The sequence below is a fragment of the Mustela nivalis genome (assembly GCF_964662115.1).
Source record: "Mustela nivalis genome assembly, contig: HAP1_SCAFFOLD_1293, whole genome shotgun sequence".
NCBI lineage: Eukaryota > Metazoa > Chordata > Mammalia > Carnivora > Mustelidae > Mustela > Mustela nivalis.
Window position 1 is genome coordinate 1 of NW_028135371.1, and position 133,980 is coordinate 133,980.

Here is a 133,980-nt window from a genome sequence, read left to right on the forward strand (position 1 = left end):
TGCAGGAAGCATGACTTAAAATGAGGGGTACACAGTAAGCGTTCAATAAATGTCAGCCGGCGGTAGCGGCCGCCGCCACGAGGTCCGCAGAAGTAAGGGCTGCACAGCCCCAGGCACTCTAGGGACCAGACGGTCGCCCCCTCCTCACCCCCCGCGAGTTTCAGGGTGGAGCGCGCGTGGGAGGCGCAGGTGGCGGGGCCGCGGCCCGCCCCGCGCCCCCTGGCGGCGACTCGCGCTTCAAGCTCCGACCGGCCTCCGCACCTGACCGCGCAGAGACGCCGGCGGCCGAGGAAGCCCGGGCCGGACAGTGCGTGCTTGCGGGGCGCGCGGCCACATGGCGTCCGCGGGCAGGGACGGTGGCCGCTCTGACTCCTCCTTCCGGATGGACGCTGGTATACACCGAGCGCGGACCGCGCACCGGGCTCCCGGCATCGCGGTTCATTTCTTTGACGAAGACCCAAGAAGCAGGGTCCATACTATCTGCATTAGACGAAAGGGGAAACTGAGGCTTGCGGAGACCACCACGCCCCCAAGCCACTGGCCATTGGTGTTGAAGCCACACGTGTGTGACAAGCACGGCCGCACTCAGGGGCTGCCGCCGGCCTCCCGGTCTCCCGGGGAAGGCAGTTCACGAGCCTGGCTGGCAGGCCAGCGTGGGATGGCCTCCCACGGGCGATCGGGGGCTCCCGGCTGACTCACAGCTGCGTCCCCTCCCCCGCCAGCCTGGGGTCTGGCCTCAGCCCCGCGGCTCGGTTCCCCCGACTCCCGGGCCCGCGGTCCGGCTGACGCATCGCGCCGCCTCCGCGCCGCCCACCGTGGGGGCGCGAAATGTCCCGGGAGCTGAGAGGCGTTCTGGCGCCACCTGGTGACCACATCGGTCTTTGCGCCCGACGCGCCGGAAGGGACGGACGGGGGAGGGGGTGGGGGAGGAGAGGAGAGGGAGAGGAATCAGGACTGGAGTGACAGTTACAGCATTTTGGATACACAGTATCTTACACGTGCAACACATGACTTCACAGACGTCGTGAAGTCGAGTCACAGACCCGACTACCGCTCGGGTGCGCCTGGCTTACCTCTTACTGCGGTAGAATTCATTGTGATCGTTTGTAAACGTGCCATTCAGCGGCGATCAGACCGTCATCACTATGTAGATCCAAAACTCTGTACCCACTCAGCAGGAACCCAGACCCTGGCCCCCAGCATTCCGCTTTCTGTCTCCGTGGCCTGCCTGTTTTAGGTGCCTCCTATAAATGCAATCAGACCGCGTGTGTCCTTCTGTGTCTGGCTCGTTTCACGGAGCACAACGTCCTTAAGGTTCATCTACAGTGTAGCAGGAGTCCGGATTTCCTTCCTTTTTTTTTTTTTTTTTCTTTTTCTTTTTAGTAAACTCCAGCCCCAGGGGGGGTTGGTCTCACCACCCCAAGATCAAGAGTCACATGCTCTATGAACTGAGCCATCCAGGTGCCCCAGGATATCCTTACTTTCTTTTTCAAGACCTTATTGATTTACTTATTTATTAGAATGAGAGAGAGAGCAAGCACAAGCAGGGGGACGATCAGAGGGAGAGGGAGGAGGAGACCCCACACTCAGGGACACTCTGACAGGGGGGTAATCCAATGAGCGCCAGTGAAATCGGGATTGGCCGCTGGACCAGCTGAGCCTGCCAGGCGCCCCTTAACGCTGGGTGATACTGCAGGGTCTGGTCCACCACGGTTTGCTTATCCATTCATCCGCTGATGGACACTTGAGTTGCTTCCGCCTTTTGGCTGTTCTGGATGCCTATTGTCATCAGTAAAGTCTTTTGTTGTTGTTTTAAGATTTTATTTATTTATTTGACAGAGATCACAAGCAGGCAGAGAGAGAAGAGGAAGCAGGCTCTCCTCGGAGCAGAAAGCCCGATGCGGGGCTCGATCCCAGGACCCTGAGATGATGACCTGAGCTGAAGGCAGAGACTTTAACCCGCTGAGGCACCCAGGCGCCCCTGTCATCAGTAAAATCTTAATGGAACCAGGACATGGGATTGGGGTAAGGAAACTGGGGCACTTGCCTCAGGCACAACTTTTAAGGGAATGCCACAAAACTCAGTCATCAAGATCAACTGTATTCTTTACAAAATCAAAACAGATGCAAAATAAAACACCCCACCAATGGAAGACAAAATATTAAGATTTTAAATATCCAGTAGGGCAGGGACTAGGGGCAGGGCAGGGAAGTGAGCTCTGCAGGTACGTCAGATCCTCTCTTTATTTATAATTGTCCTTTTTTTGTTCACCATAGATTTTTTTGGCACTGATTTTGATTTTTTAAAATATGTATCTTTGGGTGCCTGGGTGGCTCAGCGGGTTAAAGCCTCTGCCTTCGGCTCAGGTCATAATCCCAGGATCCTGGGATGGAGTCCCGCATCAGGCTCTCTGCTCAGCAGGGGGCCTGCTTCCCCCTCTCTCTCTGCCTGCCTCTCTGCCTACTTGTGATCTCTGTCAAATAAATAAATAAAATCTTTAAAAACATAAAAATAAAATAAAATATGTATCTTGATGATTGAGATTTTGGTGTCCCCTTAAATTTTGTTCCCAAGACAAGGGACTCACTCACCTTGCCTTAGACCCAGGCCTTGAAGAAGTCCCTCTCGGCACCAAGAAGAGCTGACTGCGTCTGTTGGGGGTGAGACCACAGCCCCCCCACCCCGTGGGAGAATACGTGAGTCCGGGGACTTCCCCAGTGAGGGAAATGGGCATGTCCGTATCCACCTCAAAAATGAGACCCTTTGGGGCGCCTGGGTGGCTCCGTGGTTGGGCATCTGACTTGAACTCAGGTCATGATCCCAGGGTCCTGGGATCAAGCCCCGTGTCAGGCTCCCTGCTTGGCGGGAAGCCTGCTTCTCCCCCTGGCACTCCCCCTGCTTGTGTGCTCTCTCTCTCTGTGTCTTTCTGTCAAATAAATAAATAAAATCTTTATTTATTTATTTATTTATTTATTTTTAAAGAATTTATTTATTTATTTGACAGACAGAGATCACAATGCGGGGCTCGATCCAGGACCCTGGGATCATGACCTGAGCTGAAAGCAGAGGCTTTAACCCACTGAGCCACCCAGGCCCCCAATAAAATCCTTTTTTTAAAAAGTGAGACCCTTAAAAAAAAGAGAGACTCTTTGTCTCAAGAATCAATAAATGCAACCACATTTTTAAAAGATTTTATGTATTTATTTGTCAGAGAGAGAGAGAGTGAGCACAAGCAGAGGGAGCAGCAGGCAGAGGGAGAAGCGGGCTCCCTGCTGAGCTGGGAACCCCAGGACCCTGGGATCATGACCTGAGCCCAAGACAGATGCTTAACCAACTGAGCCATCCACGCACCCCTGGAACCCCATTTTTTGTAATGTTGCATTGGTTGAAGGTACTAATAAGACCGAACTTTTATCAGGTGCTTACTACGTGCTGGGCATTTGGTAAGCAGTCTCTCTGCTGGGGGCTCACTCCGCGTTCCCTCCCCGCTAAGTGGCACTTCGCAGCTCGGCCAAGTTCACAGAGGAAGGAAGAGAGACGTGGAAAGACAGTGTTATTCGTTCAAGGGCACAGAGCTCAGAGTTCCCTGAGGATATCTCCAGATACTCCAAATATCCCAAGACCCCAGAGGTTAGGACTGGATGTTTGGAGCCTCGAGGGAAAGGACAGGGAGCGGTGGGAGGCCAGGAGGATGGAGGAAACCAGACCGGGAAGGAGACAAAACAGCGGGAGTGCGGAAGGATGAGTGCGTGTTTTCCTGGTGAAGAGGGGAGGGGGCCTGCCAGGCAGAGGATACAGCCGGCGGGTTCAGGAAGAGGCTGATTCCTAGGAAGGGTCTGGACATGGATTCTTTGAAGATCTGCTTTGCTCTGGCTAAGAGGGCAGGCCCAGGGGGCAGAAAGCATTAACATTCTGGGGTGCAAAATTTAAGGGAGTGACAAAAAAACTTAGTCACACGAGGATGGCTAATCTTTTTTCTCTCATTTTAAAAATTGAGATCTGGGGCGCCTGGGTGGCTCAGTGGTTTGGGCCTCTGCCTTCAGCTCAGGTCATGATTTCGGGGTGCTGGGATCAAGCCCCACATCGGGCTCTCTGCTCAGTGGAAGCCTGCTTCCCCCTCTCTCTGCCTGCCTCTCTGCCTGCTTGTGATCTCTCTCTGTCTATCAAATAAATAAATAAAAAATCTTTAAAAATTGAGATCTAATTCTCATACCACAAAACTCGCCCTCTTACAGTGTTCAGCTCAGTGCGTTTTGCACAGTGAAAAGCTAGAGCGGCTATTACCTCTGGTCCAGAATGAGAGAAACGTCTCCATACCATAGTTTGACTCCAACGACTGCTCCCCAAAGTCCGGGCTGGTTGGGATGGTAAAATGCGCGTCTAGGCGGGATCATTGATGGGAGACCCAGCCAAAAGGGAAAAGCCAGCATGATTGATCTGCCCTGATTGAAAATTTTGATTCAATGTACCCATGGATTCCTTTCTTTTTTTCCCTTTGCTTTACTTTCTTAACAGCATCAAAATCTCACTGCTCATCCCGAGTTTCTGCTTCACCCAAGTCCAGGCTCTGCTTCTTGGGACTCTGCCTTTAAACCCGCCCTCACCGCCCCCTACCCCCAACCCACCCCCCAACCCCCCCCCCCCCGCAGTGAAAATCTGGGAGCCAGGGGGTTGCCCTTAGTGGATGAAGGAACAAAGCAAGGAGGCTGGGGGGGGGGGGTCAGCCTCCTGGGGGGGGGGGATCCAGGCTCGAATGCCTCAGAAGGGAAGGCGGGCCTGGGGTGGATGTGGGGACAGGGGGGCCGCCTGGAGGTCTCCGTCATTACCGGAGGTCGGTCCTTGGAGGCGGGGCCTCGGGGGGGCGGTCCTGAGGGCGGAGCCCCGCAGTGGACTAGTGGCCTTATAAGGAGAGGAAGAGAGATCGGCACCTTCCAGACCATGGGAGGGCGTGGTGTGAACGTGAGGACTGCAGCGGGTGAGGCCTACCCTGCCGGGGCCTAATCCCCCGCTTCCAACTTCCAGGACCTCGAGTGACTGTGGCTCAAGCCTCCCTAGCCTACGGGGTTTTGTTATGGTGGCCTGAGCTGAGCCGGAGGGGGTGCGAGGGGCGTGGGGCATGGACAGAGCCTCCCAAAGGGCCGATGGAAGGGGTGGGCTGACCAAGGAGGCTCTGATTGCTCGGCTTTGAATCCCCGCCTTCTTCCTGTCCCGCTGTGGGCCCTTGGGTGCGCCAGTCCCCTGCTCCACTCCCGTGCCTCAGTTTCCCTCTCTGCTAACGGATATCATAGCATCATCCAGGATTGTTCGGAGCACCAAAGATTTCCTTCTGGCCCACACTTACAAGGGGGCTCCTTAAGCGCTGCAACTTCCTCTAACTTTTAGGCACTGATTGAAGGCCCAAGGGATGCTGATATGGTGTCAGGGGCGGGCACCCCACTTTGGGTGGAGAGGTCAGGGGAGATGACACTTGAGCTGAGACCTGAGTGACATAAAGCAGCCAGGCTGGGGAAGCATGAAGCAGAGTGCTTCTAGCACAACTCGTGCAAAGGTCCTGGGGTGGGGCTGTGCCTGCAATGTTTGAGGAGCCCCCAGGAGGCCGGGGTGGCTGGAGCCCAGTTAGTGAGGGGCAGAGGTGGGGGAGATGCGATCAGAGAGGTGGGCCTTGGGATCTGCGGTGGGGGTGGGGGTGGGGCATCTGGATGTGCCAGGAAGTCTCTGGCAAGTTTGAAGAAGGAGAAGAGCTGGCCTCTGACATCATGGGTTGGTTTTTTTTTTTTTTGCAGAGATGAACAAGATGTAATTCCTGTCCCTAAGGAGAGGCTTCCGGGTGGATGTGAGTCATCCTCTGAAGCTGGAGGTGTTGGTAAGACAGGACGGGCTGCAAGGAGGTGGGGTTGATCCTGCAGGTGGTGGAGGTGACAAGAGCAGGGGTCAGGAGGTGAGGAGGCCGAGGAGAAGGGAGGGCGGGGTGGGGGAGGGGTGGGCTGCCCAGCAGCAGGTGGCCTGGACGCCTGCCAGCTGCGACATCCTAGGCAGGGGTGGAGGGGGTTCTGCTCTGAGGTCACACTCACCTGGATCGAACCCCATCTGCACCCCTGCTGCATCCTTGACTTGAGGACTTAACCTCTAACTCCCACTTTTCGGGGAAGGATCCGGCTAGTGAAAGGGTTGCCTAGAAGATGTGTGGCACACAGGAAGCGCTCCTCATACCCCTGCCCTGCCCTGCCCTGCCCTGCCGGGGTGACCTGGCAATCCACCGGCGGCCACCCTCTCCCTCCCCGGACTCCCATGTCCCCCAGCTGGCCCCCTGCTGCTGTGCTCAGGTCCCTCGTCTGGTCGCCCTCCCCAGATGAAGCACCACCGGGAACCCTTCCTGCTGCCCTTTGAATGTGCGGAACGTGGTCTTGCACCCAGACCTTTGCCCGTTCCTCTCCCTGGAACCCCCTTCCAGCCCCGGGTCATCTTGCCCCGCCCCCCTCTCAGCGGGACTTCCCCTGACCCCCCAAGATGTTTCACACAGCCCTCCCCGGTGCATTCCATGCCCCCCTTTTTCCTTCTTAGCAGTTAGTGTCCTGGAACACGCTACTGTCTTCCTTTCCCGACATCACTGTTACCGCGCCCTAACGTGGGCTCCACGCCCTGCAGTGTTTCCAGAGCACAGCAGGTGCTCAGTAAAGCTGTGCTGGTTGCACGACTGCAGGGCTCCCGTCACAACTGCAGGGAGAAGTGAGATGTCGTGTTCCGCGCAGAGGTCTCACAGGACCGCAGACTGTCCGAGACCATCACCAACGCTGCCTCGTTGGCTGGAGGGCTGGTACTTCTCCGGTGCTTAGCCAATCGCTTGGCTGGAGGGCACAGTCCCCAGAGACCTCTCTCAACTCGGACCCCAGGGGCGAGCTGGGGCGGGGGTAGGGGTGGGCCGTGACCCCCAGAACCTCGGGGGGCCTCGGAAGAGTGCCGGCTTCACACCCATAGTGTAGCTGTCTCTGGGGCTCCACAAACAAATACACCATCCTGGGCAGCTTCAAAGGACATGGGTCTATTCTCTCCGCATTCTGGAGAGCAGAGGTCCAAGGTCAAGGTGGCCGCTGGACTGTGGAAGTTCCCAGGGAGAATCTGTCCTGGGCCCCTCTGGTGGTGCTGGTTCTCCTTGGCTCACAGATGCCTGGCTCCCACCTGCCTCTGTCTGGGCCTGCACTTCTCCCTGAGTGCCTCTGTGTCTTCACAAGGACCCCAGGCACCGGCTTCGGGGCCCACCTGAATCCCAGTGACCTCCTCTTAATTTAACCAATTGTATCTGCAAAGACCCTATTCCCAAGTGAGGTCCCACTCATGGGTTCCGAGTGGGCAGGAGTTTGCGGTGGGGAGACACCATTTGCTCCAACACCCAGCAAAGATTCGGGGCTCACAGGCTGGAGGAGAGCCAGACGCGCAGACAGGCCGGGTGGGGTGGGGGTCCCCTCCGCTCGCTGGCCCGCAGCGGCTAACTCCTCAACTCCAGCACCGGGGCAGATCTCGAATCCCTCTCCTCCGGCCTCCGGAGGCACCACCCCGAGCCTGCTTCTAACATTTGTGGGACCCAGAGCAAGAATTCGGGGGGCACACCCAAAACCCACCTCTCAGGGTTCAAAAGCCTGTGCACCAAATAAGAAAATGCCGCCCAAGCGTGTTCTGTCCTCCCATCAGGACAAATGCTCTGGGGATGAGAGACGCGTGTCGGGACCGTCAGCTTCACGGTCACGGGGACGGTTACAATAGGAAACACAGGTGATAACCAGGGCTGGGAAGGATGTGGAGACTTTGGGACCCTCGCACACGCATGCGCTGGTCGGAAGTAGCGCAGCCACCGTGGAAAAGTCTGGTAGGGGCGCCTGGGGGGCTCAGCGGGTTAAGCCTCTGCCTTTGGCTTAGGTCCTGATCTCAGGGTCCTGGGATCGAGTCCCTGCATCAGGCTCTCTGCTCAGCGGGGAGCCTGCTTCCCCACCTCTCTCTGCCTGCCTCTCCGCCTACTTGTGATCTCTGTCTGTCAAATGAATGAATAAAATCCTTTAAAAAAAGAAAAGTCAAGTCTGGGAGCTCCTGCAAGGGGTGAGTGTGGAATTACCGTCTGACCTGCCCAGTCCACCCTGGAGAGCTGAGAGCCGTGTCTGCGCAAAAGCCTACTTACGAGTGTTAATAGCAGCAGCGTTTGTGACGTCCCAAACGGGGCATCAGCCCAGACGTTCATCAGCTGATGACGGGTGAAAACGTGGTCATTCACCCACACCCCAGAATTCAGTCACCTACGAACAGGGGCAAGACGTCTATGTGCTATGTGGGGACGGACTCCGAGTCCACGACGCTCAGGGAGGGACCCACACAGACGGCCACACGGGGTGTGAGTCCACGCGTGTGACATGCTCAGACCGGGCTCCTCCACGGACAGGAAGGGGGCTCGTGGGGGCCGGGGGCTGGGGGAAGGGAAGGAATGGGGCCTCTTTTGGGGTTGATAGAACGGTCGAAGGTTGATGGTGGTGAATATAGTACAGCTGTGAATGTGGAAAAAAAACAACAACCACTGAACTGTGCCCTTGAGGGCGTGACTTGTATGGTATGTTAATTACATCTCAATAAAGTCGTGAGGAAAAAAGAAAAGCCCAGCGGCAGGGCCTGGTCCCATTCCCCCTCCCCTTCAGCACATCTGGGCTGCATCTGTGACTGCTGACCGCTGGGGCACGAGAGAAGGGGCCCTGCCCGAGGCAGGCCTAACTTTCAAGAGGCCTGGAGCTCCTGTCTGGTTCTCGGGGGCTCCTGGGATCCCATCTAAGAAGTCCCACTGGCCGCAGCCCCGGAGACGTGGGACCACACAGAGGGGAGAGAGGCTGCCTGAGGCCCCGGCCCGGCCCACCTGCGAGTTTGACGCCACCAGTGACTCCCGTCAGCCCTGCATGGGACAGAAGAGCCACTCGGCTGAGCCCCATTCCCGGCTCCCAGGACTGTGAGTGGTAATAAAGTCCGGGGGCCGCTGGTTATACGGAGATAGCCCAGGACTCACCCCTTCAAACCCTCCCGGCAAGCCTGCTTCACAGTTACAGCTCTCCGTTCCTCGCCGCTCTGCCCCGGCCCCGGGGGCATGGAGAGAGCCGACCTAGGTCCCCGCCGCCTGCCTCTGTTTCTCTCCCGGCAGTTTGTTGGCTGTGAGAAGGGTCCTCGCCTGCACACAGGTGGCAGCTCAGCGCGCCCATGCTCTCCCTCTCCCCCCGCAGAAGCCGGCCAGCTGCCCTTTGCTACCGGAGTCCAGGGAGTGTGCCCTTGGGAGGCTGCCCGAGAGGGTGAGATCCGCCCCGTGCCGGAAACAGGTGATTCTGAGTCCGGGGCATTGGGGTGACGTGTAGAAGAGGAGGTGTAGGGAGAGGTCTGGAAAGGGACACGGGCCAGGTCCAACTGCACCACCGGCCACCACGCGGGCCACTGCAGACCCGGCCCCGGGGGCTTTCCCAGCGTCCGCGTCACCTGCGCTGGCCGGTGGCCAGCCGCTGTGTGTGGCTACTGAGCCCTTAAAATATGGCTGGTGTGACTGAGAAACGCCTTTTATTTTTATTTTTTTTTTAAGATTTTATTTATTTATTTGACAGAGAGAGATCACAAATAGAGAGGCAGGCAGAGAGAGAGGAGGAAGCAGGCTCCCTGCTGAGCAGAGAGCCCGATGCGGGGCTCGATCCCAGGACCCTGAGATCATGACCTGAGCCGAAGGCAGCGGCTTAACCCACTGAGCCACCCAGGTGCCCCGCCTTTTATTTTTTTAAGTTTTATTTTTTTAAGTAATCTCTACACCCAACATAGTTCAAATGCACGACCCTGAGATCAAGAGTCGCATGTTCTCCCAACTGAGCCGCTCAGCCATCCTGAAACCAAATTTTATTTTCTTTTATTTATTTTTATTTAATGTATTTTTTAAAAAACATACATCCCATTTTTTAAAAAAGATTTTTGTTTGTTTATTTGACAGACAGAGATCACAAGGAGGCAGAGAGGCAGGCAGAGACAGAGGGGGAAGCAGGTTTCCTGCTGAGCAGAGAGCCCGATGCGGGGCTCGATCCCAGGACCCGGAGATCAGGACCTGAGCCGAAGGCAGACACTTAACCTCCTGAGCCACCCGGGTGCCCCTATTCATGTTTTTTTTTAATTGACATATAATTGACATAACCATTGTGTAACCTTAATGTGTACAATGTGTGTGGATTTGATACATTTAAATATCCCCACGTGATTAGCACCAGAGTTTACTTAGCACCTCTCTGAGGTCAGACGACTACCATTCCTCTTTTGTGGTAGGATAGTCTGTTTCTGCTGGGACCACATTGCTCTGCATAGCAGTCCCAAGGAGGCTTTTTCTTTTTTATTTATTTATTTTTCATTTTTGAAAGATGAAATCTATCAAACACAGAAACACCATCTATAACTTGTATGTCCGGCATATAGCATAGAACCTTCACAACCAGCAAGCTTACAAAATCAAATATGACCACCATGTTGAAGCCCCACTGTCTCCACCTGTCCCCACGTGCCACCTCCGTCGCCAGACAAAACCTCTGTGTCTGCTTTTCCTTCCAATTCTATTGCGTTTGTAGGACCCCTAAATGACACATCAGCCAGGTCAGCCAGGTTCGGAATTCTCATAAACATGGTAGAATAGTGTCGGCTTTCTTCTGCGCTTTGCTTTCTTTGCACGATCTTACATCTGGGAGGCCATTCTGTGGCTGGGTGTTCCCCAAGGCACTTTCCTCTTCACTGCTATATAATATTCTATAGCATAAATATACAGGGACCTGTGGGTCCATTGTTTGATGGATATTTGGGTTGTTTTGGGTTTTGGTTCCCTATTACAACAAGCAGTGAGGGTTTCAAAACCCAAACGAGATCCTCTGTTATGGGATGAGGACTTGAGACAGCCCTCGGACAACAGCCTGTAAGACCCTGACACTCTCAGGCCTATAGACTGCAAGGACTTGAATCCTTCCATCAACAGTGTGAACCAGCTGGAAGGGCATTTTGGTGAAGCCCCGGCCAGAGGACCCAGCTAAACTGCATTCGGATTCCTGAGCCCTGGAACCGGAGAGAAGAAATGGGAGTTGCTTTAAGCGTCTGCATTTGGGGCTACCTGTTACGCAGCAGTAGCTAGCTACTACGCCAATGTCTGATTACATGTTCGTCTTAAAAGCTTCAAGTTGAGCAAAAATAAAATGGCTGCACTAAGCTTCGGTGAAGCTTGATTTTAAAGTAAGCTTTTCCTCTCTTCTGCAAACCTCCCCTCCTTCCTTCTTATCCTTCTGTTTCAGGAACCCAGAACCGCCACGGAAACGGCTGATAGCACAAACCCAATTCCTGCTAGATCCTGTGCTTCCCTGCAAAACACCCCAGCGCCTTCCTTGGGGAGGGCCCAGGGTTTCTGAAGGCTGCCACCAGCCGTAGCCTCCTTTGCTGGGCATCCATCGCAATAAAGTTATCGTCTCTCTTTATCCCAAACTCTTGGCTTAGTGTTATTACGGTGGCCCGAAGCTCCAAGGTTGATTTTGGACATCTCCACCTGCTGGAAGTTCTCCCCCGGTGCCCTGCCTGACCTGCAGGCCTAGACTCAGTGCTGGCCTGGTCCCGTTCTGTGGGAGGCTTTCTCTCCACACGTTCAGACCAGGAGGTTGAACTCCTCCTTCTCTCTGAGTGCTGGCTTAAATGTCAGCTTCTCCAAGTCAAAGCCAGCCTTCTGCAGAGGGACCCACCCGATTTTAAACTGCATCCCCACATACCCCACTGACCCCCAACCCCTTCACCTTGTTTCCCCCCGTTTCCTGTCTTCCCATAGGGCATGTCATTTGGTTATTTGTGCTGCGTGTGTCTGTGTCCTGTCTCTCAGCTCCCCCCGTGCCCCCCTGCCCCCGAGCAGGGATCTTTGTTGGGGCCGAATTGCCCCAGCGCCAGTGCGTGGCTCGGGGAGAAGTTGGCCAGTATTCGTCCCTGTTTCCAATGCAGTCCGCTCCCTAAACCCAGGGCTGCCTGCCAGCCTCCGCCACCCCCTTCCCGCCCAGCTTCCACCTGCGATTATAGGTTCCAGCCCCCCAGGTCCCCGACGTCGGCTCCTAGACTCCAGGGTTAGCGCAGAGCTCTGGAACCAGGGGTCCGGAGGCCCCAGTGCCCTCCGTGCTCGGGAATGCGCCGCGCCGCCCAGCCAGGCTCCGGCGTCCGGCCCTTCCCCGGGCTCCGGATTCCCGGCCCCACAGATCCAGGCTCCGGAATTCAGGATCCGGGTTCTCGAGCCGGGCCCGGAGCCAGTGGCAGCCGTTGCACGGAGGTTTTTGAAAGATGTGGCGCCAAACCCTGCGCGGGGCGAGCGCGGCGACAGGAGGGGCGCGGAGCGCACGGCCGGGACAGGGCCTGGTGGGCAGCACGGTGCGGGCGCGGACCCTCGTACCCCGTCCCCGCACCCCCGTCCCCAGAGCAGACAGTCACCAGGGGCGGGCGGGTGGGGGGTTCGCGTCCCGCCTGCGCCCCGCCCCGCCCCGCTGGGGGTCCCGTGCCTTAGTTTCCCCCGCAGGCCTTGCCCCGGAGCGTCCTGCTGCGTGCCTGGCAGGGGCAGCCGGCGCAGGGGGCAAACAGCCTCGCGAGGCGGCGGGAGGGGGGAGCCCGGACCTCCCGCTCCGCAGAGGAGGGGGGCGGGGGCCTGGCAGCTGCGGTCCCCGCCCCGCCCGTCCAGCGCCAAAATTTGAAAATTGCGGTCACCTCCCAAACCGCGCGGGGAAGGGGGAGCCCAGGGCCCCACCCACGGGAAGCGCAGGGCTTTCTGGGACTTGGAGTCCAGCCCCCGGGGGTCCCGCGTGTGGGGTGGGGCGCGACGGGCACCCGAGGCCCGCCCAGCGCCAAGGGGTCGGGGTGGGAAGTAGGGGCCAGACTCGTTCTACACACGCGAGGGCTGAGGCCCAGGCCTGTCCGTGCAGCCGCCGGGAGGGGACTGGCCTCCTGGCCCGGGAAAGACCGGGAGGCGTAGAGGGGCGAGAGGCGTTTGGGGCGGGGTGGGACCCTGCAGGGCCCTGAGCCGGGTGGGGGGTGGGGGGGGGAGGGACGGCCAGGACTCTGGGCTGCGGTCAGCTCAGTGGGGCTCTGGTGAGGAGGGGGCTGCAGCTAGGTCTGGGGGCGGGGAGGTCTGGCAAGGTGACCCCCTGCCACCCTCCAACCGCAGTCACTTTCCTCCCTCTCCGGCCCTGCCCCCTGCAGCATCACGGATTCGTTCTCGCATCCTACATCCTGCCACCGTCTCTTCTGTTTGATGACGGCACAGGCAACGATACCGGGTTTCAAGCGCAAGGTCACTTTTTTTTTTTTTTTTAAGATTTTATTTATTTATTTGACAGACAGAGATCACAAGTAGGCAGAGAGGCAGGCAGAGAGAGAGGAGGAAGCAGGCTCCCCGCTGAGCAGAGACCCTGGGATCACGACCTGAACCGAAGGCAGAGGCTTTAACCGGCTGAGCCACCCAGGTGTCCGTCCCATCAAGCGCAAGGTCTCTTTTGAGAAGGCAGCACAGTGACGGTCTAGCTGGGGACTGTTCCTGCCTGGGTTCTAAGGTGGGGCCCTTGACTCCTGGTGAGACGGCAATTCAGAGTGAGTTTCAGGTGTTGGAGACAGGTAAGCATCCCGGCCCTCCGAGGGCTGGAAGGGCAGTCACGGTCTCCGTGTGACATTTGCAGGAGTCCCCAAGCAAGGCCGTTTCAGCCCAATTCCCCAAGGTGGGATGTCTGGGAAGGAGGAGTTCTCCGGGCAAGTTCCAGGGTGACGGGAAGGAAGTGGTTCTCCACTGGAGGCGATGGCAGGGGGAAGTGACTAGACATTTGGTTGTTTGGACTGGAGTGGGGCAGTGGTGCTGCTGGCATCAGGTGGAGGCTGGGGCGCCCAGAGGTGGTCCTCCACTTCCTGCCCCACCACAGAGAACAATGGGCCCAGGCTGTGGGCCGGGACCGGCCCTATAGATTCCCCTCCGCCCCCGGTGTCTTACGTAAGTGGGATGCGGTAGTATGTGGCCCTTTGTGCCCGGCTTCTTTCAGTGAGGTGTTTCTTTTCTTTTCTTAAACTGACCTGTCCTTGACATGTTACATTGTGGAAGTTGCAGGTGCACGACCTGCCGATCTGAGGTTTGTGTATTGTTGAAATGATCACAGTAGGTGTGGCTGGTATCAGTCAACGCACATAGTTACTTTCCGACCTACAATACAGTGTTATTAACTATAGCCACTGCGCTGTGCCTTATATCCCAGGGACTTACTTATTTTATAACTGGAAGTTTGTGTCTTTTGATGGCTTCGTCTGTGCTGCCCACCTCCCACCCCTCCACCGGCAACCTCCAGCAACCTGTTCTCTGCATCTGCGAGCTCAGTTATTTTTTAAAGTTAATTAATTTTTTTTTTTTTCGTAATCTCTACAGCCAAGCTGGGGGCTTGGACTCACAACGCTGGAGCCGTATGCTCTTCCGGCTGAGCCAGCCTGGCGCCGCTGTGAGCTGTTATTTATCTTATCTTACCATTATTTTATTTTGATCGTACCTGTAAGTGACATCCCCGAGCGTGTGTGCGAGGTCCCTTCGCCTTTCATTTTAATAGGACTCCAAGGAGGGAGGGAGATTGTACAAGTGGGGAAGGTGGGCACTGGAAAGAAGCCCGCTGTCCCTCGGGGGCGGGCTGGGAGTTGCAGGTCCCGGGGCCTGGCCCTGAACGCTGGCGGTTTCTGGAACAGCAATGCACAGAGCGGGAAGCCCGCTGGAGGCGAGAGGAACCTTGCGGGCGCGGGAAACTACAGCTCCCGGCTTGCCCCGCGCAGCCGCGACAGACTACAAGTCCCAGGCTGCTCCGCGGCGGCGGGCGCCGGGCGCCATCTTGGTCGGCGGCGCGGATTGAATGAGCCCGCCGCGCCGCGGCCGCCGTCCCGAGCCGCGCGGGCCCCGAGCCGCCGCCGCCGCCGCCGCCGCCGCCGCCACCTCCGCCATGGCCACGCCGCTGCCCGGCCGCGGGGGCGGGCCCGCCACACCGCTGTCGCCCACGCGCCTGTCGCGGCTGCAGGAGAAGGAGGAGCTGCGCGAGCTCAATGACCGCCTGGCGCACTACATCGACCGCGTCCGCGCGCTCGAGCTCGAGAACGACCGGCTGCTGCTCAAGATCTCCGAGAGGGAGGAGGTGACCACGCGCGAGGTGGGCGCGCGGCCGGGGCTCCGGCCTCGGGGGTCCCCGGGGGTCCCCGTGCGCGAGAGGGGAGGCCGGGCAGGCCCCGCCCACCGGGGGGCGTCCCCGCGGGTTCGGGGGGCCCTAGGGGCGCACGCGGGGCTGGGCCTGGGCCTCTGAGGGTACCCGGGGGGCTTCGGGGGCCTCCCGGGGGTGAGGCTCGGAGGCCGGGCGGGCCCCGCCCACAGAGGGGGTCGTCAGAGGTCTCGGGGTGGGGGGGCCCAGGCGAGTGGTGCAGACTGGGGCAGTCTCGGAGGGCCGAGTCCGAGGGATTTTTCGGGGGCCTCGGAACGAGGGGGGCGCACCCTGGAGCAGGCCCCGCCCACCGAAGGTTCCCGGGGCTTTTCGGGAGACCTGTGAGCGAGGGGTGCGCCCTGGGACAAGCCCCGCCCGCCGAGGGGCCCGCAGAGGGGTTCGTGAGCCCACCGAGTGAGGAGCGCGGTCTGGGGTAGACCCGTCCTCTGAGGGATCCCCCTTGTGCGACTGGTGGATGGGGGGCAGGCCCGAGCCCTGAGTGGCCGGGGGGCCTCTGGGGATCCCTCGGCCGGGGAGGGTGTGAGCCAGAGAAAGCCCCGCCCCTGAGGGAGAGGCGGAGAGTCTCCGGGCTACGTTAGGGTGCCCTGGCGTCCCGGGAGGAAATCTGGTGGGGTTCTGTGGTCTCAGAGGAGCCTGAGTTCAGGCTCTCAGAAGGGACCCCGAGGAGGGGTGGAGAGCCTCTGGGGGGGCCCACGGTGCTCTTCTTTGCGGAACTCTCCAGGGGTCCTGGGATGAATTCTGGGGTGTTGAGGGACTGGGAAGGTGGTTAGGCTGTAGGCTCCGTCTCGTACTGGAACCTGGGGTAGGTGGGCACGTGAGGGGAGGGGGTCCGAAGCCTCGGGGTCCCATGGGAAATTTGAGAGGTTCTCACTTGGGGCCTGGGGCACCCACTTGGTGGATGGGCTGGAGCCTGGTGGGGGTGGAGAGATGTCTGGTCTTGGGGATTTAGCAGGAAGTTTGGGGTTCCAGGTGGGTCCCAGGGCTTCACTGCAGACTGAGGGAGAGGGGGCTGGGTAACCCCCACCTCTAGGGGCATGGGAGGGCCTGTGTCTGGGGGTCCTGGGTGGGTTCTTCCCTTGCTTGGGGACTGGGGCTCCAACCCAGCTCTCCCCCAGTTCCCAGGGGCCCCAGGCTCTTTTCTCACTTGGCTGGACCCCTGCTGGCCCCTTTCCAAACCCAAGTGTGATTGCCGGGAATCAGGATGGCCGGTGGGAGAGTGCTCACCTTGTGGTTCCCCCGAGGGCCCCCTAGGAGAGCCAGGCCCCTATCCTGACCGTGGGCCATGTGACCGTCGTGTGGGGGTCATTTCTGGGAGCCACTTACCCTTTGGGTGACCCTGGGCAAGTCATTTAAAACTCCCTGGGTCCCAGTGCCTCTTCTGTAAAATGGAGATGACAGCCCCCCTTTTGTTCTGGCTGGCTGGCCAGGCCTGTTGATGTGCGTCCTGTAGAATAAAGGATGGGCACCCCGAGGAACCGTGGGTTCTGTTGCCCCTGTTTAACAGTAGCCAGGACGGGAACGGCTCAGAAAGTGGCCTGGGTGACGTCGGGGAGGAAGAAGTTTCCCTGGAAGGTGGTGCTGTCGGTGTTGCGGGAGTGGGTGGGGGACTGGATTCGAGCTCTGATGCTCACTTGTGCAAAGTCCTTTCAGTCTGTGTGACCTTGGGCAGGTTTTGTCATCAATCCCATGAGGCTAGAATTGTCTGCAGCCCCCCACCAGGTGGCCACCTTCCAGAGGGGCGCCTGAGTACTCGGGGTGCGGGTCCGGTTCCTGCCTGCTGGGGTGCCTTGTCTTTCTCCTGTTCTTGCATGGGCCTCCTGCAGGTGCGGTGAATGGCAGGCAGCTCTCTGAGGGTGATGGGCCTGGTGGGCATGGGAGCCCCCAGGCGCTGAGTGGGTGTTGTACCTAGAGTCCCAGCAGGAGGGCCTGGGGACCCGGATCTCTCTGGTCTGGGGAGGGGCCGTTCCCTTCCCAGCTGGAGAGGTGAGGTCTCCCGGTCTCTGAGGGCTCCTGGGAACAAAGGATGTGTTGCCACCAGTGGTAAACCTGCCCCACCGTGGGCTCAGGGTAGGCCTGGGGCTCCGGGTGTCCCCGGGCTGGGGGCCGGTTACCGGCTGGAGCTGAGGACTTGCCACCAGCAGGTTCTCCCGGGGCCTCCAGCTGCCCCTGTGGCCGCGTGATCAGTGCCCCTGGGGACTGGGCAGTGGAGGGAGCTGGCGCCTGGGGAAGGAGGGGCGCTGGAGCAGGGGGCGTGCGGTGTGTGGCCCTGTGTGTGTCAGGGCGCTGGAGCAGGCTTTCAAAGCAACCTGGTAGTGGCCTTGGCTACAGTGGGGCCCAGGCTGGAGGGGCCCTGCAAAGTGGGTGGGCAGAAGCGGGGCGGGGGCTGGGACTGGACGGAGGCTCCAGGAGGGATGTGGGCGGAGCTGGGTGCCTGGTTCCCCCCGGAGGACGGTGGTCATCACGCTGGGGCGGTCATCACGCTGGGGCGCTCCTGGCCCATGGAGTGGGCGGGGGAGGGGCTGCTGCTCACTCCCATCCTCGCCCAGTGCTCAGGATGACCCCATCACAGAGATGTTCCAACCCCAGATCCCATTAGGAGAAGCCACTTAAGGAGCCCTTTGAAGATGCCTTTTACCGTGTCCTAAGCGCGCCACAAGCCTGTAACAAAATCCGGACAGTGGAGGTGCGCGAGGGACGCCGGAAGCTTCCAAGCCCTTGTCACCCTCCCGCACGTGCCGCATATGGGTCCCGCGGCCACTCTGTGCTGAGGAGCCACGTGCCCGTGTCCCCGGAGGGCTTCCAGAAGGGCTGGGGCCAGGCTCGGTTTCTGTTCGAGCGAGGTCCGGGTGCCGGCCGGGAGAGGGGGAGCCAGGAGGGAGAGGCAGTTCTCCAAGGAGCCTCCCACTTGGGTGTTAAGTTCCTTCGACCTTCGGTTTCTTTTCTCTCACCTGCCCAGGTGTCCTGTTGCTGCTGGGGGGTGGGGGCAGGTAGGGGGGCCCCCCCGGGTGGACCCTGGGAGCAGGGGCGGGGCGCGGTGAGCTGTGGGGGAGAAAGTAGCCCCATCGGCTGTCTGTCCGGATTTCCTGCAGAGCCGTGCTTCTCGGCTGGGAAGGGTTCATCCCCCGGAGACGCAGGAACAGGGAAAGGCCACCTCGGGTTATCTGGACACCCCCCCCCCCCCGCCATGCTCCCCCTCCCTGGCCAACACATGCTAACACATTTGTTCATTCCTGGCGCTTGAATAATGCCGTAAAAGACAAAACAAAAGGCCCAGCCATCCGTCTCCCGTCAGCTGTGGCCGGGCTTCCGCAGGGGCCGTCACAGCGGCTGTCACAGGGGCCGTCACAGGGGCCGGGCGGCCTGGGCCTGCCAGCAGAGCACCTGTTAGGGCTCTGAGAGACGCTCTGTGTGTGTGTCCTCCACAAGAGGTTTCTGAATCGTCCCAGGGCCACAGAGCGGGGTTGGCCGGTGTTCTCTGGAGGGCCGGAGTCTGCGTTTCCAGCTCCGGGGGCTGGAAGTCTCCACCGTGGCTACTCAACTCAGCAGTGGGAGTGGAAGCTGCCGCAGACACTGTGTACAGGAACGGGCCCGGCCGTGTGCCAATAAAGCTTTATTTACACACACTGAATGCCTGTCCTCGGCCTGGGTCGCAGAATCTCTGCTCGTTTCTTTACCCCCAGCCACGGACCGACGTGGAAACTACCCTGCGCTGCAGGCTGGACCCGCAGAGGGCGGTGGGTTTGCCGCGGCCTGGAGCCCCCGGCCCGGCTGCGGAGGTGCCTCGGGAACACGAAGGCATGAGCGTCCGCTCTGCGCTGCGGCGGGGCGGGAAGCGCTGCGGGGACCGCGTCCTTGGCGTCCGGGAACCTGTGCCCGCGCGGCCCGCACCTCCTCCCCGGGACCGAGAGCTGCAGGACGGGGCCGGCCAGACGCCCCAGAACCTGGGACTTGAGCCAGGACACTCGAGGGGACTGTGAGAGCGCGGCCTCAGAGCCCAGAGCAGTCAGGGCGAGCGAATCCAGGGGCGCCCAGAAGTCTCAGGCGTGGAGACAAACAATACGAGGTGTTTTCACTTACTCAACCTTGTGGAGTAAGTAAAGGGTCCGTGTCCCCCAGCACAGTTCCGTCAGCGTCTCACGCTCCTGTCTTGTCACAGTGGTTTTACCGGTGTTGACGCTGTAGCGACATCACGGGCTAACACCTGTGCTGTTTGGGGTCCTCAGTTTCCCCCACTTCTCCGGCCCGGGACGCCCTCGGGACCTCCCAGTGCTCAGCTGTCACGTCTCCTCGGGCCCCTCTGGACCGAGCGCGTTTCTGAGATTCCCAGGGGTCGATGTCCCCCGGTAGCCCTGAGGAGCGCTGGTCAGGAGTTTGGGGTCAGTCTGGTGTTTCCTCATGGTTAGGCCGGGCAGTGGGCCCAATGATAATTTAATGGTACGTTTTTTTTTTTTTTTTAAGATTTTTATTTATTTATTTATTTGACAGAGAGAGAGAGATCACAAGCAGGCAGAGAGGCAGGCAGAGAGAAAGATAGAGGGAAGCAGGCTCCCTGCTGAGCAGAGAGCCCGATGCGGGGCTCAATCCCAGGACCCTGAGATCATGACCCGAGCCGAAAGCAGTGGCTTAATCCACTGAGCCACCCAGGCGCCCCTAATGGTACGTTTAAAAGATTAAAATCCGTGGCGCACTGGGCTGGCTCCGTCCGTGGCGTGTGTGACTCCCGGTCTCAGAACTGTCAGTCTGAGCCCCGTGTTGGGGGTAGAGTTTACTTAAAGGAAAAATTAAAGGTCGTGCAAAAACCCCACTGGGAATGAAGTATCAAGAACTTACGTACAGGGCGCCTGGGTGGCTCAGTGGGTTAAGCCGCTGCCTTCTCGGCTCAGGTCATGATCTCAGGGTCCTGGGATCGAGCCCCACATCGGGCTCTCTGCTCAGCGGGGAGCCTGCTTCCTCCTCTCTCTCTGCTGCCTCTCTGCCTACTTGTGCTCTCTGTCTGTCAAATAAATAAATAAAATCTTTAAAAAAAAAGAGAGAACTTACGTACAGTGTCACCACTGCTGGCTTCTCCTGCCCTATGCCCCAGCCTGGCTCAGGGCTTGGTGGCCTTAGTGACTGTCGTTGGTCACTAGTCATCCCCGGACCCCTGCCTCGTGAGGGGAAGGTGTGAGAGGACGGGTGGGGGTCGGGGCCGGGGATCTTGTGCGCGCTCTCCCTCAGGCTTAGGAGAGTTCTGGAAGGTGAAACGGCAGGAGGCAGAACCAGGACACACGGTAAACCCAGGCTCGCTTGGAGACAGGAGCGGTCACTTTTGTGAACTGAGCCTGATTCCAGAATCCAGTTCCCAGAGGTGCAAACACCGGGCGTGGCCACAGGCGACCACCTCTGTGCGGGGGAGGAGCCTTGCTGTCCTGGGGTGGGTGGTGGCCGCAGCCAGGGGACAGGAGGGAGGAGTTTGTCTCTGCTCCCCCATCGCGTGTCCTCCTCTTGGAATCGCCCCCAGTGGACATCCTCTGCCCTGCACGTGATGGGTCCGCAGAGACCAGTTGCCTATTCCATGCCTCAGTTTCCCCATCTGTGAGATCGGGCCAGGAGTGCACACCCCGTCTCACCTGTGGGATGAAGTGACTGGGAGCTGCTGTCTTGAGGCCCAGGATGCTCAGGCCAGTGGGGGGGGCTCAGACTGGCTATGAAAACCCCAACTCTTCTGAAGCGCACCCCCCCCCCGCCCCCGGAGGCCCCTTGTCCCTGGGCAGCGGGATGCTGCTTACCTGACAGTGCGGCAGGTCGTCGGCCGCTCCCGGCAGCCCCCTCCGCCCTGGGGCCTTCCTGTGGGAGGAGGGGTCCCGGCCACCCCTGCACCCCCCCACCTGCTGGCGTGTGGTTTCGTGGGAGGCAACGTGGTGCCACTTGGAGCGGCGGCTCTGTGTCGTCCTCTGCGCCTGCAGGTCACTGAGCTGGAGTTCCCGGCGCCTGTGGTTCCGGTGCTCCGCAGCTCAGCGGCTAGTGCGTGGGGAGAGGCGCACAGCCGTCCCCTCCGACGTGGCCGCTTTCCCAAACGAAGCCCCGTCCCCATCGGTCGTCACCCCCAGCCCTCCTCAGCACCCCTGAGTCCCCTTCCCGTCCGTGGGGGAGCCTGGTCTGGGCGTGTCACACGCGTGGACTCACACCCCACGTGCCCTTCTGTGTCTGGTTCCCTCCCTGCGCGTCGTGGGCTTGCGATCCGTCCCCGGGGCAGCGCGTGGGGGCCCCGCCGCTGCTGGTGGCCAGGGACGCTCGTGCGTGTGGGGACGCGTGTGTGCACCTGCCGGTCGGCGGGAGGACGCTGGGCTTGTTTATACCTCCCGGCTGCGGTGGGCCGAGCTGCGAAAGCACAGCTTCGTGTGCACGCGCGTGTTGCTTCTCCGGGCATGGAGGTCCCAGCTGTGGGGTCGCTGGGTCCCAGGGTCCGCTGCCCACCTGGCTGCCCGGCGCCGGCCCGTTTCCCACTCCTGCCCCGCCGCCCGCGGGGGCCTGAGGTTTCCCGGTACCGCTGCCCGCGTTTATTACTCATTGTCTCTTTGACTCTGGCCGCCCTAGGGGGACCGGGGGCCCTCTCACGGCCCTAGTTTGGTTCCAGATGGTTTTAACACCCGTGCCTGGCCCTCTGCATGCAGACGCGGGGGAAGGTTGGGTACGAGAAGGCGGCGAGAAGCATGAGCTGTGTGCACCGCTGGCGGGGGACCCGGGACCCGGAGAGCTCGGGCGGCTGCGGTGCCCCTGGGGTGGGGGTGGGGGGCCTCGGGAGGAGCCGTGTCCAGGCGGGGAGGGCCCGCTGTCGGTGGGGAAGGGGGTCTGTCCTTGACCTGGGCCTGGCTGCCACCCCGCAGGTGAGCGGCATCAAGACGCTGTACGAGTCGGAGCTGGCGGACGCCCGCCGGGTGCTGGACGAGACTGCGCGGGAGCGGGCACGGCTGCAGATCGAGCTGGGGAAGCTGAAGGCGGAGCTGGAGGAGGCCAACAAGGGGTAGGCGTGCGGCCCTCGGGCACCCCGACACCGTCGTGCGGGCCGGGCAGGCTGGCCGCTGGCAGGGGCGTGCTCTGTGGCCCTCCAGCCGGCCCTTCCCACCCCCTTTGGTCCCCCAGCATCACTCAGCCCCGGGAAGCTTTTAAACATGAGTGGCTGGGGCGCCTGGGAGGCTCAGCGGGTTAAAGCCTCTGCCTTCGGCTCGGGTCATGATCTCGGGGTCCTGGGATCGAGCCCCACATCGGGCTCTCTGCTCCACGGGGAGCCTGCTTCCTCCTCTCTCTCTGCCTCTCTGCTTACTTGTGGTCTGTATCAAATAAATAAATAAAATCTTTAAGAAATAAAAAATAAAAAGTAGACCTGAGTGGCTCCCCCAATTCCCTCAGGGAGAGGACGGCCCCGGGCCACGCAGCCCGGCCTCCCCTCTCCGCCCTGGGTCTGGGAGCCCCTGGTGTGCTGCCCCCTCCCCACCGCCAGGCCGCGGGCCCCCACAGACCTTGGTGCACTGCCTCACGTGTGGCCTGGGGCCCTCATCCTCCAAGGCTCCTGTGGGGCTGTGGGGCCGCCCGCCTCCATCCCCCCCACATCCAGTCCCCGCTGGGCCGGGCCGGCAGCCTTCGGGCCTGGCCTTTTCTCTTCCGAAGTGCTGTGTCTTCTCTGGCTGCTCCGGAGACAGGCCCGTGCGCACGGCGTGGCCAGCCAGGTGCCGTGGCGGGGGAGGCACTAGTACTGGGTAGAGGACACCGTGACGCCACGACGTCCCAGGCGGCCACACGTGACCAGGGCTGGACTGTCACTGTCCCCGCCTCAGTGTGTGTGTTGGGGGCGGCAGACCGGCCAGGCTTGACCGGTATCCCTCAGGTTGGCAGGGACCTGGACCGAGGCCTGGCTCCCAAGTCCCGGTTCCCGGTCCCGGCTGCCAACAGAGTCACCTTCACGTTTGTGGGATGTTTTCCTTCTCCTCCATGTTTGGGTGTAGGCAGTTTTGTGTGTCTAGGGAAATGAGTGGAAAGGCCAGAGTTTCCAAAGTCTCTGCTCTGGTTTCTCCACCCAGTAGCGGGCGAGCTCCGCCGTGGTGACCCACACGCGGCACCCATGTAGTGTCACTAACCGGAGCCCGAGTCCACGTTAGGCTTCCCTCCCAGCGGGAGGTGCCTTCCACGAGCTTGGACACCTGCATCACGAAGACGCGTCCGCCCTTATGGCTTCGCTGCCCTAAAGATCCTGTGTTCCCCCGTCCCTCCGTCCTGTCCCGTCCGGGCCACCACAGTCTTGCCTTTTCCAGAACGTCCCAGACTCGGAGCCCCACGGTGTGTGGCCTCAGCCCAGCTCTGGCTCAGGGATGTGCCGCGGGTCCCTCCGTGGAGAGCCACTGGAGCGGAAGCGCGCGCGGGGTGGCCCCGCGGGGTCCGGAGCCTGGTCCTCGGCCAGGGAGTGATGCTAGACCCAGGGTAGACTGTAGCCCACCAGTTTCATAGGATTTTTTTGTTTTTTTGAAGATTTTTTTGTTTTTTGAAGATTTTATTCATTTATTTGACAGAGATGACAAGTAAGCAGAGAGGCAGACAGAGAGAGGGGGTGGGGGTGGGGGTGGGTGGGGGTGGGAAGCAGGCTCCCCGCTGAGCAGAGAGCCCGACACGGGGCTCGATCCCAGAACCCTGAGATCATGACCTGAGCCGAAGACAGTCTTAACCCACTGAGCCACCCAGGTGCCCCATGGTAGGTTTTTTAATTAAAAAAGGATTTGTGCTTCTGGGGGAAGATTGAGGTAATTCCAAGGTCAGCACTGCTTTCCCTGTGGCCCCTGAGGATTCCAGAAGCCTCCACATGCCTGGGACTCTGGGTGTGGCTCCTTGTCCAGGCCGGGAAGTCTTGACTTTTCCTGCTTTGTGGTCCCAGGTGCTCACTGGCGACAAAGTGGGAAATGCACGCTCGTTTAAGGAGAAAAGCATAAGTCTGCAGCAGGCTTCCCCCAAACAGACTGGGTGGCCGGTGTGAGCACCCACACGGCCTTCCGTAAACTCACAGTGGATGCCGGAGACACCGGCAGGGTTGGGCTTGGGAGGCCACAAGCCTCTCGTGGAAGTCCCCCCAGAGTCATCAGATGTCGTCCACGCTGGGATTCTGTCCCAGCCACTGGGATGTTCCCGCACCCAGAACAGGTTCGCCAGGGGAGCCGTGGCTGAGGCAGGCCGGTCCCATGGCTCCGTGACGGCTTCTGTCCGCCGCTTCCCTCGGCCTGGTGCTGGGCGTGGCGGGCGGCAGACAGGACCCAAGGAGCGGCCGGTGCAGCGGGGCTGGCGGGAGGGACTCTGCACGTCTGGGCCGTCACTTTCAGCGGAGGCCCCTGCTCCCCTGGGAAGGCCTCCTGTCCGGCGGCCGCTCTCTGGCCAGCAGAGGCTGCAGGTGCCAGGCTCCGTTCCCTCACTTCCTGTCCTGCCGCGGGAGCCGCAGGAGCCCTTCCCGAGCAGGGAGCCGGCCGCACTTAGGTCGAGTGGGTTCTCTTCCTAACCCGTTTATCAGCACATCCCGGCGAGGACAGGAGCGTGGGTGGCTGCGTGGAGGACCCGACCGATAGGTCACATGCTCCCACGCAACCCTCCAGGACTGGCCCACAGATGAGGAAGCCGCGTTCAGCTTGATGCTCGGGAGACGTGGCCCGTGGGAGTCCCTGGCGCCCCTGCTTTCTGGGCCGTTCTGTGTAGTTTGGCAGAATGCGAATGTTGGCTGAAGGTGTTTAGAGATTTTCTGCATCAAGGTGGCAGGTTCACCCCCGCGGGAGAGCATGTGTTGGGCTTATTTGGTCAAGCCCCACGATGGGTTTAGAGATTATTCAAATGAACTTAAAAAAAAAAACAAAAAACATTTTCCACATCACCTGATGCCTCTGTTCCTGTCACCCTGGCTTTGTGGCTGATCTTAAACTTGCCGGGTACACCTGACCCCAGGGCCTTTGCATTTCTGCTTCCTCTGCCTGAGTGCTCTCCTGGAAATGACGGATCTGCTTTGTTCTTTTTTTTTTTTTTCCCCAAAGATTTTATTTATTTATTTGACAGAGAGATCGCAAGCAGGCAGAGAAGCAGGCAGATAGAGAGGGGGAGGCAGTCTCCCCGCTGAGCAGGGAGCCCGATGCGGGGCTCAATCCCAGAACCCTGAGACCATGACCTGAGCCAAAGGCAGAAGCTTAACCCACGGAGCCACCCAGGCGCCCCTTGATCTGGCTCGTTCTTAATGCTCCCCTCATCCAGGTCTGTTCCAGGGCGACCCCGGGCAGGGCTGTGCGCCTTGCAAGTGGGGTTCCCACGGGGTTCCCACAGGGCTCGGGCTCCTCCCTCCCTTCCCTCCCCCTTCTCTGCCCTCCTGATGCGGTTCGCGGGCTTCACTGTCGGCTCCTCCCACGAGAAAGTTCCGCACCAGGAGAGCCCGGTGCTCCCAGGTGCATCTCTGGCGCGAGGGGGGCCGTCCCCACAAAGCAGGCTCTCGGTGACGGGTTCAGACGAGGAACTCGTTTTCCCAAAGCCCTGCAGAAGCTGCTCCTGGGGCTTAGGGTTTCGGTCCCGCCGCGGGCAGGAGAGCCAGGATCATGTGGCATAAGCTCAGGGGTGAGGACTGCGGGGACCCCGAGACCCTCATGGAGGAGGGTGGTCAGAGGCACGGCTGGAGCTCTGTGTTCTAGGGCTGCTGCTGAGGACACGGCAGCTTGGCGGCCGAAGCCACGGGTCCCTATGCCATCCGCCCTGCCCCCGCCTCGTGCAGCCGAAGCTGCGTCCCCAGCAGTTCTCACTGGGTGTGCGGTTGGGGGGCTGGCCCCAGGGATGCTGCTTGCCCCCCATAGCGCTCCTGTGTGAGCAGCACTTGGGCGAGACTGTCCCCTTGCTGGGGACGGCTCCCTCGGCTCCTGGGTGGGGGGTGGCGCGCATTCAACTCCTGGAAGGTGGCGAATTTCTTTGAGAAACGACCAGGAGCCCCAGGCCCCAGGCCCGTGCTGCAGACAGCTGGGCATTAAAGAATCTGTTTGCCTCTGTAATGTCGCGGAAATCGTCTCCTGGGGCGTCAGCTGAACCTGCTTGGAGAAGCGTATTAAGTTTACGAGCGAGATCAACTTTTCAAAGGGCAGCATTTTAACCTGCAACTTTACTAAATTCTATGTTTTTTTAAACATCGTTCTCCCCTACGTGATCCCATGTCCAGAAATTACACAAAATGACATTAAAGGGGCACCTGGGTGGCTCAGTGGGTGAAGCCTTTGCCATGGTCTCAGGGTCCTGGGATCGAGCCCTGCGTCGGGCTCTCTGCTCAGCAGGGAGCCTGCTTCCTCCTCTCTCTGCATCTCTGCCTGCTTGTGATCTGTCCAAAAAAAATTAAATTAAAAGTAACCTTAGCTCTTTCCTGAGGTCTTTTTGAGCGCTCTCCTTGTCAGCTGGCGGAGTCCTGATGTGCAGAGCGGGTCTGAGGAAGGGACGCCTTTTGTGGCGGCGGCCCAGGCCCTGTTACCCCGGGAGGTGCCCGTGGCTCAGAGGCCAGAGGGAGCCGGTCCAGGGCTTCCTGGCGCTGCCAGAGGCCGCCATCGCCCCCCGACGGCTTGCCCCGCCTGCTCCTGGCTAACGCCCGCCCTTGACTCGCAGCTCCAAGAAGAGGGATGGCGAGCTCGCGGCGGCTCAGGGCCGCATGAAGGATCTGGAGTCCCTGTTCCACCGGAGTGAGGCGGAGCTGGCGGCCGCCCTCAGCGAGAAGCGTGGCCTGGAGAGCGACGTGGCCGAGCTGCGGGCCCAGCTGGCTAAGGTGGGGTTCCAGCAGCCCCAGCGGCGAGTACCGGGGTCTGGGGCGGTGGCCGGACGTCCTGTCCTGGGGGAGTGGCCCAGGGCCAGGATGGCCCAGGCCAGGGTGCCGGTGGCCACCGGTCCCCAAGCCCTTGACACTCCCTATTGGGAGTGTGTGTGTGTGTGTGTGTGTGTGTAAGGGGATTTCTGGGCCCCGAGAGGCCACACGGTGCGGCAGACAGACTGTCGCCTCAGCTTCTGTCCTGTGTCCCAGGCGGAGGACGGTCACGCGGTGGCCAAAAAGCAGCTGGAGAAGGAGACGCTGATGCGCGTGGACCTGGAGAACCGCTGCCAGAGTCTGCAGGAGGAGCTCGACTTCCGCAAGAACGTCTTCGAGGAGGTGGGTCTGGGGGCGGCTCGCACCCCGCACGGCGGTGGCGGCGTCCTGCCACCTCCTGGAGCACAGGACCCCGCGCCGGGGGAGGGTCCTGCTGCCTCCCCCAGCCCCGGGGGCGGGGCTCTAGGTGCCCCCAGGCTTGTGGCCGCGTCCGTCTGTCCGTGTGTGCCTCTGTCTTCACCCGCTTCCTGTCTCTCGTGAGAACACTTGTCATTGGTTTAGGGCCCGCCGGCACGATCCAGAAGCTCTGATTTGGAGACTCTTACAGATTCCATCTCCAAAGCCCCCTTTCCAAATAAGATCACACTCCCGCTTCTGGGGATTAGGACATGGGCACATCTTTTGGGGTGCCGCCGTTGAACACACGGCAGACCCTCTCTGTGAAAGGGCAGGGGAGGGCCCATCTGCGTCCCTTGCTTCCTGGGCCCCCCACTCAAGCTCGGAATCCCTGGCCCCAGGCTCTGGGGTATGGTGGGCCCACCTGCCCTCCTGGCAGCTAGAGCTGGGGTTTCTGTGTCTTCCGTGGGGGCTGTGGCATCGGGGCCCCTCCCTGCTCAGCATCACAGAGCTCTTTGTCCTGTCACAGCCCAGCACGGAACCCTGGGGCTGCAGCTTCCTGCACTCCGTGCCCCGGGGGCAGGCGGGGCTGGCGGAACGATGCCCATAGAGCTGAGGAGTGGGCTCCAGCTCCAGCCTGGGCCCCTGAGAGCCAGGGCCAGGCCAGCTACGGGGGAGCCCCTGCGGGAAGCCCTGAAGGCATCCGCTGGAGACCCTGAGGCTTTGAGGGGGTCCGTACTTGTGAGGAAGGATCCCAGGAAGAGAGCCATGCGGGGACCTGTGAGGGGAGCCCGCAGCACACCCTGGAAGGGCTCCTGGTGGGGCTCCCTGAGGCTGGTGGCCAGGAGCTCCTGGCGGGGAGCCCCCACGGGGGCTGCCGTGAAGGTGGGTGTCCTGGTCCTGTGTTCCCCGAGGTTCACGGGTTGAGAACAGGACCGGCTTCCTTGAGAAGCAGTCCTCTTGGTCTTACAAGCTGATGGCACAGTGTGAGTGACAGCCGGCCGTGCGGAGCGAGTTTCTCCTCCTCTCCGGGCCCAAGGCTGGGGGATGGCGCCCTCCGCCCGCAGCTGTGTCTGGGGCCGCTGTGCTCTGGGGCCGGACCTCCCACTGGGTTCAGTGTCGCCGTGGTGTGCGGCCGCTGTCCTGAGGCCTGGGTCTCTGTGTTTCTGTCCCCAGGTACCTGGGATGGGCTCAGCAGGAATTCTTACTTTAAGATTTTATTCCTGGAGTTACATGAGGGAGTGAGAGGAGCGCCTGAGTGTGCGCGCAGGGGCAGAGGCAGAGCGAACCGGAGTGGGAGAGAGTCTCAGGTTGGGCCCCCCCAGTGCACAGCTGGACATGGGGCCGGATCCCACCACCGAGGTCATGATGTGAGCGGAAACCAGAGTCGGTGCCCGCCTGCATGAGCCCCCCAGGAGCCCTTGTCAGGAGTTCCTGTAACAGCAGCTTTATTGGAACGTTCCTGTTCTACGAAACTTGTAAGGTGTACAGTTCGGCTGGTTTCCAGAACTGCACAGACTTCATCTCTAACTCTAGACCATTCTGTCGGCCCCAAAGCAACCCGGTCCGGTCAGCCGTCAACCCCTCCTCCCAGCGGCTCCATCCCCCTTCCCGTCCTGGTCTGGGCGGTCACCCGCGTGGACTCACGCCCCGTGTCCTCCTGTGTCTGCTTCCCTCCCTGCGGCCTTGGGCTTGGGGCGGTCCCCGGGGCAGCGCGTGGGGGCGCCTGGCCCCAGGTCGCGCCAGGTAGTGCCCCTGTGGGGGGGGGGGGGCACGTTTTATTTATCTGCTTGCCAGTGGGGGATGCCGGGCCGGGTCCGCTCTGGTGGCCGTGACTCCGCAGCGGGTCCGGGGTCTGGGCGCCCACGTGGACTTGGGGCTCGGGGAGGGGGGAGAATCGGGGTCGCGGAGGCGGGGGTGCGGGGCCCAGGGCGGGGCCCTGACCGCGGTCCCGCGCAGGAGGTGCGGGAGACGCGGCGGCGGCACGAGCGCCGCCTGGTGGAGGTGGACAGCAGCCGGCAGCAGGAGTACGACTTCAAGATGGCCCAGGCGCTGGACGAGCTGCGCAGCCAGCACGACGAGCAGGTGCGCCTGTACAAGCTGGAGCTGGAGCAGACCTACCAGGCCAAGGTGCGGGGCCCGGCGGGGGGCGGCGGGGGGGCGGCGGGGGCTCCCTGCCCGCGGCCGACCCCTCACACCTCTGTCTGGGTCCGTCCAGCTCGACAGCGCCAAGCTGAGCTCCGACCAGAACGACAAGGCCGCCAGCGCCGCCCGGGAGGAGCTGCAGGAAGCGCGCGTGCGGCTCGAGTCCCTCAGCTACCAGCTGTCTGGCCTCCAGAAGCAGGTGACTCCCGGGGCCTGCCCCGCCGCGGGCCTGCTGCTGCTGCTGCTGCTGCTGCTGCTGCGGGCCCGCCCTCCCAGCCTCGGGTGTAGACGAGCCGGAACGGCAGCGTGGGTGACGCAGCACCCCTTCCCTCCTGGCCCGCGGGGCTGTAGGGCCCACGGGCCTCCGGAGCCCCCCGGCCCCACCCCACCAAGGCCTCCTGCCCGCCGTCGGTGCCCGCCCGCGCCCGCAGCAGGCGGGGAAGAGCCGCGCAGCCCGGTGCGCTTCTCGGCCTGACCCGCAGAGGCCGGCCTGACCTGGCTGCCCGGACCCCCCCCCCCTGCCCGCCAGGCCAGTGCCGCGGAGGACCGGATTCGCGAGCTCGAGGAGACCATGGCTGGGGAGCGGGACAAGTTCCGCAAGATGCTGGACGCCAAGGAGCAGGAGATGACCGAGATGCGGGACGTGATGCAGCAGCAGCTGGCCGAGTACCAGGAGCTGCTCGACGTCAAGCTGGCGCTGGACATGGAGATCAGCGCCTACCGCAAGCTCCTGGAGGGCGAGGAGGAGAGGTGGGCGTGCTCTGCGGAGGGGGCGGGCCTGGCGGGAGGGGCGGAGGGGCGGGGCCGGGCGAGAAGCCCTCCCCCCCCCCACCCCACCCCCCGCCCCACTGGGCTAGTGAGTGTGTCGGGCCGGCGGTCCCCTCCGTCCCACAGGCTGAAGCTGACCCCCAGCCCATCGTCGCGGGTTGCCGTGTCGCGTGCCACGTCGAGCAGCAGCAGCAGCAGCGTGTCCACGGCCGGGCGCTCGGGCCGCAGCAAGCGCAAGCGGCTGGAGGCGGAGGAGTCGCCGGGCGCGGGCTCGAGCGGCATCGGCACCGGCACCGGCACGAGCAGCAGCAGCAGCAGCACCACCAGCTTCCACCTGGCGCAGCAGGCCTCGGCCTCCGGCGGCGTCAGCATCGGCGAGATCGACCTGGAGGGCAGGTTCGTGCAGCTGAAGAACAGCTCGGACAAGGTGAGGGGCGTCCCGGGCTGCGGCGCGGAGCTGGGGGCGCCCTCCCCGAGCCGTGCTTCAGGCGCGGTGTCCCCTGTGCCAGGACCAGTCTCTGGGGAACTGGAGGATCAAGAGGCAGATCCTGGAAGGGGAGGAGATCTCCTACAAGTTCACGCCCAAGTACGTGCTGCGAGCCGGCCAGACGGTCACGGTAGGTGGCTGTGGGAGGGCCGGCGCTGCGGGCGGCCTTGTGGGGGGTTCGTGGGAAGCAGGCAGTGCTGTGGGATGGGGGGGCTGGCTCTGAGAACAGCTGTGCCCTGTCACTGGCCACCTGTGTGCCGTTCGGCCTTTGGACTGTCCCTGGAGCCCTGGGGAGCCCTGGGGTGACCTGTCAGCCTCCCACAGTGGGAGAGGGTCTGGGCTGTCTGGGCTGGCGGGCGCTGGCAGAGACAGAGGATCCCTGAGGCTGATGGGCCTCTGCTCGCTGCTCAGCCTGTGTTTGCTGACATGAGTCCTTGGGCACCGGACCTCAGTGTCCCCTGTACACTGTCAACGGTCCTCCGTCAGCGGGACACAGGGGGGAGGGACCTGGAACTAACTGGTGGCAGGTACTGGGCCCAGAGCCAGTGCTGATGGGGAGGCCCTCCGGTGTCCCCAGGTGTGGGCAGCTGGTGCGGGAGTGGCCCACAGCCCCCCCTCGACGCTCGTGTGGAAGAGCCAGGACAGCTGGGGCACGGGCCAGAGCTTCCGGACCGTCCTGGTCAACGCCGACGGGGAGGTAGGTGCCCGCGCCTTGTTGGGGGCCACCGTCTCCTTGCCCTGGGGTCCCTCCTGGGGGCTCCCTGCCTCACCCTCACTGCACCACAGGCCGGGTGCAGTAGGGCGCGCAGGCCCGGGAGCGCGCGATCTGGGGTTCGGCGGGACGTGGCTCTCGGCCAGAGCGTCCCGCCTGCCCGTCACCGAGACAGGGGGCCCCCGCTGCCCAAGGGGTCCAGCGTTCGCGGCCTTTCTCTTGCGCAGGAGGTGGCCATGAGAACCGTGAAGCAGTCCTCGGCGGTGCGGGAGACGGAGAACGGGGAGGAGGGAGAAGAGGAGGCCGCGGAGTTCGGCGAGGAGGATCTTTTCCATCAACAGGTAGCGGCCCCCGGGTGACACACGTGGACGCGCCCTCGCACACGTGCACGCCTGCCCGCCGGGTCCCCAGGGCCGTGCTGCCTGCCCGCTGCTTGGCCACCGCCCAGGCCTCCCCCGCCAGCCGACCCCAGGCCACACGGCCCGCTGCCAGAGGCGGCCTGTTGCGGGACTGCCCTCGCCTCCTGGCTCTTGCCCCTGTGTGGACCTCAGGGTTGTGGCCCAGGGCCCCCAGGAGTGGGGTGTTGAACCCCAAACACTGCCAGGCGGCACCAGTGTAGCCCCGAGCGGGCTCTGAGGCCACTGCTCCTCCTGCCTGGGATCCCCGGGCTTCAGTGATGGGTTTGGGGGGGGCCTCCTGAGACCTGGGGCCGGCTGCAGCTCCTCTGCATGGTACGCCTGGTGTCTGACCTTTAAGTTGTGACGGCCTATGTGTTCGGAACAGAAGCAAGGCAGACGTGGAAGGTTCTGGTACAGGGACAGTTGCGGGTGAAGCTGCTGGCCCCATCAGCTTGCTGGGAGCCAGTGTCCCAGGGGTGGGAGCTGCGTGGCCCAGTGTGCTTGCGCGTTCCTCTTAGGCTGTCGGCCTTTCTTTCCAGGGGGACCCCAGGACCACCTCGAGAGGCTGCCGCGTGATGTGAACGGACGCGCCTCATCACTTGTCTTTACCCAGAGCCACTGAAAACTATTTTTCTATCATTGGCTGTCTTTACTCCTTGATACATTTCTAGAGGATTTCTAAGCGTACTGCCAGAACGCCGGGAGGGTCTCTGCGGTCTTTCCTGCGGGTGGGCTCCCTTGGACACTTCTCATCACCACTGGCCAGACATTTTTTTGGTGCCCCATTTCACCATTTGGTTGAATTCGAGGCCGGGGACGGAATGGCTGACGGGGGGTTGGGTGTGGAGGCCGGAAGACCGGGCCGGGCTGGGCTCAGGGACTACTGTCCCTCTGCCTCCCTCGCACACTGGCTGCTGGGGCCCGCCCTGTGGCCTCTAGTGCACGGAGAGCAGGGCTGCCGTGTCCAGTGAAGCTCCTTAAGAGCCCAGTCCAGAAGCCAGGTTCTGACCTGGGGGGCGGCAGGCGCATCCCCTGTGGCATTCTGGTGGCCGGGCCGCAGGTGTGGCAGGGACCTGGGTGTGGGTTTTGGTGCTCCGCCTGGGCTCTGGGGCTCTGGTGTTCTTCCTGGTGTGATGGAGAGCTGCCGCAGGCCACACCTCCTTTCTGGCTTTTCCCTTCTGGTTGGCTGGCCCTTGGGTTTCTGGAGCTTTCTGTAGTGCAGTTCCTAAGCTTGCAGGACCACGAGGCAGGAGAGAGAGCTGGAAACCCAGGGAACAGGGACAGCTCCGTTTGGAGACTTGTCACCAGGTAATGGCCAGGGGACAGGTGGAAGGGGTAGTGGGATCACCTGGGAAGCAAGTGTCCCCCGGGTCTCAAAGCCACTGTCCACAGGGCACAGCCACTTCCTGCCCTCCCTCAGTGAAGAGGGGGACTTGATGGTGAGCCACTGGGCCACCCGCAAGCTGGTCTCCCACTCTGTGCCTTGTGCATGGGGCTGAGTCCTGACCCCCACACTGTCCCGTATGCTGTGTGTGTGTCTTGCTGTCTGTCCTAGCTTCCGTGGAGACCTTCTCGCTGAAATGCTGTTTCTCAGAGGCCAGTGCCGGCTGATTCCACAGGACGGCTCCAGGACCCCCGACCCAGCTCCCGGCTGCCATGCCGCCTCGGTGGTCCCTCACCGTGTGTACCCCTCCCACACAGATACACAGAAGTTATTTTTTTAATGGATATTTATTTTTTTACATTGGTCAGTACTCAGATTGCCGGATCCCGCTTCAGGCCTCATGCCAGCGTCCCTGGGACAGCCCCTCCCCCCGGGGGCTGGAGTTGAGGGGGCCATCTCGGTGACCTCTGAGGCCCCAGACGGCAAATTCCTTCAGAAAGCGCAGCTCAAGTCTTAAAGACGTCATACTGAGCCACGGAGGCAGCTGCCCCCAGAAGGCAGCCCGTTTACAAGCAGCCCGCGTCCGGCCCTTCCCAGCTCGACCGACGCCGCCCTAGGTCCGCAGCACGCCTGCCTCCCGCCTCGGGCGGCCGGTCGCCCGTCCCTCGGAACCTGCTTGTGGCCGGAGGGTCAAGGCCTCTGCACCGAGAATCTGGCCGCAGCCCCTTGCTTGAGGTCTAGTTCTTTCCATGGCTGCCCGGTACCCAGGCCCGAGGTCGGTCTTTCCCGCGGACGAAAAGGCCCCGCCTTTCTGGGGGGCCGCGGGGAGCGCGCCCCGCCCCACGCAGGACCTTCCCCAGGAGAGCCGCAGGCTGTGCACCCCCCACCCCCGCCCCGCCTTGCCCACTGCGGGCCTGGACTGCAGAGGCGGAGGCCTCGGGAGCGTGGGGCCGGGGTCGTGCAGGCAGTGCGGATGGGGGGCCTGACGGGCTCGGGGGGCGGGAGCCGCTGGTGAGCCGTGCGGGGTCCCGGGCGTCCGCACCGGCCCGGGAAGCAGCTATAGTTGTCCGCATTCTTAGGTTTAAGCCGCTTTAAAGGACGCGGGGACGGTTCCCTGGGCCGGGCCCCCGCGGGAGCACCAGCACGGCCTGCGGGGCTGGGCCGGGGCTGGGCCGGGGCCGGGGCCGGCCGGCGTCCGTGAACTTGCATGCCAAACGCGTGGTCCTCCCCTCTCCCGTGTTTGTAATACGCGTTTTACGACCGGACACTTTTGTACGACACGTCAATAAACAGTCGGTTTTACTGCTGCCCCCGCGTCCGCTCTGACCACGCCGCCCCGGCCCCGCACGAGACGGGCGTCCGACACCACCGCGGGCCAGCCTCCGCCCCGGCTCGCGTGACGCGCCTGCCGGCCCGCGCGCATGCGCGGCCCCCCCTGCCGGGCGAGCGGGGGTGACCTGCGGGCTCGCGTAAACATCCCGCTCCGCGAGGCTACTCGCACCCCGCGCTTGCGCGCACGGGTGGAGGGCGCACGGCCTTGTGGTAGTTGTAGTCCGGCTCCTCTACCAGTACACCTGGACTCCATTTCCCGTGGTGCCCTGGGCGGCCGACTTCCGGCGTGGGTACGGGTCGGCGCACGCGGTCACGGTTCGGTTGACTTTGCGGAGCCATGGAGGGTGGCTTCGGCTCCGATTTCGGGAGCTCCGGCGGCGGCAAGCTGGACCCGGGGCTCATCATGGAGCAGGTGAAGGTGCAGATCGCCGTGGCTAACGCGCAGGAGCTGCTGCAGGTCCGGGGTCGGGCCGGGGCGGGCGTCCAGGGCGGTGGGGTCCGCTGGGGGCGGCTGTCGCGACTGAGCTCGCGTGTCCCCACAGAGGATGACGGACAAGTGCTTCCGGAAGTGCATTGGGAAGCCGGGGGGCTCCCTGGACAACTCGGAACAGGTGAGACCGGCGGGGCCGCGGGGAGGCCGCTGCGCGTGCGCGGGCCGTCGCACGGGGGGGATCTCTGCGCGTGCGCAGCCCGCTGTCCGGGGGCGGGGTCGGGGCCGGAGCTGAGCCGCGCCCCTCCCCGCCTGCAGAAGTGCATCGCCATGTGCATGGACCGCTACATGGACGCCTGGAACACCGTGTCCCGCGCCTACAACTCGCGGCTGCAGCGGGAACGAGCCAACATGTGACCCCGGCGCGCCGCGCCCGGCCCTCATCCCCCGTTCCGTTTCCATAAATGCCCTTTGCGAAGCGGGGCCGCTCGTGCGTCCTTCCTGCCCGTGCTTCTGCGGAGGAGACCGGCGCCGCGGCGCTCGGGACGCTGCTCCCCTCCCGCCTGCCAGCGAGCGCGGCGTGCGCCGGGGGCCTGGGACTGCGCCAAGTGCCGGCAGCCCGCCCCGTGCCCTGGGCGGAGAATCCGCATGTGGACCCCGGGGGTGGGGGCGGGGAGAACCCGGGCGGTCCGCCCTGCGGGGGGTCTCTGCCGGAGGGGGTAGCGCGTGTTCCTGGGCGCCCCGCCAGCCTGAGCCTCTTCCTCCCGACCCCCCACCCCGCCTCCCTTCTGCGCGGCTGGGCTTTCGCGATGACCGGGAACGCGGTGCTTGCGCCAAGGGGACCTTCAGGACGAGGCTGGCCAGCTCCCTCCCCAGCTGCGGCGCCGCCAAAGCCGTGGAGGGTGGTCCTCGCCCCAGGGGGCCTCGCTGGCCCTCCTGACATCCTTCCTCCCACCCCGGGCCTGGCTGAGGTTCCTTGCTGGGACATGGAGGTGCTGAGCCGGCAGGCTTGGGACGAGGGGCTGTTTATTGCAACAAAATACGCAGTGAGACTGCACCCGGTTATCCGCAGCCCCTCACCTCCCGCTCGCGCCCCAGACTCCCCTCCTCGGGCAGAGGGGCGGGTCAGCTGCTTCCTGCTGCCTTCACCGCTCTTGTCCACCGGCCGGTCACTCCTGGATGTTCTGCCCGATCCAGCCTCTCACAGCAGCAACCCGGGTGTAGACACCGGGGAAGTGGGGCCGTCCGCAGCCGTAACCCCAGCTGGTGACCCCAGTTAGCACCCACCTGCCAGAGGGCTCCCTGCAGGCCAGGGGTCCCCCAGCGTCACCCTGGAGGAGAGGAAAGGCCTTAGAGCAGCCCAGCAGCTCCCCCACCGCAGCACTTGGGCCAGGGTCCCTTTCCCTGGGAGCCTCCTAGTTCCTGGGAAGTGGGTTCTGTTAGGACGACCGGCTCCTTTGGCTGGCAGACCGTTCGGGACACTGGACCTTGGTCCCGGGCTGCCCCTGCAGGGCCTAGAGGCAGGATACCCAATAAACGCTGGTGGACTGAGAATTTGAGGCCGGGATCGGTGCCCTACTTGGCGGGCTGCAGAAGCGGGCGCTGGAGGGTGGCACCTGGCTAGTAGGGCCTGCGGCGGTGCCCCCGTGCGCTCACCGAGCAGCTGTCCACGCCGCCCTGCGGGAAGCCGGCGCACAACATACGGCTGCTGATCTGCACCGGGTAGAAGCGTCGGCACGTCTGCTCGCTGAGGAGACGCACAGCCGCCTTCTGCAGCTGCCGCGCCATCGAGCCTGCGGGTGACACGGAGCAGGATGGGCCGGGGGCGTGCTCGACGCCGCCGGGGCGTGGGATTGGGCGCGGGGCGGCCGGACCTACCTCCCTCGCGCAGGGAGCCCCAGCCGGTGATGACGCAGCGCGCGCCATCGGGGGGCCGCAGCGTGGGCTCGGGCAGGCAGATGGGGCGCACCAGGCGGCTGCGGCGCACAGGCCCCGCCAGCTCGAGCAGCGCCACGTCGTAGTCGAGCGTGTAGAGGTTGTAGAAGGGGTGCTTGAAGATGCGCGCCACGCGCTCCAGCTGCCCCTCGGCGCCGCTCAGGAACGGGGTGCCCAGGAAGGCCGCCCACTGCTTGGGGTCCCCGTAGCTGCGGGGCGCAGGGGACAGGCGTTGGCCGGAGCCCCAGCCCGCTCCCACGCACTGAGGGGACCCCACAAGCTGTATCTGGGGGTCTTACATGCCACCCCCTTGGACCCTGACCCCCGGAGGTGCACGGTGCCCCCTTCCGCTGGCTGTTCCCCTGGAGGATGGGGGCTGTAGCCCTGTCCACCCTACACAGTGCCCTGCCCCTTTAGGTCTGGTGCCAAGTCCCAGTGGGTTAGGAGCCAGGGGTAGGAGGGCCCAAAGGTTCCCCAGAGACTCCCCTGCCCCACTGTGTCCCCATAGGCCTGACCCCAGCTGCTGTGCCCAGGGTTTGGTGGGGGTCCGGCTCGAGGTGGTTCCTGAGCAGGGGAGAGCTGTATGAAGGGGGAGATGGCTGGGGGCAGCGGGGTCCCGGGGGGTGGGGGTGCTTCATGGCCGAGGCATGGAGGGGCAACTCAGAAAGCCGGCCAGTGAGCCCCATGGACCGGACAGACTCACACGTCAAAGCAGTGTGCCGCGGACAGCAGCCACCTCTCTGCCACCAGGACGGCCCCACAGCGGTGCTCCCGGCGCCGCAGCCACAGGCTCACCTGCCACGGCCACTCCCCCTGGCCTGCGGCGCTGCCGCCCACGATCCTGGTCATCGCGGACATGGGTGCCAGGCCACAGTCTGCAGGGGAGTCGGGGGACTGCTCAGCACGGCTGACCCCGCCTCCCACAGTGCACGTGCCTAGGGCAGGACTAGCTGGCAAAGGGTTGGGGGTCCTGCCCTGGGTAAACGCCCCCCCCCCCGCTTGGTTCTGTAAATGCGCCCTCTCCGGGCGCTTCTGCAGGAACATCTGGGATGCATTTAAACTGGCCTTCCAGGCTGAAGGTCCGGCCCACGGTCCTCACGTCTCCCTCTCCCCACGCATCTCCCCACGCACCTCCGGGAGCTAGGAGCCAGGTCCCCTGCGCCTCTGCACACCCTCAGCTGCTGCCCCGCAGGCCCCTGCCCTGTCCCTGCAGCTCCTGCGCTGCCAGGTCTCCCTCGATGCCCTCCCGGGTTCTCCTTCCCAGGGTACGGACACCCGCCCCGGCCCCAGAACTAGGCACGCTCAGAGCACAGCAGCAGAGAACAACATGGCGGTTCCAGCAGGTGCTGCAAGAGCCCGTCGCCACCCGTGGGGGCACGCGGGGACCTGCCTGGTCATCCCCACAGGAAATCCTCCTCCTCCAGAACGGCCCCTGCCCCAGCCTGCTTTCCCACGCCCCGCGTGCCTTCCCTGCCCCCCAGCCGGAGCCGGGAGCGAAGAGGGGAGACGAGAGGCCGCCCGCGCCGCTCCCTCTCAGTCCCGACCAAGAAGCCTGGAGCATCGGATGGAAATGGCTCCTTTCTGGAAATGCTGCCCCCGCGGAACAAGGCAGCCACGGGTGCCATTTCCAGGGGCTTCCTGCCCTCTCTGGACCCCCGGCTAAGAACTCGCGGGCTGTGGCTATGGGAACGGTCACCGAGACAGGAGGCCAGACGCAGAGCAAATGAGCCGCAGGGCCCGGGAGACACGCCTGCTCTGGGAGCGGCTCTGCTGGAGCACCTGCCGCGGGGAGTCCGTGGCGGGCAGCGGGTGGGGGAGCTGCCCCTCGGGCCGGGCACGCTGGTCCCGGGGACGCTAGCTCTCCAGCCCACGCGCAGAGCCTCAGGGGGCTGCGGACCAGACGCTCTGCCTCCACTCTGCGGCTCCGCAGGAAAGCCCGCGCAGACCCTCGGCCCGCGGCGGACCGTACCCCTCGCCAAGCCAGACGCTTCCAGCCTCCTGGACGCTCCCAGACCCCGCAGCGGCCCGCCTCTTCCTGCGGCGCTGATGGCGCGCGGGCTGCCCTGAGGCAGGAGCGCATCAGCCTGACTTTGTGCGGACTGCAGGCCTGGGCGGCCCCAGCTCCTCGGGTCTGGACAGCGGACACGTGCGCCACGTGTCCCCTGAGGAGGACAGCCTCGGGGACGCATCCCGATGGTCGGGACGACCCCTGTGTGTCACGGCTTCCGTCACACACACACCCTGAACACAAGGATGGCGGGGACCTAGGGAGGTCAGGAGGGGACACTGATGGAGGACAGCGGGGACGGCTGGGTCGGTCTCTGGAGGGCGGCGGCGAGAATGCTGGGGCTGGGGGCGCCGAACAGCCGGGGCTCCTGGGAAGCTCGTGAATAAGCAGCGCGTTGGGGCAGCTCCAGACCAGCGGCCGGCGCTGAGCACCTGCTCTGGGGGCGGCTCCCGGAAGCACGTCCGGTCCCGGCGACCCGCCGCCCCACCTGAATGAAGCCAGAGCAGACACGGTCCCTCCGCTTCCGGGTGAGAGCGAGCTCGGGTCTGCCGGGGCGGGGGCCGTGCGCACGGAGGAGCCGAGCCAAGGGGCTCTTGCTGGGGCCCTCCTGCTGCTCCCGCCCCCGCCCCCGCCCCCGCCCCACGCTGCCTCCCCTTTCTCTAGAGAGCCCCGTGTTTAGCAAAAACACTAGCGTCGCTCGGAGTCCTGCTCGGGTGACCATCCCCTCTGAGGAGCGAGGCTGGCTGGGAGGAGCGGGCTGGTCGCTAACACCGGGTCCCCTACGTGTCCCGCAGAAGCCAGGCCGGTTCTCCCCTTAGTTCCCCCGCAGCCAGCGCCTGTGGGCACGTCTCGGCCCGACCTCCGGGAAACCGGCTGTATCTGATGGGTTTTATCGGGGGCCCGCAAACACGTTTCATGCTTAATCCTCAATAAACCTGACTCGGCGCTTGAGAAGCTCAGAGATCTCCCGGGCGCGGTGTCGGTCAGCGTCCTGCGGGCCAGCGGGGCCGAGCAGGGCTGCGCCTCAGCCAGGGCGTCCCCCGAGGCCCCGCGTGGGAACCCGTGGGCTCGGCTTGCTCTCCTCACTCCTGCCGCCGTCCTGCGCGTCTGGTCCCCCACGGCACCCCAGACTTAGCACGGGGCCGCGCACGGGAGGGTTTTGTGGACACTGGTTGGACGGACAGAGCGGTGGGGACCCTCCCGCCAAGGCTGTCTGACCAGCGCCTGTATCCCTGGCTTTCAGGGCCTATCGTGGGCTGACTCGTGTCGTCCAGAACCCCACAACCAAGTCGGAGGCCCCGGGAGCTTAGGATGAAGACATGGGGACGCAGGTCTTTAAGGAGATCATGAACTTAGAACAAGGTCCCAGGCGGACCGTGACATAATGAGGACACGAGACACAGAGGGACAAGGCCGTGAGGACTTGTCTACGCAGACTTCTGAGCTCCAGCACCGGGAGAGAATAAATGTATGCGGTTGTCACAACGGACACGGGACGCTGCCACCCACATGTCCCTCCGCCCCTCCTGCTACCTGGTGGCTGGAAGCCCACGGTGGTGCCGGGGGCACTTGGAAGCGGGGTCTGTCCCTCTGTGGTGGTGCTCGCGGCGGTGGCAGTCCTGCTGGTAGGTTGGCTGGTTGCCGGGCTGGTGGCCCGCGGGGTGGCTCTGCTGGCCAGGACCCCTGGGACCGTGGGGCCAGCCACCGTCCTGGAGGAAGGTCCGGTGGCGGGCGGGGGTCCCGTGGCGGGCGGGCGGGGACTGGGCGGGGGTCCCGTGGCGGGCGGGGGGCCCGAGGACATGGTGTCCAGGATCCAGCCCTTCAGCCTGGTGACGCGGGTGTACACGCCCGGCCTCCTGGCCTGAGCGCAGCCGACCCCCCAGCTCACGATCCCGGCCAGGTAAAACACGCCGGGGGCCTCCTCGCAGGCCAGGGGTCCTCCCGAATCGCCCTGCAAGGGAAGGGGGGGAGGGTGGGAGCCAGCCCACCGCCCAGCTGCCGCCCGGCCCGGCGCAGACACGGTGACGGAGGTGGGGAAACTGCGGGGATGGCTGGCTGGGACCGCGGGCCGCGGGCGCCCTCTCCGCTCCCGGCTCTGCCAGGCGCTCAGTTCCCGCGTCACCGCGGTGGGGGCCCAGGACACCCGCTTCAGCCCCACCCCGCCTGGGAGACGCTGGTCCGGTCGCTTCTCTCCGAGTTCCAGCTGTTCTGGCTTTTGTTTGGGAGACGCAGAGAGAAATGCAGAAAACTAAACAGACGATCACGGTCACGGGTGCTCCCGCCGCCCGGAATGAACCGCTGCTCGCTCCTGCCGGCCTCGCTCCTGCCGGCGCCGAAGGAGGCGCACCAGTGACTCGGGGCTCAGGCCGCGTCTCCCCACAGCTGTCGGGGGGGCCTCTCTCGGCCCGCGCCCCACTCTGCCCACCCCAGACCGTGGGGACGGCGACGCCGGGTGACTTCCAAAGTAAGGTCAGGCAAATGCTGGCCCTGGACGACTGGTCCTGGAAGCCCACCGCCGCCTTTGGAGGGTTCTGGGCGGAGACCCCGCGGGGAGGCTGCATGCAGGGTGCCGTGGACACCCTCGCCCACAGCCGGCGCCCACAGCGCCCGCGGCCGCCCCCGCGGAGGCCGCCCCGCGCGGATACCGCGCTCGGAAGCCGGCGCCGGGTGGGGAGGAAGCCGGCGATCCCCAGCCCCCGCCGCACGAGTGCAGCCCCGGAGGTGGACCTTCCGGCGAGTCCCCTGAGCGACAGCGGGGAGAGCCCGAAACCGGCCGACCCGGAGCCGACGGCCCGCGGCTGGGGCTGGGCCACCGCCCGTTCTCCCCTGGTGCTGTTCCTGGGGTGCCCACGCTCCCCGTTCTCCTGTATCCGCATCATCCCGCCCCGCCGCGGGGAACTTGGCCGAGTCGCACGGCAGCCGCTGCTGGGACCGGCCTGGAGCTGCGCGGCGTGTGGGGAGAAGCGGGTGTCCGTGACGCCAGGTCTTTCCGGCCGGCCGCGCGCGGTTTCTCGATCCGTTCAGACCTTCTCGTTCTCTTCGGAGTTCCGTGACCTCCTCCATGAAGGCCCCGAACACCATCTAGAGTTTACTTCTGGACGCCAGACGGACGCTGTTCCCACGGTCAGCGGGCGCCCTCGTCCAGGCCGCCGGCGCCTGCGGGAGGCTCTTGACCCCGCGGGACGCCCTCGCTCAAGCCGGGCGGCGACGCTCGCGAGTCGCCATTTCTCCGCCGGCGGCGTGTTTCCAGCGCTTACGGTCTTCTGTCCGGGCGTCAGTTATGTTCCCGCGGGTCACGTTTCTGTCCACGAATGTCATCTCTCCTTCCTTCCCTCCTGACTCTCCGCGTGAGACCAGACAGGCCGGCAACAGCAGGCGGCCGTGTCCGGGGAAAGCTGCTTCGCCACCGAGCGTGCTGTCTGCGGCAGTTTCTGTTCTCCGGCTCTCATCCGGGTGCAACGGTTTAAAATGTAACTAGAAATGGTGCCTAAAATCGACCAAGTGCCGGGTGCCTGGGTGGCGCCGACTCTTGCTGCGGCTCGGGGCCAGCGGTCAGGCCTGCGGGATGGAGCCCTGCATGGGGCCCCGCGTTCAGCCGTCCACGTGAGTCTCCCTCTGTGCCCCCCAAATATGTACATCTTTTAAGTAGTCAATAAATTATTTTAATTTATTACATAAATCTCTCTAAGTCCTTTCAAAAATTATCGAATGCCGGGGCACCTGGGTGGCTCAGTGGGTTAAAGCCTCTGCCTTCGGCTCAGGTCACGATCTCAGGGTCCTGGGATCGAGTCCCGCATCGAGCTCCCTGTTCCGCAGGGAGCCTGCTTCCTCCTCTTTCTTGCCTGCCTCTCTGCCTACTTGTGATCTGTCAAATAAATCAATAAAATCTTTTTTAAAAAATCATCGAATGCCTTTCTCTGGGGCTGTGCAGGCGCCGCCGTTCCTCCCCCTCGGCCCAAGGGTGTGATGACTGAGTACTGGGTCCCCCGCGTCCGACCAGCCTTCATAGGAGACCGACGCACCGCGGCTGATTTGTTTTCCTTTTAGCGCATTCCTAATCTGCCAACGTCTACTGAGGGTTTTGCACTGGCGTGTCTAGGTAAGACTGGTCTGTAATCTCAGCCGGGGACGAGGTCCGGCCCACGCCGCAGCCCGCACCGGCTTCGCCTCCTGGGAGCACACGATCGGGGCGTCTGAGCTTTCTGCGCCTCGAGCACGTGCTTGGAAAGGGCATTTCTCTGAACCAACGTGAAAGACATCTGGTTCTCGGAAGGGTTTCCCTGTTCGCGGCGTCCCGACAGTTCCTTCCCTGCAGTCTCTGTGTCCCCGTGGAGCGCCGTGGACACCTGGATGGGAGCGAGGGGGAGGGGCGGGCCGGGCGGAAGGGAGCGGGCACCTGCTCAGCCGCTCACCTGGCACGAGTCGACCTTGCCCTCCAGGAAGCCTGCGCAGAGCATCCGGTCCGTGAGGGAGAAGTTGTAGAGGGCGCTGCAGGCCTTCTGGTCTATGATGCCCACGGACGCTCTCTGCAGGATGTCGGGCTTGGTAGCTGCGAGAGGAGAGCCCCCCAGACGCGGTTCAGCCGGCAGCACCCCCGAGAGGCGGCGCCATCCCCGGCCCGTGGACGAACCCGCAGGGCTGCAGGGATTCCTGCCGAGTCTCGGGGTGAGAAGGAAGCTGACCCTGGCCCTCCTCGTGCCCGAGACCCTCCCCGCCGCCCCCTGCACTCTCCCCAGCGCCGCAGGCCTGCAGGGAGGCCGTTCTGAGGCTTCGGAGCCGGCACGAACTGGGGGGCTCGGGGCGCTCGGAAGGGCCCAGCACCAGGGAGCCCAGGTTCTCGCAGCAGGAAAGCCCCGGGACGGCCATAAGCGAGTGGGCAGGGCCGTGGGCGGGCGTCCGTGGCCCCGGAGGAGGGGAGGGGAGGGTCTGCGGACGGACACCGGGAGCTCACCGTTGCCCTCCTGCGTGCTGCCCCAGCCGGAGACCACGCAGCGGCGGCCCACCGGGAACTTCTGGATGGCCAGCGGCAGGCACACCGGCTGGATGAACGGGTTGAAACCCAGGGGCCTGGCCAGCTCCAGCACGGCCACGTCGAAGTCCAGGATGCCGGGGTTGTACTGGGGGTGCAGCACCGCCCTCCTGAGCCCCACCTTCACCGGGGTGCCGCCAATGCCCGCGAGGGACGCGGTGCCCAGCTGGGCCCGCACCAGCTCCACCCTCGTGCTGCCGACAGGGGCCGCTCAGACACCCGCCGGCACCCCCGCTGCCCCCAGGGAGCTGGGCGGCGCCCCCGGTCTGGGCTGGGCACCAGGAGGACAGAGGGCCCATGCGGCTGCTCCCCCAAAGCTCCCGAGCTGGGGGCCAGGCAAGGCAGGAAGCCCTTCCCTTGGGCTGTGACGAGAGTGAGTGGCTCCCCGCGCTCTAGGGGCGTCAAGCACGGATGCCGGGGGCCCAGGGGGAGGGGCCCTCGTCCCTCCTCTACTTAGCCCCACTCTGTCCCCAGAGGCCAGTTCCGCAGACTCTCCTCCCGAGAAGGCCCCCAGAACCCCTCCTTCTCCTGCTCCCCCTGTGTTCTGGCTGGACGAGCCCAGGGCCACCCCAGTGCACAGGGGCAGGAGCTGCCGGGGACACCTGGCCGCGGAGGGGACGGGCCTTACTGGTTGAAGCAGTGGGCGGCTGACAGCAGCCAGCGGTCGCCCACCACGGTCGCGCCGCAGAAATGCCGGGAACCTTCCTTCAGGCTGACCTGCCAGGGCACCTCCCCAGAGGCGGCCCCCAGCCCACCCACGATCCGCGTGGGTTTCTCCATGGCCGGCCTGGCCCCGCACTCTGCCAGGGACGAGAGAAGAGGGTCTCAGCATCGCAGCCTGCCCAGGTGGGAGCACAGGGGCTCGGACACCAGAGCGCTGCCGCCCCGTTACACGGATGAAGAAACTGAGGCCTAATGGTGGCCTCCGGTCTTGTAGCAAGGACGTGGCACAGCGGGCGCAGGTGGGCTCCAGAGAAGATACGGTCACAGAGTGTCTTGGGTCCGAGGGCCCAAGCCCACCAGACACAGACCTGCGGCCCACGAGGTCGGGCTGACGGGCTCCCTGCAGGGACCCGGGGAACTGGGCGCTGCGGGATCTGGGGACAGGCGGGGGTAGCTGACATTTAAATGAAGCGGGGCTCTAACAGGCTCCGCATCAGGGGTCTGGGGGACCACAAAGGCCGACCGGCATCTCGTCTGGGTACCTGGAGACCAGAGAAGACAGACACAGACCACTGTGTCCAGAAACCCCATCTCTGCAGCTCGGCCCCAGGTTGTAACTGGGGCAACTTCCCGGGGCCGAAGACACAGGGGCCCCGGGTGAGAATGCGGGTGTGACCGTCACTGAGCTCCGCTGGAAGAGGCCACAGGAGAGCTTGCGGTGGGAAGAAAGCAGGCCCAGGCCCAGCCGAAACTCTGTGTAAAACCCGGAGCACGGAGTGAACCGAGCCCGCCGGCTCCTGGGAGGGAGCGGACAGCCGGCCGCAGTCACCGGTCCGGAGGCCGTGGAGGGCTGGGGGCAGGGCGGGGCGGGCTGCTGTGTGGAGGGCGCGGAGCTTCAGGTGGAAAGTTCTGGAGACTTGCCGCACAAGGTGAAGATACGTAAGGCTACCGACCTAGACGTGCAAGAAGCTCAGGACGGCCCGTTTTAGGTGTTGGACGCGGCAGTTAAGGATAAAATGAAAATTAAAAACCAGATAAGCGGACGTTGCTCCTCTCCTGGAAAAGGAGCATGCAAACGTGTGCAGGAAAATTTGAGGAAAAAGAAGAGAAACGCAGATTCTCGGATGTTCAAATGTCCGTGTGTGTGCACGTGGATGTGTGTGGGGTGTCTGGAAGGAGCCCCGAGGGCACAGCTCAAAGGCACCAGCCCCCGGCTGCCCCGGGAGGACATCCCACGGACGTCCCCGTGCGCTGCCTGACTTGGCCGCGCAGCCTGAAGGACCCGGCACGCCTTCGCCCGTGCCCACGCAGACATCACTAGCCCATCCCCCTCTGCTCCCCAGTACGGATCGACCCACCCCTGCAGGGAGTGGACGCTGACAGCCGCCTGCGTCCCCAGCAAATACCTTGTGGCTTAGAGGCGGTCACCGGATCAGGAGGCGCCGTGCTGGGACCCCGTGTGGGTCTGGCAGGGGTGTGGACCACCGGGCTCTCGGGACTGGTGGGCCAGGCCCTGCTGGGGGTGGCAGAGGCGGGAGCCACAGTGGGGGCCAGAGGCCCGCTCGCCGTGGTCATGGCCTCCAGGATCCAGTCCCGCAGCCTGGTCACGCGGGCGTAGACCCCGGGGCGCCGGGCTTCCGCGCAGCCGATCCCCCAGCTTACAATGCCGGCCAGGAAGAACCTGCCGGAGGGCTCCTCGCAGACCAGGGGGCCTCCCGAGTCACCCTAGGAGACAAAGGGACGCCTTCGGGGGGGGTCGGGCTCCAGGCCGCAGCCAGCCCCAGTCCCAGGCCTGCGGAGTCGGACTTCTGAGAGGTCCTTGGCCACGAGCTCAAGGAGCAGAGCCGGGCCGACAGTCCACAAGTCAGAACGGGCTTTCTCTTCTGTAAAAACTCAAGAGGCTAAGCTTCCTTCCAGTTCCACTGCAGGCAGTTAAAGACCCACCCCAGATAAACACCCGTCCATCTCCTTAGCCCACCAGATGCACGGTGATGTGAGCGCCTGCTAGACAGACAGGAGGACAGGGCGGCCACTGCACTTCCCCAAGGGCCTGCTCCACGCTCGTGCCCCTGTCCTGCTGTCCCTCCCTGTCCCTCCGCTGTGGCTTCCTGGCCGCCTGCAGCGACCTCCCCCACCGTCTCCCCATCTGCTGAGAGGAGTCCGAGGGCACGAGCTAAAGCGAAGGCAGTCCGCGGCCGTGCTCCGAGTCCGGTAGGGGACGTCTGGGCGGTGGACGGGGCCGGGGGCAGGCGGGGCAGGTGTGGGCCGCAGGCTCACCTGGCAGGAGTCCACCTTCCCGTGCAGGTAGCCGGCACACAGCATCCTGTCGGTGAGCGAGTGGCCGTACAGGCCGGCGCACAGGCCCTGGTCCAGCAGCTCCACAGTGGCTTTCTGCAGCGTCTCTGGCTTCACCACTGCCCGGGGGGGACCGGCAGCGTGAGCCTCGGGCCGCAGGTTATGTCCGCGCCGACCCCGCGGCCCCTGCTGAGGGGCACTTGCTGCAGCAGCCGCTCAGAAACCGGCGGCGGCCACACGCCACAAGCGCTCTGCGGTAACCTCCGGGCCCAGACGGCAAGGAGGCATCCGACTGGACACCTCGTCTCCCTGTGGAGACCCCTCCCCCACCCCTGCAGCTCTTCTTGTGCTACTTTGCAGAAAGCTCTCCTCAGCCCGACCCTGGCTGATTTACGGTTCGTCTCTGCTAAATGTGAACTCGTTATGTTGCCCCTCCTCAAATCTTCCAGGGTGCCCTCCCCTCCCCAGCTCAAGGGAAAAGTCCAAGTCTGACCACCGACCCCAGGGCCTTTGCATATGCCACTCCAGCTGCCTAGAATGTTGTCCCTACAGAATCTGCCTGTTTTCCTCCCTCACCTCCTTCCTCAAGAAGCCCCTCCTGACCGCTTTACCCCCTCCCCGCCCCTACTTTACTTTCCTGTGCTTTGTCCCCATCTACCCTCTTTAGGACCGACTTCCCTCTAGAGCTGTGCTGTCCAGAACGGTAGCCACGGGCTACGTGGCTACTTAAACACAGATCTAAATGTGTTCAAAGGAAGTAAAACGTGTTTCTGAGCCGCACGGGCCACACTGCAGGGGCTGCTGGTTCCTGCAGCGTGCGGCACAAGCTTAGGAAAGCACGGCCGCCCCAAGGCAAGTGCTCTTGCATGGCGCTGCTCTGGGCTGAGCCCCACACAGGGAAGCTCCCTGCTCTGCTTCCGGTCGGGCCCCGGACCAGTGCTCGGTGAGCCGGGTGGCCCGAATGTGTCTGGATCGTCTCCCTCCTCACGGGGTCCACGTGGCCAACACCTTCCCTTCCCAGAAGCTGTAAGAATCACCAGCACTTTTCCTTCCCTTTAGGTCAGGTAGATAGGGACCCGGGAAAACCCCAGAACGCAGGCAGCGGACTGGGCGAAGGAGGTCAGCCGCGCTGGGTCCCCAGAGCCTTCACACAGGGCAGAGCTGCCCCGAACATCGGGGGCCCCCGGGAGCCTCCACTCCTGTGCGCTGTCCATGGAAACCCGCATGGCCGCTGAACCGGCCCCTGGCTCGCAGCTACTGTGTTCCAGCTACTGGAACACTCTAGACGGCCTCAGCCGTAGCACGATCCACGAGGATGGGCAGGCTCGCTGCAGGACGCCCTCCCCTCCCGCGCCTCTGCCTCCTCCACCAGCTTGGAGCTGGGGCGTCTGTTCGGGGGCCTTCCCTACAGCGGTTCCCAGCCCATCTCGGGTTCCCCGCGACATCCCGCCACGGGACACTCGGCTCTCTCCCAAGGCCATTCCGTTCTGTGCAGTCACTGCAAAACCCGGTTCAGTGCGCAGGAAGCAAGGCTCGTGGGGCTCACGGAACCGGTTCCTACGAGCCTCTGGTCCCCACGTTTTCGTGAACCAATACGGAACCTCGGGTTACGCGGCTTCTGCCTAAATGCACCCTCGCTGACGCACACCGCGGGGTCACCCACCTGCACGCGGGCCACCACTCAGCCACACGCGCTGAAGGCGGCGAACGCACCGCACGTTTCCGCACAGACGCGCCCCAGCCTCCTCGTGCTTCCGGACGCCGGCCAGCACCCACCTCTCCTCTAGAGGCCCTTTCAGAAATCGCCCTCAGAAGCACAAAAATGCAAAGGGCATTGCTTTCTGGTCTGAGCTGGAACAGTAAGGGGGCACGAAGCCTGGTGGGCCTCGGCTGCAAGCATGCTCCTCGTGCAGACCCGTGACCCCAAGGGCGCTGCGGGGACCCATCTGGGGCTGTGAACGCACCTCACTGAGCAGGGCGCTCGGAGCACAGAACCCCGGGACCCGGGGGGGGCCGGGGGCTGGCCCAGCCGCGGGAGCACAGCACTTACGGAAGTCCTCCCGCAGGTAGCCCCAGCCGGAGATCAGGCACTTCCTGCGGGGCGGGAAGACATGCGTGGCGGCGGGCAGGCACACGGGTTGGACGTGTCTGCCGAAGGCCAAGGGCCCGTCCAGCTGCAGCACCGCCACGTCGAAGTCGGCCGTGTCCGGGTTGTACAGCGGGTGTGGGGTGATGCGGGCCACGCGTGCCCGCACCGTGCTGGGCTCCGCGCCGCTCAGGTATGTTGTGCCCGCATAGGCCACCCACTCTCTCGGGTCCTGGAATCTGCAGGAGAGACAGACCACGGCTCAGGGGCCCACCCACGGGACAGGTGGCTGTGGGAGATGCGGGAGGCCCCAACCCGGGGGAGCCCCGAAACCCAGTCATCACCACCGATGTTTCCACACAAGCTTGTCAAGAACAAGCAGACGCAGAAGAAATCCCGCCGGCGCCGACGGTCGACACCCCGGCAAGCACAGATCTGAGAACGAAATGCTAAGGGGGCGCCAAGACCACAGACCGGCTGGGAAACAACCAAAGGGACGCAGAAGGCCCCCGGTGAACGAAGCCGGGACATCTGACCGAAGCCGGGTGGGCCCGGCCTGGCTCTACTCACCGCCTCGCCCTCCCCGAGCCCCAGCCTGCCGGGTCGGCGCTCGATTTCACAAGTGCATATTCCATTCACGGATTTTCGTCTTTGCGCTCATTTCGGTATTTTCTGCCACGTGACGTGAAATGTGACGCGTCCCCATGGCGGTCTCCAGTGGCCCCGTACGTTTTCCCTCCCTGGCGAGTGCCTTGCTCCCTCACCCTAATCCCGGCCCCACGAGGCACCTCGTGGGCCCCACAGCCAGGCGCCGGAACAGCACAGCCCCCGGCGGAACCCGGGGCCAGGCTCCGCGTCACAGAGCCCGCCCCGCTTGCCCACCCTCGCGCCGTATCCCCCGGAACGTTCCGCTCCGCTCTAGGCCAAAGCTCTCGCTGCCTTAAAAATGGCTCAAATGGTACATGTCCCGGTATCTGTATTAGCGTAAGAAAGAGAAAACGGCAGAGGCGGGCACGGGCCCTCGGGACAACGGGGCGAGTCGGATGTGCACGGGACGCTGGCGGAGGCTGCGGGCGTGTGACCGCATCACGGGCGTGCGGGGCCCCTGCCCCATCCGAGCAGACTCCGGCAGAAGAGTCGGGGGGGACGCCTCGTGGTCACAGAAACAGCGTCAGATGGTTTGGCCAAGAAAGGCGCCCACACGTCTGTGCGCACCGGCCCAGCTCCGGCCCAGGCCGCAGGCGGGAGCGCTGACCCAACAGAACGAGGCCACGCGCCCGGATCGGGGAGGAGGTAACACAGGTGTCGCCAGGACCGTTTCCTCCTCTTGGGTTTGCCTTGATGGCGTCGTAACTACACATGGGAGGAAGGAGACTTCCAGGGGGAAACTCCCGGCTCCTACCGCCCTGAGCTGTCCCTGTCTCTGGCCTCCCCCCCGCACCGTCACCCCGAGGCGGACAGCAGGGCGCACTCGGGGCTCCAGCACCCCATGCGAGAGGCCACGGTCTCTGGGGGGAGCTGGGCTGCCGCCGCCCTGCCCTCTCCGCAGGACTCCCCAGACCACAGCTACCAAACAGCAATGCCTGGAGCAGAGACTTCTAGAACCTTCTCCCACCTCTGACCAGCTCGTTAAACATTCTGGCCATCCCCAACAACAAACCACAACCCAGTTCAAAAGTGGGCAAAGAACACAAACATATCTCTGAAGGAGACCCACAGAAGGATGTTCCTTGTCACTCGGCGTCAGGGCAGGCAAATCATGACCATGGTGCGTCCCCGCTGGACGGCTCAAGTCAAAATGGCAGGTGGCAACAAGTGCTGGCGGGGGCGTGGAGCCGGAGCCTCCTGCACGGCTGGCCACGACGGGAAATGGTGCAGCGCCCAGGGGTAGAGGGTCCTCAAGGGTTAAACACGGAATTACCCGATGACCCAGCAACCCCACTTCTTGGTCTGTACCCGGGAGACCTGAAAGCGGGCACCTGAAGACACACCTACACGCCCCTGCCCAAAGCCACAGGACTCACAGGAGCCAGCAGCTGGGAACGACCCACGCCTGCCACTAGAAGAGTGGACACCATGTGGTACGTCCACGTAATGGAGTGTCGCTGCTCAGACGGAAGAAGGAAGGAGGAACCCTGACCCCTGCCCCTCGCGGAGGGACCCCGAGGACACAGAGCTCCACGAGAGCGGCCAGACCCAGGACACATCCCGCAGGACCTGACTCCGGGAGGACCCAGGGGAGTCCCATCTGCACAGACGGAGAGGAGAGGGTGGGAGCCGGGGCAGGGGTGGGGAGTGCGTGCTTCGTGCTTCGTGGGGATGGAGTCGCCGCATGGGGAGATGGAAGGTTCTGGAGCCGGAGGGCGGGGCGGCTGCAGGACCGGGTGAGCGAGCTTCCTGCCGCTGAACTGCACCGGTTAAAGCGGTACATTCACGTTACGTGTGTCTTACCATGATTTCAAAAATTAAACGACAAGAACACATTCAGATTCAACAACAAAAAATAAAGGAGAAGAGAGACCCCAGAGGCTCTGAGAGCGCCAGGAAAGGGGAGCCCCCGCGCGGGAAGGAACAGGGGCCAAGGGGGACGGGCTCACTCGCTGAAGCAGTGGGCCGCAGACACCAGCCACCGCGTCCCGACGACAGCCGCCCCGCAGAAGTGCTCGTTGTTTTCTCGAAGGCTGACTTGCCACGGGAACTCCCCGGGGGACGCCTCCACGCCGCCCACGATCCGGCCGGCCGTGTTCCAGCCAGGCTGCAGCCCGCAGTCTGCAAGACAGAGGTCACCGACCAGGAGCCGCAGGAGGCGCGGCTGTGACTGTGCTCCCAGCGTGCCCGCGTGGAACCTCTCGTTCAAAGACGTGTCCTAGGTTCCTGGCACTTGGCTTTGCCGACTCCCTCGGGGTCTCCCCGCCCCTCCTCTGCCCCATCTCCCCAGCTGCCCGACAGATGTCGGACCCCCAAAGGCTGCACGCACCGGGGAGTGGCAGAGAACGCCGACTGGGACCCTGTGCTCCGCCCCGCGCAGCTATCCGGCAGCTGTCACCCTGCCACGTTACGTCGCATGCTCACGGCCACAGCCGGGTCGGGGGGGGGGGGGGGACTCACGCTTCCGAGTCGATGCGGGGGGGATGCGCCAACTCAGAAACCAAAGGGTCAGCTCCTGGCTTCCTGTGTCCCTCCCTGCCTGGGACATGTCCCCCCTCCTCCTCCCGCCAGGGGCCCCTGCTTCTGAGGTCTCCACCGCAGCTCACGTGGCCACACAGTGACCCTGAACTCGGCAGCCCCGGCCTGTCCAAACACTCACATTTCAAAGAAAGTCTGGCCCTTGACCACCTCCTGGGGGGGCACCTCTACGCCCCTGGAATACTGAGTGCTAACAGCAGCTTTGTCCTGGGGCATTAGGTCACGCAGGACGTTTACGCTACAGCGGGACTGATTGACGGCCCGGGGCCACGCGGGGGCCACGCAGCAGCCGCCTGGTGTCTGGAGCAGCGGTGAACTGTTACCCGCTGAGTTGTGCTCCGCGAGAAGGTGAAGTTTTAACACCCGGCACTGGTGAATGTGATTTCTTCGGAAACAGGCTGTCACAGATGACCCAGGTAAGACCAAGTCACGAGTGAGGGCCCAAACCAATAACTAGTGTCCTCGGAAAAGGGGAAATTTGGACTCGGGCACCTGGGGAGAACGCCGTTGGAACACGACGACAGAGGCTGGGGGACCCTTCTACAAGCCGACAAGTGCCAGGCATCCCACAAACCCCAGAAGCTGGGCGAGAAGCAGGACCCCGATTCTCCAGCAGCTCAGGAGGAACCAGACCCTCGGGCACCGTGGACTCGGGCCTCCGGCCTCCCGCAATCCGTTTACGGCACTTGGTCCCGCCAGCTCTGGGACTCTCCTCCATAAAGCGAGCTGTGCCGGGGCTACATGGCCATGGGAGCAACCCCCAGGACAGACCCTGGACACCAAGGCTCTGTGAGCCGCCCTGCTCGGAAACACCGTGTGTGCGGTCATGTGCTGCCGCTGCGAGTTAGCTCAGGGCGGTCCCCACCGCGCCACTGGGAGGACAGCAGGACGCTGGCTCACTCCTGCTCTCGCGCACACCCTGCCTGTGCACCTTTCCTGTGAGGACCTCTTCCCTGGAAGACACAGTTACTGTCATCGAGCACCCGAGTTCTGTGACAGCTTTCAGTGACCACGGCCCCCGGGGGAGCCCGGTGGACCCCAACCACAGCCCCCACAGACCACCCTTCACAGCCAGGGGTCACACGCCGCCGGTGTCCCCTTCATCGTGGGTTTTGCCAGTTCCAAAATTCTCATACGTCCTCTCTTCGGGAAATCTCGGTCTCGGCTGGTTTTGCTCACGTCTACGTCCTTTGGTGGAGTTTTATAACTCTATGATATCACAGGCTTGACACGGTTACTTCCTGCTACTACTGGTCACGAGTGGGGCTTTCTGCCTTTTCTCTTTTTTTTTTTTTTAATTTTATTTATTCATTTGACAGAAATCACAAGCAGGCAGAGAGGCAGGCAGAGAGGAGGAAGCAGGCTCCCCACTGAGCAAAGAACCCAATGTGGGGCTCGATCCCAGGATGCTGGGATCACGGCCTGAGCTGAAGGCAGAGGCTCTAACCCACTGCGCCCCCCAGGCACCCCAGCTTTTTCTCTTCTAACCTGTTGTTACTTGCATCAAGCAAAGCAGCGGCTTTCGTGTGCTGGTGTCTGTCTCACTCCCTCTGGGGGAACTAACCTTCCAGCCGCTGCTCAGTCGACACATCCACCGGCTGACACAGTCGCGCCGCTGTTAGGAGCGCTGTCCCCCTTCCTCTCCACGCCCGCACTGCTGCTCTGACCCTAGCGCCTGGGCTAGCACTGCTAGAAAACGTCGCGTAGCCTTACCGCACTCCGACCGCAAGACTCCCTTGCTCAAATCCCACGGCCTGTCGGACAGAGCCCCAGTTCCTGTGGCTTCCACAGTTCGGGGAGCACCTGACTGTGCCGTCAGGTGCCCCTCTGCACGCTTCTCAGCCAACTCCAGGGACTCCCGCGCCCGGGAGCCCGCAGGTAACGTGCACAGTGGGCCAGAGAGCAGAGCCAGCCGCTGACCCTGGAAAGCGGACACGGCCCAGGGACCGGCCCGACCTGACACTGACCACACTGAGCCTCGTCAGATCCGTCCGAGCAGTCGGTTCTGTCATCGCACTCCGGGTTCACTTTGGTCACACACTGGCTGTTCCGGCAGGAAAAGGTGTTCCCAGGACAGCGACCTGAGGGCAGAGAAGAACCCGCAGGTTAGGTTCTGCCTCCCGACTCTGTCTCTCCTGGCTGCAGCAAGAGGTCTACTCAGAGCCTCTAGAGCATGGAAAACATCTCTTTTTTACTTTTTTAGCCCTGAACATTCCCGAAATAATTTTCTCAGCATCGGTACAGAGACGAAACACGAGAATGCCGGCCAGCGCGAGGCGAGGGCTGTGCAGCAGAAACACTGGCGCACCACCTGTGCTCCCATGTTTTCCAGCGCCCTCGCTTTTCTAGAGCGAAATACAGACGAAACTGGACTTCTCAAGCTGCAGTAAAATACGTACAACATAAAATCCACCGTGCTAACCATTTCAAGTTTCCAGTTCACACTTCGGGGCTGTTCCTCGTGGGGGCTGCGCAGCACTCCTGGTCCTACCCACTGGGCGCAGGAGGTCCCAATCCTTAGAACCACAGAGTCCCCGGACGCTGCCCGGCATCCCCTGGGGCCTGGATCACCCCTAGTTGAGGACTCTGTACGGCAAGTGCCACTCTTCTTTTTTTCCAAACTGTCTGTTTTTGTCGTTTAACAGCAGATTTCCACCGCTTTTCAAAAAAAATCGTTAATGTTTTCTCTCTCTCGTGTCTGGCCATGTGTAATTCAAAGTGTCTCCTCTTTAAACACTTTGCCCACACAGGACTGGGAACCTGTCCCCTCCGGCCCCCTGGAGGAGGCTGGTGCGCAAAAGCAGCATTTACTGCGCTCGAGGGACCCCTCTGTGTACTGGAAAGAAGTCCGGGAAACCTTTCGCAAGCCTGCAATCAGACCAACTCTGCAGAGGCGGGGAGCTCCTTGGGAGAGGGGAAGGCGTACCTGACTTCAAGTCTCTTTCCGTCAGTGGCCCTTCCCGGCTTCCTGCGGGGAAAGAGACCAGAGCTGTGCGCGCATTCAGGGAGCTCCGCAGCTCTTTGAAAACGCCGGACTGCAAAGCCGAGAGCTGCGCTGCCTACCATGGGGGCCACCTAAACTTTAAGTTAAATCAACTGAAGTTAAATCCAATGGAAGAGTCTCTTGCCCGGCCTCACTGGCTGCATGACGCGCGCTCAAGAGCCACCTGGGGCTGGGGGTCCCCTCTGTGGGCCACGCAGGCAGGAAACTGAGGAGAATTCAGCCAGCATTGGTGGAGAGGTTACTGGGACTCAGCGAGCACGTCTGGGCTGGTGGGGAAGGACCGTCCTGTCCTGCAGGGCAGGCAGGGTCAGTGCAATCGGTGTTTAACCGGACGACACACCGAGCTCGTGTCTGGCTCCCAGGTCGCGATGCACGCGTCATCAGATTTTATGCGGTTCTGGTGCACGACAGGAATCTGCATCATCGGATTTTGGGGTGTAATCGCGTTTACTTTTATACCTACACCAGGGTTGCCAAGCAATGGCTATGGGCCAAACGCAGCCCGTTTGATTCTGTAGATACAGTTTTGCCAATACACAGCTGTGCCCGTTTGTTCATGCACCGTCTGGAACCTTCCTGTTAGAGCAGAGCGGACTGGTCTCAACAGAGGTCCCGAAGGTGGCAGAGGCAGGAGCATTCACACTCTGCCCCCCGCCGCGGTCACCGGCTCTGTGCTGCCCAGAGTAAAGCGCCCTAGGGGCGTCCACTGGTCATCAGAGGGAGCAACCCTTGAAAGCCTGAAGTTCGATGCAACTTCCAGCTTCCTCTCCCACGGCCGCCTCCTAACCCTTCCAGCGTCCGCCGCCTACTTGCCTGTGAGCTCCGCGGACAGGATGGCGCCGTGGGCGGCCAGGGGGATGCCCCGGCCCCGCAGCCGTGCCCGGAGCCCCTGCCGCAGCAGCTCCTCCTCCAGGCCCAGACTCAGGGACCGCAGGCCTCGCAGCAGGAAGCGCAGCCGGAAATGCACGAAGACACTGGAGTTCCCATCCCTGCAGGAGAGAGAAGCCCGTGGACGGGGGCTCCTGCTGGAATCTTCCGGAATCTCTCGGGAGCCACCGGGGTCCCTTCCCCCGGAGGCGGCCCTGACTCACCAGTAGCCCAGCACAGTGCAGCCCACACAGCTGGCCTCCAGCTCCGTCTCCTGAAAGCTGCTTGCGAACTGTGACAGAAACAGGAGCCGCACACGCTGAGGCCACGGGGCAGACGTGCCCCACGGGACCTGCCGCGTGCGCAGAGCCAGAGCGCGCGGGACAGCGCCCCTTCTCCCGGTACACGCACCGGTCCCAGAGCTGCAGACCTTGAAACTATCTGGATGAGAACAGCGGCCTATCGGCAGACGCACGGACAAGACATGGTCCGTCCACAGGAAGAGCGACGCCCCCTGTGCTGCCCCCGGGACGGACCCCGAGCCCACGCCGCGCAGGGAGGGAACCAGACGCAGGAGGCCACACGGGGTGCGAGTCCACGCAGGAGGCCACACGGGGTGCGAGTCCACATGTGAGATACGCCCAGACCAGGCCCCTCCCCACACGGGAGGGGGGCTCGTGGGGGCGGAGGGCGGGGAGGGGGGTGATGGCCGATGGGGACCGGGTTGCTTTGGAAGTGATGGAATGTCCTGGAACCAGACAGAGGTAATGGTTGCACAATTTTGTGACTACACTAAGTGCCACTGAATTGTTCACTTTAAAGATGGTTAATTTGGGGGCTCCTGGCTGGCTCAGTCGGTAGAGCATCTGACTTTCATTTTTGAAGATTTACTTATTAATGTGGCAGAGGCAGCAAGCATAAGCAGGAGGAGCAGCCAAAGGAGAAGCGGCTCCCCGGTGAGCAGGGAGCCCCAGGACCCTGCGATCATGGCCCGAGCCGAAGCAGGTGCTTAACCAACTGAGCCACCCAGGGGCCCCGAGCATCTGACTCTTGATTTCGGGGTTCTGAGTTCAAACCCCACATTGGGCGCAGAGATCACTTAAATAAAGAAACTTAACAAGTGGTTAATTTATGTGAATTTTACACCAAGAAAAGCCTACTTTGTGCCAACAGATGCCACTGGAACTTGCTTATCCTTCGTGTGCTGTTCGAGTGACCACTGTCCACTTCTCCGGGGACAGTATCGGCTTAGCAGCGAGAGGCCCCGCCCTGGGAGCTGGCGTGGCTCTTGCTCCAGGTGCTGCCCCAGCAGCGCCAAGGCCGGGGGTTCCTACGTCCCCCCGGCACCTCACGGGACCTCCACCGAGGGCGACAGGACATCCCGCTTTATCTGCTCTCCCAGTGGAGTTACTAAGAGCGGCCCCGGGCACGGTCAGCGTTCCGGCGTGGCTGTTAAAGCTGGCCGCCGGCCTGCTCCCGAAGACCGCAGTACACGGTTCTCCCTCCCCAAACTCCCTCCAACCTCTGTCTCTCACTTCCGCTCTCCAGCCCGCGTCCCCGCAGCCCGCACTCAGACCGGCCGGCCCGCACGCGGCCCACGGACTGCAGCGGGTGCTCTCTGCTGCCCCGGCCATCGGCCCACCACTGGCCGCACTGGCTACCGCGCTTCTGAAACACAGCTGGTACCACAGAGGAACTGGTTTTTACATTTTCGTTAATTCATGCTTCAACTCTACAGCAGAGGGGCGCCTGGGGGGCTCAGTGGGTTGAGCCTCTGTCTTCAGCTCAGGTCATGAGCCAGGGTCCTGGGATCGAGCCCCGCATCGGGCTCTCTGCTCCACGGGGAGCCTGCTTCCTCCTCTCTCTGCCTGCCTCTCTGCCTGCTTGTGATCTCTGTCTGTCAAATAAATAAAATCTTAAAACAGTAAAATAAAAAAATATAGCTTTCTCTTTAATCCCCACTTTACCGATGTCAGTGACACAGAACGATAATATTCCAGATGTTCTGAGTTACATAAAAAAATCGTTAAAATTAAATTTACCTTTTTCCCTTAACGTAGCTGCTAGAAAATCTTAAACTACGCACGGGGCTTGCGTTCTATTTCTTTTGGTCACTGCTTCAGGGTGTGGGGCTGACATCGGCCACCCGACACCCATGGGCCGAACTCACATCGCCTCACAGACTCGGAATGGTGTTCCCGTCCCCAAAGGGTTGGAGAAAAATCAAAAGAAAAGGAAGATCTTGCTCGGGTCGCGTGGAGGCTAGCTGAAGGGTGTGCGGCGGGGCCCACAAATCAGGCGTCAGCCGTCCCTGGCACTTCTCCGCTGCCTCAGGCCAAGCCAAGTCGCCTAGTCCTTGGGCCGAGCGTCTGGCCCCACGAAGCCCACGACCTTGCCCGTCTGGCCTTGGAGGAAAAGCGCGCCGGCCCGGATGTGGGCGGTGGGACGCAGCAAGGCCGCCCTGCTTCCTCATCCTACCTCCCAGCCCCGGCGGAGGGGGGCTCCTCTCACACCGCGGCTGCGCAGCCAGTGACCCTCCAACTCCGCCCAGCAGGAGGCTGGAACACTGTTCCATGGAGATGTAACCCCCCCGCCGCACAACACACCGACGGGTCTCAGGGCCTTCCGGGGTGGTGCCGCCATCACCGCAGCCCAGTTTTGAACAATCCACCGGCCTGAAAGCAGCCCCGTCCCCCCCAGCAGTCTCCCCTCCCCAGCCCCGGCCCCTCGAGCCTCCTTCCCGTCTGCGGACGAGCCTGCTTGGGACGTGTCGCACGCACAGACTCACACCCTGGGGGCCTTCTGTGTCTGGGTCCCTCCCTGAGTGCCATGGGCTCGGGGTCTGTCCCCAGGGCCGTGCATGGGGCTTCACCCCTGCTGGCAGCTGGGGACGCTCCCGTGCGTGGGGACCTCCCTGTGCTGACGCAGCACCCGCCGATGGGCATTTGGGCGTTTCCACTTTGTGGCTCTTGTGAGTGCTGCTGCGTGGGTGTGGACGTGGGCATGCGGGCTTTCTGTGTGGACGTGAACTCTCACTTCCCTCAGGTGGACACGACACACAGACCGGCTGGGCCCCGCAGAAACCCTGTCTGACCCACCGACCGCCTGCCTCCTTCCGCGGCGGCTGCCCGCCTTCAGAATCCCGCCAGCCCCGCGTGTGGCTTCTGATCCTGCCGCTGGACTTCCACGTACAACCTGTCAGCCGGCTCCAGGCCCAGCAGGGGCCAGTCCCCACCGATGCCACACTCCCCTGTGTGCCAGAGCCCGCCAGCGCCGGGGACAGCGGCCTCACCGTCTTCGTCCCACGTGCCCTCATCCCTGCCCGGGCGTCCCCCCCACGCGGCTCTGCTGGTGCGGTCACAGCCCCCGGCCGCCCTCACCAGCCTCTCCAGCGTGGGCGTCAGCGCGCGGTAGTAGTCGGAGGTGGTCTGCTGCAAGCTGCCGGCATACCGGACCCCTCGGAGCTCGGCCGTGTGCTCCACGTCCACACCCTGTGTAGAGAGGGAGGCTGCGGACGAGACCAGGGCCCCGTGAGAGAGCCCCACTTCGGGGTCAGGGTGCAGTTCAGTCAGCCTCCCAGGCCCCCTGCCACCTGGGCCATCACCCCAACAGCGGGTGGGCCGACCTCCTGGGAGGCCCCAGTGATCCCCCTCAGTGCCCCCTCCCACCCCCAACCCGTGTTCCGGGTTGGATACGGACTGTACGGTCACCACTGAAGGCTCCCAGTGTCCCCCAGTTTTCTGAGGACAGGACAAGCTCCTTCTCACCCCTGTCTGACCACCGGGTGTGCCTGGCTCAGGGCCTGAAGCTGGCTTCAGCCAAAAGTGGCCGAGATGGCCTCCGGAGACCCTACCTCCCGTCCGGAGCCATTCCCACCAGATGCCACAGGGGCCTGACCACAGCCACGGCGCCACGATGCCACCCCGCGAGAGAACACGGGTTTCCAACCTTCGGAAACACCGTGTCAAAAGTACGCAGCCGCGAAGACGCAGACCCAGGAGCACGGGTGGGTGGGGAGGGGCAGAGCGGCTGCAGAGGAGCCGGCCCGAGGCAGGGACCCCGCGGGAGGGCCGCGTGGCACAGGCGGGGAGCCCGGCACCAGCGCGGGCGTGTCCAGCCGCAGGCCACACGCCTGCAGACGTCCGCCCGGCGCCCGTGCTGCCCATCACAAGAAGTACACGACAGCCAGACTAAGAGCCACGTGAAGTTTAAAAACAAACAACACAGTAGCAACCCCGGAAAACATGTCGAAAATATGTTAGGACTCACAGAAAGACGCGCTAACCAAAACACTGACCATAATCAGGATATTAGAACAGTGAAAGCAGCGGCCACCTTAACCCTTCAGGCTGGGTCCCACCTCGGCGTGCCGCGACTGCGTGCGCGTCCGGCCGCAGGAGCTGGGGCCCCCGTTTACTTAAACATGCGCTCGGAGCCAAACCCGGACGCGGTTTGTCTTCTCACGGGGGACACACGGAAGAAACAAGCACCCGCTGTGCGGGCCGGAGTGTCCGTCCGTGCCCCACGCCCTGCCTCAGCCGCTGCTTCCTCCCTCCTGCCTCACCACACCCGACCTGGCTCTGGAATTCACAGCCCAAGGTCAAGAGCCGCTCGCTCACCCGACCGAGCCCGCCGGGCGCCCGCGCACGAGCCCGTGTCTTCCCTCTGAAATGATGACTGACCCACGGAAACTCCGACGCGTGCCCGACGCCCAGCTTCCCCCAGGCTGGCGTCCGCAGCTCAACTCGTGAGCTGGGTGGGGATACGTTTTAATTTTAAATGAAGAAACGTTTAAAAAGTGTGTCTTTCTTAAAGCCTGCCTCAGTTTCGGGGGTCCCAGGGGGCCGCGTTTATGCTGCTGTTCACGTGTGTGCGCGCTCCCGGGGTGCCCGCGCCTCCCCCTGGCGAGGACACGCACACTGGGGCACACCCAGAGCACCGACCTTCCTGCACCTGCACCCGCGGCCACTAGAGGGCTCCGCCAGGCCCGCCCGGCGCAGGGCACTCGGGACACGGGGCAGTCCGGCCGCTCCGGTAACACCCGTCTCCAACACGGAACACAGATCACAGAAGGCCACGGGGGTTCCCAGCTTACTGTTTCGCCACAGGACAACCTTTTCTCCCAAACTGCCACTTCCTATCACTATTTCGAGGCGGCAAGGGGACCTTCATGCCGCAGGGGAAGCTGGGGAAGCCCACCAGCTCAGAACAGGCCTGCTCCGGGTCAGGGCCGCCCAGCGAGCTTCCTGTGATGACAGAATGTTCTAGACACGCACCGCCAAGGCGGTGTCCTCCATGAGCTACCCATGCAGGTGGCTGGTGGGGACAAGCAACTGACTCTGTTTTCAAGGACGCTGCATGCTGGGAGCAGAGTAACTCATCCCCGCCAGACACTGACTCGTAAACACTATTTACTGTTAACGACCCCCAGGGGCTCATCCCCGGCCACACGGACACACGGAGGCTGATACCAGGGGAAGAGCAGCTGCCCTTTGTGGTGGGGAGGAATGACAATGGCTCGCGGTCTCTCAGGGAACGTCTGTAGAAACATGACGGGGGACCCCTGGGTGGCTCAGTCGTTCACCAGGTCACGATCCCGGGGTTCCGGGATCGAGCCCCACATCGGGCTCCCCAGAGCAGGGAGCCTGCTTCCCCCTCTGCCTGAGCCCTCCCTGCTTATGCCCTTGCATTTTCTCTCTCTCTCTCTCTCACTTACTCTCTGGTAAATAAATAAAACCTTAAAAAAAACATATATATATAAAGACAGAAAGAGAGAGGCATGCGGGGGAATCTAGAACACTCGGTGGAAGGAGTGGCAAGTCCCCCAAGAGCATGCAGGACCCGCTGTCCCCTCACGAATTCTCACAAGACAGCAGGAGAGCTCCACCCCGGCAGCGCGTGCCTGTGGAGACCTGTGGGGCTGTGAGCCACAGAGACGTGGCAGGGACGCCGTGGCCAGCCGTGGTGACCCGTTTTGTGCTTTAGAACAAGACGACACTGTGGGTGGATCCACAGGTTCAAAATCAGAAGGCGCCGAAGGCCACCTGGTGACAAACCACCCCTGTGCCGGCCCGTGGGCTGTCCCTCCCCGGAGATGACCCGGGGGCGGACCCCCCCACCCCGCGCCAGAAAAACTGACGCACACAGGCGGACGAGATTTCCTTTCTTGCTACGCGGCGCCTCTCCCTTCTGCTTCTAACGTGGGCGTCTCTAGATCATTCTGCCGGGTGAACCGTACAAAATCACGGCCTCTCTATACGGTGCGTCTCAAGCTGCCGCCACACCCGGCGCAGAGCCTGATGCAGGACTTGATCCCCAAACCCTGGCGTCGAGACCTGAGGTGAAATCCAGAGTCGGACGCTCGACACTGAGCCACCCCGACGCCCCGCTGCTCGCTCTTTACGCTTCAGAAAGTACAAGAGCTTCTCGAATTCCTCAATCCTTAAAAAAGTTCGTTTCACTGTCCCCATCTGTCTCCTTTTTCACCCCGTGGTGAAAACTCCCTGGGAGAGCCCGGTCCGTGGGAGACGCGAATGCCCGGTGGCCCCCGCATGCACCCGCCCGCCCCCCACAGCCAACCAGTGCACACCAGGCCCCAGCTCCTGGCCTGCCTGACTTTTCTCCTGGTGACCTGAGGGCCAGCCTTCAAGTCCACGCCTGCACGCTCAGGCCTCGGGTCCTGGAGTCAGAGCCCGGGTACCGCTGAGCCACTCGACATCTTTGTGCACGTCGCCCAGCGTGTGAACCCGTGCGAGTTCACAACCACTTACCCACGAGGACCGCCAGGGTGACCAGGACAAGGCCAGTGGCCACCACCGCGCAGAGGGTCACACGGCGGCCCGTGGCACCGGGAGCTGCGACGTCCTTTGCTGGCCCAGGCACAAGCTGGAGGTCACCAGCGGTGGGCTCCATGGCTCCTGGACACGGGGAAGGCGACCTGGATGCCAGCAGGAAAAGGACGGAAACACGGGTCAGAGCTGGGGGACGCTTCCTGTCCCCCAAGCAAAGGTTTCCCTCGTGCAAGCACGGCAGCCTTCCACAGCGCCCTGGGTGCCCGTCTCCCTGGCGACACATGGGCTCAGGGACGCCTGGGTGGCTCAGTCGGGGGAGCCCGGGCCGTCAGCCAGCTCGGGCGGGGGCCAGCTTCTCCCTCTGCCTGCGGCCCCTGCTGGAGCTCTCTCCCTGTCTCGGCCTCTCCGACAAATAAACAAGTAAGTGAAATCTTAAAACAACAACAACAAGAACAAACGCAGCACAGCATGGGTTCCGGGCAGCGGGCTGGGCCTGCGCACGGGGCTCTGCGCGGGCCCCTGGGTGGCGGGGCGAATCGGCGGCGAATCGCCACAGACCCGGGCTGAGAAGGAACCAGATTTACTGCTGAGCAGTCCGGGGCTCGGAGTCCTACAACCCCGGCGCGGGCAGGGCTGGTCCCCCCGGGCCCAGGGAGACCGGCTCCCGCCCTTGCCTGGCCCGCGGCCCCCATCGTCCCCGCCGGCAGCGCGGGGTCTGCCCGTCTCCGGACCCCCGCCCTCTGCCTCCCTCTCGTGACGACCTGGTGAGGACGCCGGGCGCCCCGGGAGCCCAGGGTCACCCCCGGCTCGCGGCCCTGACGAGGCCCCTCTGCCGCGGGAGGGGACACGTCCGCAGGTCGAGGTCGGGGCCAGGCACGCCCCGGGCCGCCGATCGGCCTCACCACGCAGAAGCCGCGGGCACCGAGCGAACCACACGGAGCCCGGCCCGGCGCTAGCTCGGGGGCCCGCCTCGTCCTCCGTGGCCCTGCGTGGCCACCCGCGGCCGCCAGCATCCCCTCGGAGGGACAGGCCGCTGCCTCCTCCGCTGCCCGCTCGCCGGACACTGGCTTCGCTCGGGCCTCGGCACCTAAGGGCCCGGAAGCAGCCGTGTGCTCCTCGCGCCCCTTCGTGGCAGTCTCGCGAGAGACTCAGATGGGGACCCACTAGGCCGGGCCTCGGTCGCAGTCTCGCGAGAGACTCCGCGGAGGCCGCCCCTGGATCATGGTCCCGCGAGACACCTCGCCGGGACTCCACGAGGCTGGGCCTGAGGCAGTCTCGCGAGAGACCCAAGCCGGGGGTTCTCTCTAGGCCAGACCGTGGTCGCAGTCTCGCGAGAGACGCCGCGAGGACCCAGGAGGCCTTGCCCGGGCTCCAAGGCCGCGTGGGTCGCGAGCAGTTCCTGCGCCTGCGCTGGCGGGGGAAGGGTAGCGGCGTCCGCGTGTCCGCGGCGCGGAGTGCGGCCCGCCGCCCACCCTCCCTCCCGGGACGCGCTCACCGGACCCACCTCCGGGCTGCGGCTCTCCCGCCACCCCCCACTCTGCGCGGGCCTCGCGGGTCGCAGAGCGGCTTCGGGGGCGCCCGGGGACGCTCAGGTTCCCGAGGAGCAGAGCATCCTCCTGGGGTAAGTGTGTCCCCGGCCTGGTCACTTCCCCGCGTCGCCTGGCTCGGGCCCAGCGCTCTTCTAGGTGTTGCTCTGACGCCGGTTTGTAGATCGGACTAACCTCCTTTTTCCTTTCTTACTAAGGTCTTACTTAGCTGAGGGGGCGGGGAGAGCACAGAGCGGGGGGGTGGGGGGCAGGCGCCCCGCTGGGCAGGGACACCCCCACCCCCACCCCCACCCCAGATGGGGCTCGATCCCAGGACCCGGGGATCAGGACCGGAGCCAAGGCGGACGCTTCCCCGACTGAGCCCCCCAGGCGTCCCCAGATGTGATTAACTTTCAAACTAGTAGAGGTCGAGTCAGCAGATGACCGTCGGGGCTGCGGTGGGCCGCACGCCATCCGTTGACGGCCTTCAGAGGAGAGGAGCCGGTTCCTTAAACACATCTCCCCTTCCTGCTGGCTGTGTGTCTGTAGAGAACCTCCGGAACACAGCCCTTCATGCGTCTTGTGCAACATCTGGGACATCCTCATACTAAGAAAACAGGCATTTGCTGTTCACTTGAAATTCAGATTTACGCGCTGTGGGTTCATGGTTAAGTCTGGAGCCCAGTGCGGGGGCCCAGCCGAGGCATCCCCTCCTCAAGGGAGCGTGTCCCTGCTGGGAATGGCCAGTCCGTGCCTCACCGCCACCCTCCCAAGCCGATGAGAAAGGGGAGATGCGCGGGGGTGGCGGGGAGTGGAGCCGTGTAACACTTACCCCTTTATTCTAACACTTGAGCTGCAGGGCCCTCTGAGGAGCCAGGGAATCTCCAAGAATCGCTTGATGAAATGTTTTAGGGACAAAGACACCAAGATTCACCTCTGCGATTAGGGCTGGAAACTCAACTTTAGTGTGTGAGCTCATTGACACGCCCCCGGCCAGACACACACACACTATATTCATTCAGCCCAGCTGCCCCTGCTACCGGCGCCCCCCCCCAAGCCCGTGGGTTTTCTAAGGATGCCTGTGTTCTCTGAATTGTCCTGTCATCACTGTCATTACACCGCAGAAGGGGCCCGGTGCTGTTTAGCATCGAATATAGAAGCACTATTCATTCAGCTTCCCGCCCGTCTGATGTTTATGACAGACCAGGCCTAGATGCTCTGTCCTGAGTACCCAGCCCTGAATGAGGTAGATGAGATTCGCTGCACTCAGAGAGCTTAAACCTCAGTGGCAGGGACCCAGATAAATTAAAATTACAGCTGCAATTCAGGTTTGAAAATCTAGACGTGTCCATGGGGTTTTGAGTCTATAAAAAGGAGCTTTGATCTAGCCGGGGGCGGGGGGGGGGGCGCGATGCGGAGGCGGTCTGGAAGGGCTTTCTGGGGGAGGGATGCATTATCTGAGTTCTGAAGGATAAGCAGGAACTCAGTAAGTGGCCATGGAAGGAGCAGATTTCCACACAGCAAGGACAGGATGCATAAAGCCCTGTAGCAGGAGCAGGGAAAGTGGGGGCCAGCGCAGAGAGAGTGAGTCCGTCAGCTGTGGCCACCACACATTACCACAGACAAAGCAGCTTACAGTAGCACACAATCGCTTGCACTTTCTGTGTGCAGAATCCTGGCACATCTCAGCTGGGTCCTCACAGTCTCACTAGGCAGCAAGTTATATGTTACTCGGGCCGCATTCTCATCCGGAGGCTCAGCTGGGGAAGGACCCACTGCTGAATTCCCTATTGTTGCCAGAATTTGTGTCCCTGTGTTACGGGGCCAAGGCCCCCCACTTCCTTGCTGCCTGTTGGCCAGGGGCTGGTCTTAGCTCACAGGCCCCTGACCACACGGCAGCCCCTTGGTCCAGGCCAGCAGAGGAGACTCACTGCAGTGTGCTGGGCTGGAGTTCTACAGAATGTCAGGCCACAGTGGGAGCCACGTGTGCTCTAGTGCGGCCTAATCAGGGGAGTGACCATGGCGTCATCTTCAGCGGCTCTTCTCACTTGGGAGTTAGGGCTAATACAGGTCATGTGTGCCAGGGCAGAGATCTTAGGAACCTCTTGGAATTCTGCCTACCACAGTAATCACAAGGAGGGGCAGTCTGAGATGTGCACAGAGGTAAGTAGGGTGCGTAGCTCCCTGGAGTTTGAGAAGGAGAGACTAGACAAATGAAGTCAGTCTTAGAAAGTAGCTGGGAACTTTCCAGAACTGCCCTAAGACCTGAATCTTCAGATTTGAAAGGCACAGTGCCAAGCATTACAGATAAATCTTCAGAATAAATCTACAGAATAAAAACAGTGACAAGATTATAGAAGTAACTAGGTAGTCAAGACAGGCCACTCACAAAGGAATGCTGGTTAAGAGCACCAGCGGATGTCAGAACAGAAACCAGAGGTGAGGGAATACTGTCTTCAAAGTGCTAGGTGGAAATAGGGGTCCATCAGCAATCGTCTATCTAAACCCACCTGGCCGGGAAAAAGACCAAAGTGCAGACGTTTGCAGGAAGACTGAGAAACTTGGCACTAACAGACCCGCACTGAAAACACTACTAAAGGGTGTGCTGAGGAAGAATAAAATCGGATTCGGAAGGAAGAGGAGAGTCACAAGCAGCACCGTGAGCCCAGAGACTGGCAAGTGTGGAGAAACATCTGAAAAGCACTGTCTGTAAAATAACGATCATGACAACTTGGGGTGCACGATCCCAAGGCTGAACCAGCAAGAAGATGGAGGGATGAGTACAGTTGAAAGACTCCAAGGCTCGGAGGGAAAAGGCGAGATTAGTGATGAATTTCAGCCTTCGTTAAATGAAGCACGAGCACCCATGATAAAATTTTAAGAGCATCTTCAGTAATAGAACTCAAATCGATAGCTTCCAAAAAGTAGAGTGAGAAAGATACAAAATGCAGGAGAAGGGGAGGAAAGTACAAATATTCTAAACTTAAAAGAATTTGTGAGCTTAGATTTGCTGTTGTTGTTTTAAGCCAGGTAGGTGTTTTTAGCGGTTTTTTTTTTTGGTAAAAAACAAAAGACACAAAATGGAAGAGAGAAAAATCTAAACTCTTGTGTACCTGGTACCAAAACTCAGCATTAGACAGGTTGACTTAATGGGTCTATATTCCCTATTTTAGGAGATAAACTTACATTTTTAGGCACACACGAAATATTTACAAAAGTTAACCACGCACCTAACCACAAAGCAAATGTCAATGAAACCCACAAATTCTACCCTCAGTGTACATGTCTCACGGCAGTGCAGCTTAATTAGATAGCTGAACTAATGAAATTTAATTGAAAATCTAAAATTAGTTCTAGCATATTAATGATTCCAAGAAGAAATCATAGCCAAATAAACTAAATAAACTATTTCGCTGAGATCAAGAGTCGGACACTTAACTGATGAGTCACCCTGATGCCCCTAAATAAACTATTTAGAACTGAACAATAGGGAATGCTTCATAACAAAATACTGGATGCAGCCAAAGCTGTCCTTAGTGGTCACCGTCAGTGTTACATCAAGCCACGTGTTGGACAGGTGCCAGCTAAAACGCTATGGTCGCCCGCATCTGACTGGCCCTACCTGCAAAACACAGATCGCCGGCCTCAGCCCACACACAGCATCCAGCGCATGGAGGTCAGCGGCTGGAGTCCTGGTGTCCTTGGAAGAGAAGTCCACATTTTGGGTTTTACTGTCCCAAGCAAGACCCCTTCCATGTCCCCATGGCCCATGGGGTACTCATGGGGCCACTGTGCTAGCTTTCTTTTTAAAATTTTTCTTGAAGAAGTCTCGAGAAGGCCAGTCTTGCCAGAAGAGAGCCAAGGGGGAATTCAAGGGGACAAAGAGCTTGTTAAAAGGATGTGTAGGCAAAATTTAGGATTGCTCAAAAAGAAAGGCCAGACTTTGCCCTCAGTTCCTGGGAGATGAGCTCTTGGAGGCTAAAATCAGCCATGTGGGCAATCAGCGAATCAGTCAACGAGTCAGTCACGACTATGCAGTGGAGCCCCAGTAAAAACCGTGAACCCCAAAACTGGAAGTTAGGGGGTCATCTGGATTGGTGATACTCCATGCGTGTCATCCCACATGTCCCAAGAACAACAGCCCCTCACTGCCCAGGGGGAGGGCAGTGGAAGCGCCATGTTGTGTTCTCCTGGGGCCGTGGGCTAATGTCTGTGTGCCCCCAAAATCCGTATGCTGAACCCCTACTCAGAACAACTCAGAACTCACTAAAAGCTGTTACAGTTGCAGTCGCGGTTCACAGGGATTAACACGGCAGATTAAGACCAGAGAGAGGAGCACCCCTACCGTATGCTGAACCCCTGCTCCCCGGAGGTGGGGGCTCCGGGAGGGGATTAGGTCATAGGGTGCAGCCCCCATGAATGGGAAGAGCGTGCTTACAAGAGTGGCTCCAGAGAGCTCCCCACTCCGTGTGAGGACATGGGGAGAATACGGCCATCTGTTAACCAGGAAGCAGGTTCTCTCCAGACATGGAAGCTGCTGGTGCCTCGAACTTGGACTTCCAGCCTCCAGAGCCTTGAGAAATAAATAGGTGTTGTTCATCAGCTACTGAGGCAGTGGTGTCCTGCTAGAGCCGCCTGCGTGGCCTGAGACAGCCACCTTCTGCCGTGTGCTCCTCTCTCTGGTCTTAATCTGCCGTGTTAATCCCTGTGAATCGCGACTGCAACTGTAACAGCTTTTAGTGAGTTCTGAGTTGTTCTAGGGCATTGTCACAGCCAAGAGTCGTGTGGGGATCTCCCTGCGAGTCTCCTGGGGCTGCGGGAATGGGGCTCTACAAACTGACGGGCACGAACAGCAGGGACTGATTGTCTCCCGGCTCTGGAGGTCAGAATCCGAAATTCAAGGTGGCAGCAGGGCTGGTTCCTTCCGGGGCCAAGAAGGGGAACCTGCCCCCAGCTCTCTCCTAGATCCTGCGGGTCACAGCAGTTGTGGTGACCCTTGGCCTGTAGAAGCGTCATCTCAGCTCTGCCTCCGTCTTCACAGGACGTACTCCCTGTGCGGGTCTGTGCCGGTCTGTCCAAGTGTCCCATTTTATAAGGACACCAGTCGTCTAGGGCCAGGACCCACCCTCATGACCTCATTTTAATTTGATTAGCTCTGTAAAGGCCGTATTTCCAAATAACAGTTCTGGGATATTGGGGGTGCGGACTTCAGCATGAAGTTTGAGGGGACACAGTTCAGTGCAGAACACCCCAGCACTTGCACACGGCGTCAGACGTGGAGGCAGTCTTAGCCTCTGACTTCACAGTTGGCCGTACCCTCCTCACAAAGGAGGAATTGAAGAGGGAGAGCCTCATCAGGAGGGCTGTTGTCCAGAACCAGAGCTGATGAGGATGTGGAGTCAGAAGTCTTATGGGGGGACACCTGGGTGGCTCAGTGGCTTAAGCTGCTGCCTTCAGCTCAAGTCATGATCCCAGGGTCTTGGGATCGAGTCCTGCATCGGGCTCCTTGCTGGGCAGGGAGCCTGCTTCTCTCACTGCCTCTGCCTGCCTCTCTGCCTACTTGTGTGTACTCTCTCTCTCTCTCTCTGTCTGACAAATAAAAAAAAAGTCTTGTAGGAACAGAAAATGGGGGCGGTCGCAGGGAAAAACGGGTTTGGTGGCTCTTCAAACTGTGAAATACAATTACCATGTGAATTACATAGAATTATCCACCATATGGGAACTGGAAGCAGGGTCGTGAGGCTCTCACACACCTGTGTTCACGCCGGCAGCATCCACAACGGCCAGGAGGCAGAAACACCCCAAGTGTCTATCAGTGGGTGGAGGATAAACACACACCATGGTCCATCCTCACACGGAACACAGTCCAGCCTGCCCCCTGCCACGGTGCGGGGGGACCCCGAGGACACGGAGCTCAGTGAGAGCAGCCAGACCCAGAAGGACCCGGGAGGAATTGGGAGAGGGAGAGGAGGCACATAAGCCACAAACTGGAGGAGGTGTGTAGGAAGCCAAGAGCTGTGGGGAACAGCAGGACATACTTGAGCTGTTTCCGTGCAGAAACATCCAGAACGTGCGGAGCCAGGAGCCCGCCTCTGAGCAAACAAGGGGACGTGGGCCAAGCTGCCTGCTGGCTGCTCCTCCGAGTCCCGATGAACCCCGGGCTGGACTCGCACCAGCGCATTCGCGCCCCGGCACGACCCCCACGCGGCCTCCTCCAAGGGCAGGGAAACCTCATCCAGCAGTTGGCAGGCATGGTGAAGGGCAGATAAAAATCAGGCTACAAAATCTGCCTTTGAACCAAGCAAGGCCCCGAAAAGGCAGTGACTGTTTGGTCCCAACAATCCAACTGTGTCCCTGGGCACTTCGCAGAAACGGCATTTTGCTTAGACCCTGTGGCAGGCAGAATAATGGCCCAAAGATGTCCATATCCTCGTCCCGTGGACCTTGGGTGTCACCTCACATTAAAGGGACCTTGTAGGTGGGACCTTGTCAAGGCCCCCGAGGTGGGGGTGACCCTGGGTTCCCGGGAGGCCCGGCATCCCCACGAGGTCATCACGAGAGGGAGGCAGAGGGTGGGGGTCCCACAGATGGCCAGACCCTGCACTGCTGGCAGAGAGGATGGAGGGGGACCACAGGCCAAGAAAAGGCAGGAGCTGGGTGTCCTTGGGGCCCCGGGGGCGACCAGTCCCGCCTCCATCTGGTAGACCTGCGTTGTTAGAGCAGCAGCAGGAAGCTAACAGGGGCTTTTTGTGGACAATGCTGACCCAGGAGAGAGCCGTTGATTCAGGACATTGGGCATCTTTGTAGGAAAAAACCCTGAAGTCAGGACCTGCCCGTCCCCCAGAGTGCTCTCTAGTCAACTGGAAAGAATGCTGGTCGTTGGAAGACTAACACACATGCCAGCTCTAGCCAGACTAGTTCTGTGACCCCCAGGAAGCTAGTTCATCTCTTCAGGCCTAGTTATGGCCTGTGATCGGCTTTATCCCTTGAGTTCTCAGTTCAATGTGGGGTGGCAACATCATTTTTGTCTTCCCAGATCCCTTTGGGGAGAGCTCGCCCCACTCCTGTTGCCCACCCACCTGGCCACCAGACCTGCGAACCACGGCTCTCGTGCCCACCGCCATCTGTGCCAGGCCACTCTGAGCCCCGCCTGTCGGTCACAGTGCCCACCCCTCACTGCAGTCAGCACTCGGTCCATGGGGTCGAACTTTCTTCCCTGAGTTTCAGCTCTATGAAGCTGCCCTTTTTCTACAAAAACAACAGGACGTGATCAGTTTCGCGCAGTTCAGCTAGTAGCACGAGGGAACAAGCGTCCTTCACGGTGGCCACCATCGGCCACCATCTTGACCGCCAGCAGGAAGGCGGAGACCCGGGTGGATGGGAGGGGCGCGGGTGGGGAGTGATTCCAGAGGGCAGGACAGACTGACCCAGCTCTGCCAGAGGCCAGGCCTTCTGGACTGCCCAGGCGAAGGAGGCAGTCTCTGCTTGAACAGCTGCAGGGTGGAGTCGTCGGCCTTCCAAGATCAAGATCTGGGGCTCATGGACAGACCGGAACTGCTCAGTGACTTCTACAAGGACACGCTCCTCGCCCACCTCTTCAGCTACGGCTCAGTAAGACAAGAAGCTAGAGTCAACACGGCGTCAGGGGTGTTGGAGTTGCAGCTGTTTCCAGCTGCCCCCACGTTGGGGCGCCCATCCAGCACGGCCTTCGCTGATTCACGGACATGCGGCCTCACCCAGCTGGGGGTCCCGAGAGGAAACGCCATCCTAAGCTCCTCTTCCGGTCCGACGAGGAGATCCCTGCAGGCCGCAGGAGTGACAGAACGGCTCCCGGGAGGTCTTTGTGTTCCCACTAGCTGGCTCCCTTGCTGGGCAGATCTCGTCGGGACCGTGGCAGTAGCCACAAAGCAAAGCATGTCGAGGCATTTGTCGTGCCCTTGCCAGAGTCCGTGCCGAAGCTCCTTGTCACCACTGTCTGTAAACCCTCTCCCGCCCCATTCTCCACGGCTCCTTTCTCTGCTGCTGCCCCGAGGGGGGTCCACAGCACCAGTGATCACTTATCCACCAGCAACCCCTACATGGAAGTTTCCAGTTCGTGTCTCTCCTGGAGCTTTAGGTGGGAAGAGACACCTGGATCTCTCTACCTGCACCTCAGCGCGTCCCACATGGGATGTGTCTTCTCCCAGCAAAGCCGCCCACTCCCCCCTCCCCGGAGTTCTGGGACCACCTCTCCCAAAGCAGCTCTAGAACAGCACCCCACCCACCCTCCACCACTTCCTCTTCCTTCCTCACCTTCTTCCTCCTCTCCTGCGGTCCCACTCAGCCGTTCCTGCTTCCCTGGGCCAGCGATGCTCTAGCTGACTCCAGGCCTGCCCCAGACGACTCCTCTTTCATGCAGTTAGAGCGATCTGCCTAGAGCAGGCGATCTCACCAGGTGATGCTGCCTCCAGGGCACGCTGAGCGGATGTTGGGGGTGTTTGTGGCTGTCACAGCTGAGGGTGCTCTCGGCATTGAAGGGGTGGGCATCAGAGGTGCTGCTTACCACCCCTTCACACACAGTGCCCAGGAGACCCCCACAGAGAGGGACCAGATGTCTGCAGTGCCCAGAGGAAGAGACGCTGGTCTGTACAAATATGATGGCGCTACTGCCTTGCCTTCAGTAGCTCCTTACCTCCCTCAGCACCAAGTTCAAAGTCTTGGCCCTGACTCTCCTCCCCAGCTCATCACTCGCTTCCCCCTTCTCCCACCGCTAGCCATTCCATGTTTGTTCTGCTCCCAAAAGAGTCCTGACACTTGATACAACACGGAGGGACTCTGAGGACACGGGGCTCAGGGAGAGGAGCCAGACCCAGGATGACACATCCCACAGGACCCCACTCCCAGGAGGACCCCAGAGGAGCCCCATCCCCGCAGAGAAGAGATGGCAGGTGGTGGGCGTCTTTGCAAACAGTTGTCACATTTGTCACAGAAAAGGCGTTTGTTGCTTGAGTGAAAAGCTGGCGATTTTGGCAACAAATAAATTGTCAGTGCGCTTATATTGACTTTGCAAAAAGCTGGCTGCAGACCCCCAGTAGCGGCCTCTCCGGATTGCTTCATCTTCCACTGAATGTTGAGAGACAACAGCGGAAGGCCGATGGGTCACGGGCTAATGAGCGGTCATAAAGCCAAGTCACTTTAAAACTCAGCTTTCCCCCAAACACCCGTATTCCTAAGTAGAATTTATCTTCTGACTGAGATACAAAGTTCATTTAGGACTTAGAATAAATGTCAGCCACAACCAAAGTCTGCCTCTTTCGATGTATCTTTCCCTTTTCACTAAGATGGAATGGAGACAGCCTGTCTCAGACAAGTGGGCAGTTTACTCAAGAGAGAGCGAGAGTGTAGGTCTGGAAGGTTCCAGAAGACCCTTCATGCCCTGACTCTCAGATTACAAAATGTCTTTTAGAATTCGTTTTATTTTGTGTTTTGCAAAGATTGGGGGTGGGAGAGAATGGACGACAAAAGCCGAGCGCAAAGAGGGAAGATCGCTGATTGAGAGAGAATAAGAGCGAACACAAGACGGCGACCGCTGGCTCTCACCGTGACCTTGAGCTAAGAGAAACCCCTGGACAGGATGAGGCAGAGCTTATTTTTCTGCAAGAAATGTAGGAGGATAAGTTACCACCTGTGCTCAAGAGACACATGAGAACACCGCAGACCGATCTAGAGAACGAGTATGCAGTTATAAAGTAAGAGAAAGGAGCAGCCAGAGACGCGCTGTCCCCAGTTATGGGAACTATCCGTAGAAGGTCCACGAAGAGCTGACACTGGCTGTAAGATCTGCAGCGTGCACCGAGATAGAGGGAAGGAATAACCAGAGTCTCCAGAGCACAGGACAAAAGCCCAGAGCACACAGAGCTGAGCTGGGAGCTCTGACCGCCAGCATCTCCCACTAGAGCCTGGGGATAGACCGGCCTCCAGCTCGGAGGACGTACACCACTGCCCGCACAGCCTCTGGCTCGGGTCAGAGGCGCAGAGCCCAACAGCCCTCCCAGGTCAGCCGTGATGGGGTGACACAAACGAGTGACTCCCGTTTGGGGTGACCAGTCATCTCAGGTCACCTGGGACTGTTGTAGTTAGAAGCTGAAATCAGGACATCTGGCCACCCTATCCCCCACCTCCACCCCACCCGCCATCCTCATCGGCCAGGAAGGCTCTGGAGCCGTTCGGGGCTTCCCAAAGGAATGCAGAGCAAGAAGGTGTGAGCTGAGCCATACCGGGAACAAGGCAGGGACAGGCACCGCCAGCCTCCCAGGGATGCTACGGAGAGCCTCGGCTTAGGGCCAACGTGTCCTTAATGCCACTCTAACCCTTGCCAGTGACTGCTTCCAAAAGGAGGGCATGAGCCGTGGGTACACAGCCTTCAGGGCAAAAACCCAGCCCAAGGTTAGGGTGAAGCGATCCGGGTACTGGCTTCAGGGGCAAAGTTGAAGCAGGGGCACCTGGAACTTTAGTTGAGGTGAGTATTTTTACCCAACATTTTAAAAATAAAAACATCATCAAAAAAATCCGCGAACAATGAGATATCGACGTTGCACGCAAAGACAGGACCCACTTAACACGCACCCGACCATCTCCACCCTACCCAACACCCAGCCCTGGCACGGGCTGTCTGTGTTAAAAGCAAAAAAATACTTTGCTTGTCGGAAAACCCTTTGCACTCACTCGATCTTTCCAGGATATCCTACCACAGCATCGCTTCGCTTCCCACCATCACTCAGTGTCCTCTGGTCTGGCCGCAGTCTGGGTTTGGCTTTCTTCCCCTGCATGAGTTTACTTATTGTTGGTCACCTCTGTTTGTTTTCTTTTTTTCTTTCTTTTTTTTTTTTTTTAAGAATTTATCTATTTGACAGAGATCACAAGCAGACAGAGAGGCAGGCAGAGAGAGAGGGGGAAGCAGGCTCCCCGCTGAGCAGAGAGCCCGATATGGGGCTCGATCCCAGGACCCTGAGATCATGACCTGAGCCAAAGGCAGAGGCTTTAACCCACTGAGCCACCCAGGCGGCCTCCCTTTTGTCTTCTATTTGTGTGTAACAGTGACTAATTTTTCTTTCTTTTTTTAATTTTAAATAGACCATTTAAAGATTTAATGAGTATTTTCATGGCCTACCTGCAAGTCGTGCCCTCCCCTCTGTGATGCCATCCGGTCTTGTGGTTTTAATAACCTCCCTGACCTGCCCCAGCTCCTGGCCACACTCTTCTGAACTGCACACTCGGTCCAGCTGGCTACTGGGAGCTCCTGGGTGACCCCATGGGCCCTCACCTCCTGTTGTTTCCAGCCCTGGGCGGTCTCATTTCCCCAAGTGTGTGACTTGCTTCTACCTGTTTGAATGCTGCAGGGGTGACAGGCTGTCCCTGTTGTGACTCTATTGTGTGATGTAGGACTCTGTCTCAGCGGACTGGAGCTAGCAATCCCCTCGCTGGTTGGTGAAGTATGTGGCTGTGCAGGACAAGCCTGTGTGGCCTGTGGGAGCTGAGGGTGACCGCCACCTACCAGGCCACCAAAGCCACATCCTCCCTCATCTGCCAATGAATGAGTTTGGAAGTCGGCCCGTCCCCAGTCTGGCTCTCAGTGGAGAACGCAGCCCAGCCAGTGCTCTGATGGCAGCCTCGTGTGACCCTGGGCTTGGGGCGCAGCTAAGCTGTCCCCGGACTCCGGACCCTCAGAAACTGGAAGGTGTAAAGTGTGCACCGTCTCAAGCTACCGCATTTGTGATAATTTATGACCACGACCCAGTGGCTGGCAAGCTGTTCAGATCAGATGGGACCCATAGCTTTCCCGCCCCCCCCCCCCGCCTGCTCCTCCTGCTGCTGTGTCTGTGATCCCTCGGACCGAAACTCCTGGGGTCCCCATGACCCCATTCCACAGCGGCCATCAGTCTGCCTGAACGTGGTGTCAGCCCTGCCCCCAGAATACCTAGAACTGGGCCAGGAACTGCCATGCTTGCCCTGTGCTCAACAGAGCACCACCCATGTCTCCTCACAGAGCTGCCTGTCTCCATCCTCGGCAGCTGAAAGCAGACTCAGGCCATGACCCACCTCTGCTCAGTCCTGCCCATGGCTTTCCCTGAGGGCAGGATGCCTGCGGGACCTGATCCCACCCACCCTCTGCGGTCTGTCCTCAGCTCTGTCCCTCAGGTCTGTCCACAGGGCCTCCTCACGGCTCCTCAAACAATCCTACCCCAGGGCCTTTGCATCTGCTGTGCCTGCTGCCTGCCATGCTTGTCTACATCCTCATGGCAGATGCCTCCGTCCCCCTCCCCATCCCCACGTGATCTGTTTTCTCCCGGATTGTGCTGCCCCCACGGGAGCCGACTGCAGGGTGGTTTCCGCCAAGGTGCTGAGCCTGGACTTCCCCGCGTCCCTTTGGGAGAAGTGCAAGCCAGGGAGAGAACAACTGGCTCGCTCTCTCCATTCTTTAACTCCGTCCTGCCCGAGAGGATAGTCCTCTCACTCCACACTCTGGCCTCACAGCAGCTGCCGGGCTGTCGCTCCTCGGGAGAGGGAAGATCGGCTGGGAAAAATGCCACAGATCTGTGAAGAGCATTTTCCACGTGGCAGGCGCTGTGCTGAACCACGGATTTATTACCCCTTCCGCCGGGACCGCCGGTGCCTTGATGGGAGAAGTTGGGAATTGGCCCCAGGCCACAGGACGTGGCAACTTCAACACGGGTCCCCAGTGACTTGCGGTTCTGCTCTGTGGTCGAGCCTGTTCGCCTCCCTCTGGGCGTGAGCTGGCCCCCACAACTCGCTCCTAGCCAGGGGAGTGTACCCGAGCAAAGGGCTGAGGCTTTAGAGGGCAGCCACGAAAGTCATGTGGCTGCCGCCCGGCTGTCTCAGAGGCCACTAGCCAAGAGGACACTCCCGCAGCGCTGTGCGGAGGCCTGGAAGCGGCCCCTCCCGCCCGGGCAGGCGGGGGTGCTTTACACGAGGCCCCCTGGTCTGGCGTCCCCGCTGCCACACACCGGAGACCACAAGCCGGACCACCCGGCTGAATAACCCGCAGAAACCGTGGTATAATAAATATGTGGATGTTTTTAAGTAAATCCCAGCCCCAACGTGGAGCTCGAACTCATGACTCCGAGATCAGGAGTCACGTTCTACGGCTTGAGCCTGCCGGGCAGCCCCGAGACACGCTTTGGTCGGCTAGCTTCTGGAAGACCGGGCCACGCAGCCTCTGAGCCGCACTGCGCAGGCTGCAGGCCTGGCTGGCGAGGCAGCCCCTCGCCCCATGTCTGCGTGCCCCTCGGCTCCCCATCCTTTCTTCAGGGCCGAGAGCCGCCGCGAATCTTCCAGCGGCCACTTGGCCCAGCCGGTTGGAGCGCGGGTCCAGCCTCTCCGAGGCGAAGGGGGCGCCGGGGTCCGCTGTTCCCGAGAGGGGCTAACTGCCCACTTCAGTGAAACCCCAAAGGGCTCTTCACCTTCGACCCCCCCAGCCCTCGCACCCCACTCGGCTCGCGGAACAGGCGTCCCTTGTCCGCCCCGCAGCCTCTCCTGTTTCTCCCCGGCCGCTCCGGGGGCTCGGGCCTCGCCAGAAAACTCCCCCGCCTGCCGCCCCCACTTCATGGACTAAATCACTCAGCGAGCCGATGGGAAATTTAATAAGCTCGGGCTCTTTTCTCCCCTGCTTGTCTGTGGCCTTTTTGTTAGGTTTTCATGGGAAGAGGTGTCTGTGAGAAAACTACCGGCGTGACATCGTGTCCTCTAGCTAGTGACACGCACATAGGACCTAGGAGTCAGGGACCCCATCGGGCCCCGGGCAGGGGAGCTGATAAACACGGCCGAGCCCCAGGAAAGTGGATGAAGACTCGGAGGTGAAAAAGAGAGACTCCCGACCACTTACGACTTGTGTAATTTTACATTAATGCAGTTCCTCAGATGGCATCCGGGGTCTCAGCCTGGAGCCTGGAACGCGAGGGGAACTGGAACAGGGTCGCCGGGAGCGCGGCGCCCGTGCTGGTTCCGCGGGGACGGAGGGCTGTGACGCTGGGGAAGCTGGGGGGTGTGGGGACCCTCCGTGCCTTCTTTGCAATTAAAATGATTCCAAAATTGTTGTTTTTGATGAACAGAGGTAAAGCAGCAGACACAGCAGAGACTCATACAGGCATCTGCCCCGCATTGACGTTAGAGGCACGTGTGTTAAAATGCGTAACGGGACAGCCGCGTCCCCGTCTCTGCTTCCGCAGACGAGGTGTGCTTATGGCAAGAGAGGAGCCGCCCCGCGCCGGAAGGTCATGCCCGACACTGACCCGGGTGGGGGCAGCCTCTCGTTCGTTCGGTTCTCCCAGGGACCCCGGGGGACGGGGCGGCACGAGCACCCCCCCCCTTACAGATGAAGAAACCGAGGCTTGGAGAGATGTCTCTGTGGGTCTGTCTCCCTCTCTGCCGCGCTCTCCCGCCACCCGCCTCCCTGCACGCTGTTCTTACAGTTCCAGGGGTTTCTACCACAGTATGGGTCCCTGCTGTCCAGGTGAGGCAGGTGAGCCGCAGAGATGGGGCACCGCGGGCTCTACGCTGGGGTGGGGGTCTCAGCTCCCGGGCACCAGCCGCACAGCCGCGTCCTTGTGCACCGGGCCTGTGTCTCCTTCTGGGCCCGCACGGATGAGAGCGAAGCCCGAACGGGGGCCTCGGCCTCCCTGCCCTGTTGTCCTTCCCCAGGATGACCAGGATTCACCTGGCCACCGCCAGAGGGGCACCTGCCTCGGCCAGTCCGCGCTGCCTTTCCCGGGTTCCCCCACCCAGGGCTTCAGCTCGGTCACCGTGTCAAGCTGTCCGTGGACGGCAGCAGTCACGAGAGGAGGACTTTCTCTCTTCAGCTCACTGGACACCGGCTGTGCCAAGAGGAGCCCGAGCCCGAGGCCGCCCCGCACATCGTCCAAAGACCCCCGCTCTGTACTGCTCGCCCTGAACGTCCACAATTCCACACCGAGTGAACCCCACACAACACACACGTGCTCATCAAGCGTGGGGCCCGAGGCCAGAAGGGGCTGCGGGGCTCACGGCTCCAGCCACAGAAGCCGTCGGCTCGGCACCACTGTCCCGACGTTTGGTTTGGTGGGACGAGAGGGCTGCGTGCCGCAGCGTCTTTGGGGGACTCCCGTGGTCTGGTGATCAGGGCCACATGAGTGGTGGTGAGCCCCGTGTTCCAAGTGAGGAGTTCACGCACACATGCTACCGTACCCACAACCTCCCAACGCAATCACACACGCAATCTCGAGAACACACGTGGTCACACACTAGCGACACAGACGCACAGCCTCCCCGCAACCGCGCGCACAACTAGGCACGCCCTCACACACGGGGTCACACGGTGGCAGATGTGCGCTCACACACACCACCGCGGGCCGGGGCCGCAGACGGGCAGCGCAGGCTCGGGGTCCACGAGGCCGCGTCCTCACGGCCGTGTCCCACCGTGCTGGTGCACAAGACACCAGTTTATCTGCCAGGTGCCCAGAGGTTCGCCCTCCGGATCCCAGCAAGTGGACGCTAAAGGGGGCTGGCGGGCCTGTGTTGGATGTGAGCACGCGGTCCCCAAAGCTCCAACCACTGCCAGGGACCACGCCTTCCCCCGTGGGGTCCAGGAGTGTGGAGTTGGCCCCTGAGATGGGCGACCGAGCAGGGCCCTGCCGGGCCATCCTTCGCCGATTCTTGGGCAAAACCCATCCTCCTGGCCGGACTGCAGAGCCCGAGGACAGCAGCCCCCCGGGTGCCAGGCCGGCTTTCCTGCCACAACCGCCCCCCCACCCTGCGCCAGGGATTTTCATGGCACCCCGCAGAGTGAGCCCCAGTACTCTTGTCAGGCGGGCACCCCGGGGCACGCAGATGCTGAGGGGCAGGTAGGGGAAGCAGAGCAGCTCCCCACAGCGGGCCTGGCCACCCTGCCCGGCTCTGGCCCCCGGTTCCTGCCGCGCCCCGCACCGCCGTGGGGAGCTGAAAGGGTGCTCTGGGGAGGGAGCGCGGGCAGGTGTCCGGGACCGTGGCCTCGTCCGCGCACCCCGGCCGGCCGCTCTGCCAGTCCAGCCAGCTGCACAGCGGCTCTGCCTGACCCGGGAGCTCAGCGCCCAGAGGCCGCCCCGGCCCTTTCCGGAGACCCCGACTCACCGCCCGCCCTCTGCCGAAGCCGCCGCCGCCTCTGCCTCTGCTCCAGCAGGCCCTGCCGCAGGGACCAGGGAGTGGGGGCGGGGCCGGGGGCGGCACCGGCAGGGAGGCGGGGTCACTGAGGCCTTGCTCAGGTGTGCAGGGGGAGGGCAGGGCGGTCTGGCAGGTGAGCCTTGGGGCTGGTGAGCTCCCTGGCGGGTGAGCCAGGACAGGGCCCTGCACAACCCTGGGGAGACAGCCTGGGGAAGGGGCTGTGCGTGAATAACTATGATCGTTTAAAAAATAAATTTGCAGAACAGCTTTGGGTTTACAAGGTGAGAAGACGTTACTCTGCATTGTTTTCTGCCTTTACGTTCCGGCCGTACATTGTCCCAACCCGCGAACCAACATCCACACTGTACTCGGACTCCTGGGTCCCCCAACGCACGCACTCTGTGCTCACGGCCCCCCGGCTCGGAGGGTTTCTCAGGCTCCTTGACGCCATGGGCAGTCGGGCGAGGGCCAGCAGGGGAACACGGGATGCCCTTCTGCTGGGGCTGGGTGCATCTCTCCTGGTCAGGCTGGGGCAGGGGCTTGGCCTCGGTTTTCACGCACCTTCCACAGCCATGCGGCAGCCCAGCTGTCCGCCCGCCCCCAGCTTCCTCCCGCAGCGCCGGCCCACAAGAACGCAACCTTCGTTAGGACCATCATCGCTGCTCAAGATGCTCTGGGGTTGTCGGACTGCCCTTGCGCCCGTGGGCTTACCACCGTTGCTGGCAATGCCTTCCGGCCCCGAGTGGAGGCTCACTCTTGTGGGAAGCACTGGAAGCCACGGGGAGCCAAGCGTGGTGCTGGAGAGGGAGCAGTCGCTCCGGGTCCCGGCTGCCTGCAGTGCGGTCCCCTTTCCCACGCACATGCGGGCAGGCCCTGCAGAAGATAGAGGGCCTCCAGCCCCAGAGAGAGGGTGGTGACCAACCAAGGTCCCTGGGCTCCAGCAAGAAGCCAGGACTCCAAAGCCGGTGGGCTCTTCCCACCGCTGCACCCAGCCCTGAGCAGGGACGCTATGGGGAGGGGCTGCCTTCCTCCGGCAGGGCAGCCACCGCTGGGCTTTCTAGGACTCTAGTCTCCTCACCTTCGGGCAACATGGGCCATGCCTTGCCCATGTGGCCAGTGACCCTTGCCCGTCCCAGCAGCCACACTCATCTCTCTCCTAGAGGCCCCGCCTGCCTCCTCCAAGGTACCTTCCCTGATACGTGCCCCCAAGACAGAGGCAGGTGCAGGCCCGTGTCCACCTGGGGCAGAGCGGGTCTGAGCCCCAGCCAGGCGCCCCAGTGGAGTCGGGGCCTGGCTCACAGTCGGCGCTCAGGAAAGGCGGAGGCAAGGAACAGTTAATGGAAACCATTAACCAGAGCTCAGTGAAGAACTCTGGTGTCCTCACAGCCCCGTCCCATCTCCGTAGTGCCCCGGTCACGCAGAGCTGTGTGCCCCCCGCCACGGAGCAGGAACATGGTCTCCCGGGCACCGACTTGTGCCTCCCCACCGGTGAAAACAAGCGTGTAGGGCCCTCCTTGCCTGGGCACCGCTGAGCTCGCTGCCCGCCGTCCGTGCATGGTGAGCAGGGCCTGGGGGTGGTCTTCCCAGAGGCTCGCTAAGAAAGGGCCGCCGCTTCCTGACTAGTTGAACGCTACCCAGGGGAGGCTGCTTCCTGACCTGGGAAACCACGTGAGACACAATGTGTCTGTGTCCAGCAGTGTTCTGGCCCCGGCCCCACCTGTCCGCCATGGGCCGTGAGGCGTGGGCTACAGCAGCAGAGCCGACTGGTTGTGGCAGTGACCCGGTGGCCTGGGAGACCCCAGCCACTGGCCAGCCTGGTCCCCAGGCCCACAACAGGCACTCCCCCTCCACGCATCCTGGATCATCATGGAGAAGCGAGGCGTGACCCGACACGGGGCCGACCGAGCTCCCCCCACGCCCCCCCCCAGCTCTCCAGTGCCGGGAATCAGGGCCCCAGCCCCACACGGCCACCAGCCACAGCACAGCAGAGCTCAACCCTCTGCCTGGGCAAGCGGCGGGCTGCGTGGACGGGTGCCCACACCCCAGGGCAGCCTACCCTGCCGACCCGGGCCACACCTGGGCCCACACCCGCCCGACACGGCACGCCGCCTGCCGCCGCACCGCAGAGAAGCCGAGAGCCGGGCGGCAACTCTCAAAAGCTATGTTTAATCGTAAGATTCAAACAGAAGCGAGGCAAAGACTGCATACAGAAACTTCCGGAACAAACATCCGCCTTCAAATCCCCTGACGTTTGTCAAACACAGAAAACAGAGATTCTGGGTCCTACACAGACGAGTGACACGGCCTAGAGGGACGTGCCAGCTGCGGTGGGGACCGTGTGCGCGGACCCTGCAGCCCGCTCTGGCCTTACCCACTGGGCAGCTCTCAGGGCCAGCAGGGCCAGCCGGTCTCCCTCCCGGGTCACCTGTCCTCTAAAGAGACACGGGGACAGGTGGAAAACGTCTTTTTGTTTTTTTGAATCAATATCCTTTCTCCTCGGAGCAGCAGGGCTGGCAAAGGCTGTGTGTGAGTCTGTCTGGCGCTGGTATTTTTTGGAATGGTTCACGGTTGACCCCACACCTGCCATCTGCGGCAGAGCAGCGGACGGACAGGGGACAGAGCTGGGACCGCGTGGCTGGGGGTCTGTGCCTTCACGTCACGTCAGTGCAAACAGCTTTCGGGCTTGAGTCTGGAGGCTGTATGGACGGCGCGTGCCATGGCATGGGGGCCGCCGCCCCGCGGCCAGTCCTACGGCGGCATTTCTGTCGTGACGTTCGGAGAACCCTGTCAGTGAGGTAGAAGACAAAATGCCAATTCCAGAATATTCTCCACATTCCAGAAGCTCCCGGATGGTTTAAATAGAAAGTGCGCTCGCCTGGCCGGTGGTGTTCCTAGAGGCCGGGCTGGGGGGTGGGGTGGAGGGCGTGCAGGTGCTGTGCGGAGGCTGGGGGGCCCGAGTCCAGCTAAGCCGCAGGGACGGAGCCGAGCGGACACACGCAGCCCCGTGGATGGCGCGCCTGGGGCCCGGTGCCCCGACGAGACTCAGACCCAAGAGGCGACGCCACTCGAGTTCAACACGTCGTGGCCGTTTATTCATAGGCGGAGAAGCTGGAGCGCAGGCGCCCGGGCTGATGGAGGCAGGGCAGGGCCCACCGGGCGCCCCTGCCGACCCCGAGGTGTCCGACCGGCGCCGGCACGACGGGGCTCTGCGGGCCAGAACCTGAGGAGCGGCAGCGCGGAAGCACCAGATGTGGGCGGACCGGCAGCCGCGGCCGAGCGCTTCCTGCTCTTGCCGAGGAAACCCGGGCGGACAGGCAAGAGCGCGGAGCTGGGAGCCACTCCTGTCACGGCGACGGCGACGGCGACGTGACCTCGTGGGCCGGAGCGGGGGAGGGGCTCGCGGCGGCCACGGGAGCGGGGAGCAGGGCTGAAGAGGGTCCGGGGCACAGCTGGGCTCGGCTCGAGGAGGAGGAAGAGCGGGGGCATCGGCCAGACCGGAGCACCAATTTGGGGTGGGGGGGCCGGGCAGGTCCAGTCTCGGGGTCTCTCGGCGCGGCAGGTAGCGACGAGGCCTGAGAGTCTGTGCCACCTCCTAGGCTGAGGCGCCCACCAGGCTTGCGGGCTTGGGGGTGCAGCCCGCGGGGCTCACGGGCTCCTGTGGGTGCGCCCCGGCCCCGGTCTCCTCAGGTGTGGACACCTCTGGGGGCTGCTCTGGGGACACGGGGCACTTGGCCAGTCCTTCGCCTGGAGGCGGCTGCGAGAGGCTGGTGTCGGAGTCCTTCCCAGGCTGCGGGCTGGTGGCGGAAGATGGCGCCCAGGGAGATGGAGGTAAGTCCTTCTGCAAGAGAAGAGGCCGCGTCAGGCCTGGGTGCGGCTGGAAGAGCCCGGGGCAGCAGGGGCGGGGCGGGCAGGCTGGCTGGGGTCCCTGGAGGGTCTGGCTCCAGGCTCAGGAGCCACCTTCCCTCCAGACCACGCAGGACCAACAGCACCGGGACCCCAGGACGGCCACCCAACAGAAACCTTGACTCTGACATCTCTGGCTTGTTCCCCACCACCTGAACCTTCCAGAACTAAGCACTCACTGGGCCTGAGACCCCTCGAGGATGGTGGGCAGTGAAGCCAGCGTGCTTCTCCGAGGGTCCAGGGAAGGGCTAAAGGCCCCAGCATCGGGCTACAGCGTCTGGGTAATTAGTCGGGGTGCCCGGCAGCCCCCCTCCCTCCGCCATGTCTAGGCCAGGACAAGACAAGTGTTCTGACTTGCAGGACACGTGACACAGTAACTTGGGGCCGCAGACCGCGCTCGGGAGACAGAGAGCCCTTCAGAGCTCCGGTCACGGAGGGGCCAGGCCCCGTTATTCACTGACAGGGCAGCAGGAGGAGGTCAGCTCCGTCCCCGGGATACAGGCACATGAAACCTCATGCTCTCACATCGAAGGTGCTCCAGTAAGAGGGGCCTCCCGCCCTGAAACCAGCAGCAGCAAGACAAGCGCCATGGGCCCGCCGTGGGAGGCCGGGGCAGGGCCAGTGCCCACTCTGGAGAGGAGTCCCGGGCCCCCCAGAGCTCGGCGCTGCGTTCCTGATGGTGGAAATGCCTGGAAACCAATGTCCGATCCAATGGCGTGTCACCACCCCTGGGACTGGCACTTTAGAGCAAGGGCCGTGTCCACAAGCCGCACCCGGAGGGACAGAGCCACACAGACGGACGGCAAAGCAAGGGCCTCTGGGAACAGGAAGCGCTGACCAGGGACACAGGCTGTGGGGCTCGGTCGTCCAACTGGGAGGTTTTACGCAACTGGAAGTCTGGTTGGGGCTTATTGGGCTCTTACTGCTCGCAGACACTCAGAGCAAACTGGTATTCACCGCAAAGCCACTGCCCGTCCAGAACGTGCCCAGCTCCCCGCGCCAGAGTGCCAAGGCGCAGCTTGTCACCAGCGTGCAGGGCACCAGGTAGAGGAGGGCGGGCTGGCCGCGCTGCATCAGGGCCAGGGCCATGAACGTCACCAGGAGCCCGATGCCGTAGGCTGTGGGGAGAGACGGGCGACGCGTTACCCGGCGGGCGGCCCCACAGCCCAGCCCCTGCCTGTCGCGGGCACGTGGAGCAGGACAGACAGACAGATGGACAGACGGGAGCGCACGGGGCGGACAGGAGATGGGCGGGAGCGACACCGCGGTGGCGGCGAGGCCCAGCTCTGGGCTGAGAGGCCGCCAGACAAAGGCTCGTGACGGCACCGGAAGGTCCCGTTCCTGCGCCTCAGTCAGAGGGAAGCCTGGACACGAGCAACGCAGGCGCGCGGTCAGAAGCCCCAGGGGCCAGGCGGCCGCGATGGCACAGCCGGAGACAGGCGGGGAGGCGGCACGGGTCGCGGGGCCGGCTTTCCCACTGCACGGGGCACAGCGGCTCCTCGTCCTGACCGCGACCTGGGGGGCTTCAGGAAGGAGTGACGAGGAAACAACCCTTTACGGCCCGGTCTTGGGCCCCTCGTCCTGCCCGTGGCTCTGGCCTGACCCTCGCCTGGCGCCCCGGGGCTCTGCTCATCACTTCCCCCGCATCCTAAAGCAGTGGCCCAACAGCAGCCAACCTCAGGGGAACAGCGGCGTCTGCTGCCCATCGCGGGGCGCAGGTCCAGCGACAAGGAGCCACGACGTCCCCGACAGCCAGCGAGCGGTCTGACAACCACCGCCGGGATGCAGGCCTGGGGGCAGGTTCAGGGACAGCGAGCAGACGAGCGGCTGCGCCCGCGGCTACGCCCGCGGCTACATGAGCTGGGCCAGGAAGGGGCAGATGGGGACAACCCCGACGTGCGCCCGCAAGGTCAGCCTGGGTCGTGCCGGGGCCTCCCCCGCGGGGCTGTGCTCCGTCCCGTGCACGTGGCCTCTGCACACGAGGAGGGGCCGCAGCGCCTCCCACCTGGCGGGGGGTGGGGACGCACGCGCACTGACGAGTGCTACCGGCGAGGCCTCCGGAGGGAGGACCAGAGGCCGGCAAGCCGGCTGGTCTGGAAAATGTTAGGAGCCACCGGGGCTCCCCAGAAAAGGTCGCCTCCGCGTCAATGGCTTTGGTAACCGAAGAAACAAGCAGGGCACGAGCACAAGAGGGTACAACAAAGGGAGCGCGGCCTCGAGAGTCGCGGGCACGTGAGAGGCCAGGCGCGAGGGCACTTACCCACGGTGCAGGCCACGAAGTAGACCCGGGACGACTGCACCTGGATGTCGAACCTGTGGCAGTACGCCACGAGCAGCCCTGCGGGGACAAGGCGCGTGGGCCGGGCCGCGCCACCCCCGCCACGAGTACAGCCACAAGCCGCATCCGTGCCACGTCCACCTGCCACGTGCAGCACGGGAGCCCGAGGGGCCGCCCGCCCCCGCCCGCTCCTCGCCGTCCACACCCGCCCCCGCCCGCCCATGGCCCGACACTCCCGAGGACGCCCACCACGGCGTGGCGCGCCCCAGTACCTGGCACCAGGATGTCCCGAAGCCCAGCAGGGAGAAGGGCCGGTCACACAGGGCCAGCGGCGAGGCGTTCAGTCTGGGCACCTTCAGGACCATGGGGAGCTGGGGGGCAAGGAGGCGGCCGTCTCCAGGACCCGCCCAGGCCCGCCTCTCCCCTCTGGGCAGCGCCGCGGGCCCGCTACGCACCTTCTCGTGGGTGGCCGAGTCCGAGGGCCCGGTGGCCACCTCCACCATGATGCTATTCCCGCTCTAACAAAGAGGGGCTCGCGTCAGAGGGGGAAGCGCGGGGGGGGGGGGGGCGCGGCAGCAGGGCTCGGGCGGGGACGCCCACCTTGGTCAGGAAGGGCGTGACGAACACGAAGAAGACGTCGTAGACAAACAGCACCAGCAGCAGCAGCGTGCAGGCCTGCGGGCGACGTCCTGATGTGCGCGCGGCGTGGCGGCGGCGCACGGACCCCCGGGACGCGCCCCCCCCCACCGCGAGGCTCAGAAGCGCCCCCGGGACAAAGCCACGAGAGGACCGTCTGAGCAAACCCAGGCCTGTCCCCGGCACCACGAGGTCAGGCGGACAAGGCTTCTGAGGGACGGAAAAGCCGGGAGGCGTGAGGCTCAAGGGGCTGGCCGTGTGGTCGGTCACCGAGGCGTGGGGTGCCGAGCCTTCCTCACAGCGTGCCCCGTGCAGGCCGCCGACCTCGCTTGCTTGCCGTATGTGCGCCTCCGCCCGGAGCAAGCTCCCCCCGGCACAGCGGCCACCCCTGGGGGAGCCCCGGCCTGCAGCCCTGCCCGGGGCAGGGTTCCAGGGGTCCTCCTGGCTCTGTGGTCACCGCCACGGCTGTCACACCGGGACGCGGGGGCTGCGGCGGGTCCCGGAGTCCTGTCACTGGGGCGGCGGCAGGAGGGCCGAGGCCCGAAGACCACGCTGCCCACGGAGGGCCAGGGACGCCCGAGCACAGGCGGGTGAGGGCAGGCCTGGGGCCGCTCGAGGTCCGCGGTGGGCACGGAGGCTCTCAGGACCCCGCCGTCCCGCCGCCCCCACCCAGAGGCCCCACGTCCTCGGGCTCTCACCTTAAAAGTGGGGAGGCGGATGGTCTTCAACATGTAGAGGCAGAAGGCGACGCCCAGCGCGTCCTGGAGGATCCAGGCCCACCTGGAAGGCAGAGCCGCGTCACCGCTGCGGCAAGGGCTGGGCCAGAGGCGTCACCCGCCCGTCACTCCCTCCTCAGCTGCTGAGGCGGCGAGTTTCCCGAGCTGTCCCTGCTCAGCCGGCCCGTCACGCTGCGACAACTCGACCGCCGGCCCCGGGGGGACGGGCAGGGCCAGGGGCTGTGCTGGGCTTGGGTGGGGAGCGGCCCTCTGACACCACACACGCCCTGGGATGTGTCCTCCTCTGGGGACAGCATCCACACTCACATCAGGGGCGGGCACAGGGATAGTGCAGCAACTTGAATCTCTCTTCAAAAGTACTTTTCCTACAACTTAGAAAAGTCGAACTCGTGCTCAGCCACGTTCCACACCAGCCTCTCGGCCTGGGAAACGGGGGCTCGGGGACTGGGAGGCGGAGGGGACACAGAGCTGCGTGTGTGGCCCCACCACCGACAGGGAGCTGCCACCGCCGGCTCGCCCCCACTGCCCCGTCTGTGCCAAGGTCGTCCTGGAGCCGGATGGAAGCCTCTCCCGGCTAGGGCGACCAGGGCAGCGGCGAAGAATAAAGAGAAGGTTCGCCAGTGGCCAGTGGGTGCCCAGACGCGGTGGCAACGGGGCCTGTTCTGACTTTCTAGAACGAAGCAAGTCTGGCTTCGATCTAACTGTGAGAGCTCGTGTTCTCTTTGTGTACAAAGGACTCAAAATATTTTCACGTTTTCCTTCTGCCAATTACATCTGTCACGGCTCCAAGTGGCAGCGCCGCCAAGAGCGGTTCACCGCCTCTCGGAGCTCAGAGCAGCGCCAGACGGTGTCGGAGGCAGCGGGGAGGGGGGCCCACAGGCTCCAGGCCTCCCTACACCCGCCGGTGCCCTGGAGAACACGCGCTCTGGGCGCCCAGGGCCAGGAGGGCTGGCGGCATCTCGGACCCAGATCTCAATTGCTGCCGTGCCCGCGGCAGCAAGACAGACGCAGTGACACCGGATGCGGCCGCCACGCTGGCTGCCACACGGCCCTCGCTCGTGGCTCGGGGAGGTGAGGCCCAGGGGCGTCTGAGGACAGGCGGCAGACGGGGTGGCACTCACTGGTCCTCGTTCCGGAAGACTCCCCACACCACGCTGACGGCCAGGCAGAGCAGTGCCAGGAGCAGCAGGCTGACCGGAGGACGCTTGTGGAAGTAGGGCAGGCTGTTGTCGGGGACCCTGGGGGCGGGCAGGCCGTCAAGGGCAGCTGGGTCCGCGTCCCCGGCCAGTGCCCGGGGGCTCCGCGCACCCCGCCTCACCACCTCGCCCAACGCCCGGGGGCTCCGCGCACCCCCGCCTCACCCCCTCGGCCAGCGCCCGGGGGCTCCGCACACCCCGCCTCACCCCCTCGGCCAGCGCCCGGGGGCTCCGCGCACCCCCGCCTCACACCCTCGCCCAGCGGCCGGGGGCTCCGCGCATCCCCGCCTCACGCCTTGCCCAGCACCCGGGGGCTCCGTGCACCCCCACCTCACCCCCTCGGCCACTGCATGTTCCCTACGAACATCCTTCTTCACGCCTTACAGCAGCTCCAGGAGGGAGGTCCCCAAGGGTAGAGCAGGACGCAGCAGGGTAGGGGACAGACCTCGGCCCGCGCCCTGCCCCCCAGGAGCCCACGGCCCCACTGCTGCAGGCCCCTGGCCTCTGACCTTGGGACAGCAGCCCGGAAAGGCCTCACCCCACAAGCTGAGCTTTCTGAGCACCTTTTGGCAATGGCCGCCGGGCCCATCAGAACCAGACCAGACCCCCTTCCAGGTCTGGAACAGCAGCGCTTGTGCCCCTACAGTCCAACATGCATCCACGCTGTCCCCACGGGGTCTGAGCTGCAACGGGGTGGCAGGGAGGGGGAGGCCGGAGAACTCCCCCCTTCCATTCTGCCCTGCTCTGAGGCCAGGAGCCCCAGCCAGCACGGGGTGGGCGCGGGAGGCCTGCCCACGGCCGCGGGGGAAGGAGGGGGTCCTCCGCATGGTCCAAGTAGGGCTTGGAGCTTCAGGGGCCAGGAGGCGGGCCAACGGGGCTAGGCCCAGGCACCGGGGCGGGGGCGCAGGGCCCTGCGGGGGGTGCCCCCCGGGCTTACCTGCACCTGCCGAAGGGCAGCCTCTGGACCAGCGGTGACAGACAGCTGTAGAGACCGGTGGACGAGGACAGGCAGAAGATGCCGATGATCACGTAGACTGTGGGCGGGGCCGCCAGTGAGGGGCGGGGCCGCCGGGGGGGGCCGGGCACACCCACCCCACACCCACCCCACACCCACCCCACACCCACCGCTGGAAGGGCCCGGCGGGGTCCTGAATTCACAGGGTGAATGGGAGGCACAGCTCCTGCCCCAAGGCCCCTTCCTTCGGGCGCCATCCACCCCACAACCAAGCAGCGGGGCTCCTCCCGGTGGGCTGGGGGCCTGGGCCTCGGTCTCGGGCAGCAGGGGCGGGGGCGCACCGAGCTGGTCGTAGAAGTGATACAGCAGCACCAGCATGGAGCAGCACATGACCACGAAGACACAGATCATCACAGGGGTCACGTCCACCGCCTCGTCCTCCTGCTTCTCAGGCCCGTCGTCCCGCTTGTGTTTCATGTACCTTCTGGGGGAGGCACAGACGCGTCCAGGGGACGCCCCCCGGCTGGCACAGCACCCAGATGCCGAGGGGCTCCCTCTCCACGCCCACTGTGTGTCCCTGCCGTGCCCTCCACGGGGGCGCCACACGGGCGCCAGGAACCTCGGGAGCCACGCTGTGACAGCCACTTTGATGGCGAGTGACGGGATCCCCTCCTACGGCGCTGGGACCACCCACAGACCCGCCCAGCGCGCCCCGCCACTGGCCTCCCCGGGCACTCACTTCTTCACGTCCCGGCTCCCAGCCCAGTAGCCCCCGAGGGCCACGGTGCCCACAGCCATGACGAAGATGATGACCATGTTGTAGTCCAGCATGGGCTCATTGGGGGCGTACAGCGCTGCCCTCACCGCTCGGCCGAAGCTCTGCCTCGGAGAACGCACCGGAGCTCAAGGCTGCAGCCGCTGTCCCTGTCCCCTCACCCGCCCCAGGGGGCCTGTCCCGGAGGGCCCCGAGCCCCATGCCTTCACCCGCCACTCCTACCCCAAGAAAATCAGCTTCCTACAAGGTCAGGGGAAGGGACCCGTGCGCGTGTGGGGACACGAGCCCTGAACGGGGACGCGCATGTGCACAGGAGGGGCACGTTGCGTGGGGAGCGTCTAGCAGGCTTGGGGGGGACGTGCAGATGCTTCCACAAAGACAGAATGTTCCTGTTCTTGTGCCTGGAAGCTCGCCGGTTCCTGAAGGCACCCCGCAAACTGCGGGAGAACATGGGCCCCTGGTCAGACGGGGCCGGGCGGGGGCAGGGCGGCCTGGGGACCCGGGCACTCTGACCTCGGGGCGGTTCTCCACTCCTGCCCTCTCCGGGGGAGCTGGTGATGTGTGCGGCGCGAACCACCCACCCAGCAGGCACGCACGCGCCCGGCCAGCGCGGACGGAAGGAGACAGGAGGCCCCACCTTGAAGATGTCCAGCATGTCTTTGTGGCTGAGCAGGGCCACGGGAATGCCGATCTCGTCATACTGCGTCTTGTTGCCTCCTGGGGGAACCTGGGGGCCAAGGCGGGGAATGCGGCAGGGACAGGCCAGCTTACCAAGGCCCACCCGGGACGAGGCGCTGCCCCCAACCGTGGGGTGCGCCGAGCCCGCCCTCTTGGAGGGTGCAGGGGCGGACTGTGTGTGTCTGTCCCTCCCTGCAGGGGGAGAAGAAGCTCGGGCTTCACTTTCGGGGCCTCAAGGTCAAGTCGCTTAGGGGCCGCCCTGCCCTGGGATGCCACCCGGAGGGCGCCCCCACGCTCTGCCCTGAGGCCTTGTAGGACAGCCCTACAGGACCCCAGGGCACGGCCACGCCCCTCCGAGACGTCCCATCGGGCACGGCCCGGGGCCCTACCAGCGCCTCCTTGCTGACGATGAGCAGCCCGCGCGCCCCGCCGCCCTGCGCCAGCCGCACTTTCTCGTAGAAGGTGCAGTTGCCGCGCGCCACCAGCGGGATCTGATTGCTGAAGCCCCTGGCGGGGACGTCGGGCGGGGAGCAGAGCACGGAGGCCGTCCAGTCCCGCAGCTGCAGGAGAGACTGGGGAGCAGGGCGCGTTTACACCGGCCGCCCCAGGAATGGGGGGGGGCAGGCGCACACACGTTCACACGGACCTGTGTGTTCACACACACATGCCCACACGCACCCACACGCACAAGCGCACACGCACACACACCCAAGCGCGAAGCACACGGAGGAACAGGTGAGTGCTCAGAGGACACTGTGGCAAACCCTCCGTGCCTGCCTGGCAGGCGGGAGCAGCGGCCTCGGGCTGAGAATCACGTACCCACAGCAGGGCTGCCGGTCCTGCCCTCACTGCTCTAGGGACCCCTCTGCCAGCCGGCCCCCCGCCAGCGCGTGGGGACGTGGCCAGTGCCCCTAGTGGGAGCACCTGGACATCTTTTGTTTCTGACCAAGGGCACTGAGGCCCAGAAAGGTTATGGGGCTGCTCCGGGGCCACCTGGGACCCCAGCAGCCCCGGGAGTGTGCCCAGACCCCCCGCAGGGGTTTCACAGCTGAGGCCCTTCCTCTGTCCTCCTACAGGACAGACCCGACCCCAAGTCCGGAGGGGGCGTCCCACAGCACCTCCGGGCCTGCCAGGCCCACCAGGAAAGACCCCAGTGGGAAGACTGTCCTGAGGAAGGGCCTCAGTGGGCACTCACCGCTTTGCCAAGGTCATGTGGCAGGTGGGCCCACTGTGGGTTGTAGAGTATGCAGTAGTCTTTGCCTTTGGGACCCCCTGTCTCGGAGACCACGTGCACCATGCCGTACTCACAGGCCACCTGGAGCAACAAGGCAGGGGTCAGAGCGCTTAGCAGACGCGGCAGGCTCCGAGCCAAACAAGGAAAGCCCCGCGCCCAGGGCTCGGGCTGGTTTCCTCCCTCCTACAGGACAGACGGGACACCGGGCGTCTGATGCTGGAGAAAACCAGGCAGGGCAGCAAGGGTGGGGACGGGTGTCCCCAGGGAGACGCGGGTGCTGACTGTGGCCCTGTCAGGTCCTCTCCCTGGGGCTCCTGCGGAAGGGACAGCACCACCCCACCGGGCCTCGCGCAGGACCGTGGGACAGGAAGAAGACACGAGGGGGACACAGCGGGGGGACACAGACCCATCCCCAGGCCCTGGGTGGCGGCTCGAGGCCGGGAGACAGGGCAAGGCCGGGAGGAGCTTCCAGCACACCCGGCGGCGGCGGCGGGGCACCCCTCACCCGCAGGCTCCTGGAAGAACTACCTGCTGGCCACAGACTGGGAAGGCCAGCCGGCTCCGGACCCTCGTCCCACACCTTACTTTCCGGGGGGACCTCGCAGCCTCGGTCACATGACTGGCCCCTGCCAGGAACAGGCCAGCGGAAGCCCGGTCGGGCCTGGCCGCCCCGCTCGGAGGCACGGCAGGAAGCAGGCGGTCTGCAGGCCGGCCGCCCTGGGGCTGGGAGCCGGGGGACTCTGCGGCCCAGGAGCGTCATGCGGACGCCACGGGGCACGGCCGGCTCTCCGCGCAGGCCCGGAGCCAGCGGAGCCGGTCTCCCCACCCTGCCCCAGCTTCCCAGAAGGAGGAGGAGCAGCCGCTAGCGCCACGGTCCTCCTTCCAAGCCCACGGGACAGCTGGCTGCTCGGGGAGGGCCGCGCCAGAGGGTCCTGACGACCCAACAAGCGAGGCGTGGGGCACACCCGGAGTCCTCGGACACCGGACGCCCCTCAAGGACAGCCGCGAGGCGGGGGGGCCTGGGCCAGAGGGGCTGACTCTCTTTTTTTCGGTCGAACACCAGCTTACTCTCCACGAAAACCTGCCATTTCATACAAAGGTGTCCCCACGTGCCGCCCACCCACATCTCCTGCCTGGACACCGCAGCCCTCCCCGGACTGCGGCCGGCTGGCTGGCAGGCCTTTCCCACCTCCTCCCTGGGCTCTGGCCGGGACACAGAGCCCCCCGCAAGCACAGGCTCCATCTCTTGGGAGCACTTCGTCAGCAGAGACTCCCACAGCACTCGGGGCCCAGGTCTCGGCGGCTCTGCCCCAGGCGGGCTCACCCCGAGTGCGAGCAGGTCCCAGGGGCGTGCTGAGGGAGGAGGGGTCTTAGGAGAGAAGCCGGTGCTAGAAGCCGAGGGGGTCAGTCCGGCCACTGCACCTCGGGGGGCCCCGCCCGCCTGGCCCAGAAGCCTGCTCTGGGCACCTTGGGCTCGCAGGGCCCACACTTCTGGAGCTTGTGCTCCCTGTAGGCTGCGATCACCCAAGACTGAGATGGAAAAGTCCCTCCTTGGACCCCCAAGAATGTGCCAAGGAGCCAAACACCTAGAGCCTCTCATCTGGACGCGGACACTTGATAGGGTCGGGCCAACACCGCCAGCCACACGCCCCGCCGTCGGGGCAGAGCGCGCAGTGGACTGGGCCGCAGTCCCACGGGATCACGGCTCCCGACACCAAGCCTGGGCCACTGACGGGATTCCGTGCAGCCAGACCCACGGTGGAAGCCCAGCGAGGCCCCGGCCACTCCAGGGGCTTCTCACCCTGGCCCTGGCTACGCTGAGCTGATGGCAGCGTGGAGACCCCGCAGCCGGCAGGGTCCGCTCCAGGGACCCCGACTACCGGCTCTTCCAGCCGGCACCGCTGACCTGACCCCGCTGCCTGCTGCCTCGTGCACTGCCGGGGGTGTGCGGAGAGGCCGTGCTGGTGGGGCGCTGAGCTCCCCGAACCCAGGCTCGTGAGGGGAGGAGCTGGGGGCTGCCTGAGGCCAACCAGGGGTCTCAGAGCACCTGCAGGCCGCACCCTTCCCTCCTCTGCCCTGGCAACCTCCGCACACCTCTCATGGCCCCTCATTCCCTCCACTGGACACAGAGCCAGAAGCCTCCCCTCCACTCTGCCCACCAGACCACACCCGCCAAGGGCACCTGTCCGCCCGGCTGTAAGTGCTCTACCTGTCCGTACTCGGCTTCCAGAGGGTCACCCCAGGCTCAGAACTGCGGGCTCAGAACAGAGGACCCCGGCGCCCCTCCTTCTGCACTTCTAAGTGGGGTCGTATTGGAGCACACCTGCCCCATTCCCGCACGCAAGGCCTCTGGCTGCTCTCCGTGACCCCCGCAGAGCTGCGAGGTTGCGCCCGAGACCACGTGGCCCACGAAGCCAGAAACAGTCACTGTCCGGCCCTTTCCAGGACACGTCTGTTGACCCCCGTTCTGTGGGATCCAGACTGGGGGGAAAAGTGTTGTTTGTGTAAAACGGGGACGCGCAGAAGCCGCTTCTCTTTACAAAGGTCACCTGCACGCAGAGGCGCACCTCACGGACCTCACCCCCCACAGCCCACACGGCTGGCTGCCCGTTAGGAAGTGACCCCGTGTGCACGTCAGATGCCAGCGTGCGGAGTGAGCGGACCCAGACGTTCTCCAGAAGGACCCACCCCGATCCGGAGAGCCGGAGATCGCTGGGACTACCAGACAGACCACCTTCTGACATCACAGTCTCTAAGCGGGCTCGGGAGCCTCTAGGGAAACCACGCTCCGGGAGACCACGAAGGCACCCGCAGGCGTCTGAGAAAAGCTCGAGTCCAGGCCGGAAGCAGTCGTGCTTCTAAGACTCGGTCAGTTCCAGGACAGGGTGGGGGCGTAAGAGCCCAGGAAGCGTGGGAAGAGACGCTGAGGCAGAGGAGGAGCGGGGACAGGTGCGGGGGGGGGGGTGCGGGTGGCAGAGGGGACAGGCTGAGGAGGGCCGAGGGGACAGGATGGAGAAGGGAGGGAAGGGGCGGGGAGAGCCCGGCCTGACTTCACATCTGCCGAGTACCAGACCCCACGACCATCCTTATGTGCGCAGCTCGTCGCCACTGGGGGACACACGTCTATTTGGGGACTCCCTCGCCCAGGGACACAAAGTGGTGGCAGATGAATTCGGGGCTGCCCCCAAGCAGCGTCCCAGCCGGTGGAAAGCTGGCCTCATCCTCAGGCGCCAGGACCCAAACTTGCACAAAGAACCACACCCACCCACCACAGTGCCATCGGTCCTGTCCCGGGGCAGACAGACGGACAGACCCGGGCTCTGCCCGGAACAACCAGCACAAGTGCTCATCACACGCGGCGACACCGTCCTCTGCTGGCACACAGGACAAAGTCCAAAACACTCAGCCTGCCCAGGAGCGCCAGGAGCCTTCGCCACCTGCCGGGCACCTGCCCTTTACCGTCGGCCTGGGAGCCACTCCTGCTGCCCCTCCCCCACGCCCTTCAGCTGCCGGGGCAACCCCAGCTCCCCTCAAGGGCACCCGAGGGCCTCCTCTGGGGTGTCACCTTTCTCGGGGTGTTACCAACCTCGGTGGACTCCTCACCTGCTCGAAATGAGTCGTCAGCTCTCACACCTTCACCCCTGTTCCAGCCGCTCAGCCCCGCGGCCCCTCCCTCTGCCTTCGAGACCTGGCAAACTCCTGTTCATCCTTCAGAACACCCCCCCGGGGTCCCCGCTTCCACAAAGCCTCCCCAAGCAAACCGGGTCACTCCCTCCGTGGACACACTGCCCTGTGTCCACTTCTCCTCCGGCTCCCATTCAAAATGTCCCTGCCCCCGACGGACTTAGACTGCTGAGGGACGTGAGGGCGTTGGGGCAGGGCCGGGGGCTCAGCCCAGAGCTGGGGAGGGGGCAGCCCAGAGAGCTCCTCGGGGGTGGGGAGAGGGAAGAACAACTCAGCTGAGACCAGAAGCACGACCAGGGCCATTCCAGGGACACGGGGAAGACCAGAGAGCAGAGTGCCCTCCGCGAACTAGGAAAGGACGGGAAGTTGCCCAGGCAGCCAAGGCACACACGCTGGCCGCCTCGGAAGGCGCTCTTTGGGACGCAGGACCGGACACACTTTCAAAGACCTCGCTCCTGCTGGGTCTAGTCTGGGAGGGGACTGGGGATGCGGGAGAGCACCGGCCACCTGAGGCCGCCGTGGAGGGGCAGTGGGCTGGGGTGCACCGGTCAAGGGGAATGGCTGCGTTCCCAGGGCAGTTAGGGACACCGCGCCCTGAGCTGCATGACCCAGGGGAGAGCGGGTGAGGACTTGGGCTCCCGATGAAGTCCATCAGCCGGCGGGCCGCAAGACCCGCCCAGCCCGAGACCCTTAACGTTAAGTGCCCGGGAAGGAGCACATACAGCACCCCGCGGGCACCACCGGGCGCGTCCTCACTGCACTCTCCTCCTCCGGCCGCAGGTGAGCAGCTGACGCCCAAAGCGGGTACCTCCCTCGCCCAAGGTCAGCGGACAGAGTCCGGGGCGGCGACGCGACCCCACTTCCAGGGAGGGTCTCCTGGCCGCTCCGCGACACGGCCAGGCACCGCGCCCCGTGCTTACCGCAACCACACCGCGCGACAGGGGAAACTGAGGCTCGGAGACCGGCAGCCGCCCGGCCAAGGCCACGCAGCCAGGCAGGGGCGTCCCCGGCGGCGGCTGGACACCTCGAAACGGAGCGGGGCCTGGCGAGGTAGGGGGACTCCCCAACTCCAGACCCAGACGCGCTGAGCGACGCTACAGCGGGGGAGGGCTCCGAGGCGGAGGCGAGACAGCGGCCGGGGACAGGCCCGCAAGGTCACGGCCCGGCTCCCGGCCCGCGGGCCGCTCGCGAGGGGGGCGCGCGAACGCGAGGCCGACCCCCAGGCCGGGTCGGGCGGGGCCCGCGCGCGGTCCGGGGCCCGGGGCCCGGGCGTCACAGCCGGCGGGGCCGGCGCGGCCGGCGGGGCCGGCGCAGTCTCACCTGGGCCACGAGGAGGAGGAAGGCCACCGCGAGCCGCGCCAGCGCCGCCGCCGCCGCCGCCGCCATGTCGGCCGGTTCCAGCCGCAGGCGTCGCCAGATGTTTCCCAGCAACGCCCCGGCGCGCCCGGCGCGCTTGCGCCGTCTGTGCTCCGCGCCTGCGCGCGGGGGCAGGGTCAAAGGGCGCGCGGCGGCGCCTGCGCAGAGGGGCGCCGTGCGGCAAGATGGCGGTGAGCGCGCGGCGGGGCCGGCGGGGCCGGCGGGGCGGGACCCGGCCGCGCGCCACGGCTCACGCGCTCTGCTTTCCCCGCAGGACAAAGAGAAGAAGAAGAAAGAGAGCATCTTGGACTTGTCTAAGTACATCGACAAGACGATTCGGGTGAAGTTCCAGGGCGGCCGCGAAGGTGAGGCCCCGCCGCCCGCACCCCGTGAGCCGCCTGGGGCGCGCGCCGGCGGAGGGGGCGGAGGAGGGCGGAGGGGGGCGGCCCCGCCTCGAGCGCGGGCCCCGAGAAGTCGGCGGGCCTCCGAACCCCGCCGGCGTCGGCGCTGCGCCTCGCGTCCCGCGCGCGGGGAAGCCGAGGCCCGGGCGGCGGCCGGACAGCGCGAGCCGCGGACGTGCCGCCGGGACGGGCATCCCCGGCCTGCGCGCCGCGCGCCCGCCTCTCGCTGAGTCCCTCCCGGGAGCTGCCCCAGCCGGGCCGTGATGCCCCTGCACCCCGCGCTGCCCGGGCTCCGCGCTCCGGTTCTCGCTGGCGGGGCCTGCCCGGGGCGCTCGGGCACGTTGAGCGGCAAGCCCGGGTGCCGCTGGGGCCGTGTGACAGCCCAGCCGGGCATCTCCCCGCGGAGACCACCTGCCCCTGCCGTCCGCCTGCAGCGCGGGCCCCGCTCGGGCGCCGTCCGCCGCCGCGGTCCCGGGGAGAGGGCAGCCTCGCGGCTCCCAGGAGCCCTGCGCTACCACGGGGCTGCCAAGGGCGTGCGGCGCAGTGGGCCGCCAGCTCGGGCTGTTGCCGGTGGAGATGGAAACCTGTGAGCTTCGTAGCTCTTGCCGGCTTCCTGCCGCAGCACGCGGTGTGGACCCGAGGGAGCCCCGCCGCGGGCGGAAGGGGAGGTCCCGGGCGCAGGAGGCTGCGGGAACGGACGGAGCGGCCCTGCTCGCCCTCCTTCAGGGCTGGTGGGATCGCTCAGGACGACCAGCTCCCCGGAGCCGCCCGGGAGTCCCAGAGTGACTGGGGGAGGCTGCAGTGAGGTTAGGGCGTGGGCTGGGCGCAGGTCGCTCCTTTTGGGGGTCTCTCATCTCTTTTTTAACCCCGGGGTAACGCCAGAGTCATTTTCTGCTCTCAGCGCGAGGTTCTTGCTGTGGGAAGCATCCCGGACCACTCGGGGCCACGCCCCTTTGGTGTAAGCGCCGGGTACCAGCTGTCCAGGTTCCCCGACACACTGCCCTGCGCATCTTCCCCTGAAACGCAGTGCGGCGAGGGCAGGAAGGCGGCCCGGTGCCGCGGGTGCATGTGGGCAGCGCGGCCTCTGGGGTCGGAGCCCTAGCGCTTCGGCACACCGCCCGGGGACCTGGGACAGCTCACCTTCCCTGAGGCGCCGCTCCTTTCTCCCCTCCGCCGACCTGACGGGCCTCGGTGAGGACTGCAGGGCTGGAGGCAGGCGTAGCTCGGTTCCTGACACCAGCAAGCACTGGAGCGACGTCCTGTCGCTCCAGCTGCCTCTGACCTCCGGGGTGTGCCCTGAGGCGTGGGTGCCTGGGTGGCGCCGTCGTGGTTCACGGCGCGGTGCCTGCAGGTGGGGGCAGCTGGCAGCGGTGAGACAGCTCTCGCTTCCCAGGGTGCTCGCGTGGGCTTTCCACCCTGCGTAGCACATCGCCAGCCCTCGAGCAGCTCAGACAGCACGGACTTCCCGTCCCGCAGCATCTGTCAGGAAGGAGTCGGGGTGCTGGGGCTCCTGGTCTCACGGGTTGCAGTAAAGGAGTATCGAGGGGCCTGTTCTCTCCGGCCCGGGCTCTTCCCCCTGCCCTGCGGGTTGTCGGCGGAATTCAGGTCCCTGTGGCTGTAGGACGGGGTCTCCATGTCCTGCTCAGCTGTCTGGGGACACGTGGCTCCCCGAGGTGGCCTGCCAGCCCTTGCCACAGGACGCTGTCCCCAGCATGGCAGTTTGTTCCCTCGGGCCCCGCAGGAAAATCCTTCCCGTGCTTCCAGGTTCTTCTTTTACGAAACCCTGTTCCCTTCACAGCGCATCTGATCGGGTCAGGCGGAGCAGAGTCTCTCCAGGAGCTGAAAGTGCACTGGTTTGGGGACCTCAGTCACTTCTGCAGACTCGTTGGTCTTCTAGTCCTGTAACACCCTTACGGGAAGGACACCCCATCGTATTCGTGGGTGCCCTCCCCCACTTGACGGGAGGGGTGACGCAGGGTCGTCACCGGGGTGGGAGACATGGGCTTGCGCCCCACTGAGGCAGACCCACAGGAGTGGGCGCAGTGCCCGCTGCTCATAGTCCCGTCGGGCAGGTGTCCTCGTGACCTTCGTTTGGCAGGGTGGGGATTGGGGTCAGCAGGGAGAGGAAGCCACAGAGCCAGGGGATCCAACCCAGGAAGTCGGAGGCTGGCAGACATGTTCCATAAAGGGCCCGAGTGTCTCTGTCACAGCGGTCACTCCTGCCCCTGGAGCAGGAAAGCAGCCACGGACCGTTCGTCAGCAAGTGGACGCGGCTGTGAGCCAGCCTGGCTACTTTGGGAAGCACAGTGGCCGGCTTTGGCCCGCGGGCTGTACTTTGCAGACCCGGCCCTACTCCCGTGTGGCTGCAGGTCACACCAGCCGTGCTCCTGGCACAGACTCCACAGCTCTGCCCCCGTACTGACATGGGGCACGCCCGCTTCTCCCACTGTGCCTGGGAAGGGGAGGCCTGTGCGGCGGGGTGGGGGGGCTTTCAGACCACACAGCTGGTCCCCTCGTCTCCTACGCGTCACACGGCGGCGCCGGTCGTCACTCGCTCCTTTAGTGCGTGGGGGCCGTGGTTGGTGAGGTGGGAACAGTCTTTAACAACCCCGAGCATTTGAAGACAGTGAGACGGTTGTCACACGTTTCTGTATCCGTAAGGGGAGTCTCCGCGTGGCGCAGCCACTCCCGGGCTACTTCGTCCCGGAAGGCCAAGCGGGCGGTTGCCGTGGAGACTGCTGGCCCAGACCCCGGCCGGCCCGCACTGCTGAAACTGCCCCCGCAGGCCCTTTGCGAAGACGTTTGCCGCCCCGTTCCGTGGGGGGTTGGGCTCGACCTCCTGGCTCCCGGCCTGGAGCCCGCCCTCACCCCCGAGCCGGTGTCCCGTCTCTCCCGTCCCTGGAGAGGCTGCCCCCCACATCGGCACGTGGGGTAGCCCGACGGCACCGGTCCCAGAACAGCCGCTTCCCTGACGCCTCTCTGTCTCTCTTCTCGGTGGTTCCTACAAGCCAGTGGCATCCTGAAGGGGTTCGACCCGCTGCTCAACCTCGTGCTGGACGGCACCGTGGAGTACATGAGAGGTGGGCGCGGCCGCGCGGCGCGGGGCTCCTTGCCGGGCTCGTCCTGCCCCAGACCCCCCCAGCTGACCCCCCACCGCAGACACGGAGCTTGTGAACCGCGTGGCCGGTGTCCCCCGTCTCCTGCCGCCCCTGGTGGACGCTCCAGTGCCGGCAGAGGGTCCTGCTCCCTGTCCCCGCAAGTCTCCAGATCCCACGCAGCAGCATAGGGCGTCGGCCGGCGTCTGCCCATCTCCCGCCACGAAGTGCGGGTCAGCCTGCCTGAGGTCCAGGAGGGCGGCGGTCCTGCCCCTCGGGGACGGCCTGTCTTACTCTGGTGACAGAGTCACAGGGCCTCCTCTTTGTGGGGAAAGCGCAGTTGTGGCTGCACAGCCGGTGCCCCAGGCCTCTTGCTTAGCCCTCAGTTTCTCCCCTCCCCTCTGGGGCCACCCCCGTGGGGATCCTGACCCGGCCTCCGTGGCCAGACGGTGTCTTCCTCTGTGAGAGCCGCACCGCGTGGGCCTGGCAGGAAAACAGGCCGGTGCTGGGGTGCACGCCAGGCCGCGAGGCCCTGGGAGCCTGCTCCTCCGGGGCGGCCTCCCCGTGGTGGGGCCGGTGCTGTCTTGACTCAGCCCCAGAGCAGCCCCCGACGTGGGTTCCTGGAGGGATCAGGCCTCGCACAGAGGTTACTCCTGCACGATCTGGTCAGGGAGAGCTGTGCCCCAGAGACCTGGTCTCCGGCCCGTGGGACCGCCTGGCCCTCCCCCAGCATCCTGCAGAGGAGACCACGGTTTTCAGCTGCTGTCACTCCCAGGAGGCCTTTCATCCCAGCCCTGCCTGCCTGTGAACCTGGGGCGCGCGGTACCCGCACGGGCCTTCCAGGACTTCCCAGGGGCCGGAGTCCCAGCCTGATGGTTTTCCCAGCAGCTCCTGTCATGGACCTGCTGGCTTAGCCGCCAGGGTCCCCACTTAGCGGCCTGCCCCGGAATTCCCCCCCGTGCCGTGTTTGCAGAAAGAGGGCCGGCGTGGACCGCTGTCGCCAGCGCTGTCACCCTCGTGGTCCAGGCCATCTCCAGACGAGGGCAGCATGCCTGGGCTTTGGGGTGGGGGGGAGGCACTCGGCCTGTCGCTCAACCCAGCCTCTTCCCTTGATTTGGCTCCTTCGGCCACACCCCCCCACCCTGTCTGTCCCGCAGTTCTCCCCCATGCCCGTCCCTCGGGTCTAGAAGCCACGCGGGGGCCGTCTCACTGCCCCTGTCCCTCTCTCTCCACAGACCCCGACGACCAGTACAAGCTCACCGAGGACACCCGCCAGCTGGGCCTGGTGGTGTGCAGGGGCACCTCGGTGGTGCTCATCTGCCCGCAGGACGGCATGGAGGCCATCCCCAATCCCTTCATCCAGCAGCAGGACGCCTAGCGGGCGCCGTCGGCCACCCGAGGACTCGGAGCTGCCCTCCCCTGCCGCGCATGCCCCCGCAGGACGGAGCTCTCCTTTTTATATAGGTTATGTTTCTGTTTTCGTAATAAAACTGCAGACCCCAAGTGTCCCGGAGCCCCAGAACCTTGCTCTCAGCCTGGGCTTTCTGGCAGGCCCTTCCTCCGGGGGTTGGGTACAGCCCACGGGTTTGCTGGGTGCTGGGTCCAGGCCGCGCGCGCCGGGGGAGGGGCCGGGTGAGGCTGGAGCCCCCGAGCGCCGTGGCAGGTGTGGACCCCCAGGGCCAGCCTGTGGGTTGGGCCGCACACGTCCATGGGAAGGCCCCGGTGGCCCATCCCTGCTTTGTGCTTTCAGTGCGCCCCGACGCCGGCCACCAGGGTCCCCGGAAACCAGGGCCTCCTAGGTCCACACGAGAGCAAAGCAGGGAGATGTGTGTCTCGGCTGGGCCCTGCGGCTTCTGTCTTCCCTTGGGTCCCGCCCCAGCAGCCCCCTGAGGGCCTCTCTAGACCACCACCCTCCCCGGACGGCTCCAGACCAGCCTCGGGAGTGCCCGTCTGTGTCCTGTCCTCCAAGTGGCGTGTTTCCCTGAGCCTTGTTTTCTCAACTCCGTGTGCGTGTTAGGACTCCCCAGGGCACCGTCCCTGCTCGAGCTTCCTTTGCCCGATTTGTCACCCAGGAGGGCTGGGAGGATCTGTGGCCCCATAACCCCTTCACGGCCAGCGAGGCACGCTCCAGAGGCCGGCGGCAGTCGGGACCGGGGGCCGGAGGGGCTCCGAACGGGGGGTCAGACGGGCTCAGAACGGGGCTGGCTGGACGCACGAGCTACCGTTGCGCGTCACCACCAAAGAAACCGAAGCCGGCCGGCTCCCAGCTTATCGCGGGGACCTGGGTTCCGTGGCTGTGGGCAGCGTCCGCTGCTGCTGCTGCTGCTGAGAATTCGTTGTCCACCATGTGGCCGAGCCCCGTGCTCGCTCCTCATCCCTCCCACCGGCTTCCCTGCGGCCCCGCCTCCACCAGCTCCCTTATCAGCGGCCTCATCCCAGAGCCAGACCCTCAGCAGCTGGGCGGGTGGGGGGGATGCCGGGGACAGATGCCGGGCTCCCGCGGGCGGCAGGCTGTGACCTAGAATCGGCGTCCGGCCTGCCCACCCTCAGCACCGGGGAGCCACTCCCTGGTGCCTGTTTGACAGGGTCGGTGAGGCCATGTGGGGGAGGGGCCGAGCCCCCAGGCACCGGGGCGTCCGCTTACTCACACACCGAGCCCGCCCAGCGGGCCAAGTCCTTGGGGTCACTACTGAGTCGGCCCAGAAGCCTTGACCCCAAGGTGGGGGGAGTGTGCAGCAAGGTCGTGGAGATCGGCAAGACATTAGAGCCCCGGGGGCAGCCTGGCTTCCTGTCCCACTGCTGTACGCCCCGTGCCCCGGACCGCGCCCCACCCTCCGTGTCCCCGCGGCAGAAGCGGCCCTCTGTGGCCGCAGAGCGCCGGGCTCCAGTCCCCTCCCTCCGTGGCTGTGTGGTTTAGAGGCTGGGTCCCACCTCTCTGAGGCCCCACTCCTCAAGTTCAAGGAAAGGCATCACGCCGTGACTGAGGCCAGGTGCCGGGCCACGGCTGTGTGGGGAGGGGAAGAGCGCCAGGCTTTGTGTCAAGCCTGAGAACGAGAACACGATGCTCCGGGCCTGGAAAGAGGGAGACTTCACCCCTGGGGCTCGGGCAGAATTCCCCAGCAAGGGGCAAAGTGGGCCTGTCCCACGGGACCGCATCTGCCCAAGAGCGTCCGTCTGACCTGGTTTGTGGAAGACCCGAAATAGCCTCGCTGCCCGTCACCGGGGGTCTGCGGCATAGACTCTGCTTCCTCCGACCAACTGGGAAGTGACTGTGCAAAGAGGAAGCTCTCAGCACGTGGGGGCCGATGAGATAGAGCCTCTCGCTCTCCGCAGCTGTCACCAGCGAAAGGGGGCGTCTGCACCCCCCAGAACCCGGGCACCTGGACGTGGTGGAAAGAGCCTTGCGGCGCCCACCTTCCCCGGCGACGTGCGCCACGGTGGAACGAAGCTGGGCCCGCTGCCCGCAGCCCTAAGAGGGTCTCCCACCCCCAGCCCAGGTGCCCCCGCCGCGGGAATCGCAGCCAGCGCGCAGCGTCCCGGGGAAACCAGTCGGAGGCCGCTGAGCCCGGCGGTGTTTGTGACCCAGTGACACGCTCCCCAGACTCAGGGACAGTGTGGCACAGCTGGGCACACCGACTCCTTGGCTCTGACCCCGTTTCCTCCGGACGAGAGTGGCTGAGAAGGCCTCGTGCTTCTGTGCTTTTGAAGGTCTAGAGCAGATCTGGAAGGGTTGTGCTGACCTGGAAGCGTGGACGGCGCCCGAGGGGGTGTGGGCCTCCTGTGGGTGTTCGGACATCTCACGAGAGAGTGGATGTTGAATGTCACGTTGAAATCTTAATAGTTCACGAGGAGCCAGGGTAGGAGAGGACCAGAAGCGGGGAGATGCAGGGGTGGACGTGGGGGGACAGCGCAGGCGGAGCAGGGAGCGGGGAGACATGAGGGCAAGGCGGCCCGGCAGGTGAGCCCGGGTCCCGTCCGCCCGCCTTCCCTGCTGGGCTATAAACCCCCGGCCGCCCCACCAGCCAGCCAGCCTGTGGCCATGCCCCGGGGAGGCGCCCCCTCACTCCTGCCCAGATCCGGCCCTTCGAGCTCCCGGGCCGCGGCCCACACCGGCCTCGGCACACGGGGCGGATGCTGCGGCCGCCGGACCAGGGGCCGGCCCTGCCGCATGTGCACACGGTCGCCACGGCCCGCGGCCTCCGGGTGCTGGCCGAGAGGCCTCGGGTGTTGTCGGCCGAGGCCCCGCTCTGGGAGACGGTGCCAGCAGCCCCCGGCCACGCGGAGGGAGGGGCGGGCCCCAGCTGGAGAGCCCCGGGACCCCACCGCACGGCAGATTCTGGAGGCTTCCGAAGGTGGACGCGATCCTGAGGTTGCGGCCGGTCAGCCCTGCCCCTCCGCGCCCCGGACGCCGCGTGCAACGGCTCACGTGCCCCGGGCTGGCACATGCCTCCCCAGACCCTGTCGCCCCCCGCTTCCAGATGAGGACGCTGAGGCTCCGCAGCTGGGCGGCCCCCAGCATCCTCTCCCTGACCCACCGCCGAGGCGGACCGCCTGTCACCGCAGCCCAAAGCCGGGTGGGTGACACGCGAGTCGGGGGCGGGCGCACGGGGAAAGGAGGTAGCCCCCCGCCCGGCCCGCCCTGGCCCCAGCAGCTCGTGGGGAGCCATCTCCTCCCTCTAGCGCTGCGGGTGCCTTCCCGACCCCAACGGCCAAGGAAGGACCTGCCTTCGACAGCCACAGCCCCGCGGAAGCCCCCAGACGCAGCCGAGCGACGTGGGGCCATCCGCTGCAGAGCCCGGAAGCCCCGCGGCATCCGGGTGTCCCTGTGAGTGTCCAGGCCTCCTGCCTGTGAACCCACACAGGGCTCAGCCGGGGGCCCAGGTATAAGGGGCTTTGGCCCACAGGACGAGTCTGGGGGGCTCTCACATCCACGGGGTTGTGGCTTGAGCTCGGGGCTGGCCCCCCCGGCACGGCTGCTCCCGGCGCCGAGCCCCCCCCACTCCCGGAGCCTCACCGTCTGCAAGAACAGCTGCCGCACCGCCTCCCCGTTCGACCAGGAGCTGTGGCCTGGCGCCCTGGGGAGACCCCGGCCCTGAGGCCTCCACCTGGCCCATCCCAGAGGTGTCCCTGGAGGTTCCCGGTCTGTCCCCTCCCGTAATGTTCAAGGACGAACGCAGAGTTTGAGCTGAGCAGGTGGGGTTCATGGACGTGAGTGGGGGTCTCCGGGGACAGTGGGGGTGTGGGTCTATCTGTGGCCAGACCCCCAACGAGGGGGGAGCATTTGTTACTCGGGGGGACTTTGGGGGCAGGTTTTGCATCTTTCCTCTCTCAGTGGGTCAGGGCCTCTGCCTTCTTGGTCTCGGGCCTGTCTGGTTTGACCCGGCTTCCTGGGGCTTTGTGGGGGGCCCGCTCTGCTGGCCTCCAGACGTCCTCTTAGAACCTGCCTGGCCGCCGCCTCTGATGTTCCCCTCAAGGACTGGGCGACAGTCCCTCTTCTGTGATAACATCAGAGCGAGCAGGACGCTGACCTGCCTGGGACCCCAGAGGTCCCCGCACTGTCCGGGTTTTCGGAGCCCTGGAGCGTCAGAAGGGAGCAGCCGACACCTCTCCGCCGTGTTTGGGGGTCCCCTTCGGGGTTGTCATCCTCTGCTAGAGGTTTACCTGGCCCAGGCACAAGGAGATGCGTTTCGTGCGGGACTTGAGGCTCTGGGGAGCGGACATCAGGACGGGGTGCGTGGTCAGGAGGAGGCCGGGGAGAGGCGGTGGGTGCAGCGAGAGAGGCCCGGGAACCCGGCAACCCGGCGCCCCCCGGGAGATGCGGTGGGGCTGGGTTCGGCGGCCGCCCCATGGACCTGGAGGCCTCCCTCGACCTCCTCCACGGGCCGCGGCGACAATGACGGGTCCGCTACGCCTGCTGGTTCCGCTCGCAGGAGATGGCGGTCTTTGGGGGGGCGCGCAGAGGGAGCTCTTGGCCATTGAAGTCCCCTTGCCTTTCGGACGGCAGCGAGGGGCAGAGGAAAGGGGGCACCTGCTGCGAGGCTGGGGGAGGTCCACTCTTCAGAGCCTCCCTGGTCCCAAGGCTCGGTCCAGGGACAGGCCCGGCGTCCGGGCGGACGGGCTGGTGCGGGGCGCCCGCTGCTAGAGGCTGGCGGAGGTCCTGCTTCTGTGGGACCGCAGCGGTGGGACGGCCCCGCGCCGTCCCGGTCCTCGGCCAACTACCCCTCGGCCACCACTTGCCCTTGGGATAGGAGTGAGGCGTCCCCCATGGGGACTGTGGCCCCAGGCACTTCATCGTCTGCCCTTTTGTCCAAGCGGGTCGGGGTCTGGGCCTCTTAAAACCTCCTACGGGGCTTTGGCTAGTGCCCGGACCCCGGAGTCCAGACCCTAGAAAAGCCTCCCAGCCCGAAGTGCCCGTCTTCCCAAGCTCGGGACGTTGTCCCAGGCGGGTCCTTGTTGGGGACTCTGGGCTTGTGTCGGGGCAGCTCCCCGCCCTGGTTCCGGGGGACGTCGGTTCTCCCTGGGCGGTGGGGGGACGGCGGAGTGGGTCACCCACAGGCTGTGGGGGGCTCCCTGAGTTCTCTGGTGAGAGCACGGCCTGGCGGGTGGGGCCTGTCCCTGGAGCCCTGTGGTCCTGTGGCAGGACCGTGAGGTCACTGCTGAGCCCCGCTGCCACGGGGACCACCTGAGCCGCCGGCAGACGTACCGAGACTCCGGGTGTCTGGGCTGAGAGCGCCGGGGTGGAGGGGCGGCCCCGCGGGGCCCACGGGGGTGCTGAATCCCCTGGTCCTCCCCGTCGGCTTCCAGAACAGGCAGGATGGGGTCCTGAGGGAGACCGAGCGGCCCCGGAGGCCACGCTTCAGGAACGGGTCTGTTACGGGCGGGGTTCAGGCTTCACGGGTGCTGGCCTTTGCCGGGCCCGGACGTTCCAGCACCACCCGGGGTCTGGGAGCCGCAAGGTGGTTTCTCCACCAACGAGACAGAGGTTGGGCGAGGTAATTCGGTTCTGCTCCCCCCTCCCCCGAGGATGCGGCAGGCCAGGGTGGAAGTCAGGGAAGGGGCCCCGGCTTGAAGACACGCCTCTTCGTGTCCTCCCAGAGACCCCATGCCCTGTGGTCCCCGAAGGCCAGGCCTTGCTGCCCAGGCTGGCGGGCCCAACCGGGGCCCGTCTGAGGTCCTGCTGCCGTCCCCAGCGGGTGCACATGTGCAGAACGCGGTGGACGGCGCCTGCCCGGGTCCGCGCCCCCGTCCCGATGCAGCGGTCCCCGGGTTCCAACAGAGGGTGACAGCTACGACCCAGGGATCCCTGCCGGTGAGATCGAACCTGGGTCAGGGCCACGACGTCCTCCCGGAACGACCCAGGCCCTCGGGACGCTGCTCTGACACAGAAGAAGGGACGTACTCTGGTTGTTCCCGGAGGACCCCGTCGGGAGGCAGGCAAGGGGCTCCTTCTGACTGGGCTGCAGGGACGGGGACCGATGGGCTGGTCGGGACTCGCGGCTCCAGCTAGGGCTGCAGGCGATGGGGAGTCCCCTCCGTCTTGGGCTGTCCCCCGCGGGGGCGGGAGAGGAGTCCCTCTCTAGGAACTTGCATCTGTGGGACTGTCCCGGGGGGCATGGAGGCCAGGACGTAGGGGGTCTCCGTCTGCAGTGTGGGGTTCTAAGGAAGGCCTCCCTGTTCTGGCCAGACCTCCCCGCCCTCCAGCTTCCATGGGGGCCAAGCAGGGCTACAAACGCGGATACACTTCTTCCTTTCCAAGTTGTCCCACCGGAGCTGGTTGCTTCCAGGTACGACCCGGGCTGAGTCTTGGGGGACGGACGCAGAGCCTCCTACGGCCTTCGGGCAGTGGCTTCCAGATCAGCGAGGGTCCCTGTCACCCTCAGGAGGGCCGGCTCTGTCCCGGGAGGTGCCCCGCTGAGCCATCGCGGCGGGAGCGGGCACAGCCGGCCCTGAGGACGCGGGCCCCATCCTGGCTCCCGGGAGCGCGGGCTTCCTGCGGACCCCACAGGAGCGACGTCCAGTCCCGCCCGGGCGGACATCCGCGTGACTCCAGGGTCTCTGGATATGCCGTTCCCTCGCGCTAGGACGCCTCCACCTGTCAGTCAGGGACAAGCGGCGGCCTCCCGGGAAACGGGGTCCCCTGGACTGGTCACATGGTTCTCGTCTGACAAGCTTCTACCTGGAGCCCAGACCACGTGGAACCGACCCCACCCCCCACGTTCCCCGGAGCCCTCGCGTGTCCAGGCCGAGCGGCCTTCGGTGACGGAGGCGAACCCACAGGGCAAGCTCTTGTTGCAGGAGGGCCCTCGCTGGGGAGCTCTGCGGGGACCCCCACGGCAGGGGACCCCCACGGCCGCGAAGTGTTTCCGGATCAGGCCTCTGACTTTCCGCCTCGCGGGGCCAGCTCCGGCTCTCGGGGAGGCCGTGCAGCCGGGCCTCTGCCTGCCTGTCCCCCTCCGCCAGGACCCGTAGGCGCTCTGGGGCCCCATCCGCCCCTGCCAGTGCCCGCCCACTCTGCGCTGGCCGCGGGGGTCAGGCCTCACCGGGGCCAGTCAACCCAGAGGCAGAAAACACTCCTGGCATCCTGGGAAGCCCCCACCCTGTTGCTGAGAATCTGAGCCCCCAGCCCTCCCGCCAACAGCAGGGCCACACCCACTCGGGGATCCGCGTGGCCTCCCAAAGTCGCGCACCCCAAGCTGGCACTCCACCTTCTCTCTCCCCTGCTGCCACCTCCCCAGCCGTCCTGGCCCCGGGCTCTAGCCCCACAGTCCCCCCTCTTGCTCAGGCCGCACACCTCAGGGTCGCCCTTGATCCCATCAGCAAGCGTTGAGAGGCCTCCCTTCCGAACCCACCCTGAATTCCTTAAGGAACCGGTAACACCAACCCCACCGCTCAGGACACAGAGGCATAGGGAACACTGCCCGTGTCCCCTCGGCCCCGCTCCCTCCACTGCGCTGGAGTCACCGCAGCCTCCCTGCTGACTCTCCAGTGCGTTGCTCTCGCTCCTGCCTCAGGACCTTTGCGTGTGCTGTTTGAGCTCCTGAGCATGCTTTCTCCCACACGCTCACAAACCTCACCCCCCACTTCCTTCAGGCTGCGGCTCCACGGGAGATGCTGCCCGTCCTCCCAAAACGGCCCCCTTGATGCTCAGCCACCTTGGGCACCTCCAGAGCGGGTCCCACTGACCCAGAGGCTCTGCGAGGCAGGGACTGCATCTGTCTCTGAATGCTGCGACGCGGGGGTAAGACGCCAGGTTCTCTGGGGGCCGCGGCGAGAGCGAGGTGAATGGGCCACAGACTCCGGGGGGACCGGTTTCCTCAACAACGAGGCCGCCCCCGGGGAGACGGAAACAGGGAAGGTCAGACGCGGAGAGACCCTGTCCCTTAATAGAGATGCATCGACCGACGGCACCGAACCGACCGACTTTGGACCCAACTTGGACAAAGTAAAAGCGTCTCACAAGTCATGGGATCTGGGCGCCGGCCGGACGTTGGAGAACATTCAACAATGACTGTGAATTTTTTAAAGGATGATAATGGAGTTGTTGGATTTGGTTTCGTGTTTTTAAGTCCTTATATTTCAGATACGGACGGAATCACACACGTCCAGGACTCCCGCCACGTCTGCCTGGGAGAACTGAGGGGTCTCCACGAAGCCCGTGACGGGGGCACAAGGGCTCGCTGCAGGACGCCCTCAGCCTTTGCTCGTGTTCGAAAATTTCCAGGGCCGCTGGCCAGCTCAGTCCGTGGAGCCTGCGGCTTGATCTCCAGGTCACAAGCAGGAGCCCCACACGGGGGGCGGAGCCTGCTTATAACAGAAAGACATAAAATTTCGGTAACAAACTGTTACCTGCTCTGGGTATCAGAGCAGATGTGTTTTTAGTGGTGGAGGCTGAGTTTGATTCTCGCTCGGTGGAAGGTGTTGCCTGCTCAGGGGACACTTGTCAAAGCTTGCGGCTTCTGTGCTTAGACGCCTCCCATGTGGCTACACAAAGCCAATCCTTATGTTCCCTGCCTAGAACCTTCTACGGCTCCCAGCGTCCCCTCAGAAAAAGTCTGGATGCCTCTTTTTTTTTTTTTTTTTTTTTTTTTTTAGGATTTTATTTCTTTAAGGAATCACCACATCCAACGTGGGGATTGAACTCACAGCCCCGAGATCCAGAGCCGCACGTTCTACCGACTGAGCCAGCTGGGCGCCCCTAGGCCCTCTTCATACTCATCTTTTGTTGCAATCGATCTGTCCCCTCGTTGTGACTTTGTTAAGTCTACGGTTCTTAAACAGAGCCCCGGGGGCCTGGACGGGCGAGCCTGCCTGACCAGGGCCCCAGAGGCTCGAGACCGAGGAGTTTCTTGCTCACAGGATCCGTGGGAGGGAGGCCCAGGCAGGCCTGGAGGCCCCCAGGGAGCAGGACCGGGCCCCGGCCTTTAGTAGGGTCCCTGCGTGGAGTGTTTTGGGGGTCCCTGGACCCAAGCAGGGTTGGTCAGCTCCTTGGGGGCACAGCTAAGGGGAGGCCCCCGAGGCAGGGAGACCGCTGACCGCAGGGCTGTCATGGGCGTCACAGCACCCGCCTACACTGGCTGCGCCCAGATGCTGCTGTCCAGGGCGCACTCCTCTGACCGACCCGTGCGGGTTCAAGGGCCCCGCAGGACACGTGGGGAGACAAAGTGGATGCCGACGAGAGGCTCGGTCCCACGGCAGGGACCCCAGGGATGGTCTCCGTTGCTGTGCGTCTGCCCCTCGGGACCGATGACTCCCCTCCCTGTCACACGGGGAGGCCGTTGTGCGGGGCCACACCCGCGGTTCCCCGGCCACCTGCCCCCGAGGCCTCCCTCCGCGGGCACGCAGCAGAGAGAGGCCAGAGGAGAAGGGATTTTAATTTTAGAGATAATTGCTGCTCCCTAAGGGCTCCTGCTGCCTTTCTCGGGGGCAAGAGCACAAGATGGCAGAGCCCGAGACCCAGGTACAGCCCCTCATGGGGCGCACCAGGGCTCTGAACCCCCCGGGCAGGCGGCCACCTCCCTGCCCCCCACCGCCTCCCATGGCCTCTGCATCCAGAGCTGGGTCTCCTCCTGGGTGCTGCATCTCTGTGACAACATCCCCAGCACAGGTGGTCGTAACCTTGGCAACCAGGTACTACGCCCCCCTCCCCGGCTCCACCCAACTCAGCCACACCCCCTTTCCAGGTCCAGGGCATCCTGCTGGGGATGCTGGCGGGCCTTCCTCACCCTGCTGGACGCAACGGAGCAGCACTGGCCAAGGGGCTCGCGTTAGCTGTTTGCTGAGCACCCACTGTGTGCTCCAGGGGCTCCCTGGGGACAGGGAGTGGGAAGATGCTGGCCAAGGACAGAAAGGAGAAGACAAGCCGTGGTTTTGGGGGGTGGGGTAGATGCGCAGAGGAACATCAGGGTACCACTTCCCGGCTCAGAAACCGCACCTCTGGGAGCAAACACTATCTAGGGGACGCCTCCTGTGTGTGTCCTCCTGTGAGCCACAGCAGTAAAGAAGGAACACAGGCCAAAGAGACTAAGTCAGGAAATCACACAGTGTCCCAACGGGGGAGACACCCGGAGTGGGGGGGGGACGGGAGTCAGGAGGGACCGAGGAGGGGGCGTCCGGGGAAGGGCACCGTCCACGGAGGGAACAGCCCTGCGCGGGTCCCGAGCTGCGCTGGTAGGAGGCCTCCCCCTGCCCTTCCGCCGGCTTCGGAGCCTCGACCCCAAGCTGGGCAGAGCGGCCATTCCTCCGGTGTCATCGGCAGCGGAGTCTGCAGGCCGAGCAGATGGGTCGCGTCTGACCCCTGCATCGCGGATGTGCTCACGGAAGCTGCAGGGGAGCCGCCCGCAGACCCAGGACCAGGGAGCGGCGGCTGCATCTGGATTGGAACCCGGGCCACAGCTCCGGGCTGCCTCTCGGCCTGTAGGACTCACCCCCAGGGCCCCTCCTTGGGGAAGCCTCCCCGGGTTGGGCCCTGCCCGTCTCTGCTGAGCTTTCCGCCCGCTTCATGATTATTTCATGTGCCTGCTGCCCCCGCCCGCCGCAGGGAGCCCCTCCTTTCCCCGAGTCTCCTCCATCCGGCACCTGGCCTGGTACACAGCAGGCGCTCAATGACGCTTTCCTCCAAGGGCCCCGAGGAGCAGGTATCGGCAGGGGCCGGTGTCAAAGGAGAAACACAGAAGCTCAGGGAGGGGAAGTGACCACCCTGAGGTCATACAGCAGGTCCCTGGGGACAACGTCTCTGCACAGCGTTCCGGGCTGCGCCCAGGGCCAGGGAGCCACGAGGGAGGGCCGCCCGCATCCCCCCTCTGGACCTCTCTGCGGCCAGGGAGGGGCCACCCCCCACCCCTGGCCTGTGGGGGGCCTGGCCTGCAGCTTCCTGAGATGCAGTTTCTGGGCCTCCAGCCAACGCGACAGTCTGGGAACAGAGCCTGCTTGAGTCACAGGTGGCTGAGCGGACGCCGAGCCGCCGGGAAGATGCGGCAGGCCTGGAAGTCGGGGGTGGGAGAGTACAAGGTTACACTCGGCGCCGAGGCAGCTCTGCCGGCCCCTCCCTGGGGGCAAGGGCATCTCGCGGCCTCGGTGTGCTCCTCTGAGGAATGGCAAGGGGACCACGAGCACAGCAAGCCGCCAAGGGCCCGAGTTTCAACCGAGCTGAGCACTGGTGGTGTTAGCACAATGGGGGAGGGGGTGCCCCACCCCATCCTCGCCCCGGGCCCCCAGCTGTAGTGACATCCCCCTGCCCTGCCGGACTCCACAGTGTGCGTCCCCTCCGTGGGTCCGGGCTCACCCCCGACCGGGGCAGGGCAGGCCCGTCTTGCAGGTTAGGGGACCCACTCCTAGTCCCACTGCTGCCCGGTCCTGCTTCGGGGCAGGAGCCGGGGCATCCCAGCCTGGGGCTCGGAAGTCGGTCGGGAGCCTGCACGCTACACGGGGACATTCTGGGATTCTCAGCCGATGGGGTGGGCCCCCTCCGAACGTGAGCTTCCCAAGCAGAGGGGCACCCGCGGGCCCCCAAACTAGTCACCGTGGATAAAAGGAGACCCAACATTCACTGGGCGCGGCGGGCCCTGACCCTCGCACACACGAGTGATGACCAACGGCCCAGGAAGGATGAAGGGAGAGACGCTCCAGGCAGAGGCAACAGCAGGTGCAGAGCCCCGGGGCGGGCCAGCGGGGCTGGCGAAGAGCAGGGCCCTCCCTGGGGACAGTGCGGGGGAGGCTGGGAGGAAGGGGATGCGGCAGGGACTTCAGACAAGACCCTGAGGGCAACGAGGAGCGGTGGAGGTTCGGAGCCCCGCGGGGAGCTGGCTGGGGCGGAAGGTGCTGGGGCAGGCGTCCAAGAGCCAGGTGCGGAGGCCGGGCCTGAGGACGAGGCAGGGGCAGGGAGCAGGTCCCGGAGCGCGCAGCCGGGGCGCCCCGGCCTTTCCCGCACCGCGGCGTCCGCAGCCCCGCCGAGCCCCGGCCCCGCGGGTCCTGAGACCCGCGCCCACGCGCGCGGGTGCGCACAGACGGCTCGCGCTCCCCGGCCTGCTCCCGGCCCTGCCCGCCGCCCTGGCGCGCGGCCCCGCACCTGCGCGCACGTGGCCCCGCGCGCCCCGCACACCTGCGGCCCCGGCGCCGCGCACCCCGCGAGCGGGCGGCGCGCACGGCCCGGCGCAGCCCCGCGCGCCCCCGCCCCGAGAGCCGGGGAGGGCGGCCGGGCGCGCGCGGCGGGGGCGCGCACGGCGGCCCGGGAGGAGGCGGCGGCGGTAGCTCGTGTCGGCTCCGGGCGGCCCCCGCGCCGCAGCCCGCGCCGTGTCCGCGGCGGAGCCGCCCAGGTGAGTGGCCGCGAGGGCCGGCGACCCCGCTCCGCCCGCGCCCCGCAGCCCCCACCCGCGCCCCTCTCCTCCCCCGCCCCGGGGCGCTCGCCCCGCGCACCCCTCCTGGGGGCATGGCTCTCCACCAGGCCGCCAGCGCTCCCCCTGGAAACTTTGGGGGCCACTCCCCACGCTGGGGTCCCCCTCCCGTCCCCTGGGGCACTGGGGAGCGGGGAGCGGGTTGGGCGGCTCTGTGGGGCAGTGGGGTCGCGGGAAGGATGCGCCCCTTTCCATGGGGGAAGAAGGGAGCCCTGACTGGGTCTGGGGGAGGGGCTGGGGGACCATGAGGATAAAGACTTCATTCCTGCCTCTGGGTCTGATCCAGCCGGGAGGTGCTGGAATGCCCGGAAGGAGAAGGGGGCCTTTGGGGTCCGCACCAGGACAGGCTCCATCCTGGGGGCTGGGGACTGCTCAGCCTGGTGGGGAGGTATTTGGGGACATGGGGCTGAGCCCTCTGCACTGTGGGCCTGTGTCCAAGCGACACCAAAGACGTGGTAGGAAGCTTCTCTCCAACCCCTCAGGCTGGGCCTGGGTGCCCCCTGGGCCTCTGGAGCAGGTCAGTGAGACCACTGGGCCCCATTCAACAAGTTGTGGGGGGAGCAGACAGCGGCTTGTGCCTTGGTCTGGGCCCAAGAAAAGAGCCGGTCCTGACTTTGGAGAGCGCCTTAATAAGTGGTTTCTTTAACATGTGTTCTGGGCACGAAAGACACAGGTACCCCAGCCCCCCAGTTCTTAGGTTTGGGCCCCAGACCTTGCATTATTAACAAGCAGACCCTGGTGATTCGGTGTGTGTCCTGAGGTGGTTGAGAACCTCTTGCAGCCGGCAGAGGGTGGGAGGGAGGGTGTCTTGTGTGATGTGGCAGCAAGCCGAGGGACCATTTGGGACTTGATGGGGGACCTCTGGGCCCCAGAGCAGTGAGACCTGGAGCAATCCGGGAGGGCTCCCTGGAGGAAGTGTGGAGGCTGGGAAGGGTGGGGCAGGCGAGTGACAGAAGGTGGAGGACACGCGGTCTCGGTGTGGACGAGGTGGTGAGCAAGGAAGGGTCGTCTTTGTCAGGAGTCTCAACCCAGGCGGGCTCTGGGCCCCTCTCAGCCAAAGCAGCCGGCTGAGGCAGCAGCCAGACGGGACGAGCCCACGGGCAGACCCCTGAGGCTTCCCCCACAGACCCTGCTCCCGCACTCCACCCAGATGACACAGGGTGACAGCAAGGGGCTGCCCAGCTCTGGGACGGGGGTTCGGAAGGGCTAAACCCGGTGATCTCACCCTGGCTTTCCTTCCATTCTGCGTCCCAGCTGGTGACGGGGGGTGTTGGAGAGACGCTCGCAGGCCTCCGGGGCCGAGGCCGATGTGATGGTGTGCGGATGCACGCCGGGCCCTGGTCTGGTGCTCGGTGCCCCTGCTGCCCTGGCGGCAGCCCTGCCCTGTGCCCGCTCGGCCTCAGTGTGCTCTTCTACAGAATGGGGGCGGCTGCTCGTCGCCGCCCCAGCAGAGGCCCGGGATCTGCAGGTGCCTCGCTGAGTGGGCCCAGAAAGCGACGTGAGGCAGCCGCTTGATTGCTCTCCCCCGTGCTGTCATTCCTGGGCTCCCCTGAGTCACCACCTAGTCACCAGGTAGACAGCCTCCCCGGGGGCTCTCCAAGGAAAGCTTGTGCCGGGTGGGCCCCAGTGAGCCGCCCACCACCACGTGTCAATCCTGGGCCGCAGGAGGGCACCCTCTGCCCTCCAGTAGTGCCCTGGAATTTAATGAAAGGAGCTGGCATCAGACCCACGTTCAAATGTTGACCCTTAAGCTTCGTGATGCTAGGTGAGCTGGACCACTCGGACCCTCAGTCTCTTCTTCTCCAAATGGGCTTCATTATTCCCACCCTCAGGGCTGGGCCAGCAGGTGAGCAGCCTCAGTGTATGGTGGGCATTTGAAGAGCAGTTCTAGATCAAGAAACCTCTCCCAGAGAGGGCAGTTGGCAGTGCCCGTGTGTAGGCTGGCAAGGAAACTGGGTCGGGAGGCCCCCAGCCCCCCTAAGAGTTAAGGGACTAACAGCAGACGGAGGCTAATTAGGGCTTAATGAATTGTCATGGATGAAAGCCCCAGGAGGGCCTGGATCTAGGACAAAGGATGCACCAAATGTGGGGGGTCGGCAGTGTGTTCCCAAACGCAGGCCTCGGAGGGCCGGTGCCGCTGCAGCTGGGCCCCCCAAGTCTGGGAAGGGGAAATGGGGGATATTTCTAGTTCCTGCGAACCCCAGTTCCCTTGCTCCCTCCTGTCCCTGTTGTGACAGGGAGACGGGTTGTGGTGGGGGGCGATGGGGTCCCGCTGTCAAGCTTCCACCATCTCTCACCCCCCACCCCAGCCCCACGGGTTCAGCTGCTGCCTCCAGGGGGGCCTGGCCGGGCCTTGCCCAAGGCAATCTTCAGTACCCCCTGGCCTGGGACAAAGCTCTCCAGAACAGCAGGTGGATAGGAGACGCAGGGGGGCCTGGCCAGGCTGCGTCTGCCCGAGGGGACGGGCCCGAGGGCCCCGGCCACACTCTGCCTCCTCCTTGGGTGGAGAGTTTATGGCAGATTAGCCCTGGACAGTTTCGGGTGGAGGGGCGTAGGGGGGCCCTTTCCCCAGGGGCTGCCGTGATGGACAGATTCCGGGGCCCGTCCCCAGGTGTGTCCCTACACTTAAGCTGGTGCTGATGGCCTCCTCCGTGGGGAGCCCGGCCCCCCGCTCTTCCCGGCCGCTGGAAGCAGGCTCACAGCTCTGCAGCGGCCCCAGCCCACCTCCTCCAGGCCGCACGAGTCTCCTGGGGTCGCTGTCACAAACCAGCGTCGTCTTAAAACCACTCACTCCGATTCTCCGCCACGTTGGGCTCACACATCCTAAAACCCCGGCGCGGGCAGGGCTGCTCCCCCCGGGGTCCAGGGAGACCCGGCTCCTGCCCTGCCCCGCAGCCCCCCTCTGTCCTCCCCGCCCTCAGCCCGGGGTCTGCCTGTCTCAGGGACCCCCACCCTCTGCCGCCCTGTCGAGAGGACGTCGGGCGCCCCGGGATCCCAGGACGGTCTCCCCGTCGGAGGTCCGCTCACCGTCACCCTTGGTTTCGTTGGCAAACTGCCTCCTCTTGGCCACAGAGCGCGACAGGCGCATGTTCCCCGCATCTTTGGGGCGTCTGCCGACCTGCTGCCTGCACACCCCGCCCCCCCCGTTGATCTTCACAGCATGGTCTGCCTGGGGCCGCTCTGTTACCTCTTTCTTCTCTTTATCACCCGTAGTCGGAAAGGCGGAAAGGCGGGGATTTTGTCCCTTTTGTTCAAAGCCGTGGCCCTCGTGGCCCTCGAGAGCGAGAATAGCACCTCGTAGCCCGCAGGTGCCCATGAAGCGCTCCTGGAGTGAGTGACAGAGTGCGGGCAGGCCCCGCTGAGCGAGGACTCGAGGCTCCTACCCCAGCCAGCACCCAGGGCAGACTCTTCTGGAAGGATCCTTCTCTACAAAGCATCTGCCCCTCCCCCTGCGGTCAGCCTGGGGAGGTGGGTGCAGGGAGGGACGCGGGCCAGCCTGCGGGCGCGGACGGGACGGGGCGTTGTCCCGCCCCAGAGGCTGGCGGGTCCTTCGCTGTGTCTGGGGGTAGGCCGGGCCCCAGAGCAACCCAGCACCCAGCGCGCCGCGGGGGCAGAGCGGGACAGGGTACAGCTCGCTGTCACAACCTTGTGGGGTAGGCAGGACGGTCCGGGCTCGGGGCCTGCAGGGCTGCGGGGCAACGGGGTGAGGCCACACGGAGCGGACGCACCTTCAGACGAACACAGACGCCCCCTGGTCCTGCCCCGAGCCCCTCCTGACGGCCGCCGCGCTCAGCCTGGGCTTCCAGCCCCTCGGCGGGGTCCACGCCCCGTGGGCTTCCACCCCAGCTGACCCCGGCTCCCAGCCCCCAGACGCAGACACACGCCAGCCCCTCGGGGCTGCGCCTCAGGCACCAGGCTTGTCACCACACCAGCGACTGGGCTCCTACGGTCCCTCCACTCAGAACACCATTTCCCGGACTGTCGCCTGGCTGACCCCCACCTCCCGTGCAGATCTGGGCTCAGAGAGCCCCCCAGGCCATGCTGGGCAAAGCGTCAGACCGCCACAGACCCCCACTTTTCCCAAGCCCTCGATGTGTGTTCACTTTCATGACCCTTGTCCGCTCTCACCCAACACGACGCTCGGGGAGGGAACCAGACACAGGAGGCCACACGGGCTGTGAGTCCACGTGTGTGACACGTCTAGACCAGACTCCTCCACGCCCGGGAAGAGGGCTCGTGGGGGCCGGGGAGTGACGGCCGACGGGGACGAGGTTTCCTTTGGACTGATGGAATGTTCTGGAATCAGATAGAGGTGATGGTTGCCCAACCCTGGGAATGCACTAAAAGGCACTGCACCAAATAAAAACTTGAAATGGGAAAAATGTGCCCGTAGGGGCCGGGCACCCGTCGGGGCGTGGCACGCGGTAGGTCTCAGGAGGAAAACGGGACACCCGGAGTGTGAGTGGGTGGCAGGGAGCCTCCACGCCACGGCCCGGGTCCCCGGTGACCACCGCCGCCCCGCCCACCGCGGACAGCCTGTCACAGCAGCGGGGCGCCGTCCGGGAAACAGGTCATCCGCCCACCTGGACGCTGAGGCCGGGCCGCCCCCGTGGGATTTGGCTCACGGGAGGCAGACGAGGCTGTGCACCCAGTCCCCGGTGCTGGCTTGTCCATCCGGGGCACGCGGGGGCCGGGGGGAGGAGGCCTGGTTCTGTGAGGGGGTCTGGGTGGCCCCAGGCTGAGCGTCCGGCTCCCAGCACAGTGCCCTCGGGGACCTTCATCGGGGGCAGCACACATGCCCGGCTCCCGGCGCTGCCGACCCCGAGCCTTCCTGGGGGGTGGAGGAGGGCGCGGCGGTGCTGGGGGCCTCGCGGCCCTGCCCGGCTGACACACGGGTCTGCGGAGCACGCCGACGTCACGGTTCCGCGGGGGATGGGGTCCCCTGGCCCTGGGAGAGCCGTGGAGACGAGGAGACGGCGTCCTGGGCTTGAGCTTTATCTGCTCATCACCCGCTGTGTGGCCCTGGGCAGGTCCCTTTCCCTCTCTGGGCTTCTGCATCCCCGTGTGTACCACAGACCGATGGTGAGCTGATTCCGGGGGGGGGGGGGCCTCCACCGTGTGCCTGTCACGTGTCGTGCGACCTCCAGACAGGGCTCTCACCCTGGGGTGCCCCACTTCCCCGTCCGGGGATGCCTGTGGTGGTCGTGGCGGGTGGCGCTCCTGGCCTCACGTGGGTGGGGGCCGGGGATGAGGCTCGGCCCCCCGCCCTGGCTGGAACGGCCCCCGGAGAACGACCCCACCCCCACGTCTGTGGGGCAGGTCTCCTCTGCCCGCCCCCAGGACCGCTCTGCAGGGGGGACACTGAGGCCACCAGAAGGAAGGAGGTGGGTGCTCCGTGGGAGCGGTCTGCCCTGCGCGGTGGCCTGGCGGTGCCGGGAGAGGCCGGGATCTGGAGGTGCAGCTGAGGCCATCTGCCAGTGCACTGGCCGGGGGTTTGCCATGATTCCAGCGTGTGCGGGACGGGGGCGTGGAGTGGAGACGGCGCCCCGTTGCCGGGGCTGGGGCGGGGGGGGGCACTGCAGCAACCCCCACCGGAGAGGTCGGGGATGCGGCCGGGTCCCCAGGACTGGAGCTCGGGGGAGATGTGCCGCCCAAGACAGAAAACCGAGAGTCGTCAGCTGACAGGGACAGGAGGAGAGGCCCTCGGGGGCGCCCGGCCCCAGGTCAGGGAGGGAGGGTCTGGAGCGCGTGTCCCCCAAGACCCCAGCCCTGGGAAGAAGGCAAGGGGCAGAGAAAGGGTAAGAACAGGGCCCTCCACTCCCTGTCGGCCACAGCCCACCACAGGGCCTTTGTCCACGCTGTGCCCCTGCCCTTCCCGCCCGCCTCTGCCCTGCAGAGCAGTGGGCGCAGGGCCCTGAGAACCCCCAGAAGCAGGACGGGCGCCCAGACCTCCAGCTGGATGGGAACCCCACTGCGGGGCCCAGGGTCAGGACACAGGCCCGTGAGGGTCCCTCCCGGGCTCGCCTCACCCCGGGCTCGCCTCACCCCTAGCCCCGTGGGGTGGCCACGCCTGAGGGACGGTCAGGGACACGCTGGGTCACAGCTGGAGGGCCCCGCGGCCGAGGGCCAGCGGTGCTCCCATCCGGGGTGTCGTCGTGGCTTGGCCGCCCAGTAACAGGTGAGGGACGCGGGTGAGGTGCCCCCAGGGTCCTGCCGGCCCCCGCCGGGCCCCCCTCCGGCCGCCGAGTCCTTACTTCCCGGTTTCGTCCTCCTCCGTGTTCGGGGCCAGCTCTTGGGTAAGAATTCTTTCCGACGTAGAAACAGCTTAAGAAACGGGCAACGTCCGTGTTCGCGTCTTGCCCGAACCGCAGGGCCTCACCCCAGGGTGTCTGCGGGCGCCCCCACCCCCCGCCCTTCCTGCCACGCCGGGCTCCGCCCCGCCCCCTCCGCGGGTCTCGGGCAGAGCAGCCCCCCCCCCCCTCCCGCTCTGGGTAAACCGGAGCCTGCGAACCCCTCCGCGGCCCCACCGTCCCTCCCCTGGCGTCTTTCTCCGGACCGGAGCCAGGGGTGTTCGTGAAGCTCCCCCCGGCCCCGGCGCCGAGGCGAGGCTCTTTGTCTCCTGGGCTCCGCGTCTCACCAGCTCTGGCTCAGCCCCGGGGAGCTGTTCGTTGACTGACTAGTGGACAGAAGCGGGGACCGCGGGGCAGCTGCATGGCCGTGTCTCTGAGGTGACAGAAGTAGGCCCCGCGTTATGCACAATAAAAACGGTTTCAAGATTCCCCGGAAACCACGCACGGCTGCTGTCAGCCGCCCTCGAGCAAATCGTCCTTTTTCAAAAGCCCGGCGGCAGCAGCTGTGCTCCGGACTGCGACCGGACGCGCTGCCCGCTGCCCCCCGAGACGGTCTCCCGCCACCCCGAGGTGCTGTGCTACTCAGTGTCCCCGACTGGGAAGGGAGGGTGACAGCGAGGTGCCCCCATGGGCTGGGGTCCCGGCGGAGACCCTGCGCCAGGGCCGGCCCAGAGCCGAGGCTCCTCGGTGTTTGCCGTGTTGAAGGCGGCCGCGGCGACGTTCACGGCCCGGCGGACGGGAGACCAGCGACAAGCGAGGGTCTCAGTGGCGCGAGAGTCTTGATCTTGGGGTCGTGGCGCGAGGCCCACGCAGGGTGCAGAGCTTACTTTATCGAGAGAGACTAGGACGAGGACTGTAGTACGAAGTCACCAGGAAGTGACACGAGACCAGACCCAAATAAAGTCAGGGAGGAGCCATGCAGGGAAAGTGTTTCAGGCAGAGGGGACACCACGTGCAAAGGCCCTGGGGCAGGACCAGGCCTCGTGTGTGGGAGGAACGGCCAGGAGGCCCCGGTGGCTGGAACAGAGAGGGCACGGGGGAGAGAGGGAGGAGGGGCGGGCGGGGGAGGGCGGGGCAGGTCGTGCGGAGCCTTGGGGCCTCGTTATATGCCAGACGGGGGTGCGGGTCTCTGCTGCAGAAAGAACAGACCAGACAGCTCTGTCCCCACAAGGACTCTGTATTTGGCGCTGAATCATACCACCCATTCCCTCCTTGGGGCAAAGCCAGAGGGGCCCCAGGTCCCCCTGAATCAGGCCGTTGAGGCCCTGCCCCTAGCTCCCAGGGCGAGGACAGTTACCCCTCGACCACAGGGAGCAGCACAGCCTGGGGCAGGGACCTGGAGGAAGCTCAGAGCCAGGGGCAAGTTTAAGGTAGGAAGTTGCCAGACATGGGAGACGGACAGCTGAGCGGGGGACGCTCCTGTCCTCTCCCGGGACCCAGCCTCCCCACGTGCTGGGCAACCACACGGGCAGAATGACCTAGAAAAACAGCCTCAGCAGGAAGTTTGCCTTAGGGAGAGACTGTGTCCCTGCAACGTCCAGGTCAGAATTAAGGACAGCCGCGGCGGGAGGGCACAGCCGGCGGCTCCTGCTGCCTCCCACGGCCTCCCTCCTGGTCCCCTGCTGGAGGCCACGAGCGGAGAGCCACCGATCCCTGGTCTCCTCGTGCTGTCAGCAGCTCCGTCCCCACCACTCCCGGGGCTGTTCCGCGGCGTACGTGAAATCCCAGGCATGGGTGGGGGGCACCTAGAATTCAGTTTGGTGTTTCTTTTCATTTTATTTGTGCATTCTGTCGCTGACAACCCAGATTTTTTTAACTCCCCGTCTCAGCGCCTCTCGGCTGTCTTCCCCGGCGGTGAGTTCCCGGCTCCCCGGTCCCACGGTAGCCGTGGACTGCCGCCCGTTGGATCCCCTGCCGACGAATACGGGGCAGTTCCAGGTTTCCTCCGTTTAACTAGATCAGCTGTCTTCCTCTGCTGGTGCGCGGGAGTCTCCTCGACGCCACAGCAGACACAGACCGTGATTTGACCAATCCCCTAGGGATGGACGCGGACGCTAGGTCCAGTTTCTTTTTCTCGCTATCTCCAATGACCCTGCAGCAAACTCAAGGGGTCTGTCCGCAGTGCTGGGCTCCCTCGCAAGTCTCTAGGGGTGGCGGGAATCCTTCCTGGCATCTTCCAGCTCTCAGGGGTTCCTGGTGGTCCTCAGTGTCCCATGGCTCCAAGCCACACCCTCCAACCCACTCTGTGCGTCTGTGTCCATGACTCCCCTTTGTACCGGAAGACCAGTCATGGGGTGAGCCCAGGGTGACCTCGTCTTACCTGGATTGTGCCTGCAAAGTGCAGACCCTCCCCGCCCAACCCCTCGTGCTCGGCGTGAAGCCGGCAGGGACCAGGGCTCTGGGCGTGTTCATTCCCCGAGGAGTCTGGGCAGGCGGGAGCCGGCCTCCCAGATGTCCAGCAGATGGAGGACCTGGAGCCTGAGTCCCTGCCTGGCCGGTCCTGTGGGAACAGTGTGGAAACAGGCAGCCCCTCATGGGGGAGGCTTGGGGAGATGCAGCTGCTCTCAGTCCCCATCCAGCGGCCATCTGGCTGGACCCTCCCCGCCAAGCCCCACCTCGACCCCCAGGGTCTGGCTGCAGCCCAGCAGGGTAGAGGGAGGAGCACAGGCCACATGTCAGCGAGCTCCCTCCCCCACGGCAGTTCCCCCAGCCTGGCACTCCCTTCCCCAGACACCAGGGCACTTCCCGATCATTTACTGGGTCTCTCTGAGCTGCCTGTGGCCATCACGACAAAAATGCCACATGCGGAGGGACTTAAAACAACAGAGACCTATCCTCTCCCCGTTCTGGAGGCCGAAGTCTGACATCGGGGTGTGACACGACCCAGCCCCCTCCGAAGGCTCCGGGGAGGACCCCCTCTTCCGCATCCAGCTTTCTGTGGCTCCGCACAACGCTTGGCTTTCCTGGCTTAGACACACCAGATCAGTCCCTGCCTCTTCTTCATGTGGCCTCTGGCATTGATGTGAGTGTCCCTGTCCCTCTGGTTACAAGGACACCTGTCCCTGGCTGTAGGGCTGCCCGATCCCAATAGAACCACATCATAACTGATCACATCTGCAGGACCCTGTTTCCAAACGAGGTCCCCTTCACAGGTATCAGGGGCTAAGACTCAAACACGGCTCTTGGAGGGACGCCAGCCAGCCCTCTGCCGGGTCTCAGCTCAGATGTCGCCTCCGCTGGTCTGCGGCGGCAGCATCATTCATCCTCACGGCCCACCCTTCCTTCCAGAGCGTCCGGGTGTGTCCCTGGACTTGCTGTCGGTGTGGATCGAGCACTGGGGTTCCCCCAGCAGGTGCCGGGTCTCACCACACTCCTGGGCTCTCGGGAAATCCAAGTGATGAAGACAAAGGAGAGGTTACAGCCCCCTGGGAGGTCGCAGCCATGACCGGGATTTTAAACTACGTCCTAATTTCGTGCGGTGGTTGGACCAGTGTGGACACAAACACAGGGAAGAGGGAGCACAGCATGGGCGGGGCCCCGGGAAGGCCTCTGGGGGTAGCCAGGGAGAGGACTGAGACCACCTGCCACCCCGCTGGGAGGATGTCCACAAACCCCAGGAGGGCGGGACCGCCAGCTGCCTGGCCCTTCAGCGGACTCCGAGCCTGTATACAGAAGGCACTCAATAAGTTGTGTACACTATGTTGTGAAGTTCTCCAGTTCAATAAGTGCTTTCTCTTGTAATGTTTTTATTGAGATAAAATGGACATCACAAAAAATTTGCCCTTCTAAAGGGTACCTTTCGGTGACTTTCGGTGTATTCACAAAGTTGCGTAACCATCAGCACTAGCTAGTTCCAGAACATTCCAAGCAGCCGCGTCCCCATCAGCCATCCCCTCCCCCAGCCCCCGGCCCCCAGGAGCCCCCTTCCCGCCGGGGGAGGAGCCCGGTCTGGCCGCGTCACACGCGTGGACTCACACACCCCGTGTGGCCTCCTGTGTCTGGTTCCCTCCCTGCACACCGTGGGCTCGGGGCCGACCCGGGGCCGCGCGTGGGGGCCTCGCTCCGGCCGGTGGCCGAGGGACGCTCCGCGCGTGGGGGACCCGCTGTGTGTGTCCGCGCCTCTGCCAGGCGCGTTTGGGCAGTTTCCGGTTTCTGGCCATTAGGGGCGCGGCCGCCGCGGTCGCGGGTGGACCGGCTTTCGCGTGGCCGCGCGTCCAGCTCTCCGCCGTGCGGGGCCCTCCGCGGAGGGACGCGTCTTGCGCGCGGCGGGGTCGGGACGCTGGGCCCCGCGTGCTGATGCCTGCCCCGCCCTCAGGTGCCCACGAGGATGCTGGCGCGGCCCTAGGCCCACGCTCCGCACCATGACCTGCTGGCTGTGCGTCCTGGGCCTGCAGCTCCTGCTCCTGCCCGCGGCGCCCCCGCCGGCCGCCGGCTGCCCGGCCCGCTGCGAGTGCTCGGCGCAGACGCGCGCGGTGGCCTGTCCCCGGCGCCGGCTCACCGCCGTGCCCGACGGCATCCCGGCCGAGACGCGCCTGCTGGAGCTCAGCCGCAACCGCATCCGCTGCCTGAACCCGGGCGACCTGGCCGCGCTGCCGCTGCTGGAGGAGCTGGACCTGAGCGAGAACGTGATCGCGCACGTGGAGCCGGGCGCCTTCGCCAACCTGCCGCGCCTGCGCGTCCTGCGCCTGCGCGGGAACCTGCTCAAGCTCATCCCGCCCGGGGTCTTCACGCGCCTGGACAACCTCACGCTGCTGGACCTGAGCGAGAACAAGCTGGTCATCCTCCTGGACTACACCTTCCAGGACCTGCGCAGCCTCCGCCGGCTGGAGGTGGGCGACAACCACCTGGTGTTCATCTCGCGCCGCGCCTTCGCGGGGCTGCTGGCGCTCGAGGAGCTGACCCTGGAGCGCTGCAACCTCACGGCGCTGTCCGGAGAGTCGCTGGGCCACCTGCGGGGGCTGGGCGCCCTGCGGCTGCGGCACCTGGCCATCGCCGCCCTGGAGGACCAGAACTTCCGGAGGCTCCCGGGCCTGCTGCACCTGGAGATCGACAACTGGCCGCTGCTGGAGGAGGTGGGCGCCGGCAGCCTGCAGGGGCTCAACCTGACCTCGCTGTCCGTCACGCACACCAACATCACCGCCGTGCCGGCCGCCGCGCTCCGCCACCAGGCCCACCTCACCTGCCTCAACCTGTCGCACAACCCCATCAGCACGGTGCCGCGCGGCTCCTTCCGCGACCTGGTCCGCCTGCGCGAGCTGCACCTGGCCGGCGCCCTGCTGGCCGTCGTGGAGCCGCAGGCCTTCCTGGGGCTGCGGCAGATCCGCCTGCTCAACCTCTCCAACAACCTGCTGTCCACGCTGGAGGAGAACACCTTCCACTCGGTCAACACGCTGGAGACGCTGCGCGTGGACGGGAACCCGCTGGCCTGCGACTGTCGCCTGCTCTGGATCGTGCAGCGCCGGAAGACCCTCAACTTCGACGGGCGGCTGCCGGCCTGCGCCACCCCGGCCGAGGTCCGCGGCGACGCGCTGCGCAGCCTGCCCGACTCGGCGCTCTTCGAGTACTTCGTGTGCCGCAAGCCCAAGATCCGCGAGCGGCGGCTGCAGCGCGTCACGGCGGCGGCGGGCGACGACGTGCGCTTCCAGTGCCGCGCCGAGGGCGAGCCGGCGCCCACCGTGGCCTGGGTGACGCCGCGCCACCGCGCCGTGACGGCCGACAGCGCGGGCCGCGCGCGCCTGCTGCCCGGGGGCACGCTGGAGATCCGGGGCGCGCGCCCGCAGGACAGCGGCACCTACACGTGCGTGGCCAGCAACGCGGGCGGCAACGACACGTACTTCGCCACGCTGAGCGTGCAGCCCGCGCCGGCCGCCAACCGGACCCCGGGCGAGGGCCGCAACGAGACGCAGGCGGCCGCGCGCTTCCCGCTGGACCTCACCACCATCCTCGTGTCCACCGCCATGGGCTGCATCACCTTCCTGGGCGTCGTGCTCTTCTGCTTCCTGCTGCTCTTCGTGTGGAGCCGCGGCCGCGGGCAGCACAAGAACCACTTCTCCGTGGAGTACTCCTTCCGCAAGGTGGACGGACCGGCGGCCGCGGCGGGCCAGGGCGGCTCCCGCAAGTTCACCATGAAGATGATCTGACGCCCCGCGCGCGCCGGCCCGTCCCACGAGCACCTGTGCATCTCCCGGAGGCCGCCGCCGCCGGCGCCCCGCGCGACTGACCCCCTTTTTTGTAGGGACCGGACCACAGGACTGTCTTCTCATCAGGACTCATCTTTTGCATAGTTTCTCGAGCATTTTCTAAAGGTTTCCCCCCGGTCTTCCTGTCCCTCCTGAGCTGGGTGGGAGCTCGGAGACCCCTACAGCCCTCTCTGCAGATGGTTCACACCCCCTACCCCTGGCTGGGGGCCCCCTGACACGGCTCGCACCCCGGGGGAGGATGGCCTACATCCGGGACGTGGGGGGCCGCCCAGCCCCCGGGGGAGGCGTGCCCGGATGCTCCACTCCGCACACGCAGCACACAGGTGTTCACACCCAGGACACGCTCTTGGACACACAGCTCCGAAACAGAACCCAGCCGACCCTCAACAGGCGCCCCAGGCTGCCGAGCTCGCCTTGAGCACACAGGGCTCTTGTGAGAGCACAACTCACACCCGGGACATACCCTGTTCACACTCAGGACACACCCAGCTCACACTCGGGACACACGCGTACCACACCTGAGACACCCAGCTCACGCACGGGACAACCCCAGCTTACACTGGGAATGCACTCGGCTCACACCCGGGACAAGGCTCACAGCCAGGCCACGCTCGGCTCACACACGACATCCAGTTCACACTCAAGACACACCCAGCTTAGACCCAGCTGACGCTGAACGCACGCCCCAGGCTGCAGAGCTCGCCATGGGGACCCAGGGCTCTCCCGAGAGCACGACTCACGCCGGGACAAGCCGCTCACACCTGGGATATGCACAGATCATAGCTGAGACACACTCAGCTCACACTCAGCTCCCGCTCGACTGGCTGTCTCTGGGGGAGTGTCAGGGCTACACTGAGGTCTTCCAGAACAGGCAGTGCTCCCGTTGGGGGCCCAGCGTGAAACAGGCTAGTCTGGGCCCCTGCCCCCAGACTCTCCCCCAGTCCGGGACCCACCAGCCCAGCAGGGTGGGCTGCCCACTAGGAGAAGCCATCTCCCCCGCTTCCTCTGCCACCCACAACAGCGGCCACCTGCCTCCTCTGCCCATGCCACACAGGAGGGGCGGCCGTCCTGGCCCCTGGCTGGGGAGCATGGCTTCTGGGGTGTCCCCCTCCAGCAGGCCAGCTGGAGTGACCTTCAGTCCTGAGTCCACACTACCCCCTCAGCCAGCCTCAGAAGGGCCCCAGTGCAGCCCTACCAGGCCTGGCCCAGCGCTGTGACCCGCTGCACCTGCGGGGAATGAGGCCAGAGAGTGTGTGAGGTTCTGAGGGTCCCCGTTAAGTGCAGTCTCTGCCACTTTGGAGCAGAGCTAGGGCTAAAGGGTAAGGGAGCCACAGGCAGACGGAAGCTCGGGTTAAGGAAGAACTCCCCTAAGCTTACTGCCCTGTTACTCTTCAGATAGTGAGTTCCCCATCACTGGGGGTAAGCAACAGGAGCTGATGTTTTACAACAGGAGCTGATGGAATGGGGTCCATCCATGATCCTGCCTCTGCCAGGTGGATTACTGCCCCCACCCTCCACCTGGGCCAGATGACAGGGCATCGTTTGAGGGAGGGGCACAGGAAACACTGTGGGACCCCTTGACTAATAAGGAGCTTGGCCTCCCCCCACGGTTAGGACAATGTTCTTCAGGACCTCGTAGGAAGGCTCGAAACCAGGTCTGTTCCCTTCCAGGAGTGCAGTTACAGCTGATGGCTGAGAACCCCTGGACCTCGTCTGTAACGTAGGTCTGAGGTCAAGTCCACGGCTGCACATATCTGAGGCCACGTGCACGGACTGGCTTGCTGGTTGTCCCGGGTCCCGGGTCCTTCAAGATCTTTCTGAGATGAGCCAGAGAGAAAGCTGGGCCAAGACTGGGGGTTTTGAGCACAGGATTCAGACAGAACCTGGAGGGGATACTGGCCCTCCCCCCGGGCTGCGCGGCTGGACACGGTAAGCCTTGGTCCTGCTCCCTCCTGCCTCAACCCCACTCGTGGCGGGACGTAGCGACGGCCAAAGGGGGTGTCCTGTGCCCCCGAACTCCACCTGAGTTGGGCAGGACCGACTGGTTTTCTCCCTTCACATCCTCCTGACCTTGGTTGCCGTAACAACCCCAAGGGCCCCTCAAAATGACATCCAAGTGCCTTTAGCATCATCAGCGATGGGAGGGAGTGTTCTCAGCAGCGTCCGGACACGCACACCGGCGGCGCCTGGGATCCCCCACCTCCCACCCCAACATGAACCCGGAACCCCCCAGGCCCCCAGCTCCCTCCTGCTGTGTTTGGTTGGAACCCAATAAAAATGAAGCAGATTTAATAACAGACTTCAGGGCTTTTTTTTTTTTCCTTTGAACGCTCACGGGAGGAGTGGGGGCAGGAAGGAGTGGCTGCCGGGGTCCCCGGGGGGAACCGTCGGGTTCCAGCTCCAAAGCCGGGCCTGCGGCGCGGCGCGCTTGCAGAGACGGAACGGCTCACCGTGATGGCTTCGGGTCTTGCTTCGGGAGCGCCCTTGCTGCTCCGGGGGCCGCTCCCAGAGCCCATGTTGACTCCTTCCGACAGGTCAGAGCCCTGAGGGCTGCGTCCTCTTAGGATCCCACTTTCCCGTGGGCAAAGGCAGGTCAGGGATGGAGAGCATTTGCCCAGAGTCCCCAGCTGAGGGAAGGTGGGGCGCCCCCTGCCGCGCTTCCTCCCTCCAGGCTTGGGGGGTCCTAGCAGTCTCCCTGCTTCGGGCGGCTGGGAGAAAAAGCAGGCAGCTTAAAAAAAAAGATTTGTCTGTTCATTTGTTTATTATGTAACTCCGCTCTCCCCCTAACGTGGGGCTCGAACGCACACCCAGAGATCAAGAGTCACGTGCTCTTCTGACTGAGCCCGCAGCTTTTAGGGGCGCCTGGACGGGTCAGGTGTCTGCTCTTGGTTTCGGCTCAGGCCGTGATCCCGGGGTCCTGGGATCGCACCCTCGTCAGGCTCCCTGCTCAGCGCAAGCCGGCTTGGGACGCTCTCTCTGCCGGAGCCTCCTGCCCCCTCACGCAGGGACATGCACTCTCTCTCTCAAATAAAAATAGGGTTTTTTTGTGTGTGTTTTTGTAAGAGAGCAGGCTTTTTTTTTTTTTTAAGATTTTATTTATTTGACAGACACAGATCACAAGTAGGCAGAGAGGCAGGCAGAGAGAGAGGGGGAAGCAGGCTCCCCACTGAGCAGAGAGCCTGATGTGGGGCTCGATCCCAGGACCCTGGCTCATGACCTGAGCTGAAGACAGAGGCTCAACCCACGGAGCCACCCAGGCGCCCCAGAGCAGGCTCTTAAACCAAGCACTTTATCCACCCTCTCTGGAAGGAGGTACGCCGGGTCAGACCAGTCAGCAGACTCTGACCCGGGTGAGACGCCCACGGGCGGCCTCTCACAAGCCACTCGGGGCCTCTCTCCAGGCCTCCCGGTTCCCATCTGACGCTGGGAAGAAGTGTCCTTTCTCGCGCTGCAGGACGGGGACGCATCAGGCTGTGGGCGACCCTCCACGCCTGACTTCCAGGAAGCTGCCAGGCGAGGGCGCTGGCCCTGGAGCTCCCAGAGCCCCCCTTCCCCGCTCCTCCCACAGCAGCGGCAGGACAAACCACCCCTCCGCAGCGATGCCCAGCTCCCTGGTTCAAACCAGGTCCAAGACCCAGAAGGTCCTGAGTCCGTCTTGTTCTCGGGGTGGGGCGGAGGGGTCCTCCTTCCAAGGCCCAGCAGAAAGGAACCCAAACAGAGGACGGGCCACTCACAGGGTCTCTGTGGGTCCCCCCAAAATACAGGACAGGGATGGGCACCTGGGTGGCTCAGTGGGTTGAGCCGCTGCCTTTGGCTCAGGTCATGATCTCAGGGTCCTGGGATCGAGCCCCGCATCGGGCTCTCTGCTCAGCAGGGAGCCTGCTTCCTCCTCTCTCTCTCTCTGTCTCTCTGCCTACTTGTGATCTCTCTCTGTCAAATAAATAAATAAAAAATCTTAAAAAAAAAATACAGGACAGGGGTCCAGTCAGCATGCGTGGGCCCGGGAGGGGGGCACTGACCATCCCTGCCTCGGTTTCCCCTCCCAGATGGAGCTGGAATGATGAGGCAGTTTCTCCGGCCGCGCCCACACACCGCGCATCTCTAAGGCCATTTCCCGGCGCAGACCCACTTTCTGTGCGGACCCCCTCTCTTCCAGGTCCCTCCAGCCTCTGCCCGCCCCAGGGCGTCCCCGAGCCGAGCACAGGGACGCCCCGTAAGGGAACTGAGAGGCTTACAACAGCTGGGATCTCTTAGTCGACCGTCCGGAGCTCAGAAGTGTGGAATGGGTCAGCAGGGCTGGTCCCCCACGCGGGGCAGCCCCGGGTTAGGGCCAAGGCCAAAGGTCCCCAGTCCTGAGCCTCAGGGGAGGCTCACCCAGCAGGGCAGGGCGGGGTGCTGAGCACTCTGCCCTCCCCGCCTGAGAAGGTCCCCCGGGAGCCCTCAGAGGAGAGGCCCGCCCGAGGCAGGCAGCCGGCCCCCAGGCAAGCCCACCACCCTGCCCCGTCCTGGGAGCAGAAGTCCCCGGAGAGATCACCGCGGTCCCAGCCCGCTGCCCACTCACGGCCCCCACCCCAGCCCCGGCTTGGCCACGCCGCCACGCAGGGCGGGGACCAGGCGGGAGGTAGCGAGGCCCTGCCCTCGGGCACAAAACGGAAGGGCAAGCCCGGCACTCGGTCTTCCAGATCAGCGTTCCGCCAAGAAAATGAACTCCTGGCCTCGCTCCACCACGAGCAAGAATCCATCTCAAATGAAACAGCCCCCGGTCCCACAGGACCCCGCCAGGCCGCGTTCTAGGGACAGACAGGTCACTTACCCGCGGCACTGGAGGCCCCGGGCCGGACAGCCCACTGTGTCTCTTCAGTCTCACGTGGGATGCTCTGTATCTTGACAGCCTCACCGTACATTCCGTGCTCGGGTGGGTGCCCGGCACGCGCTCCCCCGGGGGCAGGTCACAGCCAGCTGCCAGCTGGGGCGCCCACGGGTGTCCTGTTGGGAAAGGACCTCAGAAGGATGTGGGCAGCGCAGGCACCTCTGGTCCCACCCTGACCGCCCCGGAGTTGCGAAATCCGTCCCTCGGAGCCCACACCCTCCCCCCTCCTCCTGTCGCGAGGTTCCCAAGGGGCGGGCACCGGTGACAGATGGAGACCGTCAATCTGTCGGCTCAGGAAGCTGAGTGTGGGGAGAAGGGAGAACACAGGATCAAGTCAGGGAACCTCACGCTGGAAAGGCCTTGAGCTCAGTCTGTCGCTGTTGCCCAGAACGGGGCCGGGGACCCGTGTGGAACCTGGTCACCTGTGGCTGCTCCTGCTTCCCCCGCAGACAGGGCCCTGGTCACCCAGCACTGCTCCGAGGACCCATCACTGTGCCCGGCCCGGCCATGGAGCCCCAGGAGAATTCCCTACCCTCTACCCTCTCTGCGCTCACGGCCCCTGAGCCAAACCACAGGGGCGGAGACAGAAGCCCAGCACCGACTGTGCCATCGCAACTCCGCCCGCAGGGGATGGCTCCGCTTTCCCTTCATGGAGGGGGTGGGGAGGCCGCCGGCCCGGCGGCAAACCTCCAGCCCAAACACGGCTGAGTTCCAGCATCCGGACCCCCGGGTTTGCACCGTGTGGCCATCATAGACGAACCGTCCAGAGCTCAGACGGACGCTTGCTCCCACCAGCCCTGCCCCGGGTCCCAGGCTGGGCGGGCAGAGGGCGGGGGCGGGGGGCAGCTCCAGTGACGATGACCCACAGAAGGGGAAGTGAAAACCAGGGAGGAAAGAGCCGGCCTGGGGGCGCTTCTCGCTGCCCCCGCGTTGCCCGGGATCCCCAGCGTGACTGGCTCCCCACTGCCGTCCGTCGTCTGAGCCTCAGCGCAGGGACCGTCCCCGTGTCGCCCCCTCCCCGGCCCCCCACGCGT

The 133,980-nt window shown here is 64.2% G+C and overlaps 7 protein-coding genes and 1 long non-coding RNA gene across 18 annotated transcripts in view; 5 read left to right on the top strand and 3 right to left on the bottom strand.

Annotated features, from left to right (window-relative positions):
• Window positions 1-13,342: 13,342 nt before the first annotated feature.
• On the bottom strand, window positions 13,343-14,795 carry LOC309857799. Its single transcript, XR_014307916.1, has 2 exons — window positions 14,569-14,795; window positions 13,343-13,612 (listed from the first exon to the last, which is right to left on the bottom strand). It is a non-coding gene; the product is annotated as an uncharacterized lncRNA (long non-coding RNA).
• A 91-nt stretch (window positions 14,796-14,886) lies between these two features.
• LMNB2 (lamin B2) lies at window positions 14,887-34,694 on the top strand. 3 transcript variants are annotated; one of them, XR_014307914.1, is made up of 13 exons: window positions 14,887-15,210; window positions 22,143-22,279; window positions 26,905-27,061; window positions 27,314-27,439; window positions 29,453-29,623; window positions 29,712-29,837; window positions 30,168-30,388; window positions 30,533-30,833; window positions 30,916-31,023; window positions 31,471-31,590; window positions 31,833-31,946; window positions 32,543-33,311; window positions 33,559-34,694. XR_014307914.1 is itself a non-coding variant. In XM_082750566.1 (12 exons), exons 1-12 carry the CDS (start codon window positions 14,920-14,922, stop codon window positions 32,582-32,584), a joined length of 1,914 nt encoding a protein of 637 aa, XP_082606692.1. In that variant the 5' UTR covers window positions 14,887-14,919; the 3' UTR covers window positions 32,585-34,694. The 3 variants fall into 3 exon arrangements, 1 of the variants encoding a protein (XP_082606692.1); XR_014307915.1 differs by having other exon boundaries at window positions 33,598-34,694; XM_082750566.1 differs by having other exon boundaries at window positions 32,543-34,694.
• Window positions 34,695-34,808: 114 nt separating this feature from the next.
• TIMM13 (translocase of inner mitochondrial membrane 13) lies at window positions 34,809-35,632 on the top strand. Its single transcript, XM_082750567.1, has 3 exons — window positions 34,809-35,176; window positions 35,262-35,330; window positions 35,468-35,632. Exons 1-3 carry the CDS (start codon window positions 35,057-35,059, stop codon window positions 35,564-35,566), a joined length of 288 nt encoding a protein of 95 aa, XP_082606693.1. The 5' UTR covers window positions 34,809-35,056; the 3' UTR covers window positions 35,567-35,632.
• A 526-nt stretch (window positions 35,633-36,158) lies between these two features.
• TMPRSS9 (transmembrane serine protease 9) lies at window positions 36,159-65,109 on the bottom strand. 5 transcript variants are annotated; one of them, XM_082750565.1, is made up of 18 exons: window positions 62,993-63,368; window positions 59,603-59,730; window positions 56,447-56,514; window positions 56,165-56,344; window positions 55,278-55,315; window positions 54,319-54,432; window positions 51,763-51,934; window positions 49,130-49,404; window positions 47,062-47,198; window positions 46,191-46,509; window positions 44,750-44,921; window positions 44,044-44,315; window positions 43,505-43,641; window positions 40,626-41,043; window positions 37,788-37,959; window positions 37,028-37,293; window positions 36,806-36,942; window positions 36,159-36,480 (listed from the first exon to the last, which is right to left on the bottom strand). In XM_082750565.1, the coding sequence occupies exons 1-18, from the start codon at window positions 63,294-63,296 to the stop codon at window positions 36,319-36,321; spliced, it is 3,471 nt and encodes a 1,156-aa protein (XP_082606691.1). In that variant the 5' UTR covers window positions 63,297-63,368; the 3' UTR covers window positions 36,159-36,318. The 5 variants fall into 5 exon arrangements, with proteins under 5 accessions (XP_082606691.1, XP_082606690.1, XP_082606688.1 ...); XM_082750564.1 differs by lacking the exons at window positions 56,165-56,344; window positions 56,447-56,514; window positions 59,603-59,730 and having other exon boundaries at window positions 55,278-55,319; window positions 62,993-63,439; XM_082750562.1 differs by lacking the exons at window positions 56,165-56,344; window positions 56,447-56,514; window positions 59,603-59,730 and adding an exon at window positions 64,518-65,109 and having other exon boundaries at window positions 36,159-37,293; window positions 55,278-55,319; window positions 62,993-63,159.
• Window positions 65,110-82,854: 17,745 nt separating this feature from the next.
• SPPL2B (signal peptide peptidase like 2B) lies at window positions 82,855-98,253 on the bottom strand. Its single transcript, XM_082750571.1, is given in 16 exon segments — window positions 82,855-84,547; window positions 85,570-85,730; window positions 86,873-86,950; window positions 87,163-87,180; window positions 87,183-87,261; window positions 87,346-87,408; window positions 87,491-87,565; window positions 88,225-88,306; window positions 89,385-89,501; window positions 90,397-90,493; window positions 90,756-90,898; window positions 91,154-91,293; window positions 91,827-91,916; window positions 92,257-92,439; window positions 93,063-93,182; window positions 98,106-98,253. Coding segments are annotated over 16 exon segments (1,758 nt in total). The 5' UTR covers window positions 98,172-98,253; the 3' UTR covers window positions 82,855-84,301.
• An 8-nt stretch (window positions 98,254-98,261) lies between these two features.
• LSM7 (LSM7 homolog, U6 small nuclear RNA and mRNA degradation associated) lies at window positions 98,262-103,140 on the top strand. Its single transcript, XM_082750576.1, has 4 exons — window positions 98,262-98,332; window positions 98,416-98,506; window positions 101,551-101,622; window positions 102,873-103,140. Exons 1-4 carry the CDS (start codon window positions 98,327-98,329, stop codon window positions 103,013-103,015), a joined length of 312 nt encoding a protein of 103 aa, XP_082606702.1. The 5' UTR covers window positions 98,262-98,326; the 3' UTR covers window positions 103,016-103,140.
• A 12,204-nt stretch (window positions 103,141-115,344) lies between these two features.
• LINGO3 (leucine rich repeat and Ig domain containing 3) lies at window positions 115,345-128,206 on the top strand. 3 transcript variants are annotated; one of them, XM_082750569.1, is made up of 2 exons: window positions 115,345-115,448; window positions 126,192-128,206. In XM_082750569.1, exon 2 carries the CDS (start codon window positions 126,238-126,240, stop codon window positions 128,014-128,016), a length of 1,779 nt encoding a protein of 592 aa, XP_082606695.1. In that variant the 5' UTR covers window positions 115,345-115,448; window positions 126,192-126,237; the 3' UTR covers window positions 128,017-128,206. The 3 variants fall into 3 exon arrangements, with proteins under 3 accessions (XP_082606695.1, XP_082606696.1, XP_082606694.1); XM_082750570.1 differs by lacking the exon at window positions 115,345-115,448 and adding an exon at window positions 120,556-120,608; XM_082750568.1 differs by lacking the exon at window positions 115,345-115,448 and adding an exon at window positions 120,647-120,910.
• A 5,358-nt stretch (window positions 128,207-133,564) lies between these two features.
• Window positions 133,565-133,980, top strand: part of PEAK3 (PEAK family member 3) — a 4,744-nt gene continuing 4,328 nt past the window's right edge. For 2 of the 3 annotated variants that reach the window (XM_082750573.1, XM_082750574.1), the window contains exon 1: window positions 133,661-133,980. This exon is cut by the window's right edge and continues 241 nt beyond it. The gene's annotated coding sequence lies outside the window, so the exon portion shown is untranslated. The other variant, XM_082750572.1, reaches the window with a different exon arrangement.

Coding starts and splice junctions, on each gene's coding strand:
- LMNB2 (XM_082750566.1), top strand. CDS start 14,920: ATGAGCCCGCCGCGCCGCGGCCGCCGTCCCGAGCCGCGCGGGCCCCGA. Junction 15,211..22,142: donor AGGAGGTGACCACGCGCGAG/GTGGGCGCGCGG, acceptor GCCACCCCGCAG/GTGAGCGGCATCAAGACGCT. Junction 31,024..31,470: donor GAGCCGGCCAGACGGTCACG/GTAGGTGGCTGT, acceptor CGGTGTCCCCAG/GTGTGGGCAGCTGGTGCGGG.
- TIMM13 (XM_082750567.1), top strand. CDS start 35,057: ATGGAGGGTGGCTTCGGCTCCGATTTCGGGAGCTCCGGCGGCGGCAAG. Junction 35,177..35,261: donor ACGCGCAGGAGCTGCTGCAG/GTCCGGGGTCGG, acceptor GTGTCCCCACAG/AGGATGACGGACAAGTGCTT. Junction 35,331..35,467: donor CCCTGGACAACTCGGAACAG/GTGAGACCGGCG, acceptor CCCCGCCTGCAG/AAGTGCATCGCCATGTGCAT.
- TMPRSS9 (XM_082750565.1), bottom strand. CDS start 63,296: ATGTGTCGCCAGGGAGACGGGCACCCAGGGCGCTGTGGAAGGCTGCCG. Junction 56,345..56,446: donor TGCACTGTGCTGGGCTACTG/GTGAGTCAGGGC, acceptor TCTCTCCTGCAG/GGATGGGAACTCCAGTGTCT. Junction 36,943..37,027: donor GGGCTCCCTGCGCGAGGGAG/GTAGGTCCGGCC, acceptor TGTCACCCGCAG/GCTCGATGGCGCGGCAGCTG.
- LSM7 (XM_082750576.1), top strand. Junction 98,507..101,550: donor GTTCCAGGGCGGCCGCGAAG/GTGAGGCCCCGC, acceptor GGTTCCTACAAG/CCAGTGGCATCCTGAAGGGG. Junction 101,623..102,872: donor CACCGTGGAGTACATGAGAG/GTGGGCGCGGCC, acceptor CTCTCTCCACAG/ACCCCGACGACCAGTACAAG.
- LINGO3 (XM_082750568.1), top strand. CDS start 120,774: ATGAGGCTCGGCCCCCCGCCCTGGCTGGAACGGCCCCCGGAGAACGAC. Junction 120,911..126,191: donor AGGCCACCAGAAGGAAGGAG/GTGGGTGCTCCG, acceptor CCCCGCCCTCAG/GTGCCCACGAGGATGCTGGC.